The sequence below is a fragment of the Grus americana genome, chromosome 3, assembly GCF_028858705.1.
Source record: "Grus americana isolate bGruAme1 chromosome 3, bGruAme1.mat, whole genome shotgun sequence".
Lineage (NCBI taxonomy): Eukaryota > Metazoa > Chordata > Aves > Gruiformes > Gruidae > Grus > Grus americana.
In genome coordinates, this window is record NC_072854.1 from 89,640,360 (window position 1) to 89,754,969 (window position 114,610).

Below are 114,610 nucleotides of genomic sequence, written 5' to 3' on the forward strand. Positions count from 1 at the left end.
AAGTGAACTCTAATGTAACTATCCTGAGTATCTCAGGCCAGTTGATGCTGCTGTGGCACTTGCTGGTATGTGTGTCCCTTTGAAAGCGTTTAGAGAAGTAGATAGGGATTAAAAGGCTGTTGTACATTTTTAGCAGCCCAAACAGGGGCTACCTGCTGGCTTATATCCGCTCTAAATTGGCTTTGCCTGCCGACTCAGAGACCATTGGTTGGTTTGGAGTGTCCACGAAATGGGCTTTATTAACCGGTCGTGTCATAACCTGGCCATTTCATCACTCGCTTAATCAGGTATCCTGAGATATCAGTGGGTTTAGAGGGTTCCTTCCTTCATTAACCTTCTAGTAACAGCTGCATTAAACCCTCAAGTGCAGCCACAAGTATTAATCTCTTACATTCTTTTATACATAGCATAAAATTTCTACTTTTTTTTTATACCTAGCATAGTATTTTATATATATAGCTTTTGTTAGACTTGAAAGTGGGGCTTATGGATGGTCTTAAAATCCAAATTCTGCTTGTATTTTCATCAGTGAGGTCATTAGATTTCAGCAGGCAGGGCGATGTGCAGGGTTGACCCCAGTCTGCTTTCCCAGCCTACGGTCTGGGCATAGAGGGATCGGCTCTGCCTCACGCTGGTTGCGCAGTCCCTTCCTTGAAAGTCTGGGGAAAGCAGTTCTCAGGGGACTGGAATCATACAGTGGTTTGGGTTGGAAGGGACCTCAGAGATCATGTAGTTCCAAGCCCCCTGCCATGGGCAGGGACACCCTCCACTAGACCAGGTTGCCCAAAGCCCCATCCAACCTGGTCTTGAACAATTCCAGGGATGGGGCCTCCACAACTTCTCTGGGCAACCAGTTCCAGTGCCTCACCACCCTCACAGGGAAGAATTTTTTCCTTACATCTAATCTAAATCTACCCTCTTTCCATTTAAAGCCATTACCCCTTGTCATATCACGACATGCCCTTATAAACAGTCCCTCTCCAGCTTTCTTGTAGGACCCTTCAGGTACTGGAAGGCCTCAGTAAGGTCTCCCCAGAGCCTTCTCTCCTCCAGGCTGAACAAGCCCAACTCTCTCAGCCTGTCTTCATATGCCCAATTCAGATGGGCACTGCTGCACTTGGATAGGGCTTGCTCCTCCTGCTCCCAGACCTGCGTGATGGGTGCGTGCCTGCTCCCCAACTCGCTTGGCAGGGGGTGGGTAAGATCATTTGCTGAGAGAAAACTCTTACAGCCAGGTCTCCGGTACCACCGCAGCCTCTCTTCCCACAGCTGACAGGAGATGGGTCGCATGTCTCTGCTATACCTGGCAGGCAGGTCACGGCGGGGAGAAACGCACACGAGGGAGGTTTGGGTGAGTTGAGGGAGCATACAGCAGGAGCTGCTGAATGTCTCCCAAGGTGCATTTGCATTGCTTGTGTCCCTTCTGTGGAGCCCACCCGGAGCTCCTCCGTATTTAGGAAAGGGGCACTTTAAAGTAACTTTGAAGCTGCATCAGGGGAAGTTCACATTGGATGTTAGGAAAAGGTTCTTCACTGAGAGGGTGGTCGGTCACTGGAACAGGCTCCTCAGGGAAGTGGTCACGGCACCAAGCCTGTCAGAGTTCTTAGTCATGTGGTTTAGTTTTAGGTATTCCTGCGAGGAGCAGGGAGTTGGACTTGATGATCCTTATGGGTCCTTTCCAACTTGAGATATTCTATGATTCTAAGGCTTTAGGGTCCTTTTGTGTCCAAATCAGGTTTTTTCACATGTCTTCCCACAGTCATAGCTATATTGAACACAGTAATTTCTCTGTACCACCACAGCATTTCAGTTTTCTTCTCCTTTTTATAGAACTGCCCACAGCGTATACTGCTCTAATCTTTTCAAAGCATTTTGCAAAGATAGCAGAGGCACTCGGGGATAATCTCTGTGAGGCCAGTAAATTGGTCACCACTGAAGCACTTGGAGACATGAAATGAGGTGACTGTAATCTGCACAGAGGGAGCCTTCCTCTCGTTTGGAAGTACAGTCACCTGCGGACACATGAAACAGACCACAGGAGCTTGCAAAGTCTCTGTCCTTTATTGAAGGATGCCACCAGAGGGAATAAGGAGAAAACTGCAAACAGGCCAAGATATTAGTCACTCAGTGTAGTGTGTGAAGATCAAGGTGTGTGGGGGAAATCATCAGAAAGGATGCTTGACCACGGAGAACAGTTAACCACGATTATTTTTTTTTTTCCTTGATATTAAAAGGCTCTTTTTTTCATATTATTATTGCAAGGTGCAAGGCTTGGCAGAAGACGTTCCTCATTGAAATGGAAAGTTGAAGTGTCCTTGGAATGGAAAGTTGAATTGAAGTGTCCATGGAACTGCGAAACCAAAAGAAACTCGCAGCTGGGAAAAGTCAAGATTCGAGTTCAGGATATCAAGGTAAATAATATGATTTGCCTTTTATTGTAGCAAAAGCGAAAAAACAATCATTGTTACTTTATAACTTCTTAAAGTGCTTATGCCTAAAGAGGTAACATGTTATAGTTTCCTTGAATGGCTTACATGAAGAATACTCTCCGCCGGTTGTGCCTGTCCCTATTTAATCAAAGTCACGGGCACTGGCATTTGTGTGACAACACATGTCAAACTCAGACTTGGAAGTCCAGGCCTGTGCCAAATGCCGTGGAAAAACTGCTTGTGCATAAAGGGAAGCTGTTAGCAAGCGTGCTCTGCCACCTCAGCACTGCCTGTGGTGTTGGAGATCAGCACTCCCTATACTTGCATGAACGTGGCTTCCTGCAAGGTGGGGACCAACACCCGGTTCCAGAACACCAAGTCCTGGCTGCACAGCAGGAGTGACCTGCATGGGGTGAAACGTGCCTCATCACAGGAGGAAACTCATCGAGGAGCTGGTCTCTTTCATAAGGCTGAGGGATCTTGCGCCAAGGTCCTGGACTTGTTCCACAAGCAGGCTGTTGGATGGCTGGTTCATTTTAAATGAGAGAGTAGAGGGAACATGGACCAGTTAGATGGTTTTTGCCCAACGTAAAGTGTCATCCTTTTCCTCATCTTTCTCTTGACAGGTGATGAAATACACTCCAACAAAGACATGAGCATCCATGGACAGAGGTTTTGTGATGAGGTCTCGGATGAGGACATCTTCTTTGACCCAAGTTCCTTGTCCTCAAAAGCAGGTGATATTTCTGGGTTTGTTGTGAGCCAACTTGAGCATTTTTTTAATGTCCCTGAGCACTGCCTTGAAGCACATCTGTACCCTAACCCTCCATCTGAAGAGCCATCCACTTACAGACAGGCAGATAACTAGCTAGAAATGGCTGCTGTAGCTCAGCGTTGAAAAGCTGCAATTGTGCGTGTAGTCCCTGTAAAAGCTGAAGCACATCCAGGGCTTTTCTGAGGACCACAGAACACTCATGGCAACCTCAGAGAGCAGCACCATGGCAGCATGTGCCAGGCATGCTGGATAGCTTTGCAACGTGTATGCCGCATGGTCAAGTGATGCCCAGGACTGGGGTGGTGGTGGGAATATTGGGGGAAACCTGGAACTGTTGCAGGAGCACAGCAATGAAGGACTTTGGCCTTGAAAGTAGTGCTAGGGCCATTTTAATGGAACAGCGTAATCACCGAGCTGGTAAGTCCCATGTCACTCTGTCACAGTCCCGCTAAGCAGCGTGCTTTAGGAGGTTTGTCAGGCTTAAACTCCAGCTGTCTTTTGACAGACTTAGGAAGAGGTCTCTACAAAAAGTCAGCAGGAGGTGGGCTGTGGCTAGTGGTTGGGAAAATCAGGCTACTTGCCTGCTTAAATGGCATCTGCGGGAGCTACCAGACCCACACTGCAGACGTTAGGTTGGAGAAGGAGAGTGCAGCACTCCAGTGACCAGGACGAGAGTGAGATGGCTGGGGACAAGTCAAGCCGAGTGCCCTTCAATGGACTTCAGTGGAGCGAGCGTGTGGGTCACTGTGGTCACCACTGGCAGCCGGTGAGAGACTTTACATCTTTCACCACAACGCAGCTATTTCTCCCTTCTTCTCACTGTAAATTTTGCTCTCCTCTTTTATTCTGGTCACATTCCCTTTATTCTCCTCTCTCACAGTGGGACTGTCATAACAAACACAGGGAAAGCTTGATAGGAGGAATTAATCTGCCTGAGGAGGGACAAGACCAGCCCACGAACAGTAGAGGTTCCCAGTGAGGTGCTTTTTTAATTATGACTATAGCCTGATTGGTAAGAGAGGCTCTATCAGAAATACAATTATTAATACCTTAGTAAAAACTAAAAATACTCCAGACTGACTGACTTACATCACATGTAACATGTCTCCTCAACAAGACGAGATCTCATTTTTCAACAGTGTGGGAAAATCCAACTGTACTTGGAGTGTACTACGTTGGAGGGTGCTTAGCAGTCTAAAAATATGATTCAAAGAACTTAATTTTTTTTTCCCCAACCTGTACTTGAAATTATTTTTCCTTCTTTTTAAATTAGCAACTTTCCTGCTGGTAAAGTAACTTCATAGCCGATTTCTTCTGCTATTTTCAAGTCACATTCTCAGGTGGTGACACCTCCCTGTTGTTTTTTTACTATCTTTTTTTTTTTAGTCTTTGTGAGATTTTTCCTCAATTTCATTTGAACTAAAACTCTACTGGTCTTCAGTAAAGACAAAAAGAAAAAAGTACTGCTATTTTAGCAACATATCAATATGCACTATGTTTGTGGGTGTGCCTGTAGGTTATGTGGTATCACCCTATTTTAAAAGAAGTCATCTTTTTGTCAGATACTTACTCTTCATTAAAGATTTTTGCATGTAGCAGTAATAAGGATATGAGGAAATCTGCTGTCTTGGGCTGGCCGCAGATTCACGGCTGTATTAATAGATAGGATTAGTGAAGAAGAACAGGTCAGAAGGCTGCAAAGCTCCTGTCCCTTGAGATTTCCTTCTTTAGATCGTTAGTCTCATTGAAGAGCTCCCTCAAATACAGGGACCAGAAACTGAGGGAAAGGCTGGAACCATTTTATTTCGCTGAGACGTACTGGGGAAAGGGCAATTTCTGGGTCATAAGCTCCGCTGAAAATGTCTGCCCAGTTTTCTCCACAGGCACCCTGGAGGAACAACAACATCAGTTTTCTGAGCAGAGAGGCGGCTGTCACAGAGCAAGGGGAGACTATCATAGGTTTCTACCTACTGGCTTTAGGTACGTACTCGGCTGGGATGTGAAAGGAAGCTCCTAAGTAGGGGTTGGTATTAAGTCCAAAGCGATTCATTTGGGTTTCATCCCTAATGGAACAGGATGTTAGAAAATGCAACTTTTTTCTCCAGCTATTACAAGACCAAAGAGGTACAGCTGTCTTTTGTTAAAAAGAGATGAGTAATCAATGCAGAAATCTTGAGGGGAATAAAATAGGCAAGCCTGTAAACTTTCAAAGTTCATTCAATCTGTGGGAAGATTAAAAAAGTACCTTATTAGAAGTGCACGGTACTTCTGTGTCTTCTCATGTCTCGGTAGCACTGTATTAATGTTCTGTGATTTCCAGAGTTTTGACTGCTGCTGGACAGTTGGCATCCTACAGTTACGTCCTGCAGAGACAGAAAATACAGTTCCGTAGCTTTAAAATTTTTTTTAACTATTTGTGCTGCTCTTGATGTAAATGCTTGATGCACATAGAAATAAACTTCTTCAAACAGGATCTATGAAAGATCTAAGTACTAAAACACTGTCCTGTGTTAGCAGTCACAATACCGTGAGTTTGTTTAGGTTCTGCTGCCAGACAGCCATTTAAGTGTATAATAAGGATTTGAAAATAGCACCCAATATGAACTCAGTTTGATCTCAGAGCAATTTTCTTTTGTTTGTTTAAATATTGTTTATTTGGGGCAGACTCGTTGCAGCATACAAGGAAACTTTCAAAGAATGCAAGCTTGCTAGGTAATCAAAATTTCCAACCATAAAACCTCACAGGAAAATACAAGAAAACATAACTTTTATTAAATCTGTTCCTCTAAACAGCATATACAGTAATGTTTGTGTTTTTAAATGATTGATCTAAACAGATTTTTTTTTTTCTAAGCTTATCACATGTTGCAAGTAGCTTACTAGCCCTCAGCTTATGCTTGAGAAAGGTGTATGGAAGTTACAATGTAAAATGCTAAGTATATTCTAATAAGTTTACATGAGATTTTTTTTTTTTACCAATATGACCTATGATGGGAAAAGTCATGTTTAAAATAAAAACAGAGATTCTAGTAGAAAAAATGTATGGCTTCTATCTTAGGAGACTTAATTAGAAGAGTGGCTGCAAGATAAATCACAGTTGTTCCAATTTATCCCCAATCTGTTCACATCTGCGTATCCCTTCATGAATGGCTGGGAAATGGCTGCACCATCAGCTAATGAATTAATCAGTTGCACTTAAGACTAGAAAGAACATCTTAGGTCAGCAAGGCCAGTCCCCTGCTGTGACAATACATAATCTCATTTATGAAGCTATCATGCTCCCTCATGTAACTGGCCAGGGTTTCTTTCATGTTGCTACCACTTGTCCAATTGACAGCCTGCTCCTGACTTGGTTTCTCTGTTGAGTAGGAGCCTTTCCCCAAATTCTATCGCTAAAGCGATCATGCCAACTTTATACCCTTTTTATCACTCCTTTTAAATGAAATATTTTTTTTTTACCTGCAATTAACATTCTACGGCCGCTCTGTATTCCTGAAGGAACGATCATACCCTGTGTTCAACCTTTTCATTCCTATTTAGGCAAGTGAAGGGGGGGAGGAGGGGTGTGTTTGGTTTATTTGGGGCTTGGTTTTTTTTAATATTGGAATTTATTTATCTCCTGTCATAATATTCTTTCCCCTGTCATCTGAGCATATCATCCTATCAGCCTTTTGCACTCTTTTCCAACCGGAACCTTTTTGCTCTTTTTTTTTCCCCTTATAGCCAGGACTGAATACAGCATCCAAGCAAGGTCTTGCCATTGCCATTCACATTAATATTAACACTTCTCCAGCTCTACTGATCCCTCCTAGTGTTGCCTCTGCATCACACTGGTAGTTGAAACTTCTTCCATCAATTGACCAGCAGAGATGTTTTCCTCTGCTGCTTCCTAATGGTGACCCCACATTTTCTAGCAAATACTTTTTAACGTACCTAGGTGCCTGAGCTTTTAGGTTGTATGCCTATTGTTTTTTGAAAGCTCCAGATCCTTCTGCCAAGTTTGCAAATGCTTGGCATGTCATAACTGCTATTCTTGAAACTTAACCTCCAGATTCAAAACTCAAGTTGCATTTCTTGCAGAGTATATATAACCAGTAATAGCACTACTCCAAGTTAAGCGTAGTGTGAATCTGGTTAAAATGTGATGGAAGTAGGCATACCTTTTTGCAATAGGAACTTTGAAAAAAAAATCTGCTAATAATACATAAATGAGAAAAGGCCCTGTGTCTTTTTCTCCTCAAAGGTCTACTGCTGCACTTCTGCAAGCACCAACCATATTAATTTACAGCTATTAGTTTTACGCGCACCGATAACTCAGCCTGGGGAGCAGTGATGTGGCAGAGCAAAGTACTCTGTTATGCAGACTCCCTCTTGCCCTTCTGGCAGCAGAGGACAAAGGCCAGTCCGTGCGTTACCTTCCCGTGCCTGCGCTTCTTTAGGGGTCTGGAGAGACAATCTGCGTTTGCAGGGGTCTGTGGGTACTTCCTTACGCAAAGTCCCAAAGCTGTTCATATTTCACACTTCTGGGGTTTTGACGCCTGTGGAAAACAGCTTCAGTGATTACACTTCTGTAACCGCTACAAGTTTTCTTCTCTTTTAAATCTAATTACACCAGTGCAGCTTTTTGCAAATTCTGACATACATTTCCAACACCAAAGGTATGTATGTGATGGGTGTTAGCACTTACCCAGAAGATGGGGTTCCTCTATATCTCTTCACCTTTGCAGGGTACAGTCCAAAAAAACTGACTGTCTTTGGCCAAGCCTTCCCAGAGTCACACATCTTGACAGAGGACACGAATATCCAAGAATCGTAATCTAACACCTTTTGCTGAGAAGGGGCCTCTTTGTGTGTCCCCTTCTGGAAATTCTCACATGTCACAGGTAGCGTGGATGTCATATGCGACAGACAGGACACTGATGTATGTGTCATATATCATACACCAGCGAGGCTGTCAGACCCAGGCAGAGGGGTTCTCAGAATGCTGTACAGACACTTGAGCTCACAGCCCGTGCTGGAATAGGTATCGCACTCTAACATCAAACCAGCAGTGAAGCACATGAGTGCATTTTGCAAATGCTGATGGATTTTGAGATCGCTGCACTGCTTCTTGGCATCCGAGTCACCGTGCCATCATTCTCCTTGCAAACGCTTTGGCCAAGGGACCAGCAAAGTGGGGGGAAAAAGGCAATGCCAATCCCATAGCGGTGAGTCATCACAGCATGCTTGGAGGGACTAGCTGCAGGAGATATCGGGCACTGCGTTACCCTTTGTTACGCCAGCTGCATCAGCATCCCCTTTCTGAAGGCAGCGCTCTGTTTCCATTCTTCCCTTCCATGAGCTCAGAACTGTCTTTGACAGATGGGGGGAGCTTGTCCTGTTGCTAGCGTTACATCTGACCCCTTTTTGCCTTTGCCCTAAGTGGTATAGTTCTGTGGAAAATCCTTGTATAGATTAAATCATTAGGTGCAATTTAGAAGTGCCGTCCATTGTAGCTAGCTAAGTCAAACCTAGACCCAGGGGGAAAAACCAAAGCATTTTTTTCTCTATAACTATTAATTGGAATTCTTAAGTAAATTTTTCTTTTCTGCATTCATACACAATTTCCTCTGTGCTCATTTTCCCTAGTTTCAAATTTAACTGGGACTGTTGGAATGAATATTTGGCATGAAAGGAAATTTTAAGTCAGTATGAGAGAATATTTGCTAGAGAACAAATTCTGACTTTTCGCAAGTGCTCGTATCAGAAAGGCGTGCTGAGAGCATTATCAACCCCATCAGGAAATTGAAACAGACCACAAGACCCAAACATACCTTTAAACGGCCCACGTGTCCGAATAGTAACAGTACGCTGTTATTTGACAAGTGACAGAATGAGCGTTAGTTTTGGACGTTATTTGACAGATAAATCTAAGAAGGTGGGAAAGGAAACAAGCTATTCACAAAACATTCATCCACAAAATGATTGCATTTATTGAGCAAATAATCTCTCCACGCTTTGTCAAGTCTAAAACATGATGACTTCTATCCTTCCTGCCAAAATTGGCAATATGCCCTGGATAGGATATTGCGTACGTTTAATTAGCAGGGAAGACTAAACCCAGAGCAGGATCACTTCGCAGTTGCAGCAGTTAATGACAGCTTTGCAAAATCTTTAGATTTTATCATTGCTTTAAATAAAGTTTTCTGGTCTGAAAATCTTTTACAGCAAACCTCTTCAGACAGACATTTATGCTTGTGTATAGGTAGTTGAATCAGTAATTGACTTTATCGTGCCTGCTCTACACCTAGATGCTCAATCCACCTTCTGTCCCAGAGATAAGGTTATTTGCTGAGGGGGAAAGCGTAGCTTGTCTTGTGACACTGAGCCTTTACCTTTTGCTCTCATTTCTTGAATTTTTCCACTTAAGGCTCCCTGTATATTTTAAACTGCAGATGGGTGAGTTGAAACACCCATTTTTCTAATTCATTCTTGTCAGATTTTACAAGTAAAGGCCATGCAACAATATCTAATAAACAAGTCTAAGTACAAATATAATAACCTGTTTTAGCTGGGCAGGGATGCCGTCATCTGTTGGAAATGTGGATGACCAGCTCGGAGCTACCAGTTCCTTTGTATCAAATTTAACTCTGCAAACACATAAATTGAGTGTTAACAATGAAATTACATACAGCCTCAGGTGTTTATTGCTTGTTCAAAGCCCATGTCAGGTACATGAGAGAAAAAGAGGGTATGTCTGGATACTCAGGCTTGAATGATCTGGTAGAAATCTTTGTAAAATTGTTGTGTTCCCTCTTAGCTATTCCCGGAGCTAAACAATCTCACTGTTCTCAGTCGCTTTCAGCAGAGGGTTTTTCAATATCCCCAGTCTCTCTCACTGTCTGCTTTTCCGGTGCTTTCTTTGCAGGGGCTGGCAGACAGCACACCGATACAGGACTTTGTCGATAGGGGTTTGGTTCCTGACTACCACCAGCTTGCTTGGCAGCCTTCCTGTGCCTCCCCCAGAAATCATGGATAACAGCACCAGCCTCCTTTGGGGAGCACTTGTAATATCTGTGGATTTAAATGCTCTATTAGGGGGTATTATTCCAGGGGAAGATTTACTACTGAAATGTGTGAAGGCAATGTAATATTTTTAATACTGCTGTAGATTCTATTCCTCCTACCTCCCAACGTTTGCTAATGTGGTACCAAATACTTTTCTGGGGGTGTCTGAGGAGTAAAGGTGACTCCTTAGCTGTTCAGTATTTAGCTTTTATCAACACTCACTTAACCTGTTCTGCTCTGATACTGCCAGCCTCACAACAGCTGCTCTCAGTCCTGCCCCGTGGTGACGAACTTCAGCAGTTCTATGTTATCTGTGCATTTTGCCCCTTCAGAGGCCAGCACCTCTCACTGATGAGCAGCCCATATCAGACAAAATTATGGGGGCAATGCGAGTCCTCTCTGAACCTTATGGTGGGGGGAAGTGCTCAGTTTCTTCCTATCTGCTATTTTTTTTTCTCTCTCAGCCACGTTTTGATCTCAGTTGGAACCTGTCCTATCTCACCAGAATTGCCTTAGGATGCTGGGGTTGGATGTTTGGGTTTGCTTTTGGGTTTTTTTCCTCATATACTCTTATGAGTGATTATCACTGGCAGCCCGCAAAAAATGAAACTGGTTCCCTTGGTTGTTTCCTTTCTATCTTCTGTTTTATTGAGTTGCCACCTGGTGACACCAACACCTAATAGCACTTCAAAGTTCAGAGGTTTCTTTCTGGGCTCTAGATCTGCGTGGCATCTCCCCCGAGGCACATACCCCCTGCAAACCAGTCGAGGAGATCCCTGCCCTCGCTGAGGGTCAGAGCTGTGGCTGTGCTTCCTCCACAGCACATTTTCAACCTTTTTCCCTGTTGTGCTGTCAGGGTTTGGGTGGGAGGTTGGTTGTTTTCACGTGTTGGTTTTGTGTTTTGTGGTGGGTTTTTTAAAAGTCAATCAGTCAGTATAGTCAGCAACCCCAGCCCAGCACAGCTATCTGATCGTGCAGGGATCCAGTGTCCCACAGTCACCTCTCCGGCTGATTGCATTTTTATGCAACCACTGGTTTTCCCTCTGGTTACTTCAAAGTTTACTGAGTATTTAGTTCCTCCAGTTTGTTGATCAGAGTATTAATATGGTCGACTTCCCAGACACATCAGACGTTTTAGGGGCTGGATATGCCACTGTAGGTTCTCATTAAAAGGATTGTGCCGTTCCTGCAAAGGGCTGTGCGCACACTTGCTCGGTAATTTTCTGTCGGTGCTTTCCTCATCCCCGCCCTCAGTGTGTGAATATAGCTTCAAAGGTGATCACAAATACCGTGCCTCTGTCACCCCGATCTAAAATATGTGTATTGTTGTTTTACGTGACTTTTTGCTCAGTTACTTCCTTAAGGTACTTTAACTGAAAACTCCCTTACTCTGCAGGCAGGGGGAATTTGCTCTGTATGTTCCCAGGAAGTGCACGTGTATGACAGTTTAAGGGTAGCCCTCCTATCCATTGCACTGCATTGACAAATGCTTCTATTTAGAAAGTAGGTGCCATTTTATTCTGCCTGCCATTTTAGCACTATGTCTTTGTATTGACAGGGAAAATATTTCCATGCCCGCTGTCTTGAGAACTGTCTTGCCTTACGGAAGGTAGAGCTGACACACACAAACAACACAACTTCCATGTTTGCCTTGCAGACTATCCTGATGCGTTGCCAAAGCTGTCCTCCTCCAGTGCCCTGCTCTGCCTATTTATAATACCTAGACTCGGACGAAAGTCAGAAACAATTCCTGACTTAAAGTGCATGCAGCCGTTTGAAACGAAACTTGATTAAGAAACATTGTCACCTAGTGGCCAGAATAAGATGTACTTATTATTGTTGATCTTATCCTTATAATGAAATATATAAAAAATATATGTCTGTATCTTGGTGTATCATTGCACCAGTGACTATTTCTGGTTAATACCATATGCTGACACGTCAGCTCTTCCCAGTTCAAAAGCTCTTTAGTTAACCACGTGCATTTGCTAAGCAAGCCAGAGCAGCAGCGGCAGCTTGGCAGGTTTGCAAAGAGAAGTTATTAAAAGGAAATTGCTCTGCGGAAAAAGCAGTTCCTAGTGCTGTACAGAGACTGCCCCATCAACCACCTCCCCTCCCACTCCAGACTACCCAGAGCACCTCACCGGGCAGTAAGTACCCGACCTCTCTGTTTGGAGAGCAAGCGCCTTGCTCTTTGGCACTTCAGCTCATGATACTCTCCTCCTGGAGATTTGGAGGGAATTTTCTCCCCTCCCTTCCTAGCCGAGGCAGCCCAGCAGAGAAGCGTTGTGTTCCCAACATGTGGGACTGTTGATGCTTCCTGAAGGACGGCAGCTGCCCTCTTGCCACGTTAAACCTGTCAGCCATCTTTCATCTCACAAACTCCCTTGAATACCCAGAGATGCTGTGCGATGCCACCATGTCATGTCCCTCTTCAGTGCATATATTCACCTCTTGCTGTGTTAACCCACAGCACCTTACTCTGGGATAGCTACTGCTTGTGCCTGGCTGTGGAGCAGCACTTTTCCCCCCTCACCTGGCAGTTAATGTTGTATCCTGGCATCAACTGTGGGGAACAAAACCACCAGCTGCTGGGTTCCTAAACCTGTCCTAGGCTGCAGGCACGCAAAAGAGGTGGTGTTTTGCTCCACATTGCCAAGGTGAAGTAAGGCTACCTATGTCGGCAGTGGCAGAGCTGGTTTGGGGGTTGAAACGTGAGCGAACAGGGAGCCGGGTGCTGCCCGACCTGCTGCTCAGCCGCGCTCCAGCAGCCGCCCTGGAGCCATCCCCTTCACTGGCTAAGTCTCATTTTCAGCACCCAGCCTGATGCTTGTGAGTGAATATTTTGTTAAAAGACACTCATTTTTATGTGTCTACATCATTCCAAAAAGTGGTATCCGACCTACTAAGGTCTTGCACTAATAGGCGGAGCAGTAGCCACGCGCATTCGGAAGCTCTAGGTCTCTCCAACCGAATAACTTTTACCAGATCCACAGTCATCTCCCTTGCGTTTTCCTCATGTAACTAGACATGTACAAGTCGAGCATCTCTGTTCCAGGAGAGCAAGAGAGGACACAGCTTTCTTTAAAAATACATTAAAAAAGACTTTAAAGCTTCTGAAAGAGCTGTTCTAAAAGTTCTCTTCACATAGATTATCAGGTGTATTACTGAAAACTGTTCCCATCTGGGACAGGCTTTGCTGCGGAGGAGAGGCTGGACTGCTATAAGAGAAGAAACTGCGCTTCTCGAGAGAGGACTGGTGAAGCAGCTCTCTGGCTATCTGCATGAACTTTCGTTATCTGTTATCATATGCAACACACCTGAAGAGCTGCAGCTTTTGGCAGATTGTTTGTAGTCTCTGCTCCACTCTACCAATCTTTCTTCCTTCCTTTTTTTCCTCAGGTGTTACATTTCATGAGTTTCATCTGTTCTCTAAGGAAAAAAAAAAAACAACACAAAACTTCTTTAGGCCCTTAAATGGTGGATCTTTGACAGATGAAGCAGCAGCAGCTCTTCATATTTGTTTTGTTTTATTGCAGGAGTTTTTCACTTGTTCCTGCTTCTGAAATGTACCCAGCTACTTAAGAAGGCTTCAGGCATAGGTTTTCCAACAGATAATCTGGTTTAATTTGTTTCTAATGGAACAAAAGGGTAATTTTAGAAGAGACGATGCACATTTGCACACTGAACTGCTTCTCGCTTTATTTGCTTTTTGATTTCATGGATTTAATTATTTTTTTCCAGGTTGGCTGTCTTGGTTTGGAAACAGCATTGTGATTTTTGTCCTGTATAAACAGAGACATCTTCTGCAGCCCACCGACTACCTCACATTTAACTTGGCAGTATCCGATGCCAGTATCTCTGTGTTTGGTTATTCACGGGGGATCATTGAAATCTTCAATGTCTTCAGAGACGATGGATTCATTATCACATCGATATGGACTTGCCAGGTAAGATTGGATTACACTTAATTAGACAAAATAGGTGCAGCTATTTCCTTGTGTATACTATATATAAATAAGTAGGGAGGCCCAAAAGTGTGAAAAGAAGTACTAACTGACCTTCCAAAAGGACAGTGTTCTCTTTTGTTACATGCATAAATCTATGCATTTAATCAGTGTTTGACCAATTTTCAGTGATTTTTTTCTATCTATTCGCAATAGTTCCTACTAGTTTGGGGTATTTACTTCATGTCATAGCTCCCACTCATGTTGGAAAGCGAAGGTGTAGGCTATGCTTGTTCGGCTCCCCTGAAGTCAGTTTGGTTGTTGGCACTTTAATGTTTGACTTAAAGCAGCGTAAACTCCTACCTGACAAGGCGTGTAGAGCAAAGCCTCCACACTTGGGTATACCCATATATTTTAGCGTACAACTTCTTGTACCAAATCAGTCGTAACTCTTCAATCTTACTCTTAAATTCTTGGTTGATTCGTTGCCTGTGGTAGGATGAGTGACTTAACTTCATGGCACAGTCATCCCTGAACTTGGAAGCGACTTTTTGTTGGAGAACTTGGAAAATGTTGTTATTGTTAATTCTGACACACACCTGCATAGACAGAATACAAATAGATCCCATGCTTAGATAGGCACAAGCCTGGTTCCCTGGTGCTTTTGGCAACATCTGCGAGAAAGATTATATGTAGTGTGTCTGTTTCACGAAGGAATCAAAAATCTGAAAATGACAGGATAGCCTACGGCAAGGTGTAAGAAAGATCATGATGAAGGAAAAGGGAAAGAGAAATAATCCTCTTTTCTTGGCTTTTTTTGGTGTTTTTTTTCTTAATTTATTTTTTTTAAAGGAAGTTGAACTATTGTGCAACATAGATGAAAGAACTTTTACAGCTCATGTCCCCTCCCTTTCAATACAAAGGTTCAGTTTACCCAGAGAGGAGATCTTCCCACAGAAGATTCTGATTAACCTAGGAGCTGTAGCTTGATCTAAAAAAAATATTATTTTCTTGTTTAAAATGTATGTCTATAGCCATTTGGCAGAAAAGGATTTATCAAAATGAAGTTAATTATTTCCTCAGCAAAATCCCACTATTTCTCTGAAGACAACACCTACAATTGCAGTCTAAGGTCCGTTGAGGAGAAATTTCAAGGACCTCTCTTTAATTTTTTTTTTTTTTTTTTTTTAATTAGTGGAAACCTTTAAAGTCATCAGATAAACAGACATACCTGAAAACTGTAAAATTCACTCCCACACTCAGAATTAAACTTTTTTCCCTGTTTCAAGGAAGGTTGAAGCTATGATTAAGAAAGGAAAGGTGAAATCTGGATCTCTGGGTTCAGTTCCAGCTTTGCTGCAGACTTCCTATGTAAGACGAGGAAAGCCATTCAGTGTGAAATCCTGAACCAAGATCTGTAGCATAGCTTAACTTTTACAACCCAGCAGGTTGAAAGAGGTAACATTAAATGACCCTTCTGCCTCCCCAGTCTAAGCTCTCCCAGAGCCCCGTCTATGCTGTGGCTCCTTTTTTTGGGCTGTAAAAAAGAGCACACACAGGAATCAACACGTCCTGGCACGCTGTGTCCGTACCTCTTGATTTGCGTGGGAGTCTTCTGTCAGCAGCCTTACACCTTTCTTCCACAATGCTTCTGCCTGGGGGTCCCTCTTTGCCTGACTTCGAGTTATTTAGAGTCTCAGTATGATAATCTGGCGCCTTTTTTTTTTTCTTTAAGACGCAAAAAGACTGGGATGAAGGTGTGCTTAATCTTCCTGTACTTGAACTGCCCTTTACAAGGAGAGAAGCAGTCCATAACATTTTTGGGGTACCCAGATAGTTTGTTGGTCAGGGTGTGTTAAGTAATCTTATTTGGATCTCCTGGTTTTAAACAGCATTCATTTGTAAAATAAGGATATCAAGCAGAGTTTTAAGGTATTGGGATCCAAAGATTTTGTTCAAGATATTAATAATGCATTGGATTTTCTAAACACTCTGATTTGCCAAATATTAAAGTTTCTGCTTTGGTAAGCCTCTGTAGGCTCTACAAGTTAACATTTATCATTTCAAATAGGAACTGATATTATATTAATGTTAAACAAAAATTCTTGGTAACCTGGAAAAGTCAATTTGTACTCTGAACAAATAGTTTGAATTGTTTGTGACTTGTTGAGTGGTTGAACTAGTTGTGGTTTATTGAGCGAAAATCGTATAGGATTCCTTTTTCCATCAAGATTTTGTTCTGTGTTGGGGGGTCTCAAACACATGCTTAAACCCTGACATCCGTCTTCTTGATTATTAAGCCTGACAAAACAGAAGCCAGTGATGAAAAAGTAACTTATGGAAGTAGAGTGGCTGTTTTTCGGAAGAATATTGTGCAGAAATAGCGGGAAGCTTCTGTGCATAAAAAAGATGTGAACAGTTCCGTGTGTATGTGGACAGCCAGCACAAAAGTCATTCTAAAAATGTTCAACGTTGAGCAGCAGTAGGGTTTTGACTGCTTGGTTTTTGGTATTTATAAAAAGTGATACATTTGTAGTCAGACCAGAATGGGTCTCACAACTGGAGTGAGGAGCTTGGTGCCAGGAAGGTAAAGTCCATGCCTCCTGTCACGGCTCTCTGAAGTCTTTGTCTCTTGTTCCCTTGACTGCACTCAAGCTCCTCTGCAGGAGCGGAGGGATGACAATTTGGGCTGTTGCGCACACGAACGTGGCTCTGTCCTTAGCATGGCCCCTGTGTTTTCCCTGACTCGGTTTGTTTTGCTGAGGACGGCCCTGCTTGGCTTTCTGTCATTGTCCGTTTCAGTCCGCATTTGCTCCTATTTGATCAGTCAGCTTCTGCTGTCAGGTATGCTTAGGGAATCTTTATTTTCCCAAGCTAGCCTGTCATTTCTGTTTATGAAGAAATTTCATGAGCTCACGTCGCTTAATCCACGTAACTATTTTCCTTTCTTCTGACTCGGGCCTCCTTTTGTGCCCTTGGGTAACATTTTTCAAAATTAAGGTTCACCTTTCTTGGCTGCCCCAGTTAGAGGGAGGGGGGGAAAGACAAACACTACTTCTCTTTCAAACAGCCTCGTCTGTGAAAACTCTCTGTAAAAAGAGATGCATCTCCAGCTAAAAAGAACATCTTGTGGCATACCCGCTGAATGGGACAGATATGCGTGCTCCTGTTCTCCTCCTCTGTATGGAAGAAACACCACTATTCTTTCCCATGCCAAACATTGTTGTTTGGGTTTTTTTGAGGTCTGACAGAGCTCTTCTCTCAGGAATGAGGTTGCATGGTAGGTCCGTATCCAAATGCCACCCCTGCTGAATGCTGAGTACGGATATGTTTTTCCAAGGGTGACTTTTGGACTCTGCTTTCGCTTCTTGTTTATCCCTTCCCTGTTCTACCACTGTGTCTTAGTCCTGGTCTGGACAGAGGGAGGACAGTCAGTCTCTAGCACATTCATTTTTTAGCCTCTGGTAATATTATCACTAAGTAAAGTAGTTCATATAGTGAAGTTCAGGTCAGGGAATGTAAGCCAGTGACCAAGAGCCATCTGTTCCCCCATTGACCATATTTCTAGTGAAAAACTACCTCAGGATATATTTTTGTCCTTCCCATACATTTTTTATTCGTACGTTCTGCTGAATTAGAAGTCGCACTGAAACCTGTAAATAACATTGCGCACAAATGTTCTTGCACGTAGGAAGTAAAGAAATGTTAATTCTCTGCAGGTAAACACTACAGTTTCTTCTAAACCTTATTAATCAACTAACAAAGTTTTTCTTGTTTCTGTTAACCATGTGATGAATACAAAAGATGCAGGCTTCAGGAAGCCTCTCTGTATAAGGGAAGGATTATAACGTATCTGATCCCCATAGGCGCATTTTAGTCATGTCAGAAACCGAGGATGGGCTGTGGAGTGCCCTAGAACTTGAAATCCTTCATAATCCTGGTTCTTTACTTTAAACTTGTTTCCACTAATTGACTAATTATTCTTTAAAAAAACATTACTTACATCTTACACGTAAGAAACAGAAATATCTCATCTGAGCACAATAGAGCACAACATAGTTATCTCCAGGTAATGGTATCGTCACAGACATACCCACTGCCACTGACGTGCTGACTGACACTGTTGTCGCAGACGAACCCACCTCACCATCGGCCTAGGTATCCCCGGTCCATCTGGCCAGCCAGATGGTGCCAAAGCATCCCCAGCAGATCCAGCTCTGCACGGAAACAGCCTCAGGAACAGCAACAACAAAAAATAAATGTTCAGCTTTGAGGTATTAGTGAGCACCACAGTAGCCTGCCTGACAGGATTCAGCCCACACCACCTCTGGTCCCTGCAGCCTGCCCTCACTGTCCCACCAAGGGCCAGCAGGAACAACCTGCCTTCGCTCTCTTTTGCAGAAGCTTCTTTGTGTTGTGTGGAATAATAAAATCACAGAGGGGAGCCGGAGGGAGGGAGACGACTGTATCACCTGGGTTTGCTACATAACGGTGAGGAAACCTGGTTTTGAATCCTGCACTGCTTAATGCTTTGATGTTTTATACGGTATTTCTGTCTGGCATACCCTGGACGGAAACAACTGGCAATGTGGTGAGCAGCAGTGAGCCCCACGTTGCGTGCATGTATTGTTTTACTCTGTTATCCCTAATTCATTTGTGCACAGTTTTCCTGACAGCACCAGACCTGTGGCATATGTGCATCCTGAAAGGGCATGGTGTGGCCAGGAAGTCCAAAACGTTCTAGAAGTGCCAGATTTAGTGCGCGTGCATTGAAGAGGAGGTGACCCAGGGAAATATCTGGGATTTCTTGCACTTTAACAGACTTTTCCAAATTGTGGTGGTGTAGCTGATCGAGTTGCCAGCTTAAGTCCCAGACAAACCGGAATCTCTAAGAAAAGCTGGGTGTGCAATAGCCCTGCTTTAACAATGCTGCTGTTGGACAAGGAGGGTTCCCCTCCTTCCAGTGGGTGTCTGACCGCTCACGTAGGGAGTGTCTCTTTGTCTCTGGCCCTGGTATTTCTTTGCTCTAAGGACAGTGGAGTATCTCCATGCAATGAATAGTCTTGGGACTTATGTTCCTAGGCGGGGGATGTGGATCTGAGCACCTTTGGATGGAGAAAAATGAATCCAGCTCTCCCACAGCCTCCATGGGGAAAAAGGGAGAATGGATCAGCACTCCCTCTGCTTTTCACAGTGACACTGCTTAATTTTTGAAAGTTCTTGCACAGTTAAGGGAAGGATATGGCTGCGAATACCAAGCAATTCTAATCTTTTGTGGCCTGGAGTAAGGCATTAAAAATCAAAAGGGAGGTGAGATATGTCCCTCACCTTGTTCTTTTGGGCACTTTAGGAGCCTCCTTTGCCCACTAGTTTTTGCCACGTCCAGTCTGGGAATCGGGCTCAGAGCCACGACCACCATTGCACCAGGCAAGCAACCAGAGCTGCAGCCCTGCAAAGCTGAGCACAGTGGCCCTTACTCCCTCTTACAGATTCCGTTTCCAGTCACTGCCTTTTGCTGACACTTAAAAAAATCCAGCAATTTTGGTGTTATTAAATGTGTAGAGGTCTAGTATGACATTTCTGAGAAGTAATAATGTCCATCTTTTGCAAAAATAAGAGGTGGGCATCTGAAACACCAAAAGGAAAATTGCAACAGTAGGAAATTCTGAGATCAATAACGAAAATATATGGGCTCTTTCCAGAAGTTTTGAGGGGAGGACTTGTAATCTTGAATAAATTATTTTATATTCTATTGATGGTATTTTCTTTCTCAGAACACGCATTTATCGCTTTTCCTATACACAGATTGTAAAATATTGCTAAATCTTGACTGAGGAAGAAACAGAAGATTAATACCTTCTTCTTTTAACAAAATGTTCTGTAAATTGTCTGATAAATCAAAACCCCTAAAGGCATTTATGTTCTTTTATAGATAGACCTGAAGGACATTGATTTCTGTCCATTTAATATAACCAGTAAAACCAACAAGTTGTTGATGTAGCTAGACTATTGACTCAGTTTGTGATTTTAGGCATTTGTAAATGCCAAGACAGTATTTACGTATTATGGTAGGTGGTATGGTATTCCCTCACATTCTGATGTGAGGTCGGTGAGATGACCGACCACTGGTAGCTCAGCAGTCAGCAACACCAGTTAATAAAAGCAATGGTAGATGGAAAGGACTGAAATGAAAGCTCACAGGCTTCCTTTCTCCTTCTTTCCCAAAACTTGGAAGAGTACTGAGGTATCTGTATGCATTCTTCATCACACTTTTTCCAGTACAACCACCCATTCCTGTTGCTCCACCATCCATTTATTTTCTCCTTCAAAAAATCATCCCACTTTCAACTCCCCCCCTATGTAACAAGCCCCATTTGCATAGATGTCTCACCCCCACCTCTGCCTCTCATTCTCCCCAGCACCTGTCCGTGTGAGAACTCCACTCACCGCAGAGCTCTCACTCATAAAACCCAGACAAATCCACAAGCTGTTCATCTTTACCCCTAGCAACATCCGTCAAGGTGGATAAAGGCTTGCTCCCGCTCACCCTCCCTCCCAGCGGGCCCCGGGGAGATGTAGTGACAGTTGCTGTTATTGTCCTTGCCCACACGTGGGAGCACTCGAATGTTCTTTCATGTTTTTCCTCCTCTCTCTCCCTGTGGGGAACTGTCCGTGCAGACACACCTCGCGTTCACTGGTGCTGGTGCCCACTGGGGCCAGAACGCGTGCTGCAGGAGCACCTTCATCCTCAGTGCGCCTTTCTGCAGTGTCTGACTTTGGCAGAGGTTTCCCGTCCAAAGACTGAGTTAGCACAACCTTGCTTGGTGTAAAAAATCTTGCAGTATCACTGTATATCCCAGTGCCTAAACATGTAGCTCTAAGACTGAGGCTGAGACAGGAGAAAAGAGATTTTTTTTTTTTTCTCAAATCTTAATAGCACAGGAATGTAGTCTAATATCTGCTTAGTTGAAAAAATCTACCTATAAGATGTTAAAAGATATTAAACCAAATGCAAAAAGGGAATGAAAATAGTTATTGACTATCCTAGCACAGCACTGTGGTGTGATATTGCTGGGATTTTACTTATATATAGTTTATCATTCCTGACATTTCTGTAAGATGAAAAAAACCCATAGTCAAATCATGGAACTGGCACTAAGAGCATTAACAGATAAAACAGGTGCTAAAGGTGCTGAAGAAAAGCTGTGTAACATTAGCTCTGTATTCAGCTCACCTTAACACGCTGATTCACTGTGAAAGGTAGGATGTGAAGACTGATCTATAAAGCAAATTGGAAAAAAAAAGTGCCCTTTACTTCGCCTATGCCATGCTACATAAATCTTCCTCTCCCAGATATGTTTTTCTGAGCAATTTTAATATCTCAGATATGATGAGCCCTGGAATGTATCCTCATTCTTGTTTCCTTGAATAATTGAGATTTGGGTACTGAAAAAAAATGTTGTAGAGATCTTCCCCATTTCTTTATTTCTGGTCCTCCTTGATATAATCTGAAGAGTGTGCACATTGCAGTCAAAGAGGTAAAAGCAACTCGTGTACAAATCTGTAAGCCAAATTTAATGAGAAAAATACTTCATCTGCAGGGAAGGTGGGGAAAACTGTGCCTTTGCACAAACAGAATCATTAGAAACATAGAAGATCATTTCAGTGTAACTAATGAGACTGCAGGGAAGTTACGCCAGTTTTCATTAGCCATGAATTTTCCCTCATTTTCCTGCAAATGATTATTTCTGCAGCTAATTGCGACAAATTAGGGAAGTTATATATTTGGTACTTGAAAAATTGTGAATGCTCAAACTACCTGTTTCCTTGTTTAACGAGTTTGATGTAGCCCATCCCATGTCACCCAGGCACTGCGTCAAACCACACACTGCTGCCTGGAAAGGGAGTTCGTTGTCTGATAGTGCTCCTAAAGAACCAGGGACTTCCAAAGCCTAAATTTTTATTCCTGCACTAGCTTTTCCTCTCAGAGGGCTTTGAAACATCATTTTCTTGTTTCCTGATGTGGAAAATAGTAGCCTTCCTCATTCTTCTGTGCTGATGTTTGTTCCTAAGAGATTAAATGTCTTCTCTCCAAAAATGCGGTCCATCACTTAACCTTCATCGTTCAAGATCTTCTCACCACAGCCCTTAACAATTTGTGTTGTTCTGGCTCCTCCCTGGTGCCACATCCTCTCACTGACTTAAGCAAAATTTCATATGAAACTTAAAAATCACTGATAATATCTGAGGGTATCTTAAATATCTCACATTTACTCATCTTCTATTTTACAAATATATATTCCATTAAGTCAGTACACCACTAGTGTGTAGGAAGCAATTCCCGTTCGGCTCCTGACCCTGATCCTGTCCTGACTGAATCAATAACAAGATGACTGATGCTTGCAATGGGCTGTATATGACACGGCATCCAGTATTTCCACAGCACTGTCCCTGCAGAAGAGATGCCATTACACCTGGTGGCGTTCCAGATAATAACTCTTTAAGGCCAAGAATAACCTGTATCTTTTACACTTCCTTCCAGGCTCTCCCTGGGCTACTAGGACTCCTTGGCAACGTCTGTGACCCCCCTGTTAGGAGCTGTCAGGTCCAGCTTATCATACACAGTTGTGATGCAAAGACCATCATAGTCCATACCCACTTTAGGACTATAAGCATTTTCTTGGGATAAACCAGTTATCTTCTGTTTCTCTAGTTATTTTGGTACAGGATCCAGAGAAGGCAAAAGTACCAACCTAAGAGGAGATCTCCTAGCAGCCATGCAGCTTTTTCAGGCTTTCAGGGGTGTAGCATGTTCTTGTCTTGGCCACTTAATGGCTGAACTGGTACCATCACTAACCTGCCCTGCCTTGTGCCTAGGAGCTTTATGATCAGAAGAGTAACTCCACTGGTGGGCGCTCAGCCAGCAATCAGGGATGACTTTGTATTAACCTGATGGTGGCTACGTAAGCAGATTCCTTCTTACTGGGAAACAGCACAGATGATCGTACTTTGGAGAACGTAGAGGGTCACTTGTAATCTCTGGGCGGTCCTGGCAGAGCCTGTGAACAGTCTGTGGGACCTCTGCTTCCCTTGAGACATGTGTAAGCCTCCAGAAACATTTACCATAATATTCTGAAAAGGCAAAGATAGTACTTCTTTACTTTGAAAATAAAAGCATGACTTTAATCTGATGTTAATAGAGCTCAGTTATTGGGGTAGGATCACCACAGGCCACAAAGCCAAGCCTTGCTTTCTGTGGAAATGTAAAGATGACATGGGTGACACATGAGGCTGTTTTCTTCTTTTATCTGTCTGTGTATTTGTTTATATTAATAGTGCCGCTAGGAATAAATAAGTAGGCTCTGAATTAACATCTCCAAGGTAGAGAGGAGTTTTGGCTCAGGCTCACTGGTAAGAGTTTCGCAGGAGCTAGCATGGATGTTCCCAGAGGGTGATGCTAGAGTTTCCCATTTACTGCTTTTTAATTTCCCTGTCCAGTGATTCACAGGAAGACAATGGCAATACAGCATTTAACCTGAAGATGGGAATCTTTCCACTGTATCTGGATCATGAGATAGTATGAGCTGCGTGCTTGGTTGCTTCCTCCCCATTCATTCTTCATGGGTGGACTGGAGAGACATGAAATCTGCCATGGTCCCATGGCATCAGCCCAGAGCTAGAAAGCAGGTGCTCCCAAGCATGTGGAGATGGGGTACTTGAAGTAAGATTATAATCTGATGAGGCTGCGTAAGGAAATTCTGAAATAAATTTCTGTCTATTTGTTAAATGATGTGCCCTTGGTGGGGTTGTTACATTCATAACCATGCTCGTTGATAGGGGCATGTACTACTACGAGTATAAATTGTGACCTGAGAGGGCTACAGCTCTAACAGCTAAAAGTCAGCCCAAAGTAAGTATACTTTGAATCTCATTTGATTAACCCAGTGTATAAACCTAGAATAACCACAAGCAAACAAGTAGATTTATTCTGGATTCCCTAACATTACTAAAGCCAAAACCTGACCTGCATGTATTAATAGATGGCACTAAATGTACATTTAACTATATAGTATAGTTGGTATAATTACACATCTGTACGCATAATTGTATAGCCTAAATACTGCATTCACATTTGTCCTATCTTTAAAATAAATGCCAACAACAGAAAGGTTTAATCACTTGGTGAATGCAAAATACTGTCTGATGCTCTCACTTAATGGTTTAAACTATCTAATCCTGTAGCACATCAGTTCTTACTGTTTATTAGTAAATGAAGTGCCGTTTCTCTCAGAGACCTATAATGGCTTGGGTTAATGCAATCACCTCTAAGAAGAGCTACCTTTTAAGCCTGCGGAGACATTTTAAGAGGCAGAATGCAACCATAGCAGAGCAATGTTGCATGAGCAAACGCTGTTGTGGAAAGTGTGGTAAAAGATAAGTCTCTTTCACTTCCTGTATTGTAGTAAATTTTAAACAATTTGAGTGCTTTAGGAACACTGTGCGTTAGGAGGTTTAAGTAGTCTCCTGCGAAGGCTGATTTGGATTACGAACCTTGGTAGTTCTTCCACTTGACAGCAAAGTTACTACAGTCCAGTTGACACGTTATTGGTATATTGGAGGGATGGAGAATTATGTTGTCATCGCACTCGAGTGGAATATTTTCTCACTTACTGCAAACTTTAAGAACTTGTTAAACTTTAAAACATTCTCTATTCAAAGGTACCTACAGTTGTTTCTCCAAATGTATTTCTTAAAGATTGATTTAGCTGCTTGTTTGTCTCTTGAGGTTGAAGGAGGTTTATTGCCATTATCTATTTACATTATGATCTTGGGATAATCTGATCTGTATTCAAAACTATATTCTGAAAGAGCTTATTGTGATGACTTTAAATACATGCAGTGGACAAATAATCTCTATTTAAAGTTTATCTTTTTATTCACACTTTCATTATCTCAATTTAAATAGAAGAGAAAGGCGGGGCATTGTGGTTCTGAAGGGAAGCAAATGCACTTCAGGAGAGTGGAACAAGTTCACCAGTTGGCCAGCGGAGGGAGCGATGCAGCCTTTCTGGCTGCTGAGATCAATGCTTCAGCCTAAGCTGAAATGTAACAGCTATTTTGGCCATCTGCTTTTGTGCCATTAACTCTTGATTAATCCAATAATAGGAACAATAGGTTATATTTTACTCTGTCTGCTTTAAGTGAAGACAACCTTTATGAATTCAGTAGGGATGCGTAAGTATTAAAGGTAGTAAAAGTGAGGCACACCCAAGCTCATAGCTAAAAATTTGATAGTGCACTGGGGATTCCTGACTCTCCCTGTGTTGAAGCAAAGCTTAAGAAACGAATTTGCATGCAGTAGGAGCTTTATGTATTGTGGGTTGTAGATAGTACACCAAGAACATTAGTGAGATTTAAAATCAGGCACAAGTACAAAGCAAGAGAAAAGACAGCTTAGCTTCCAGGCAACATAAAGGTAATGAGCAAGTTCTGTGAGTATCTGTGTAGCCAAGGGAGTAATATTACTATAGCACTGAGAGAAAAGCTTTGAAAACTGCTAATCTCCTCCTGATTTTTAATGAGTAAAAAGGAAAGCTGGTGGATCAAAATTACCATGCAATCAACTTTGTGTTTATGTCAGAATTCATTATTGCCTATTAACACTGCTCCTATTTGATCATCATTAATAATAGGAAGGACAAAATTGCATTACACAAAAATGGAGGAAATAATCTGACTGTGGAAGGAAGGAGTGGCGGAGGGGTAGGATACAAGAAAAAGAAAAACAAAACCAGGGAAGGGGAAGAGCATTAATCTTCCAAAGTAATTAAATGTTATCTACTATCCTGGTATTTCCTTGACTGTCATTCCATTTATCTTTAAAGATGTAGGAGGCTGAGAATATCATATATTTTTGTTACCTACATATATTAATATCTCTGCCTATAGAAATTGGGACTACGCTAAAGCAGTTTTTCTGTTGCTAACTACTTTGGGTTCCAAGCAGTTGCTTTGGTTGCTGCCTACAGTCAGTGTTGTCTGTTCAGGAGCAGAAAAAGTAGCGGAGATCTTTCTTCCACGTCCAGTAGGTGTATGCTTGAAGTAGGTTGGCTACAGGCAGAGGAAGATCCCTCATTTTCTTCTGAAGACCTATGTCTAAGTGACACCAATATAAAAGTATTGCAGAAAGGACAGACTTGCTGGGAAAAGGCATATGGATAGCTAGGCTCAAGAGCTAAGTCATCACCGATAGAAGTGTGGCAGGGACAGTACTGGTTTGGGGATCCTACTCCCAAAGCAGCCCTAACCTTGTTGGGTGCTCTCTCATGTTTTCCTGTTCCAGATGCGATGGCCTCTGTACAGGCCGTTCTGCAGCTCAAGAGCCACCTCATTTACCTCCTTTATTTATTTCATCCCAGCACTCTTGCCATCCCCAGAGCTCCCTCTCCTCCTCGGCACCTCGCCCCGTCACCTGGTCCTAAACTGCCGAGCTGTGGCTGGCTGTTATGAAACGCTGCTATGACATTGTACGAAAACAAGACATGGTGCTGACAATGGATCAGTCCTATGAACTGTGTTGATTTAGGTAAAACTACGTATTTTTTTTTAGCAAGGCACCACTCCAAAGAAAACATCTTGGCTTGTTCTTTCTTATAGCGACAGAGTTTCATCTTAAATGGTAAAGGGCAAGAGTGTATTTTTAGACCCGCTTTCCTCCCTTGTAAGTGTGCTCGAGGGCTGTTTGAACTGATCACTTAATATAGTTGTCTCTCTTCGGTCTGATGTCAGGGAAGGTGGGTGGAAGAATAATAGTTACATCTGCAGGTGATAAAAAATACACCGAACTATTGCAGAAAAACTCAACCAGTTTCAGCATAGGAGGGCTATGATACAACTAAGAAGCTTGTCCTACTACTTTAGTATTCGATCTCATAGCTCTTTAGAATTAATTTCAAGGTGTTTATTTGCATCATTGCTGAAATACTGCTTCCTTTCTAATCTAATAACTGATGCAATTGCTTAAGCTTAGGCAGCCTGGTTTCTCAGTAGTCCTTGGCCACGCTGTTTTCCGCATCTATGAAGCATTGTTAGAGCAAATGGAGAAGTGGCAGCTGTTTGCATCAACAAGGCTAATGAAATGCAGAGCACGTTTGCATATCCAGGTACTTCACCAATCTCCACAGCACAGAGTGGGCCAAATTCAGCCAAGCGCAGCTTCTAGCAAGTAGCTGAGACATCCAAGGAAGTCTGTTTTCTGGTGTAAACGTGGTTGCATATATACACCAAGTATCAGCTGATCATAAGTGGAGCGCAGGTGGACGTAGATTGTTGTAGTAGCAAGTCTTGCACGTGTTTAAAATGTGGTGGGTCTGTAAAAGTTGGCATTAAGAAGTATATAGAGTCAATACAAGGGCGTTGGTAGCAACAAAAATCACCAGTGAAAGCAATGATGAAGCAGCCCTTTCCTAACCCTTCACCCAATTTAATTTATACAATCTGCTATGGTCTCAGCTTTAAGCCTGGATTAAAGCCCCAGATTCAGTGCTGGGATAAACTGAATTACACGGGACTTGTGCCCATTCACACAAAGACGGAGTTTGTTCCCGTAGAATAATGATGTGCCTTTCTCCTGATAATTTTACCACTTGAATGCCAAGTTACAGTCCAGAGACACTTGCTTAATATTCCTGCTTCAGTCGGCGTAAAACTGGCACCTCCAAGAGCTCCTCTGCTCTGGCCGGTTTGGTATATCATTGCAAGCTTTCAGAAAAAAGGACTGCCTTCAGCGTTTTCCCTGGATCTTTTCCCAGTCGTAGAGTGCTCCCTAGCAGATGGCTACATCCATCGCCACTACAGTCAGCAGCAACTTCCTTCCCATACCCAAAAGTGAAGCTAGCAGCGTTGTAACCGTCCTGCGCGTATATCGCCGAGACACTGACGTCAGTGGGAGCCTACACAGCCAAACAGCTCTGCCTGCGTCAGTCGGAGGTGGTGAGGATCAGGGCTTAATCAATAGCAGGCAATCAGTGGCACCAACATTGCAACTCAATCTATTGGAACGATTTAGCTTTGGATGGGTTTGTTTAATTTTTTTTAAAAGCTTTTCTCACTCAGTTCAGTTTGCATGTTTGTTCTGCCTAACCGGGACAGCTGCATCCAGTGCATTTTTGCCTATTCAGGGATTTTTCTTTTCAGTTCAACCTTTTTCTCCTTCATTTGGCAAGTCATTTCAGGGAAGCATAGATGTAAGGGTGTGTTTGCTTGTTTATTTTATGTACATGACAGAGCACTTATATAATTTTTGAACATTTACTTGCTCACTGATCCTATAGAAGATAACCGCACCTGACATTTTGTATTTCCCTGCTAGTTGGGTTTCTGGAAAAACTTTCAAGAACATTAACATGAAAATGACAGGAGTAATCCCTATAGTTCTTCACCCCTTCGGCTCGCTGCAGTAAAAGAGCATCCTGCATTGCTTTGTTTTTCAGATTGATGGCTTCCTGACACTTCTTTTTGGCCTGGCTAGCATTAATACCCTTACAGTAATCAGTGTGACTCGCTACATCAAGGGCTGCCATCCTGAGAGAGGTAAGGAATAAAGGCAAGGCCCATTCTGCCTTCATGGCACCTGGTGCAAATCTGTATTTCTTTCAGTCACAGGCTATATCGAATATAAATTAGATGATGCATTGGAAACCAGAACACAACACAGTCTTTTACATTACAAACATGTGTGCACAGAGTCCTTCAGGGTTAACCCCAGTAAGAGCCAAATTATTACTAGTACACTTTGGTCACCATGGGTTAAATTCACCCTTGTGCCAAAGATATCACAGGTCCTGCTCACCCGCTGTATTCTTCAAAATGCAACTTAAATTACTCCTAAGCGATGCATACATGGTTGTCTGGATCTCACTGTAAGCAATAAATTTCATCTTCTGTGAGATGATGTTTAGGAAGTTTCAGTCATTGATAAGACCCTTGGTTCGGAAGGCTGCCCTACATACAAACATTTTCACTCTTCAGGGTGTTTTGCCAGGGTTCATGCACAGCAGGCATCATGGACTGCTTTAGATGGCTCTGGGAACATTCAGTCTGCACATCTGGCCTCCAGCTTGTGTAGCACTGCGCAGCCTGCCATCCCCACGTGTCTCTCCGGCCTCCCCTCGGTGGACAGTTTCACACCACAGGAGATGAAAATTACTCCTGCCATCCCCAGAACTGACCATGACCTGACCCTGCCTGGATGGACCCTTGTCTCCTGCTCGTCTCCCACATCTGCAAAGCATCATCACCACAGCATCGCACCCACACTTCTTCCTTCTCTTCCTTTTGATCTGGAACCAGAATATCTCAAACAACCACTGTTCATTACTCTCTCCAGTGCTAGAAATCTTTTACTAACCACTCTCTGGTTTTTTGAATTTCATTATTTTATTAACCTTTGGTATAAATGCCTCTGTAAAGGCATACGAGTACAACTCTGATTTGAAATCCTTTACACATTTCCTGTCCTGTGAAGCCCTCATCAGCAAGTCTATACAAACATGCCATCACCTACTCCTTTCCCTTTATGCCTCTTTACATCACCACACTCACCCCAGGCACTCCTTATCACAGGATCAGTAGAAACCTTTCCTTAACATTCATCTTGGACCTCCTGCCTGCTGAAAATTTTGACTTCCACTGAGAGCCTTAGGTAATCTCTCCTCTTTCTACCTACAACTTCCATAAATTCTCCCTAGTCTTCTTTTCACCCATCCTTAGATAATGTATTATCAATTTTCATGCCTTTGTTATGATTGGCTTGCACCGTCTTTAAGGCATGAACATATTAATGCCCACAGGTAAAGCATGCATAAATACACTGGATGCATCATATGAGTTTTTCTCTCTAATAGCATGAGTAGTATTAGCTGTGAAAAGAACTTCTGCAGGGAGGTCTTTTTTTCCACACAGTTTGTTGTAAAGGTAGACTTGTTGAAGTCATTTTTCAGCAGAAACTGCTGTTGGAGCTGCTAGAATTTGGCTGTGATGTATTCTACATCTGGTATTCATTACATATTATGTGAAGTCGTATTTAAAACCCACGTTTTTCTTTTGCAAAGCTGTATCACATGTTCATCTGAGGGTGCGCATAATTTATGTTTGCCTCTTGAGGAAATCTGAGCAAGCACCCAGTATAACTTTACAGAAACGTTGAGGAACAGAGATTAGTGGATGCATAAATATTTCCCATGTAAATGAAGAAATAACCACAATGTATGGCAACAGCAGGACAGATTAAATAATTTTTATTGAATGGCTAATGTAGTTTGAGCATCTAATGTATTGTCTCCTTTTTAACAGGGAAAACCTTGAAGTGAATAAGAAAATCCTCTGAATTTAGACTTACCTTCTTCTATGTAAAACTTAACATACAACTGTTTCCTGCTTTTTACAAAATTGCAAAACATAAGTCTAATGTAGAATTTGCTAATTTTGCAGTGCTCAACAAACACATTGTCTCCTGCTTAAAAGCCATTCATTTCCACAGTTCACAAACGGTCTTGAACACAAACTTGACAGATGCTTTCAAATTTAAGCTTTTCTTATGAATATGCATTTTTTGCATCTTAATATTTTTTGAAATAGGTCTATTTTCTTTATTAGCTGTTGGCATAGGAATACATTTCGATTATAGAGATATGTTTGCCTTTCTAGCTATTATTTTCTGACTAAACCATGCCATTGCAGGTCACTGCATCAGCAACAGCAGTATGACGGTGGCTCTGGTTCTCATTTGGATAGCAGCTTTCTTCTGGTCAGCAGCTCCATTACTTGGCTGGGGCAGCTATACAGGTAACAGGTATCTTTCAGTTGTACTTATTTGGCACCTCTCCACTTAAATGAACAAAGATACTTACCTTTCTTGCTTGCTGTTTGTGATAAACCAGACTGATTATCAGTGGAACTGAGAAAATCATTCATCATGCATGACGTATGCACAGAGTGTTGCCTGCTTTGGTATCAGCTATAAAGAGATTTTTTTTTTTTTAAGATATCACAGGGAAGACTTGGACCAAGTGTATATTACCTATGAAAAAAGAGAGGCCAGAAATATTTGGCATGATTAAGCAATGCGATAAAGGAAACTATTAAAAGACATCCTTCAAAAACTGTCAAGATTGGGAAGCTAGAAAAGAATACAAGTTTCAGCAAGTTAAACTTGAAACTATAATAAGACAAGCCAGAAAGATTTGGTGAAACAGTTTGTTGAAAATATGAAAACTAACACAGCAGCAGAAGAAAAAGATGTCAGAAAGTTTGTCAGTCCAAGAAGTGATTAGGGTGCAAGATAAGGCCATAGCAAAAAAAAAGGGGGGGGGGGGGAGAGAAAAAATTTTGAATCGTGGTAATTCAATGACTAAGGGATATTCCCACACCAGAAAACTTCTTCATGGGGAGAAGTTGGAGAAATTGTCTCAAATTAGGTCTCTCAAAATTCAACAAAACAAATATCTAGGAATAAATGGTAATGATACAGGAGTCCTAACAACTGAAATCATGTGATTGAAATTGTTCAGCAGTTATCTGCCTGGATCCTGTAGGCATCTGCATCCTTTGAGAAGTCATGAAATGTATGAAGACTTATTAAAGCAGTCTTGTGATATGTGAATTTATCCTCTTACTTAGTAAATACATAAGCTTTGAGGTATCCCAGGACCCTTGAAGTATGGGTGTGAGAAAAGCATCCATTTCTATGATTGGTTAAATCGTCTGTCCTTCACAAACCCAAATGTTACCAGGACATTAGGCTCAATGGATCTTTTGTTTGAGAGAAACCCAAACTGTTTATTAGACTGTTCTAATTTTCTGTCATGTTTTTGCACTCTGGATATGTCACATACTTGGGGGGTTTGGACTGGTCATTTTCTGTGTATCTTCTGGCGATCTGTGTTTTCTTTTTACACTAATCTTATTACCTCTTCATTTGTAGAAGGATTTCTGATGTCCCTTTTTGGCCTTACAATGGAGCCAAGGACTTCTTGGGCATTACTGCCTTGTCATGGCATCCAAGTGTCCCCATGGATCCTGTTTGTACTTTGGATTCAATTCCTTGACATTGGTCTTCAAGACCACCTCCAGGAGCACTTTTCCCTACTGAGAATCGCGCACGTTTCCATTGAGGGCACCGGTGGAGATGTGGGAGCCCAGCAGTGGCAACTCTGGCAGCAGCAGGCAGCGAGTGCAGGCAGACCACAGCACATTACCCCCGGCTTCTACAGACCCTCTTACTTCTTCACAGCAGCTGCCAGGGTCCCCAGCACCCTGCTGATTTTTGGAAATGCCACTTGCCAGTGTCCCTGCAGAACAGGGAAACACAGCCCTGAATTCTGACTCACAGAAAATCTGCAGGATTTTCTTTTCATGTCATCTGGAGGCTGCTTTCTTTTTTCAGTCAAAAGTTTTCACAAACCAGAAACCTGGAATTAAGCCAGATTTTATAGTTATCTTTTTGAATCTTGGGGTCTACTGATGAAAAAGGCAAAAGAGACAAAAATCTTTTACTGAACACATCCAGACAGCAACACCTAGAGCTTTTGGTGTTAAAAATACTGAGCTCTTCTTGATGAGAATCATAAAAGAGATTTTAATCTTTTGCTTCTTTAATTCATCCTGTCTAAACCTCCTATCACCTATGAGGAATTAAGGGATTTTTTTTTTCTTCAGAATTATCACTGGATGTCAGGGAGAGATCTGTTAGCAAATCATGCAGGCTTCACCCATATTATATCTTCAGAACTTGTTAATACTTGACTTATATAATTTTGGTTCATGCTTCATTTATTTATAATTCCATTTGCTGCCATAGCTGTCAGAAAAAACCCAGCTTTTTCCACTTAAAAAGAAAAATCAACAAGTCACAATCTATAGAAAAGCTCTAATGCTATCAAACTCAAGTTTTATATCAGGACACATTTCCAAACAGATCAGAGAGTCTAAAGAAGTCAACTGTTATTCATAAAAGTATGGAAACAGAGACTGCACCTTATTCCCACTGCGTTTCCCTTAAGTACCTGATCAGCCAGAGTCCTTTTGGAAACCCCACTAGCTGCAGATCCTGCAATTTGCCTAACTTCATTTTTAAGAGCCTGCACCTCCTTCGCAGTTGCAGAGCTGTATGCTTTCCATTTAGCAAAAGGTCTCATATCTTTCTAAGTATTTATATATTTCATCTTCCCATAATCTTTATCATTAGCTGTATCAATTTGCTTTCATGGCTCTCGCTATAGTAAAAATTTCATTGCCTTTTCATTTCTATTAAAAAATCCTCAATATTTTTATTTCCTACTTTGCTTTGTTAGTGACTTTTCACATTTGGCATGTTGTCTCTTTACAATTGCTTGTTATGCTGTTACAGCACTCATCTTAGTTACTATGTAGAATATTATTACAAATAAGAGTAGATAACGCCCCATAATATCAAACCTACTGAATAAATGCCTTTTTTTTTTTTCTCCCCTTTAATAAAGTATCACAATTTCCTATTCTGAAACAACTTTTTATGCATTATGGATTTACACTGGAAATCTAAACTGGACAAACTAAACACATTAAAACTTGTTATGGTCTACCTGGTCTTCAAAAATCGTTTATGTAGGAAACTATGTAACAGGTCATTAAATCAGAAAGATCAATCCAGTCTTTAGTGCTTAAAAGAAGCATTTGAACTGATAAATTAATTGCTCAAAAGCAGATAAATGTTCTAAAACTACTAACCAACTTATTTTTGCTTTCCAGATCGCATGTATGGCACATGTGAGATAGACTGGGCAAAAGCCAACTTCTCTACAATCTACAAGTCCTACATTGTCTCCATTTTTATCTGCTGTTTTTTCCTACCAGTAACAGTCATGGTTTTCTCATATGTGTCAATTATCAACACTGTCAAGCTAAGCCATGCATTAACAGGACTGGGTGATCCCACAGACAGACAGAGGAGAATGGAGCGGGATGTCACCAGGGTGAGTTTGGGTTTCATGTTGGGTGGGATTTATCTCAATGAATCTGTCTTTCCAGAAATCGGCCCCAACTAGAACAGAAGAGAACAAAACAAATCAGTCGCATTTCATTTCTCTATAATCTCTAGTGACAGAGTCTGAAGTCAGTGAAGAATACGAGAATTGTTTAAAACTCCTACCCCATCAGTTGGCTAATATTGGTGCTACATCACATGTGAAAAATCATCTAAACATAATTGGAGTGAGTTATACCACACAAAAACAAAAGTTTGGTTTGGCATATGCTCTTTTCTTTCAGAAGTTACGTTACTTCTGAGGATACACAGAAATTACAGAGGAGCTTTCGATTTACTTACCGTTGACTTAAGTCTACCCGGAACCCTCTTAATTCATATAAACATACAGGGGACCGTAGCTATTTTCATTCCATTAGATGAGGCATTGCTCAAGCACACCACCATGCCAAAATTAGACATATAGCTTCTAGGTTTGCCTGGCTCCATCAAAGCTAACTTTTTGGTTGCCTGTACTCTCACGTAAGCCATATCCTCAGGACAATCTGAATGTTTCCCTTCCAGCAACGTGTCCAAGCTACTAATCCCAGTGTATTGCTTCCCTGATTCCTTCCAGAATAGATTTAAGACTATTCTTCTTCTGTCTTTTAGGTTTCTATTGTCATTTGCACAGCCTTCATTATTGCGTGGTCACCATATGCTGTCATCTCTATATGGTCTGCCTATGGTCACCCTGTGCCCAGTCTTACCAGCATCCTTGCCAGTTTGTTTGCTAAGTCTGCCAGCTTCTACAATCCCATTATCTACTTTGGAATGAGCTCCAAGTTTCGAAGGGACATTTTCATCTTGTTCCATTGTGCCAAGGAAGTCAAGGACCCTGTGAAGCTCAAACGTTTCAAAAACCTCAAGCAAAAACAACAAGAGCCTTCTCAGAAAGAAGAGAAGTACGCAGGAGAAATGCACCCTGCACCAAGCCCTGATTCTGGGGTGGGAAGTCCAACCAATACCCCACCTCCCGCAAACAGGGAAGCGTATTTTGGTATTCTCGATACCCCATCTAATAACCCTGATATTGAATGTGATAGACTGTAAGTTTTGTGGCCACTTAACACATGCACCCACTTTGTGCTCAGGAAGACCCTCTTCAGATCAGCGCTTGAGTGATTTCCTAATTCCCAGTCCATCTGTTTCTTGCTATAACACTGATGACTATACAACTCTAGCAAATCAGACGGTAAAGTGATATTTTCCTTTTATGTAGGTACAAAAAGCTACGAAACACATTGCAATGTGGGCAGCACACCCAGTGCCAGAAACATTTGATTTTCACATGCATGCAGGAAGACTGAGTTGTGAAGAGCAGGCATTAGCTAACAAAAATAACTAATATGTTCCTATCCAAATTTTATTAATTAGGAGATCACATTTCCAAATATTTTCTTTTTTTGCTTTTCAACAGTCCCAGCCATAAAGGATTGTTTTAGCTCCATGGTACTGTAGGAGAAGACGGGCCCTGCTGAGATTGCTGTGGAGCTGCTGGTAGGCAAAGCGGTGTACTCCCCGCGGGGTGCCGAGCCGTGCCCGCCGTGGGGCTCCTGGGCCCTCTGCGTGCATGGGTGCATGTCTGATCGTCTGTGCCTGACTCTGTGCATGTCTGTGCAGGTGCTGCGAGTTGTAGATTTTGGGATTTGCTAGTCACTGTTGTCTAACAGTAGCTTCATGCTTTTCCTCCTTGGTCTGCAGAATTATTTCCACCTTCTCTGACCTTCCAGTGAGCAGGGCCTGGCTGTAGCATTCAGATTCAGGAAAGCTGGCCTTTAATTTTACTGATCTGTCTCAAAACTGGTTGTTTTTCTACCTGACTATTAAGGTGGAGCAAGAGATGTTCTACAGGCAATGAAACCAACAACGCACTAAGGTTTTAAGAGTACTGATGAAGTGTGGCATCAGAGCTATTTACATAATATAACCCAACACTTCACTGCTGCTTCTAAAGAAAGTTTTTGTACCTGCCTATGGGTAAAAAATTACTTTTAAGTAAATGTAACTAAGTACCAATTAAGGATAGTGATTTAAATAGCTAAGCTGTAGGCTTAAGTCGATAGCAAGACAATCGGATGTTATAATTCCACCAAGTTTATTTTACAGATTGAAAGTGAGGAGGTATATCTTCATAATTCCCCATCTTGGAAATTAACTGCATACTCAGAGACTTCTGTAAAAATGTCTCTGTATTAGCCATGGAAATTGTGGGTTCATTTTGTGCCGTTTACAAGTTAAAAAATGAAAAAAAAAACCCAACAACATTGGTTGCTATGACTTTTTGGAATCTCACTGTCTGGCTGTGCTAAAATGTAGTTGTTTCGCAAAAGTGTGCTTTTCCAGATGTGTTTCTTGGGAAGGTTACAAAGAGAACCTGCCTTCATTTCGCCCGTTACTCTATTTGTTTTGAGAAAATCACCTGTGTTTTGAAGTTAAAAACAAATAAACATTATAAGCAACAGCGGGGAACTGTGTTTTCTTTCATGGCCACAGATCTGAACTACAAGAGTATTCATTTTTGTGGAAAATTTTGAGATATGGGTGCTATTTCATTACCATAAATAATTAAAAGCAAATAAATAAACAGTTTGCTTCCAGATAAAAGTGCATGCTGTAGCTGCAGAAATAGATGAAATCATTTAGGGCAAAATCCTCTCACAGCTGGATGAAGCCACGCTGGGCTAGCCAAAGCTAGCGTGCAGCTTTGAAAGCTTCTAGGTATAGCACAAAATCCACCTTGGTAACCCTGCTGGGGGCTGAGCCTTCGCACTGCTGAGAGTGCTCAGGTTTTCCTCCAAAGAAAGCGGAGTGCCACGTATCCCCGTTGGATGTGGTTCTCAGAGGTACCCGCAGCCACAAGTGCGCTGGGCACCTACCCGTAGAGCCTCCATGGCCGTAGATGCCAGGTTAGCTTTTAATCTGTATTTCCACTAACTCACAGATAACTAGGGAAAATTCTTGCCCTGCTGCATTGTAGCAATGTGGGCGATCTGCAGGATTCAGACTCTGACGTGGAAAGATGTGAAAAGGGGGAGGCGGAGGAACAAGGCCATTTCCAAGAGTACTCCCAAACTCCAGCTAAAATCTCTACTAGTTCATACGCCATTGAGCACGTACAGTGAGGTTAGATTGGGGAAAGAGGAGGGAGTAGTAAAAATGAGACAGAATAGGAGCAGAGCAGAGGAAAAATATAAGAGGGGGAGAACCAGATAAGAAGGAGAGCAAGGGACCAGGAGCCAAAGGACGCATACTTGCTAAAGGCAACGCAGAAAAAGCCTTGACTGGACCACGGGCTTATGGCTATGCTCCTTTGTGGATGTACAGTAATACCATGGGACTGCACAACTGGAGAGCAGAATATCTGGTTTTGCAGGCTACACGGAAAAAGAGGATGGATGCCTTCGCAGGCACCAACCTGTGCTCCAGGTTCAGTAGCAGCAAGAGCACATTTGTCACTGAAGTCACTCAGGTTAAAAAGCTCCCAAGCCTAAAGCACCAGTGCCCTGTAGCTGCAGCCACGACACCAGCAAGTGGCTGAAGGCAGAAAAAAGGTCCACACTCCAAGCACAGGTAAGGGAATGTGCTTCAGGATTTTAAGCATGCAAATAAACACAAATCAATGTGTGCAACACTTTGCCTGTGTCCTGCTTTTCCTTTCTGTGTTTCCTCCCCTTGTCTCTGGTCCCACACATGCCCAGATGAGGCTGGCCCCTGCTGCTGCCTGTGCAGATGGGCTCCTCTGCCTACTGAGTCCACACCGCCGGTCAGAGAACAAAGAGCTCAGGGGCTTGAGAGAGTCAGAAAGGGAAGACACGATCTAACTATGCTGAAGGGGGATGTGGGAGTCCTAGGCTCAGTTCCAGATGGGTCTTACACTTCCTAGATGGCAAGAATGAAGTACAGCACAAACAGCATAGAGTCCTGGAGTCAAATTAGTCCTCCCCATAACCTTGCTGCTCCCCACAGCCTTGGATTTTCTTACACAGTGGATGAGTTTTAGCAGCAGAGATGCAAGAAGGCTGTTGTCCTGACCGATATTCTGATGACAAGGATGCTATCCTGGGAAACAGGAACTTTGACTGCTCTCCATCTGAGGTGGTTTTACAAGGGAGGTCCCACTCACCTTGACAAACTTGCTCCCAATGCTTTCTCTTTTGAAACACTGTATTCTTACATTTTTCTAATGCAAAAAGACAATGGGTGTGCCAAAAGCAGGGCCAGATTTCGTATCTCCATGAGAGAGGACATCCCATCCTAGTGCTGCTGCTTCACCTTGTGTGAAGGCACACAGCAGGCAGGCAGCATGGGCTTGCTAATAGGACCTGGTTCTTCCACAACCTCTACCAGGGGCTTTTTTCAACATGTGTTGTATTGAAAGGATTAGTGCCAGCCTGCACAGCTGAGATCTCGTGACTACTGCTAGTATCAAAATGGTGTCTTGTCATGAGGTAGGAGGACATTATTCAGATCTTCCTCCCTTTGGCATAGAATTTCTGGCATGTCAGCTTCTTCTGTCTCTCTTGCTCAGCCCTGGATATTACTGTGAGATTTTGTAATTGTTGGGGTTGGTTTCATGTATGACAGACTAAAACTAAGTAGCATCATCTGGCAGAAGGCAGTAGGCCAAGCAATCCTACCATTTCCAAAGGATGCTCGCAGCATTTGCTGGCTTGTTCCAGCAGAATCTGAGACAGAGGTTAGCCCTCTTTTACCCTAGATGCAAGAAACCCAGCCAAAAAAAAGCTTGCTATCTGTTCAATTACCCATTTCTGTACTCACAGCCTTGTTGACATCATTAAAGCACTTCGGCAAAAATGATGTGCCTGAGCATAGTAAAGTCGCTCTGCAAAAAGCTTGAAGCCCTTAAGCCACCCTTTAAAAATGTGCCTTTAACTACTCTACATATTAATTTCCAAACAATTCCCAACTGTTTTGATTAGCTATTGATTAGTACACTCAGCAGGTGAGTTCTTAATGGCTACACAATTCATGAATTCATGTGTATCAAAATGTCATCAGCTCTTACTTGATTATTTCTTATTATCAATATTATTCACAATTATCAGCATAACAGTATTATATCATAATGAGTGCAGTTATTAATGATGAAGCGCAGATATTAATACTCACATGTACAACTTGGCCTTGCAGGTAGATTACCAACATCCCTGTCACTGACACAACCTTTTCACTTAGGTTACACAGTTAAAACTATCAAGTTAACTCAGGATTACTTCTGTTCAATTTCCACATTTAAAAATAGCCTTTTATGGTTTGGGGGAAAAAAAATATATAGTTATAATTTGTTTATTTATATCAAGAAAACCTTTTGGGCCCACATTTTCCCTGCTGGCATTTTTGCCAAACTGAAAATCCTTTAGGGTGTCAGCACATTGAAATACATAGCAACATTTCTTAATAGCTTTGACATTTCTAGTGGTAACATGAATAACTTGTGTGTAGTTGGAGGGAGTGGGATAGCATACTGCAGTCCAGTCCTTGTTCTCAGTAGTATTATGCTTTTTCATCTAATGAGTCATGTAAAAGTGTTTCTTGTAGCAGAGACCAGAAAACAGGAAATCCCCCTCTACCCCCCCCTTAAGACAGTGACTTTATTACAGTGTGAACTACTCAGGCTTGCACCCCCTTGCAGGCTCTCTCCACCCCTATAAATCCTTCATTCTTTGCTGCACAGACTGGTAAGATACAAGAGATACAGAGCATGCCCATCCAAGCATGGTCTATGGTTTAGCGCTTTCCTCAGGAGAGAGATGGAGACAAAATCCCTTCCCGAGGGTAGGGCTGGACAAGAACATCGGTCTCCTGCTGCCCTGGTGAATGCTCTCATCCCTGGGCAACGATGAAAAAGGTGGGTAATGCTTCCATGCCCATATTTTCACCTATCCTGGAGATAAACCAGCCTGGCAAACCAGGTTCTCTTACAATGCTCTGTATGTCTCTCTGTCTGCCTCTCAAATTCCTAAAGGTTTGGAGTCTGAACCTTCTCAGTACAGCAACAAATGCAGAGGATTTTTACAAGCACTTTGGGAACTCTTCAAACCAAAGTGGAGGTGTCTGCAGGGTCAAACAGGTCTGTGTCTAGTATGTGGCATGAAGTGCCTAATTCCTGCCTGCACCAAAGACCCCACAGTAGCTGGCCCCCAATCCCTTCCTGCACTGATAATCTAGGAATATGGAAAGCTATGATATTGTGCAAATGGGGGGAAAAAAAAAAAATACCTCCAGGGTCATCATGGTCAGCATATATTCCTGCTTTCTGGGAGAGGGCAATTAGGTGATTCCAGATGAAGCAGGCTAAAAGCTGAAAACAGGATCTTCTTCAGACAAACAGAGTAAAGGTACTACTGGATACACCAATACACAGATCCTGCAAGAAGCTTTGTGCCTGGAAGACTCTTATACAACTTCAAAAACCTCCATTCAGATTAAGAGAGGTAGCTAAGTGAAGTGCACTGACTGCAAGAGAGAACAGGAGCCTGTCATCTGGGCTCACCTACAGCTTTGAGAATACAAATATCTATTTTAATACATATTTCTGAAGGTTTGGTTTGGGGGTTGGATATTGGGGGGGGGGGGTGCGCGCAAATCTGTCTATATAACAATAGCTCATTATAAAAAGGAAGTAAGAATGTTTCCATCTTGATGTGCAAGAGGAGCACAAGAGTAAATTTAAGATTCAAGGGATGTCCAAATAGTAATACAATAAAAACAGAGAATAAGAAAATTACTAAATGGGAAGTAATAATCCCATTGCTAATGCAAAAATCAGGGCCACACTGAATGATAAAAAAAAAAATAGAACTGTCTACCAGCTGTCTGTGCCAATAATCATCATCTTTAATGCTCATCGAATGAGACAAAAGCCCTTTGGGGATAACAAATACGCAGCGTTTAATTACGTAATAGGAAGTAACTTAGTAAAACGAGAGTGGAAGAACTTACAGAAATCACTGCAATAAACACCCTCCCTCATTGATATTTGACAGCCTCCAGTAGCCTTTGACACTGCACGCCAGCCAGCCTGGCTGCTGGAAAGAGCCACGGCTCGAGCAAAGCTGGGATGGTCCTGGAGGGCGTGCACGTGGCTGGAGGCACATCAGACAGCTCCAGCACAAGGTCAGTGCAAGCTGCCCAAGCAGGAGGCACCTGTGTGTGTCACATCCACCACAGGATTTGCAAATGGAAGTATGAAGTCAAGAATAACGGTTGGCAGCACAAATGAGAGCACAAGCATGTCTTGGTGATGTGACCTGGCAAAGCTTTACCACGCACCAAAGATAAGTTTCAAATGGAGTCATACCATATAATGTTCATACAGAGAAGTGGGAGAAAGTTAGTGAAGCCAGGGCACGCTTTGCATCACGGGTCAACTGCTGTATGAAATGAACAAAACTAACTTTGAGAACAAGCTGGCCAATCCCTGGGATAACATGTGGCCTACATGTGGATTTAAAGGGAATGGAAAACGGGCTTTAGATCATCCTTGACTGATACCATGCTACCTGACAATCCAGCCATCAGCTTCCTTTGCTGAAAGGCAGTCAAGTACAGTGGCATTATCATGTGTCTTATAAGAAAAAAAAAAAAAAAATCAACCCAGGCAAATGACCAGTTCAAGAATTTGAGAGTTTAAGTCCTAGCTCCAGAGATGAGACCCGTATCTCCCCACAATTTGGGGGAGCTATTACCTGACCATTCAGCATCCTTGAAGTCATGGCAACGGAAAACATTCACTTTTGGAAAGCAGATACATCTTATTCTTTGAAAAACGCTATACATTCTTGAAAATACACATTCTTGGAAAGATAACATACCTTACTGTGATGATGTGGGCAGGGAGTCCAAAGGAGGGAAGGTACAGCATCATGAAAGTCACTGAACACTGCCTGACTATCAAAGCACAAGAACACATTGGCAAGTCAAGGAAGACTCGGGTCAGCCATGCAACATATAAAAGGACAAAGAAAATGGGCTATGAGGACAGTAAAATTGCTGTGCTGATCTCATATTTCACTTTTTCCTGGGATCACACAATCCGACTGAGGCATGCAAACATTTGCAAGGACCGGAGGTGTAGCGCAGTATATTTGCTCTGCAAATCACTTTCATGGGTTGGCAGGCTGGGAATGCAGGTTAGATCCGTGTTTAGGGAGCTGTTGCCTATTTGCTGACCTACAGTACTGCTTGGCTATCTTTTCCTTGAGAGACAATATCACTGCTAGACCTTGGCTAAATTCATAAGGTCCTAAACTTTTCAGCTTCTGAAAGAAGTCAGAGCTTTTACAAGAGGTGCAGCACACAGGCTCAGAAAGTGTGGGAAAAGGTGACTCTCTCTCAGAGAGCTGCGAGGACGACCAGGCTAACACTAAGATAACCAGTCAGGTATGCCTGCAGAAAAGGAGCCAAAAACCTTGACATCAGAACTTACAACTGAGAAGGACAAGCTATATCAATTTCTGGGCTGCAGCAGTATTTAGCAGACTTGAGTGTTCCTCAAGTTAGTTTAGACTCCTCTTTGCTTATGTCCCACTCACTGGCCCTGTGTAATGGCTGCTGGTGCCCACCCACATCTCTGTTGATTTGCTGTGACCCTGGGGAGAAACAGCATCCCAGTTTCACATTTCCAGTCTAATAGAAATCCCATGTTTCAAGCTTCTTGTTTACAGCTTGTTTTATTGCCACATCCCATATTATACCCAATACACACTATTGGTAGGTGCTTTAGCAACAGATAAGGAAGAGTGCAGCCAACAACTAGAAACTCAGCATTGGTGAATACAACACCAAAACACTTTCTAATAAGAATTCTCACTGCAAAACAGGCACGATTTTTCCCAATTACTTTTCCTCACCCAACCTACTATGTAAATGGAGCATCACCAGGGACTAGGGAAGCATGGGGAGTGCCCACAATGTTAGCTCTTACCAGTTCTGCCCATAAAGAGTCCTTTAAGCATTTACCATGCTAGCAGCAAAGAATAGACCTAGCATATGCATCAGAAAACCACTACCAAGAATAATCTCCCTGAAGTCCTCCTGCAAAGGCAGCATGTACTTGGGGGCATTCCCCCTGTACAACCATATGCTACAGAAATTAAGTTGACAGTGTTAGTTATATTGCTACAATCTATACCAGGGATGATACTTCTGTCCTCATAAAATTAAGTTCTCCAAATAAGACCCACTCAGTGAATCTGCTCAGTAACCTAAAGACTTTATCCTAATGCCTCCATCTGCAAAATCTGGAATTGTACTTCACCCAGCAAGTTCAGTCGCAGTTCAGTAAGCACAGTCGGGTCTAGGGATGCTCAACATATGGTCTCTCAGCTGTAGATCCCAAAGGTTTTTAATGAAGATGACAAGCCTCAGCTGCCTCTAATCCTGAAGAATCTGATTGCTTTCTGAATAGCAGAATACACCTAAAGCACTTCTGCCACAAAAAGTCAGGTTTAGCTTATTTTTTAATATGTGATCTTGCACAGTAAGGAAAGTAAGAACTAGCTGTACTCTGGCCAGTCACAACTGATGACAGCATTGAAATTATTTTCTCTACTTAATCACAACAGCAGGTTTACCTCATTACTGACCTACCTAATCTTCAAAGAGCAGAAGTGTCCTGCCATCCTAACCTACAGCTGACCATAGGAAGCCCCCATTTTGAACTGACCATTTGCATTCCTTAGGATAAGGAAAACACAGCAAAGCAAGCTACGTTCCAGACTCCCCACAACAAAACCAGCTCATCCCCATCGGTCTGTAAATCCCTGTATTAGCTACAAAGAGAGGATGAAAGACTGGACCATCAGGCAGCGAGGAGGCATGCTTCCAGCCTCTGGCTGCCATTCAAGCCCTTCCTTGACACCTGGATAAACCCAGCAAGGATTAAGTTCACTCAGCAGGGCTGGGAAACTACCCTGGTCTGCATGGCTGGTCTCCCCTTCAGCACTGCTTTGACTAAGTCACAATTATTTCAGGGTTTGTTAACCAGGCGTGGGTCGATTTGACTTGCTCAGCAACAAGCTTAAAAAACAAATAATCCAATTAATAAAAGAAGCAGAGTGTAAAAGTGTTTGGAAAGGGTTGGGAAAGCCAGGAGGAGCAGCCAGCACATCCCTGGTGGGACATCTCCCCCCAAACAAGGGCACACAGATGCCCCTTGTTAGGTCGGCGGGGACAGCAGCGTGGCTGCTCTTTCAACCCCACAGTCCTCGGGACCGTGACATTTCACTGGGACTCAGAAAACTGAGGCGAGGGGGACAAAGTCCCGTACGCCATGCAGACATTCAGGCTTGCAGTTAAATAAACTCCAGAAACAAATGCTAACATTTGCAACTGCTGCCCACTTCCGATCCTACAACAACGTCTCAGCAAGGGCTTATAAAAAACTTCCCTGTAGCCCATCAACCCAGCCTTCATTAGGCAACAACAAAAAAATGTCAGAAGTGATTTAAGAGCATATCTTTAGCTCTGAAATGAGTGTTTGTGCTTGGGCTGAGGGGGGAGAGGGGAGTGGGAAGAGAAAGATTGAGGAGCGTTCACAACTATTCACATTGCAGCCACAGAATATCTGTGTAGAGCTATTCATTCGAAATGTTGTTGTTGATAATGACATTCAGCTGCAGAAATCCCTAAATATCATTTAGAGAGAGAGACAACCCCTCTGCCTGCCTGGAGTGATGAAAATTCAGGGCTTTGGCTCACATTTCTTGTACCACCGCTCCAGTCCTGACCCTCATTATGTAAAACCTTGTGATTAAGAAGCCGTGTGACTCCAACAAACCCCACCATCAATGCTCTCCTTCAGAAGGGGTCATCACAAACATTATTCCTTGCAAATCCAGGGCAAAATCCCCCCAGCCCTGAGTAATGGCTCAACCTTGATGTTTATGGCCATAGCAGTTTCAAGACATGACCAGGTCTGTAATATTGGCTGTTGAGGCATTGAGGAAAACCCAAGGTCTTCCCCAACAGCTACGTTTGTTCCTGCCAGACCCAAGCAGCCAGGATCACACCTGCACCCTCCCTACAGCTTTGCCCCACAGTGCTGAGGCAAAGAGAAACAGAGGGCATCAGAGGGGAGAGATGCCCTCTCCTCTCTCCATCATGCCCTTGCTTATGGGTTTATGTCTATCCCTTGGAGCAGGGGGCAGAAACGGTAATCCCTTGTTATCCTAGAGATATGGGACAGAAATCCTATTCCCTTGCAAGCAACAGCAAACTGATTAATTGTAACTCACAAAGATTGCATCCACAGCATCTCAAGATGAGGCCAAGTCACAGAACAAGTGAAATGTTTAGAGACAGGAGGACACCAAGGCCAAGTGCTTGGGTGCCGCTGGGTAAGGTTAGTCCCTCTTATCTAAATTCTTGTGCATAAAACTGTTCTCAGACTTTTTGAAGTTTTGTAGATTAGGAACAATAGCCACACTGACAGCAGTAAATTACATACTCTCCAACAACAATTTATGGTGTAGAAACTCATGAAACATGCACACACCAACTCTGCCATCCCACTGACAGGGTCTCTGGGACCACTCTTGGTCCAACCTGTTGATTTCCACTCTATACGCTAGTTGATGGCAGAAGTCACGATGTTGCAAATCTCTTCTGAAATACCAGCCCAAGCACTAACATCTAGTTTCTAGGAACCATCTTTTTCACAGCAACTGACTCCATGGAGATTCGCTTGCACTGTCACAGTTTCCTACAGATGAAACATCAAAAGACATCACAGAACGTCTTCAAAAACTCTTTCCAAAAAAAAAAAAAAAAAAGAGATAGGTAAATGCAATCTAGCATTTGTATCAGTTTCCTCATTTACAGGTGCTGCTAAGTTCTTGATCATCCATTTTCTGAACACTGCTTGTTTGCATGTCACCATATGCACGCACCGCTCTTGTAGAACAGCAGACGTGATGATGGAAAAAGCTGGTGCGCAGAGGGCCGTACTCAGTTTTCTTTTGAAGTACATTTATCTGTTGTCTTTCATTTCTTGGATTTCTTAGCGGACATCAGCCTGATTTTATGCCCCTGACTCTGTGACCTTCAGAAAGTCCAGCCTTGGAAATGTGAAACAAACTAAACAGGGAGTTTACTCACAACTTCCCATAACTAGGCAGAGTTGTTCGGCAAACTGCATCCCTCACAGTAACACCAATTCCTTCCCCCTGGCACGTGAAAAGAAAGAGAGAGCAACAGACTAAAAGCAAACAATTACTTACCGCAAATTAACCCAATTTATTAGATGCAAATCAGTACTTGTTTCAATTTTCTTACTCATTCTTGTAGATTGATTTTAACTACATGATGAAAGGTATTAACTTATTGAAAGAAAAGAAGAAAAAAAAAAGCTGTAAAGCATTAATTTTGTGAAAACCAAAGAAATTCATTTTAGAGCAGCAGAAGCTTTAAAATGCAAATTCCAAAAAAAATCACTGTCTGCTTTGCTGGACAAGAACAGCTGGATGGAAACAACTGTAGTTAGCACTTGCAGATTTCTTCACAGGCTTTCCCATGCAATGCCACAAAGGAGACAAAGTGAGCTTCTGATGGCATCCCGTTGGGCATCTGAGCTCCTTCAGGTACTGATGCAGAGTATATACACAGCTACCCCAGTCCACGGCACAGACAGCTCGATGGCAGAAAGCCCACAAGGAGGGTACGGTGAGAGGGGAGCTCAGCAAACACAGCGCGGGGTGAATGCAGAACCACGGCACGATGCACCGGGGGCCTCGGCAGCCGCTATTTACAACTCGTTTGGGCTGGCAGCAGCAGCTCCGCCACACCAGAGCAAACAGCCACAGTAATCTGTCAGCTGTAACACAGGATAGCGTGTAATATTTAACACGGCAGCGGACACGGCTTGGTTACGTACTTTATTAGTATGTAATTATCACTCAGGAAGGGAACGCATCATTTTATGCAGCTCTGCATGCCAGATACCTTCTTCCCTTAGACTGGTGTGAATCAGGATCGTCTCCTCTGTTCTCCCTGCAAGTACATTATGCAAGCAGAACGTGTTGACGCGCTTCCCACTGATCATAAATGTCTTTCACTTTATGGTAAGGGACTCACAGAAACCATCACCAGCACTGAATAGCCTAAGACAAACTTGCCATGGAGAGTTTAAAGCAGCTTTGGGCTGCTCTGCCTTGGTGAGCTGTCAGTGGAGACGCAGGAACTGAACCAGGATCTGGACACACCAAGGTATGGCTATAGCTGTAACTCACCAAAATTAACGCAACAGATGCCTCATTCATCCTTCCTCTGAGCTGAGTTATTCTCTGGCCTTCTCCCTGGGACTCCCAACCTCCTACCAGGATGCAACAGAAACCATTAGGATTTTGCAAACCAAAGTTTGAGCACTGACCTCAGCACACGGCGCAGTGTTACGGGGCTGTGGGTGCAGCAGCAGGAAACATTTCCCTTTTGCCTGGTCCTGAGCAACTCCTTCTCCAGCACACGCATCTTTGCAGCATGTGTCTGCGGAGCTCTGGATGTCTCTGGCAGCTGTGAGGACCATGGGCACCCCTTGCATGGCTGCGAAACTCAGAACCTGTCTGCAACATCTTTTTTTTTTCATTGCTGGATCTAAAAAAAGTGATTGTCTCGTATATCCCTACCTGTTCTGACAGAAGCCACCGGTCCTCGAAGCTCCTTGTTAAGCCATTTGTGGAAGAGCTCCCCATCAATCCAAACGAAGCAGGCCAGGTTGGAGGACAAGGCTCTCCTACAGCAGCTTCCCTTGCTCAGGTTGGGGAAGGCAAGGGCTGGCCAGGCCAGCTGCGGGGTGGTAACTGGCAGCCAGAGATGGCAGCAAGCAGCTGCAGGGGGTAACCACCTCTTAGAGGCCTTTTATGGAGCAAGCTGTCCTGGTTTCGCCTGGGATAGAGTTAATTTTCTTCCTAGTAGCTGGAATAGTGCTGTATTTAGGACGAGAATAATGTTGATAACACACTGACGGTTTAGTTGTTGCTAAGCAGTGTTTACAGTTAAGTCAAGGACTTTTCAGCTCCCCAGACTCTGCCAGCAAGGAGGCATGAACCTTCTGCAGGAGGTGCACGAGAAGCTGGGAGGGGACACAGCTGGGACAGCTGACCCAAACTGGCCAAAGGGATATTCCATACCGTATGGTGTCATGCTCAGCATATAAAGCTGGGGGGACTTGGGAGCTAGCTGGGCATCGGTCAGCAGGTGGTGAGCAATTGTGTTGTGCATCACTTGTTTTGTATATTATCATTATCATCATCATCATCATCATCATCACCTTCTTTTTCTGTCTTATTAAACTGCGTTTATCTCAACCCACAAGTTTTACTTTTTTTTCTGTTCTCTCCCGCATCCCACTGAGGTGGGGAGTGAGTGAACGGCTGTGTGGCTGTTTTAGCTACCTGCTGGGTTAAACCACAACACAAGCCCTGGGAGACAGGGGCCTGGTCTTTCTGGAGATACGTATCCTCTTCTGTATCTTCAGTAACGCAAGCACCTGTTACTCCGTTCTGTGAGCACTGTGCTTCTCAGCTTTCTTGTCTGCAAAAGCTGCTTGCCTTTCTTTTCTTCTGATACCTTATAAGAACTTGCATGTAATTTCATTTTCTCTCTCCCAAAACTATTTTTCACTTTCTTTCATTGTTTGCCCTTCTTTGAAAAGAGCTTTGAGAACCTAAGGTGGAAAATGTCAATTATTAAAGTAGTTTGAAAGCATTTACAGTGTTTTCCATCATATAAAACACTCTGAGGAGTCAGCAAGCATAAAACGTAGAACCTTTTCTTTTTCAATTCTTATGGAGATTTAATGCTGGCAATTATAAGAATGTAAATGGTATTTCCAGCTTAACTGTGCTTGTGACTAAGCAATTTGTTAGAAGTAATTTACTTAATTTGGGGATCAAAATGCAGAGCTCACCTTATAATATATGGTTGTGGCACTGGAGGCAAGGAACAGAGGACAAAGCTTATTCAGAGAGACTTATTTTTCCAATAAGAATTTTTTCTTTTAAATGTAACAAAAAAGCAGCATTTCTTCTCAAGGCTTGATTTCAGAGAAGGATTTAAAATTGCATTGGATCTTTCTGTGGCCCTTAAAGGCATCATAGAAGAAAGATGGCTCTCCTTTGCTATTCTATTTCTACATTCCTGAATTTATAGCTAATTGAATTGCTACAGCACGGAGTGATGTTTATGCATCCTGTCTGTTTTCTGCTTTTTTAAGTTGAAACGAATCATGAGAAATTACTGGCTTACAAAAGGTATAGATACAGGCTACTGCACTGCAGAGACGTGTCTACACCTTTTATTCCTTAGAGTTCACTTCATTGCTCTGTATGGCTGGAAATGCCCCAAACAATTTGATGCTTGGATAAAATAGTGGCAATGGGCAGCGAAAAAAGGGTGCTAGCAGTTCTTCACAGCCTGCATTCCCCAGCCCTGACCCGTTCGCACACTTATAAAGGCTTAGTCGCAATGATCCTGAGCACGAGGAAGGGGTGCGAGTTTCCTGCTCGCAGCCCTGCCCCACAACCCCCCCAGAGCGGCAGAGCTGCTGCCAGCATTTCCAGTGCTGGGCTGGTTCACACACAGCAGAGGATATTTTTTTGAACGTGTTTTAGTGACTGACAGTAGTCTGGAGCTTCAGTATCTTCACAGGGCAATGAATACCTTGGCAGTGACCAGTCAAAGCAACACCAGAGACGCCGTCTCTCCCATCCCACTGGAAGTTAGAGGAGCAGCGGGACAGGGCAGGGATGGGGAAAAGGGCAAATGCTGGAGTTTCTGCCAGTCCGCTGGGGTCTGCGTGCCTGGGAGGCCCTTGCATTGCTCCATACCCTTCTTGTATCCACATCACAGGGTCCCCAGGTGCTCTACACCCCCCAGGCACCCTCCCCCTGCCCCATCCCTTCAGCAGGACCCTGATTTTCTTGTCCCATTCCCCCATTGCCTTCCCCTATTCTGCCAGCCCCCAGCGCCAGGACCCTACAACTTCTCTCCTTTCCTTCCCAACTAAGTTTAACCTTGCTGAAATATGGGCTAGTCTGTCTCCACAACACGTACTGTCCCCCAAGGAAGATGTTGCCAGCACCTGGATCTGTTCGAAGAGAGGTTTATATGGGTGCAGCACCACACAGGAGTTGGGGACACCCCATATATTCCCACCCCATGCTGAGAACCCCCCATTCCTACCCAGGCACATGGATATGCAACCTCGTTCTCCCCTCCACCAGCTGGATCCCTCCTGGAAATATCACCTCCCTGGAGGCAAATGGGCGTCTACCGGCACGGTGGGCTTTGGAGGCAAGGAGACCCTTCAGGGGGGCCAAGCCACTGCCACTTGACTGGGAGAGAGCGATGTACACCCTTACGTGGTGAGCCTTTGCACAGGGGTGCATGCAGAAGGGCTTTTCATGAACTCTGGCAAATACCTGTTTTGAAAGATACATACCAGTAAAGAAAATACATTAATCCACCCATTAAACACACTGGCAGTTCTGGCCCTGCTGCATGTTTGGACACTTCTGCTTGCCAGAGCAGCACTCTGATTTCTGCATGTTGCCTCCAGAAAAAACCTGCATTTTGAACAGTCAGTGCCAAGAGCTAAAGCTGGAGAAGGCAAGGATAAGGGCACCACAGAGGGGATGCATTCAGTTTCTGGGAGGCAGCCATGAGCTCTCTACTGTGAAGTGGCTTTTACTGGCATCACCTACTTGCTTTGACACCTGATGCCCTACAGAGCGTAAACAGAAAACACATCAGGAAAACAGTCAGGAAGAACAGACAGAAGACTGTTACTGGGTTTACTTTTTCCAGGCCTGATTTGCAGTGAATAGTCGAGCTTTACTGCCAAGGTAAGGGGCACTGGGATCCAGAGTGAGACCTGGTATTCTTGGCAAACTGAATTAACAGTGGCAGTGATAGCGCATGGCTCGCACTGGCACTACGCAGATAGGGAAAGCATGCTGAAAAAGCCATTTGTGTTTGCTGAGCGCTGTGGTCCTCATCTGCAAATTTCAGCTGAATCCAGCACTGCTGAAACTTTTGATTAACAGAGAACACTCTCCTAAACAGATGACTTTACTCCTCATACAAGGAGCTTTATGCTGACAAATCAGGTTTTATATGAGGTAGTATGAAACATATCCCACTTACCCTGGGAAGACTCAATCCCCACCTACACTGGATTCAAGATGAACAAAATCCATATGCTGCACTTCCTACAGACCCAGTTCTGTTCAGTCACCATACATTTTTGTTTGCAATAACTGCAAGTTCTGCCAAAAAAGTGGTTCTTAAAATGGATTTCCATTGTGGCGGTCGCTTGGTTTCTGATAGCAGATTGGTGAGATACAAACATGACAGTCCAATTCCATAACATCACAGTTTTTAAAGCTGGTTACACCCCTTCAGACCCAAAAGCCTGTGGCCATAATCAGGGCAAACTCCTCCCGAGCAACCGCCCTTGGCATTTCCTGATCCTAAATGTGATGGGGGCTGTTCCAGCCCTGGCATTGACTGTTCACTTTATTTATGTTTCAACACAGCATTTGTGGCAGCCTCTGTTCTAAATCTGACATTGGGAATATGGGGCATAGGAGGTATGGGTAGATTCAGCTGCATGGTAAAAATAATGAAGATTTCTTTATGCCCATGATAGCTCCCTGTTGTATTTTCAGTGCAAGTGCATCCTCCATCTGCTTTCTTTTTTCCTGCAGAGATATATTTGAAATAATTAAAGGAGAGCTATATCTGAACATTGTTTCTTTCTGCTACAGTCCAAGATTTATAAGCAAACCCAGCTGACTTGTTGGTCCTAACTAGTATTGTCTGCATGCCCACAGCTAACACACTACACATTAAATCTCTCTCAGAGTATTCAAACACTCTTTACAGATAGTAGCAACTTCTGAGTTTGCTCAAATGCCTTATTAGATCATCTTTCCAAGCCCAAGTTCTCTTCGTCTTTTGATTGTTATAGAGATGGATGAGGTCAAAAGTTTCCAAAAGTGACTGACCAGCACTTTAAAAAAGTAATTCAAATCCATGACACTTAAAATGGTCAGTGCTCAATAGGAAAGGCTCAAGTGTCAGTCACAGAAAAGGGTCCCTTTCCCATTTCCTGCTATGAACCCTCATTTTTTGGGCCTGCCCAGCTGGGACAGCAGGCTCCCAGCCAGAACCCATTCCCATGCCGTACACTGCAGGAGATACAGGGCAAGGGGCTTATCAGCTCTCACTTGAACATCACCTCCTGGCAAATCTGAAAAGGCTAATTTTGTCACCATTTGTCCCTCTCTTCCTTGTGGGGCAAACAAATCAACCTGGGGCTTGGGGCTTACTGACAGAGCCCGGCTTCTCTATAGCCTCAGGAAACATGGCTGTTGCCATCTTCACCGAGAAACACCCAGTGGGTCAAATTTACACACTGTAAGTTTGGTATCCATCCATTTAAGCCAAGCATGCCAACATTATGCATTCATTTGGCTCATGAGGTCTCCTCATTCATAAAAAAAAAAACCACCCAGATGCCTGGCTACCCAATTGCTCTAATTATTTAAAGAAGTTCCTGATGCTGGCAAATAGCTACAGCATACATAATTTAGCCTCCGTACCTTTCTCAAACACGAGACAAACACATCAGTGTATTTTATATAAGCCTTCCAGGACATTGGTTATTTTATTTACCTGAGGTCGATTTAGATGTAAGTGCTTTAAGCAGCTAAAGTCAAACAATGTTAACCCCCTAGCTGCCTTGCCATCCCAATTATACTTTTAACTTTCTTCTGTGTTCTCCCCATGCTTTGTTTTCTTCATGTTTAAATGGGTTTCAAGCACAGATTACCTTAAGCGTACTAATGCGTTAGTTAATATTTCACTTCACAGAGCTTGAGAAATGCAGAAAAACTGCAGAATTTGAACTCCACCGTCACTTGTTAGGAGGGAACACTAACAAGTGCAGCCACACTGTCTTTGAGCAGAGCCAGCACTGCCAGACTGCACATGGCATCTTGGGGTGTTAAAACTTGGAGAATATTCTGCTCTCTGACTCCTGTGGTAGTATGTGGTGGAAAAGACTTGAGGGTAATTGCTTGAGCGCAGAAAACGTCTTCCTTTCTGTTTAAGCACTTGGATAGGATTAGATGTGACATAGCTATGCATGATCTTACAGAAATCATTTAATTTGCCTGTGTTTTCTGTCTTTATATGCAGAGTCAGGACTTTATAGTACTGACTTACTAAGCCTGCAGTGGTCATCTGAGAAGATACATTCAACAGTTTCTGTGTAACGATCCCCGGCCAGTTAGCTCAGCCCTGAATCACACTGATTCCTTATGCAATTCCTACTTGCAACCTGGAGAGCAAATGATCTCATGGTTTTAAAAGTGTGGCCCACAGCCCCACACCAGAAGAGCAGCATGCACCTTGGGTCTCAACAAGTGGGACAAAGACCTAGTGTGTGGGACACTCAGTGCTTTGCCCCTAAAAAATTCCCAACCAAATTTCAGATTTCTCTAAAAATTTTGCAGGCATAGCTTGTTCTGTAACATAGATTAAGATGATTTGCTTTGGCACTGTTGGAGCCAGGAGTTCCTCCTGAATGTTGGGGACATGAGCACAATGGGTCGTGCCGCAGCACATGCCTGCCTCACAGGATGTGTATACCTGCCATCCCCTTGCACAGACTTCTCGGAAGCAATTATGGCCTTTGAAGCCACCGATCTCTGCTCTGGCTTAGATGTTAACCTCTGTAAACCTACCACATGGTAAAATCTTGCTCTCTTCCTCTTTCTGCAAGAGTTTGACCTATTCATGTAAATCACTACAGAAAGGCCAGCTATGAATCAAAAGACTATGCGCCAGGTCAGTAATGAATTTGGACTGAATTTGGACACCTGAGTCCAAAACTACACCTGTCTCTCATGGTGCCCTAACAGTTGTATACAGTCACGTCATTGCCTGCCCTCAGCTCAGGGGCCATACCAGTCGGTGAGTGTCAAACCCAGAACACGTGAATTTATTTGCCATTTCCAAATAGATACGGTTTCCCCTATTTCATTTACCTGTGCATCACTGCACACAGAGAGAGGGAGACATGAGGGATCTTACATTTTCGTGTTGGCTGAAACATGTTATATTAAGCCCACTGGTTATATTATAAACAAAAGCTTTGTTAAAAAATGTTGAAGTTAGATTTGCAGTGAGGATTACATTAGGTGTAGTGAGCTTCCGTTCAGCAAAGTCAGATTCTCAGCTGTTACCCAACACAGCCTTTACCCAGCTGTTACCCAAAGCAATGTTTTTTAAACAAAAACTGCATACCTTAAAAATTCTGCGTGACAGATGATCTCGAAATGAAGGTTTATTTAAGGGTCTGTGACAAAGATCCATCAGCAAGTGTCTGGTCTTCCAGATCTGCTGCTAACCCTGTTTGAAAACACCAAACCTCCTTACCGAGTCTCGGCCAGATTATCTCCTCTCTCGGTGCTGACATTACTTAGACACATCTTATCGTATCTCTCTCTGCTGTTTTATCTTCCAGAGCATAGGTAATCTCTGTGCAGATCACAATGCAATGCAGTCACCACATTGTCCTCAAAAATGAAGAATCTTCTCAAACTCTCTTTGAAACCAAAGTATTTCAACTTGCTAGTCTTGTTCGTTAGCTGCTTCATTAAGACTTTCAAGGAACAGGTTAGAGGTCTGCGTTCCTTTCCTTTCAGGCTTCATATTACAATGGAAACAAAGCTACTCCACATGTCAGTGCTACCCACTTGGAAATGAATACAGCAGTGATTTTGCTCAAATATTTTACTGATGGTAGTTACTGAGCTGCTGCTGCTGTGGTGGAGCGAGGCTGTGATATGCATTAGCCTTACTTACTAGGTCTCTATGTGTCTATATGTATCTATGTATATGTGCATATCTATGTCATGCAGTAGTAAAGACTCTGCCCCTTGAAATTTGTCACCTGCTCTAAGTGTGCATTCATACATTTAATAATATTTTCAATGGATGCTGCTAAATCCTGCTTTTACCAACAAACAAATGAAAATACAGCACAGTACAACCTAAAAACTACCACCCAAACAGTACTACCAGTCAGCAGAAAACTCAGGTGGAGGCCTCTGACTAGAAGTGACGGTGGGAGATGTAAATGCATACAGATACGGAGCATTTGTCCATCCTCTAGACGATCGTGTTCAATACCTATTGTCTTCAAACTAGTGGCTTCCTGACTGCACGGTCAGCTCTTTTGTGAACACATCTTTCCCTGTGGCAAATCCCAGCACCGAAGTGGAGCCACACAACGTGGTTCACCTCTTGCTCCCGCACTTTGTGTTGCCAGCTCTTGGGTGGCTGGAAATTGCTTCTGTCTGGAAAGAGCACAGGAGGCAACACTTGGAAATGTTGTGATAAAAAGAGACAGCCAGTGCCCTCCTCGGCGTTTTGTTTTGATACTCTTCAGCTCTCCATTGCACACGATAATGAGAGGCTGAATACCCTGGATAATGACAAACCTAGATAGTTTTTCTTTTTCTGCCCAGTCAGTGTTTCTGCTCCATGGTTCCCAGGATGGTCATTTCCAGGATGCCGGGTTAGCTCATAGGCAGTGACGCAGAAATGCACCAGCCCGCTGGCAGCATCCTTGACCCGAGCCCCGAGCAGAGCCAGTCGGGCTGGGAAAGCTCAGGTGGGTGCACCATGGACGGGGCTGCACCACTGCTGAGTTTCTGGAAGCAACCGAGCTGTGTTCACACACCACTGCATTTGAGCTAAGTCCTGCCTGGTCCATGCTGGCTCTTTGCCCTTGATACAATTTACCCTCAAATTAGATAATCCATCCATGGAAAATGAGAAATGGATCTATCAGCTGTTGTAAAACTACCACGCTGCAGCAGCAACGATGAAGCATGATCTCGCTGTAAGCCTTGTCACTGTTGCTTTGACACCTTGCCAACCACGTTCAGCATGCCAACAGCTACACCCCTCGATGAGCTGACGCAGGTACCAGAAACTGAACCTGAGGAGGACTTTTTGCCGGTGCCAGTTATCATGATCGGCTGCTGCTTCTCTGCTTCTGACATCTCAGCTCCATCACTCTGCACTAGTCCAGCTATTTCTATACAATCCTGTCGTGCGCTCTGCAGGCACAGCCTGAGCCTCTGCCATCCGACCATGTCTTGGTTTGCCAGGAGCTCACTCTTCAGTACTCTCACTTGCACTGGTTTGAGATCAAGAGGCTTCTTTGATAAGCCACTGACCTGAGACTTTAAAGCTATATAGGCATCTCAACATGTACATAGATGCCCATGGATTTCTGAAAATAATCTACTTGAGTGGAAAATAAGTGGCTAAATACCAATGAAGGTCTGTGTCCAAAAATTTTAGAGTATTTCTATAAGGATCTGCAGGTAAGGAGTTATTGCGGGTACTTCAGCCCTCTACTAGTGCTGGGCAATGACACATAGCCACCTAGCTGCAAAACCCCAATATTTATATGTCTGGCCTCAAAGCACCTGTAAACTTCCAGTCCTAAGGTCTCAGTCTTTTTGCCTATGGTTATCCGAATAAACAAACTTCACAAAGCCTTATGAAAAAAGTGATGATATTCTGAAAGTGTTAACTTGAAATAATAAGACTTTGGGGAGGAGCGAGGAGGGTTATTAGATCTTATGGGCAGATCTGCTAACAGATTTGCTGTCTGGAGAGGCTTTCTGCCAGTCCACTGCATTCTACCTCACAAGGGATTATCACGGCAAGCCTGAACTTCTGTATGAAGAGAATCAAATGAATTATGGATCATTATAGCTCAGTAATACAGTTGGAACTTCTTCATAAACCTTTGTTATTGTACTCTTTGTTGATATGCTGAGCTGTTAGACAGTTTCTGTAAGTACTGGAGTAGAGATTCACCAAAAAAAAGGTCATCACTTTCCCTTAAACCAAATGCATTTATGGAATTGTTAGATCAGAAGTAGCCAGGAACTGCATGTCTTTCCCATGTATCTTTTGAACTAGATCTCCTGTATTTATACTAGATTTTTTTTGGTCACCAATAATGATCTTAGATAAAACAGTGTGTGTTTGCTCATATATATTATCTATACGCTTCTGAATACCTAGGTGGAATTGCAGACTATAGTTTGCGTTCCAGCATCCTGGAATCTGATATCAGCCCTTTCTGTGATAATCTTGTAAATGCTGTAATCTTGACTGTGTCAATAATATTTTCTCTTAGGAGGTCTATATATAGATAACTTAAGCAAGTTAATAATTTTGTGTATATCTCATTTGGCGAGGTCACACTAAATGAGTGCCAGTTTAGAAGTCTTTGAGAGCATTTTATTAAATTCCCACACCCAACCTCATCAGAAAGAAGTCCCTGCTAAGCCTCATGTCATACTTCTACCTCTCTATGCCCAGACTCACAGACTCTCTGTCGCTAATCCTCCAACTTCGGGGAAACTGTCGAGGGAACACCATGCTACTCACACGAGTAAAGGCATCACAGTCCGTTTCTTCAAAAGCTGTTTTTCCTCTTTAAATCTGACTTGCACCTGACTAATCTGGTATTTATAATCTTTAGAGATGTGCAGTTTACGCCCAGCTACTAGTTGTAGTCCTTTTACTACAGTGCTGAACTGCCCAGGGAGACTGAAAAAAATGGAACCAAAACATCAGTGGAGTAAAGCTTTGCTTCCCAAAAGCAAAAAACTTGACAAATCTGACAGGCTAGTGCAAAAGGAGCATAGAAATCCCTACCAAAAATATGTGGGAGGGAACATATATTTAAAACAGGACCGCCTAATTCGGCTGCTAAATCAATGTAAGGAGCTCTGTATGTCTGTGTGTGCGGGAGGGAGAGGGAGAGACAGAGGGAGGGAGAGACAGAGAGGGAGAGAGGAGCAGAGGGAGGGAGGGAGGGAGGGAGGGAGAGCAATGTGCCTTTCACAGAGCTGGGAGCTTGATGGGAATGTTTGATTAGCTCCTCTCTGAAAGAGAAAAGGTGTCCAGGCCTCCCTCCGCTGCCTGCCTCTCCTTCTGTAAAATAATGTTGGCTGGAGTTTGGGATACAGAAAAGCTTGGAAAAAATAGCACTTTCATACTGTGTGGAGAAAAGGAATAAAAAGTTGCACACCTCAAGCAAGGTAATTCTGATGTCATTTCTCTGCTATATTTATTTATTAGGGGAGAGGGGGGAGTTGCTTTTTTGCCTGTTGGTAATAGTTGAATATTTTCACTGCTAAGAAACTGTAGGGACATAATTTTTTTTAGCATTCCAGCTGTGTACATAGGATCAAAGACCTAAGAGAATGAAGACATAGATGTAGAATGAAACTGTACTTTAAATTATATATACTACTTTAAGTATTTATAAAAGCATTAAACCCCTACTGTTAAAGTGAACACATATACTCACTTGCCTGAACAGCAAGGGCTTAACTATTTGATAAAGAAAGGTGTATATTAGCCACACACCAATAGACATATATATGCCCACTGTTCAAACAGTGTGTAATAAGTAATGCAACTTGTTCCCTAAGTTTAAAATAGTTTTGCTGTCAAGACTTTTTCTTTGTCTCTTTGATCAATAGAAAGGTGTGTATTATATCATTAATTAGCACTACCTGACACCAGGGAACACTAATCTCCAAGATATAGAATGGAAAGCGGTATTATTCCAGTGATATATATTTATGTGGTGTGAACTCCTCTACTAGATGAATAGATACAGATGTATGAACAGTACAGTAGCCTAGACGCTATATATCCTTTTGTGCTGAGTGCTTGTTTTGCTGGTGAGGCTCCAAAAATGAATAGCATTGTCAAGCCTGCCACAGCCGTTCAGCTCTCTGCGGAGAGATTAGAGTCTCGATAAGTCTCTCCAAAATGTGATTTCTCTGACTAGTATGAACATGAACCAAATGCCCCAAGCAAACTTTCAATCCTAGTTAATATTTTGTTCCTAGAGTTTATGGGAGCTACGCCACATCCAGAGCAAAAAAGGAATTACAGATTAGAGGCAGATCCTCCTTGGATCACACTTCTTTCTCCTCTAACCTCTTCAAAATTTAAACAAAACACCAAAAACAAGCAAGCCCATACAGATAAAAAGTAGTTTGGATGGCTTTTAAAATATATTTGACTGAGAACAGAAACAGAGTCATATATATTTATAGCTTGTATTTTACCATATACATCTTAAAGTTAAAACCACCTTGCATTTGACTATGCTTAAAGAATAAATATGTTGTTCTGTATCTGTAGTACCATGTTCTTCAGATTGTATTCAGTTCATCACTTGAATGACAGTCATTGCTGCAAGACTGGTCTCTTTCAAAGACGCAAAAAGAGCTCAAGCAAAAATAACTGCATTATACACTTATTTTTGGAGTATTAAATTAGTATCTTATTTTAAAGAGACTTATTTTGCTTGCATATTTTATCTAATCTTTCAAGTTGCTGGGGTTGTTCTCACTGGGATGACAGAAAAGATTTCCTGTCTTTCTGCTATTCAAGACATAAGAAATATTTTTTTAAAAAAAGAACCCTTGACTGTGCTGCCAATATAAGTGAGTATTTCTTTGTGTTTCCACCTGTAGTAGGATTTTTATGTTCCTAACTTGCTCACTACTTTATGCAAGACGCTACTTTCCCTGGTACTGTTCTTACACATGACTTACCACTGGCTGGTTGAACTAAGTAGTTTTAGTAACTAAACCAGGTTTTCTCACACTTGGGATGCAAGAAAAATACCCCATGTGGATTCTCTTGTGTCTAATAAGAATGAGATCTTACCACAGTCTTTCCTTTAGGGGAGACATTAACAAGGTGTCCCCCTTCACCCAGCTACTTACTTTCACAGAAGTAGTAGGAAATTAACTTTTACACTCCCTTTTGTCAAACTTGATTAATTGGAATATTTCTAAAACAGGACTTCCTAAGACACAGTGTGAACACAGAAGTTGGGAAAACAGGCTAATTACTTCATGTGAAATAACAGAATTATTTACTATTTCTGGCCATTGCTTTGTAGAATACATTGCTAAAAATAAACCTGAAGTTTACATAACAGTGGCATCAAAGACTTGACTGTACCTGGTCTGCCTGGAGAATTTTTAACTTTTTCCTTTTCATCCCTGAGCCACAAATAAAGCTGTAGACAGAAAATAATGCCCAGCAGCTGAGCCAACCCAAGGCTCAGGACATACATGTTCAAGTCTCCATTTTACTAAAAGTCTCCTAAATGATGATAGGTAAGTCATTTTAGGGCACCTGGCTGAAACGAGCAATAAAAGTGATAGCTCAGTTTACTATCTGCGGCTGTGACTGTATTCTTCCTCTGGTGTCTTGAGGGTAAATAACATAAGAAAAAATGTTGTGGCACTCATAGCCATGTACTCCCCATACGGAGGGACTGGAATGGGCAGGTGCTGGAGCAGTGAGGTGCGTGTTGGCCCGTTGCAATGGGGTGGGGAGGCACCGTCTTTTCTGGATGGGTGGTGAAAAGCAATAGTTGGGGATTTCCTGAGAGCCCTCGGGGATGTTCTGGCCCCCTAAAGCTCTGAGTCCACCAGGACTCCTCCAGCGTGCTGCAGGATCAGCTGAGGTTTAGACCTCCCATTCAGGGCTCAGAAAGTGGACACTGAATGGATATGTTCTGCCTTCTGAAAGCCCATCCATCACACAGGTCTCATTGGTCTGTGTCAGAAAACAGAAACACAGAGCAAAACAAAAATAAACACAAAACTAAAGTTTTGGGTTTTGTTTTTTTTAAGGACCTGAAAATAATAGTCATAGTATGTGTTGTACATACGGCCAGGGAGGATGCAGCTACAGCAGTCACAGTTCTGCCCTCCTCATCTTTCTGCTGTGGAGTAGTTTTTAAGGCCAGAGTCAGAGAGAGAGATAGGTGCTTAACACCTACTTAGAGCACTTCAATTCCTCTTTTGAACTTGCCGGGGCACAAGGAGCCCCCTTGTCCCAGCGCTGGCCTGGGGTGCCTGTGCTAGAGCTCAGCTGGGACCTGGGACAATGCGGCCCCTGTTCTGGGCCCGGCTGTCACACAGAGACTATAATTATCTCTCTTCTAATGACCAGCCAGGCAAGATAACAGTTTTTATGCTATGTTTAGAAAACAATGTCTTACTACAAATTGACGGTTCAGTCGCCTGTAAAAGAGCCTCTCTAACAGTCCTGGTGCAGCTGCCATTCTTTTGCATCCCGGTGCCTTTATCTGCTGCACATTTCACACTTGGAAAACTTGGGTGAATGCTGCGCAGGCAGCGCAGCCTCCCCCTGCCACAGCAGAGGCTCAGAGAGGTGCAAAAGTGCCCAGAAAATCTGTAACCATTTAAATTGTATCTCTATTAGTAAATTAAACTCTGACTGTCTGGCTCACAACAGCCCCGATCGCGCTTGTCAACTCCTTTAGCCCCCGACCCAAAGGGGCTGCGGGCAGTGCTGCGAGAGCTACGGAAGGGAGCAGTAAGACTGCCTTTTACTGACTCCTGATAATGCCCTGCGGAAAGCAAGCTGCCGCAAAAAGCGGGATGTGAAGGGACTTGCTGCAGATAAAACAGGAGCATGTATTACTGACGAGCTTTTCTTCCAGTGCTGTGGCCCACAGACAAGTCGAGGATCTACTGAAATTCTGTAGGCTCCTAAGGCATCTCTGGGGTAGCTGTACTGGCCAGCTGAGATTGCAGCCTCTGGGGAGGTATCTGACCCTTGCAAACACTGGGAGGTACCAGAAGTGGGCAGTCCTGACAGCGTGGTACTTATGGGTTAGCTACCCAAGTATTTGCTCTGGGCTCTGCAAACATTTTGCACCAAACTCTGTGCTGGGGCAGCTGTACGTTTAGTGGTGTCTGAGGGCTGCTCCCACATCCTCTGCCGGTGCCCTGTCAGCAGAGGAGCAGAGTGCACTCCCTCTTTCTGCAGCCAGCTCATCCTCACCTCTCTTGCCACCTTCTCTGATCTGGCATCTCCACTCGTCCCTGCAGCAGGACATGGCTAGGTCACCTTGGGCTGCCTTTCCTGATCAGGTTCATTTTTCAGCAAATGACCCCTGGAAAAAAAAAAACAGAAAATGTTGATCAGATATAAAATGTCCCAATGAATTGAAACCAGCAATATTTCTCATGAAAATGTATTTTAATTAAAAAAGATAGCACCATCTGCAGCTTTTGCTTTCCTTTTGAAGCAGATCACCGAAATCTATAGCTCATATCCCAAACTGGAAACACATTTGCATTCAGAAGAGTATTTATAACCACCTCCGCTTCATACAAATCATCTAGGTTTAAGCAGTTCTTAACCTGACGAGTCTTACCGTCATGACTGAATTGGCTTTCTAGCATCCATTAAGTCCATCCTACCTTTGCTTTATCTCCAGAGCTTCAGAGTGCATTAAGAGGTCAGTGGCACATTAAGAACATGATCTGTGTCAGTTATCCTTAATGCATCTCGTTCCACAGGACATCCCATAGTCACAGATACAAAAAATACTTTCAAGATCAATTTGCATTTGCAAACTGTTTTTTGGCCTGTCACCTTATTAAATAGCTTTGTAAATGTGACGCGTAACACAGGAGCCAACAGTCTCTCAGCTGGCAGCTGGTTTCATATGAAGAAAAGCACATAATTGCCAAGTGACAGTTTTACATCAGCCAAAATTTCTGGAGAAATTCTGATTGATTTTGTGTAGCTTCATGAAGCCTTTAATGTCCCCACTAGGATGAGCTGGGGATTTCCAGCACCTCCAGGCTTGTACATAAAACTGTGGAAATTTTTACCTCTCTAAAATCACTTGTTTACAGGGAAGTTTGGACGTGGCCGCCTCTGTGCCTCTAAATCTCCCTGCCAGGTTCCTTTAGGGATTCAGAAGGCTCCATTCTTTTTATTTTCCCCAAATACATAGTTTACCCTTGAGTCTGTAGAACAAGGGTGAGACACACAGGAAAGCTGGCAGCAGCGCTGTGTATCCTGGCCCTGGTCATCTTCAGTGAGTCAGAGTTACAAACGGGTAATGGCTCTGTGACTCTGGGGGCTATTTTCACAGCTTCCAGCCAGCCAGGGACAACGGGAGCCCATCCTGCTCACCTTGGTGGGAGCCCATCCTGCTCACCTCTCTTGCAATGCATCTGCAGCACTCCAGCATTTGGTTCTCCTGGCCTTGGTGGGAGAAGGGTTTGGAATATGAAACGTATGAAGAAAGAGCGGCTGTTTGGAGATGACGCTAAATGGGAAGGAGAGGAGTGTCCAGACGAGGGAGGGGAAAGGTTACAGAAGTTTAGAGTTGTTGCAATGGAACGATTTGGTACAAATGGGATTGCTTGCCAGGTCAAATACAGGCATCACACAAGTCAGATAAATCTCCTTTCACCCTGCTTTGGGGACAGTCTTTCTACCAAACTGCATCTCAAAATATGTGGTCATTTCGGATGTAAAGTCTCAGGCTTCCATGGTCTACATTTTCTATTCTCACTGGTGAAATTTGTGTGTAGGAAGAAATACGTAAGTTAGGCAATAATTAGATTTTAAGTAGAAGCTCATATGGTAATCTCCTAAAGCCAAAGTTCAGAAAAACTTCCTGAGCGTGGAAGTGGATTATGCAATATTGAGGTCTGCAGGCTTAGTTTTGTTTTAAAAACAAAAGACTATACATTACAAATTCCTGCTCCCCGTCCATGTGATAAGCACAGTTTTTCTTTTTGATCTCAGGCTCTCAGAAACAGAATCCTGTGAGTCATCTCTATGCCAAAACAGCAGGTTTTAAAGCTTCTAATATGCAAAATTAAATAAATCAGTGTCAGCCTGGTCCTGAGACACATTTCCCAACAATTCCTGGCTGCACCTACACTGTCACAGTATCCAGGACTGGGCTCTGGAGGCCACTTTCCCCACCACCATGTTGTCTAGCTCCTCAAGTCCCCTCTGGGCCACTTGGATATTGAGGCATGTAGTTTTGGAAGCATAACCATCTCTCATATTGTCTTCATGACCCATATGCTAGAGAGCCCACTCCTGCCAGTTGCCAAGGGCTGGCAACACACGTGCCATAAGGCTGCACAGCTTGGCCCACACCATGTCAGGTGTCTCAACAGCACCTCCACCAACAGCACATCTTCAGAAACCCAGAACTACTCATAATAGCCTCATTTATAATGCTGGCACCCATGCAAACCCATAGCTCACTTTCATCTTCAAAAGCGGCATGGAGTCCCTAGATGTCTGCTGCAGTCATTAAAAAATGGAAACAGTATTCACAGGTCCACAGTTTTCAAATGGCTCCTCACAACAGGAACATCTGCTTAACAGGAGATTTTAGCTTAAATGTGCTGGTTGGGTTACAGGTGGGCTGCAGACCAGCACCAGGTGGGGGGGCATACAACTGAAACAGCCTGCAGCAAAGCCAAAGCAGCAATGACCACTAGCTGAGAAGGTCAGCCTACCACAGTCCAAGGTGTAAGACTCCATCCTCACTATAGCCTTGCACCATCAGCCCTTGAGGAGCAGGACTCACCTCCAACCCAGGAGGAGGAGATGGGACAGACTTCCAAACTCGAAGATCTCTCTGGAGAAGATAGCAGAGAAGCATCCAGCTTATCCACAGAAGTGTTGGTAGACTCTGCCTAAAGACTAGACTAGACTAAAGACTAGCTTTTGATGTTGTCTGTGAGGAGTATGAGAAAGCACAGATCTAGTGAGTGGCCTTAGGAGCCCCTCATGGCTCAGACCATGGACATGAGTGCACCTCCAGCAGAAGATCCAGGTATGCCTTTTGTACCTGGCTACACCACAACAGCTCATGCATCTCCTCCAAGCATTCAGGTGGCACCTTTATATCGCCTACCTAGGGAAAGTAGGGAGCCTGGGGTCCACCTGCAGGACATGGCGTACATGCGGCATCCTGGCATGCGGGGTCAGGCATCCTGGCCCTCGACAGCCATCCCTGCAAGGAGGCAAAGGATGTGGAAGTCCCAGCAAAGCAGCACTAGAAGATGACTGAGAGTCATAATGCGTTTTGGGGTTGTTTTCTGATTTGCCTTTTGTAGCAGTCTCCTTTGTATCACATGTTGGTCTTTCCTAAACTAAAGGTACCAGAGGGATATCTGAGTGAGGTTGAAGGAAAGGGTCCCAAGCAGGAATAATGCAGTTAGTCAGAAAATAATATTTTTTGAAAAATACAAAATATATATGGGGAAAATGTTAAGTAGTGCAAGGAGCATGGGACTATCATACAGAGAACTATAATACAAAACTGTAACTACTTTCTCAACTTTGTTCCACTGGTTTCCACTACAGAAGCAGATTTCAGCTTAGCTTTTCAAAGTGCTTTCTACAGCTTCCCTGGTGCTTCCTGATTTGCTGAAGATATTTTGTGTAGGATGCTTCCTTGATCAAGTTGTCATTACTAGACATCAATAAATTTCACCCCTTACTGCCTTATTTCAAGCCAGTGCCACAGGCCAGGGTAATTCCAGATTATTTTTTTTAAATACGTATCTTTTCTGAATCCTTATCCAACCAGTCCCTGGCTTTGGCACGAGGCATCAGTAGTAATACTGACTGCAGGAGATACTGAATCCATAAAGGTTTTTCTGTGAGATGTTGCATAAATTTACTGCAATGCTTAAGGATCAGTTTTGCTTTTGACCTAGACATATAGCTCACTTTTGCAGTAAAGGGATACATGTAGAGTAATAAGCAGAGTGTAAACATCCTAAAATTTCTCTTAATTTCTGCTTCTAAGTTTCTACCAAAAAAAAGGTGTCAAGTTTTGTTTGAACATGCTTCAGAAATTCCAAAAACCATCCCCAGGGTGATGTGCAGTTTCTTCAGTGCCTTCAACACAAATTCTTCACTTTTAGACAAAATATGTACCTTCAGGGGAATTCTGACACACTACAATCATTCTTAGTTTGCAGGCAGCACAACAGCATGGTTAGTCAGCGCTCTTTTCATTGTGCGTCCAACCTGAGAAACCGTGTAGTGCACTTCAAAAAGTCACTTTGACTTGTTAAAATCATTTGTCGGAAATAGAAGATGGTGCATTTTCTAAAAAATGAAAGAAATGTGGCCATGAATCTCTTGCCACAAAACTAGCACAGCCCTTGGGCATTGCTGAATTGCAGTTTCTCTCAGTTCCTTGGGGAAATGCCAGTGCCAGGGATTGATGGTACCTGGCTGGCGTCTGACTGATGTTAAGCAGAAGTAGTTAGAAAAGGGAAAGAAGTCCTCTGCAACAGTGAGCAAGCTCTAGCGTGCAGAGGGAGCTTAGACTTGAGCCTGGGAGTGAGTAGACATGATACATGAGTAGACAAGAGCTGTGGTGGGGAGGGGGATGGAGGGTAGGAGTTGTGTGGACAGGGATTCACAGGTTTGAGCTAACAGCAATTCCCAATGAGCCATAAAAGCTGTGCATCAAAATGGGGGGGGAAAAAAAGCATAAAACATTAACAGAAACCAGGAAAGTACAGGGTAATGACCTTCATAGAAATCATCCTCTGGATAGTCCAAATTATTTTTTTTTCTCTGAGTGGGTGACATTCTAAATGTATCTCTTCCTTTGCTGGAAAGGGCAGGTCAGACCAGCATAATTGATGGTTATCTTGCTGAGACAGATGAAACAGTATAATCATTGCAGTTTTATTTAGGCTCTGAGAAAGGTCTGGCAAGTTAAATCACACTGTAGTTTTAAATAAATTACCTTCTTCTGAAAGAGCTCTGTGGAAAGTAGAGAAATCATTCGTCACTGTTACTTCAACCTTATGTTGTTTTAATTCCAGAGCATTGCATGAACACAAAATGAGTAGTGCAGGGCTGCTTGGGTGTTTTTATTTGGCTCTAAATTGCTGGGTATAACATCTCTTCATTATACCTACCTGAATGGAGCTATTTTGGACTAAATTCTTCTTGCAAATCTGCATATAAATGGTTCTCAAAGTAGCTCCGAAAAAAAGGACTCCTGTGCCCAAAGTGCAACTTAGGTAGAACTTAGACTTCTGAATCCACCCGCACCTCACTTCAATGACTTGAGAATGAGTTGACAGGTACACTGCAAGAGGTACTGGCCACCAGCAGCCCCCCTAGCCCTCTTCTGAGTCAGGGACCTCATGGAGCAGAGCAGGCACCATTTAAAACATGATGTGGCAGCCACAACAATCAAGCTTTTGTAGTAAGAGGCAAGTGGTGAGAACACTTAATCAGGGATAACTGTATCAGAGCTGTCCGTGGCCTCAGAGAGTTTGAACCCATGTTTCCTTCATCACCAAAGAGGTCCCTCATCATCAGACTCCAGGACACAAAAGATTGGGATACCCCCCATTCTCCATGATGAAGCAGGACCCCTGTGCAACCAGGAATGCCAAATGTGGGGTCAGAAAGAGAGCGAGTGAGAAGAGGCCTGACCTGCTGCTTGCTTGCTTGCCTGGCCGAGTCTCTGGCTTTGCTCCTGGAAGGAGCACGCGTTTCACGGTGGATCACTACTGCATAAAAAGTCAAGCGAGTCCAGGGAGAGGGAAGGTCCTAGGACCATACGTCCTCTTCTCCATCTGAATGTCCAAACCACAGGGCTGCAGAAGCACTCCTCGGGCACCTTCATGGCTCTTAGGATCCTAGACGCGCAGTGGTCTAGTTTCAGTAGAGAGGGGACAACATGCCCAGGCATCCTCGGTACCCTTGGGGACGGCACCCTCGCTCTCAAAAAAATCTCTTCCATCACTTTGTAGAGGGCCTGCAAGAGGTGAGGCCTCTGCTCTCTCCAGGGTCATTTTGAACCCTTAGGGCTTCTCCAAGCAGAGGCTGTAACCTCTGACCACCTCTGAGCTAACACTGCTGTGCATGGGGAGCCAGGGTCTTTCAGGCCACTCGGGGAACATTTCCATGTTTTGTTTGTCAGGGGCAATAGCCTACCCCGATTTTAGGCAGCTCACAGACCACCCAGTAGGCTCAACGGCCCGACCTGCCTGTAGTTACCACACGCTGACACGAGTAAGCCGAGCCAGTCAGTGGAACTTCTTTGAGAAACAGGGCCGACAGCTACCTCTGTATGGCAGTATGGTGTAAACCAGCACGTGTTCAAGACATGGAGCAGTGTCCAAGCCCTCAGCACCCACCTCTGAAGCAAAAAGGCCTAAAAGGCAAGGAAAAACCACAGCAGCCATTTACTTGCTGTTGAAGGGTCACTACCCTGGGGGTGGAGGACCACCGCTGACCAGCTGTGGGTTTTGTCTTGCAACAGAAAGCAGCTGTCAAGCAGTCTGCAGCTACTGCTTAGGTGGTAAAGGAAATTACTCAAAATTAATAACCCGGCCTCTAATCCTAATGCTAGCTGTGTACGTAACACAAAGACTCTTTAAGGCAAAAGCACAAGCTGTCCCCAGGCTCAGAAACTCGTTTAGCAGTGGTTTGGTTGGTCATTTTATTAAATACACAATTGCCTCGTGCAATTTCTGATACTTCTTACAACTCTTCCACCACAAGGAAAAGACCTGCAGCCATAAAAGCCTGTGTTTCCTTGTTGGCTCTTTCTGAGGCGCTGGATAATTAAGCAGAGTGAACCATGGTGCTCCGAAGCTCAGCACCGCCTCCAGGAAGCATTTGTGGGTTCTCAGTCTTAGTTCCACCTGCCTCCGGCCGTCTGGCCAAGATGTGGGGTTTGCAACCGCAGCAGAGGCTCCTCTGAAAGCTGAAGAAGGTTGAAGAGTGCGCATAGTACAAGAAACCTTGAGTTTGTTATTGACACTTCCCACAAACAGCGTGAGCGATTAATTTCTTTTCTTCTCTTTGATATGATAAAGTATGTCATGACCTTCACAGATGGTGCTGGTACAGATACTAGCTTTCTCTTGCCTCAATTATAGCAAGCCCCGTGCAATTTCCTTCATATATGAAAGAAAAAAGGTGAGCATTCAACCACCTTTCTAATAGAGAAGCTGATGAGGTCTGTGATATATTTTTTAATTCCTAGATGAATATATTCTATTTCAGACCACTCAAAGAGTAAAGTCCAGCATCCCATGCAAACAAGCTCAACCTTGCAAAATAGTACCCTGCATCTTACCTTTTGGTACCCAGTGACCTGGCTTGTGGTACCTACAGGGCAATCTAAGCCTCTGAAATTAATATAGTTACAAACTCTGCTTTTCTGGCTCAGCAGAGCTCATTACTTGCCTTTTTAAAATAAATGACTTGGGGTTTTTTTATGCATAGACTTTCAGAGCAACACAGTGCAGTGAGTGTACATCATTCCTTCCTTCAGACAAGAGAAGGCATGAAACTAAATCACGTGACAAGTGTTAACCATATTACCTAGCGTGCACCAAAATGAATAGCTATTATACTACTGAGCAAGGTACAATACCATGGGGACAGAATATGAGCATGAAACAAAGAAAAAGTTAAGCAATTTTTTAAAAAGAGACAAAACAAAAAACATCTAAAATGTTTTATTCTGGAAGACGATGATCAGCTCTTCTTTTTCCAAACCAGTTTACTCACACCTACACCAAGCCTGCTTCATTGTCCCATAAAGGGCACATACTTAACCCACAGAGCTTAGAGATCATGTTGTTAACTCCACACTACTTGCTCAGACAGCTTTCCAACAAAGTCCACTTCTGTTTTTTTATGGTGCCAGTGCTGCTGCAATATTACAACCCCTCGAGAAGGCAGAACAATAACACACACTACTGTGGTACAAAGAGAGTACACAAATTAATTTATGCAGTGCAGGAGATTACAGGAAATAAACTGCTTACTCCTGCAGAGACAAAGCACGTGGCACCAGCAAAGAATTTCACTTTGAATGTGGAACAGACAGCAGTGCCTGACACCAAATATCAAGGACTTAAAACCTACACTTCTATCAGAAAATGTTATAGTTTGCCATACAGTTACAATTTATACAGATTAAAACCATCTGTTTGTTTGTAGCCTTTAACAGCTCTCTCAGATCTTTATAAAGTCGAGCTGCTAATAAAAGGTCAGTATAAAAATCTTACTTTATATGTAGAAAGAATAGTTTGCTAGCTCTGTCTCTTCCCTAACATTCAAGCTGTTTCAAGTATTTGTGGTAGGGAAAAAGTAATCAACATTCTTTCAAATAGAAATTTGATTTTAAAAGGTAGAATAGCACCTGCACTGGAAAACACTGAAGGAGATGCTTCTTACTACATTCGTACTTGACTTAGCTGGGATTTAAGCAGATGTTAATGTAATGCACATACTTAACTGCTTTCCCAGTATAAGGGTAACTTCTGTTATGGCAGTCTGAAGGATACCAATGAGAAAACGTACTCTGATAAACAAAGGTCCAGCATGCAGTTTAGGAGATTTAATACTGAATGGTCACTAGTTACCAGTACTGACTGGGACTGCAAATACCACATTAATGGAAATCTGGTAAAGACAAATCTCAGCAAAGCTTATACTCCAGACTAACCCAAAACAGAAACTTTTGGGTTTGTTTTAATGGGATCTATTCATTTGGCAAAGGAACAATAGCTGTGTGTTTAATACCAAAGTATCGTTCTTGATCTACAGATGAAACATCCCAAAACCTCCCATTGGATCTAAATGGACTAAAAAGCCTGTCATATGCATGGGTCTGTTTGCAGGATCAGAGAGCCCTGCTTTCCCTTTCCTTCCCAGAGAAACAAAAAACCCCCCTATTTTATTCCGGGCTGTTACTCCCTTTACCATTTTGAAGTAGCAGGTGCCATGCTAGTACCCAGTATAGCAGATCTCATACGACTTAAATCAGGTGACTCCCTAGGCCCCAAATACAATGAATGCACACAGACTTCCCACAACGGAAAGCTTGGAGTCTCCAAGCCAGGCACTAAAGGTCAGCAGCATAAATCCTCCTGCGCTTTCCCCCACGTGACAGCCCGAGGTCTGAAGGCCAGGACCTCCCTTGAGAGTGTTGCCACCAGAGCTGTGTCACAGGATGTCTGTGCATTTCTCCTGGCATACCAGTGCCTAATGCACAAATTAATATAGTGGCAAAAATAAGTTTCTTTGCTATTATAATTTCTTTCCATCAGGATACTAGTATAAACTGCACCAGAAAAAAGTAGACAGTCCACAATAGGATGCTTTTGAGTGTAGCTATGACAACAAATCTGTTAAGTAAATCTAACAGCCTTGTGTAAATGCTTCTGTTAACTCTCCTGTTGATAAAATACCTGTTATTGCAGGCTAAGGGGTCTGCCGATAGGCTTTACATATGAACTCCTTTTAGATTTATTGGCCTCTTTCTGCAGGAAATTCATAGTATTTTATAAAAGAAAAAAACCCAAACAACCCAACAGACACTTTCTGTTGCATTGAAAAGCAATACCAGCAGACTAGGCAGAGATTGCAATTACAGCCAGGTCTGGGACAGTGCCACCCAAAAGGACTGGGTTGGCTCCTGGGGTGGCTGGCCTTGGCTTGGGGACAGCAGGGCCTTCAGAAAGCAATGAGAAGTCTTGTGCAGCATCGGTGGTAGAGGTGGTTTATACGTTGTGAGAGACAGGAAACGTTAGGTAGTATTGGACTCTCTCCACAAAGGACACAGCAACTTAACCATGAATCCAGCTTTTACATGGATCCTTTACCATCGCAAACCTTTTCTACTCTAGTTAAGCTGGAGATGAAAATACCTCAGCACCGAGCCAAGTACTGTCAGGACAAATTCTCACAGCTCTCTTTGACTTTAAACAAAGATGCCACTGCTGAATTTACTCACTGCAGATTTGGGGAATGCTCATAGTAAGATGCATTTTCCAAAGCCTAAGTCAGTGCCAGTAAAGTCTTTGATGATGCATGGTGGTCCTCCAAATGACCTGCAACTCTTTTTCTTTTTCTGGGACTGACCTGAAGTGAGAACTTTTTGTGAGGGGGGGCAATTTTTTGATACCTTTGAAGGGTAACATGATGTGGTGATGGGTTGAGACATAAAAGTGAAGATGAAAGCATCAGAGCTGATTAGTCTCCACTCTCTTCTGCAGCCTGTTACTGTTTCCTTTAGCAGCTTCACAGTGGAAATAAACTGCAGTAAATGCTTCAAATGGATTTTTCTTCCAGGAGGTGGTGGGCAAGGCTTTTTCACGGAAACTAACAGCGACAGCAGAACATTACCACTTAGCTGCTTTTGCTGCTGTAGCTTGTACAGTCTGGGGTCACCCCAGCTGCACTGCCCATCGGTTTGCAGAGAGACACAGGTGAGCCACTTTCCACACCCCCAGGATTCAGCGTGGTGTCTTCTCAGCAACCTCTGTTGCTTTCAGCTTTAGCAGCCTCGCAGGAGGGTTGTTTTAGGGAGATCATTAAGGAAAGACATGGTACTATTAGGAAGTGATACTGTTAGTATGTCCTGGCGTTTGAAGTTCTCTGATCGCAGCACAGGAGCAGAAATCAGAGGTGCAGCTGGTCCCTGTACAAAGGGTTGTAAATTATATAGACCGAGAACTGGCTGAACGCAGTTTAGTCTAGCATACTGTTTTAGTCATCCTCACTCAAGAAGCATATGGCTTGCTTGAAAAAGAAGAGCAATTAAAATTAAAAATGTGGAAATATTGTATATGAAGACGGATTACTGATTTTTTTCTCTCTCTCTCTCCTGTATCTACTTTGTCAGTCTAAACTTCCTTCTGGGCAGACAAAGCCCTGGTTCTGAGTACACAAATCCCTATGTGAAATCTGCCACTGCCGTGTTTCCCAGGAGGGAGATATCTTGCTTTTCCTGATCATTTGCAGCTTTAACATTCTGTGTAGTTTCTTCCTTGAAAGAAAGCTAATTTATATTTTAGTACAAATCTTTCCATTTGTAAGCATGTAATCAGTTTCTTTAAAGACCAAGTTTATTTTGATCCTTGAGCTTTTCCTGTACAACACACAAATATTTTCACCCTCTCAGACTTTCTACTCTGGTATTTTTCAAGCATCTTATAGCATTTTAGTGACTGAGATTAATTATGAGCACCTAACCCAGGATTCCCTAATCACCAAACAACTGCAAAAGCAGCATGGGAGGTGATGCCCAGGAGGCGCTGAGGGGCGCTGTCTCTGAGAAGTTGGTATTCTGGTAGCCTGGCCAAGAGCTTGTGGGATGGAAGGAGTCAGGAATCACATATGGAGACCCAGAAGACAACATTGTCCAGATGTTCTGACAGAGTCCTCTTAATCTCAGGTGTGAGTGCACGAGCACACACACATACCCCACCCCCCCACCCCCCCACTCCCCTCGGAAAAGGAAAGAAACCAGTCATTTGGCTCACAAATGATGGCACGATTGCAAGATACTTTATGCAACGTTCTTCAGGAGCAGACAGACTTATGTTCCCCGCATCTTTATGAGATTAAACAGTGCAGTCTGCTGTGCAGACAATGCAATTCTGTCAATATGCCTTAGAAGAGTAGTGAATGAACTTGAATAGCTGTCAGAGCTTGTCCGTACCCATCATGCCCTCTGCTGCCACTGGCTTCAGAAATAAGTATGTAGAATGAAATCTTGGTTTCCTGAGGCAAAAGGCAAATCTTGGACAGAAGTAGAAAATTAGCCCATGGGAGTGCCACAGCCCAAACACCATCTCCTCTGGGGACATCAGCTGCTCTACAAAGCATGAGAAGAGGACGCAGCATGTGAGGATTGTGAAAGGTTAAAGAAGAGTGCACAGTCCCTCTTCCCCCACTGTTGCAGTATCATCTGTGATACCTCCGAATGCAGCCTGATGTGCTCTTCTCTTCCTTTTCAGTGCTCCTTAGTGACACATCCAGATTTTGCTTTACTCACCATGAAGGCCACAGTCATTGCAACCTTCTTTGGTAAGTACAGTTGATGTGCTGCAATTGGTAGTTTGTGGGTTTGTACTCCTGTCCTGGCTGACCAGTGGCTGCTGGCTCCTTCTCTTCCCTTTGGACTCCGCAGCTGATGAAGCTCTCAGTGGTGGGTGGAGTAAGCCTTGGCTTACAGCTTTTCAGAAATGGGCTACCCAAACTTCTTGATTTTGGCCTAGAAAAAATATTAATTATTTGCAGAGATCTGTAAGTACATGACCAGCTGCATGCAGTCCATATCAGATGGCACAACTGGGCCTGAAAAATGTCTGTAATGTAAAGATTCCCACCAAAGAAGAATCAGCTGTTTCTTACGTGGGAGCATCCCTTCCCAATTTTTCTCTGCATTCTTCCTCTTTCCAAGAACAAGAAGGTGCCAAAGGAAAAAGGCTATAAATGTGTCTTATATTCTTTCCCCTGGCAGTCAGACAGGATCTTGCTTTTTGGGAACACGTAGAGACTCCAGAATTTGCAGTTCATCTTACACGAACAATCTGGTTGATCAAGCATATTTTCTTAGTGTATTTTACTTACCTGACTCCCTTTGCTGGAGATCCAGCCACCACGTAGCCTAACGGTGCTGTATGACTTTAATTGTGATATTCACAGGCAATATTCCCTCTAGCTGGGACCCTCAAGTCTGGCAGGATATCCATTCTTAGTTCAACTTTATAGCTAATTATGTAGTTCTTCTGTCTTTACTGAGACCAAATTACTTTCTCCACATTAAATTATGCCTAACATTACATATAGTTGGGACTTCGCACTTTATTTTCCACTGGTTCTCTCCTTTTCTTTCTAACTACAGTTCTGCCTTCGTTACACAACTGCACCGGTGACAAAAGGCCTCAGTACTGCATCTATACACTGCCACTTCAGACACTGTGAGACTGATTTTTCTTTTGAGCAAGTTCTAGGAGTTATTAAGTCTGTAAACTCTCTGCAACCTGTCTAGGGGGAGAAGAGCATAAAGGAAAGAAATAAAACTGTTGTTATATATTCTAGTAAGATTAACTTAACAAATGATGAGAGGATCAGCCAACACATCTTATAGAGTTTCAGTTCCCTCTGAAAGCTCAGAGAAGGGAAAGGTGCGTAGGAAGGTCAAGATATTTGTAATGAAGGTCTTAATTATCCATAACATAGCGCTTATAAAATAAGCATGAATGAAGAGGTTTTGTATGTCATGCACTTAGCTAGTAAACCTAACACAGTTATCTGGATGCATATATTGTGATGTATGTTTTAACATAACAGTGTATGTCTCTCTTACTATTACACTTTTTGAATCATAATTCTACTTACTGAAAAAAATCAGTGCCCTTGCTGGGACAGGATACTGGGACATGCCACACTAGAACCTCATACAGTCCATAATGCTGCCCAGTATCCCATAGCCGCTACCACCAGTGAATGAAATGCCACAATGGACAATTGCAGGATAACCTCCCTGCGGGGCTATTCAGAAGGATCTTTCTCTCCCTAACTTCCCACTTGCTTTATGCACAGAGCATATTATTTCCCTGACATCTCTATCTCACCGATTAAAAAGAGTTTCCACCACTTGTGGAAATACCGGGGCCTTTTGTGGTTTTCTGGATCACATGGACATCAATGGCATCTTTTGATAGTGAGTTCTACAAATAAATACGTGAGCTGAACTGATCTTTAAACCCCTTCAAAAAACTGCCCTACAGTAGATACCATCTTCACTGTGAAGTTAACCAACAAGTAGAAACTAGCTATGGCTGAGACTATTCCCAGTTCATTTTTTCAACCCGTTGATTCAAATTTGGGAAATCTCATGCACAGGAGCTTGTGATGACTGATGTTGATAGTCCCCCTTTTTCCTGATATTATGTTTTCTTTGGTTTAGGTGCGTTTCTTGTATGCGCATATGCAGCTAAGGAAGCCACAAAGAAGACGAAAAAAGCTAAGCTGTGTAAGTAGTCCCAGTAGCATTCTTGGCTGCTTTACAGCAGGCATGGCTGATGCATAAAAAAAGTGCAAAGTGAGGTTATATTCTGGTAACTCTTCACAAGTGTCTGCAGAGTCAATGGGACCGTGTGTTAACTAACAGATTCTTTTATTGAAATCAAATCACTAAGTGTGTGCTACTGAATGGGTGTAAAGGGGAAATTGTGTACTTCGCTACTAAAATGTGCGTTCATAGGTCATTAGGTACCACACAAGGATCTAAGCAAGCACTAAGGTTTTCACAGAGAGACATAAATATGTGACATGGACCTGCTGTAACACAAAGCATATGTGGCTGATTAGCATGAGACAAGTGGTGCACATCCTTTACACTAGGATGTATAACTTTCAGCTGTGTCACTGTAAGAGCATTTCTGTCCACAGATTATTTTGCTCATTTAGTTGACAAACAAGCCTGCTGCGAGGTTGTGAACTCACACTTCAACCCCTTGTTCGAAGTAAATTGTACCCAGCAAATAGTTTTAAAAATTAAGGGCAAGATAATAGGATGTGGCTGTAGCCTGGCGTTATAGATGGCACGGAGCTACAAGAGCACAGCAGGAGGCTTGGGAAGGATCCTGCCTTGTGTGTGCACAGTCCCTCCCAGTCCTGACTCACAGCCACCTCTTCCCCTACCCCCTCCTTCCCACACGTTAACGACAGCCTGGGCAACTACATTTCTTTCTCTCTCCAGCAAAGTGTCATAACGGATATTTCCTTCAGAGAAGCAAACACTAAAGGTCAGAAATATCTTCGGGCTTCTTTCTGCCATCCTTAGTTACAGCCACATCCTTCAGTATAGGGGTTATTATGTGTTATATTGTAGATGCAGAACACATAGGCATGTCTTGTATCCCAAACCCATTGATACGAAGGCATAAGAGGAAGGCATCCCTGTCACTCAGTTACTCGTTGTTTCATGACAAGATCACTCAGCTATGAAAACATTCAATCTGACTTTACCAAGATTTTGCACTCACAGATGTACCCCAGATCGATTGCGATGTCAAGGCGGGGAAGATAATCAATCCAGAATTCATTGCAAAATGCCCTCCTGGATGTCAAGATGTAAAACACCGTGTTTATGGCACAGACATTTATGCATCCTTTTCCAGTGTGTGCAATGCTGCAATTCATAGGTGAGTGAGTTTAAATGAGCAAGGCACTCAGACAAAACCATCATTTCAGTGTGGGAGCCCTTGGCTTTTCAAACCCTTTAAAGTTCCCACTGCCGTGTAGGTTTGATGGCAGGCTGCTGTTCGAGTAGAAAACCTGCAAGAAAGACCATGTGTGATGCAATGGATCCAATCTTATAAAGTGCTGTCAATCCTATTGAAATCAGTCATGTTTGAAGACGTTTCTCAACCTTTGGAGAAGTGTCTTGAGATCTGCAGCTCTCTCATTCATGCATAGCAAATTACTATTGTACTATTATTATTCAAGTGGAAGATAGGGATGGAGCTGCTGCTACTAATAAAGCTTCAGAAATAATAGGCATATCACCAGTGATTAATACATATAACTCTCATTCTTCTGGGATTGCTTTGGTTCTCCAGATTTGAATTTAACTGTCCTTGACATCAAAGCCTGAGTAATGTGCTTTCCTGCCACAGAAAAGGACACTGGATGAGGAAATGTATAATACAAATTTTATAGCACAGATTTTGCAGAGTTTTATTAGCCATGCAAAAATGTGCATAAAATTTTAATGGAGAATAACTTCACAACCAAAACACACCATAACTGTAGGCAGGATGCAAAGGCAGGACGCATTCAGCTGAAAATGCAGTAAGAAATTTTAAAGTCTGATTGACAACTTGACTTCATTTGGAGTTACTTGAGCTATTGCAGTGCTTCCAGTTCTGTGAAACAGCTGAGACCTTGAGTAAAGTTGAACAGTGAAAGCTTTGGGAACTTTCCTCCTTACCCCTGCAGCAGGCAGTGCACAGGCTGACGTGCCTGCGTGCATAGGGCTGCCACCTCCTGGCTGCAGCTCTGGCTGCTCAGCCCCTCGCTGGGGAGATGACTGCCAGGTGACCGGCTTTCAAACAGCAAATTCTTCCTTCAAATACTAGTGCACAATGGAAATCGTTTGTCTCTGCTTGCAGAGCTTGTCCTGAAGGGAAGTTACAAAATACCAACGGCAACTGCAATTTCCCCCGTAAGTCAAATTCTGGCTGCCTGTACTGTTGCAGTGAGGGTTTCAGCTTGCAAGCTGGGTTTGGCTTTGTTAGCTTACATGTTGCATTTCCTCAGACAGTGAATTTCCTTTCCTTACAGTTATTTTACCAGCAGCTTCTTGCAGTCATCAGAGAAAGCTACAGGTCTAACATATTCTTCACCATTGTTTGCTGCCCGTTACTTGTTTTCCTGCACAGTGTCATTACTGAGAGTCCTACCACCCCTCTAGAGTCGTGGTCGCTTCACATGGTTGGCCCAAAAACTCCCAAGTACCTCTCCCTGTATCTTCAGTTGTTCAATCAAGCTTGCAGGAATTTTAACGAAGGCAGAGACTTGTTCTTGTGTGCAAGTAGGTCAACCTTAAACACAGGACCAGTAGATCAGTGGGAAGAGCAAACAGATCCCGACAGCACTTTGTAACAAACTGCTCTTCTCTGTCTGGAAGAAGCACAAATATTTCTTAGCAGCAAACTTAGCAGTAGATTCACAGCTGCACTATAGCTCCTAATTTAAAGGTAAAAGTTGAACACGTCATAGTTCTTGCACTGTCGAATGGTTTCTAAGTTTTTTTGGTGGAATTTTTCACCTTCAGATATCATGTTTTCCCCTTGCAGTGGTATAATCGACAATGCTGGTGGGAAGATCCTCGTCCAGAAAGTCGCTGGCCACTCAGGTTACCGTGGGACCTTCTCCAACGGGGTCCGGTCACTGTCGCTACCACGCTGGAGGGAGTCCTTCCTCGTGTCAGGTACCATGGTGGAGCGCCAGAACCGCCTGCCCTCCACGGCTGCTACCTGCTGCCCAACCAGTCGGGCAGCAACAGACAGAGGGGGAAGCAGCCTTCTCATTTTAAAGACCTGTTTAGTCACTGCAGGCCCACCCGACCTACCTTTAGCATGAATAATGCACTTGAGGCGGTTTTTATTCTGGGCTTCCTATACAGCCCGCAAAGAGCCACACACCCCACCAGCAGTGTGCTCGGTTCAGCCCAGCGCAGGTCTGAGCCCACTGCAGGAGGTGACAGGCAGTCTGGGTCGACGCTCTGAGGGCACCTAAATCCCTGCTATTGATGTGTAAAATCCAGGCCTCGGTACTGACGGGTAGGTCTTCGTATTGCTTTTGCTTTCCACCCCAGTCAGCAGAGCTGCTAAGGGAATAATGGGCCTTTTGGCCATTTGAAGCATCCTCAGTCTGCACCTGAGTTCACATCTTCTGAAGCAACTTCTGATTTCTGTCAACCCATCTCAAGCCACATGGAGCCACACTGTATTTATGCAAACCCTATATTAAGCAAGTCTCTTGGTGGATCCCAAGTATGTTATAAATTCTCCCCACCTCTGTTAGCCAAACAGCACTGATATCTACTCAGTGCTGGGAAATCCACCTTAATTTAATGATCGTTCTTCTTTCTCCCCATAGTACATACAGCAACTCACTTGCATTCACTGACAAAATTCACAGATTTTTTTTTTTTTGTAAATTAGATCCCCTTTACACCAGCTTCAGATTATATTAAACCTACCTGCACTCATCCTACCCATGTGAAAGGAGAGTCTAATTTACATTGCTTTATGTACAATTTCTAAATCTGATTTCTTGCTGCATCCATACAGTGGGTCAGTTCTTGCTGGTCCACACTTTTGAAGGTTTGGGATAGGTACAACCAACTGATGTTAAACTAGATCGTTCCTGGAAAAATCAACAGTTCAAGCAACTGAACAGCCACTAAAAATAAAGAAATGTTCTTTTCATATGAAAGCTTGTGGACAGCAAAGGAGGTCTCAGAAACTGACCAAAACAAACTGTTGTCTGGAGTTTGCATTAATATATTTGGATGCGCTTTTTACAGCATTCTGCCATGGGTACACCACATTATGAGAAGGATTTATTTTGGATGAGTAGGAATTTCCTGGAATAGCTGTTGCTGTTTTTTCCCAACAGACAGCACATTGTAATTCTGGTACATAAATGGGAAATAAGATTTCTATTTTACCTCAGCAGCTGTTCAGTTGTTATCCCAACTGAACTGTTATTTGATTTATAGTAACAAATCTTTATTCTTAATTAATGAGACACTATAAAAGAAGGTACAAGAGAAAGTTACAAGCACATGTAAGAGGAGATGACAGGTATGTGTAGGCATGATGAGATTTGTCCCTCATGCATTTAATTTTACGCATGCTGAGTGCTCTCACTGATATCAGTGGAACTACTTAGTTTACAAACTAGCTTAAGCATAAATCTAACAAATCATGTAACGTATCATATCCTATTTCATATATAAATAGGAAGAAAAGTCTTGCTATTCCTACTGAAAATGTGGAAATTTTAGAATTTTAGAGAGAAATTTAGGAGACTAAAACCCCAGGAAGGCTGTGCTATTCATCTGAGCAGCCTGAGGCTGAATGCAGACAGATCTCACTCTCAGAAAAGAGATCAGTTGAGGGTTTTTTTATACAATTATGAGTCATAAAAAGACAGAGCTGCATAGAGCATTCTCCAGTAAAAATACAAAGTCACCTAAGGCATTAATTTCAGGACAGCTTTGGACTTTGAACTGAGTCCCTTATTCTCCAGCCGAATTCCCTTTCAGTAGACCAGACCCATACGCTGTATGCAATACTGTACCCTGGAAATGTGCCAACAGTTTATTCCTAGTTAGGATATTGTCACCAAGAGTTTGTGATGTTTAAATTGTGAATGAGCATCCACACAAAAGAGCATAGACAAGGAATCCTAGGGGGACCCAGGCAATGAAGTGGTGTGATTTGGGGGTGGTGGGGGACGAGGTCTGCCCTCTGGGATTAAAGCAGCCAGCACACCGGGAGGTATGCAAATGCGCTGGTATTCACTTTCAAACACTGAAATGCCTTGGCACTCAGTTGAATGACTCCATTCAGTTTAGTGGGAGTTTTGCAGCTAGTGGGTTAAGAAAATAGAGTCCTAAACCTCCGGGTTTGCTAGTCACAAATAAGCATGAGAGGGTGAGCAGCCACCACCCCATAGCTTGTACTTCAACGGCCAGAAGTTGAGGTTTACAGCCCACATGTAAACCCATTTTTAAGTATGTTAAGCAAACTCCGACCTAGATGCAATGTTTTCCAGACAATGGAAAGGCATATTACCGTTGCTCCAGAGAGCAGGGCCGCATTCAGGTCAGGCCTCAGACCTACCTCTTGATCACATATGGAATGAAAGTTGCTGTTGATCAAAAACCCAAGAGTCCGGGACCTGCCAGCCCCCATGCCAGCTAGTTTATTTGCACAGCAGTGGGCTTCAGTTTTGCATTAGAAATCAGATTAGCACAGAAATAATATAAATTAAAATTAGATTATTACATTATTGCTGTATCTCGCTCATACCTGACAACTCTGCCTCAGTTGGGGATAAAGAATTTAGAAATCATCTGCAACCATATAACTTTTCTATCTTTTTACCAAATTGGCAGAAGAGCTCCCTAGTTCTGCTCGGCTCCTGATCCTGGTTTTGGCTCGGAGGGAACTGGAAGCGAAGACCTGCTGCCCTTCACTTAGGCCAGTTTCTGTGAGAGACCTGAGGGCAAGGAGGAAGCTCTTTCCAGCTTGTCCTTGCATGCTAACTTGCCAGCTCTGATCTTTGGCAGATCTGTGTTGACTTCAGTGGAGCTTCTCTCAGTTCTTACCACTGTAAATGAGAAATGGAATAGCTCCTTACATCATTGTCTCATTAGTATCTCAAACTAACTTTTTCATCTAGGGTTTTTTTTAATGACATCTGAAATTTCAGAAAGGAGTAAAACAAAGGAGAAAGAAATATGAAAAGGGACAAAGGACAGTGCCTCTCCAGCTCCATGGTCACCCTTGCACACAGAGGACCAGTTGCTCTGGCATATACCCTTCTTTGTTTGCCATCACAGGGGAAATAGCCCTTAGGTCCCAGAAATGGCTCCGTTTGTAGCAACTAATTCTGTTCAGTGCTGTCAGTCTCTGGATTAATCACCCAGGATGACAACTGGCATGCTTGCAGTGCCATATAAACCTTTAAAAAAAATCCACCAAAGGAATAAAGGAAAGCAAACCTAGCATGACCGTCATGACTCAGGTTTTGCAGGAGGTGGAGGTAGGTCTCACCTGAGGTGGTCCAGACACATGACACAGCACAGCTGCTTGAAGAGACAGTCACCAGGGTCCAGAAAGTCCTACATCCACCAACTCCTAGAGGCCAGAGCAGTCTTCTGTACCCAAGGCTCCTCTGCAACACTTTTCATTCAGCGATACATGGGAATATAAAAATTGCCCCCAAAACTGCATGGCCACATGTGCCAATAGAGATGGCGTGTGATGCCGCACTAAAAAGATTTGTGGTTCAAAGCTTAAGTGAGAAACGTACCTCATTGTTTTAAGACAGGACCCTCATTTTAGGTCTAAATATAGGTACCATATGTTCCCACACACAAGCACAGCCTGCTCTCACTGTTATTACTGCAAAAGACTGTTGCCAGAAATGGCACGTTACAAAAGTGAGGTTCAGAGAAGAATGCCATGTGCATGATGAAATGAATTCCACATCAAACATGCTTTCTAACTCAACTGCATAGCCAGGCACTGGAAAAGGCTGCCGAAGGAGGCTGTGGGTTTAAGTATGAGTTATACAGATGTCCTTCAGGAACAGTCCCCTTATGCTCAACATCATTTGAGACCAAAGGAATGAACTAACTGACCTCTTCAAATCCTTTGCAGGACCATGTTTTCATGCTTTCTATTGGTATTTTTAGTGGCATGTTTTTCAGAGTTTGCCATCAGATGAAAGACATCTTTACGAAAATGAGTTGGGTAGTAAAGAAGTGGGATCTGATTCTGAACACATATGTTAGATGGGAGTTTTGTTGCAAGAAAACTTAGAAATTTTTTTGTGATGATCTTTAATGATTTTTTGGGGGGTTTGGGGGGTTTGTTTGTTTGTTTGTTTTTTGTAGAGGGAAAGCCAAGAAAAGGTGTGACATATCCATCAACTCTTGAATATTCTTCTTCAAAAAGCACAGCTGTTAAATCAGGCAAGTAATTATGACTGACTCTCCCTTACATCCATTCACAACTCTCTGTTGTAGCTTCTCAGTTGCGTAATAGAAATGTATAATTATTCAGAGTTAGAAGTTAATGCATCCCTCAGTATCTCATCCAAATCCCTCATGGTTATTTTTTATGTTAAGCATATGGAAATTATCCCAGACAATTTCTATTTTTTGGTCATACCATGTTTCACGGACTTCCCAGGGAGTTTCCCCTTTGCTTTAAATCTGTTAGTGAGTATGATGGTGTACTGATTATATGAAAGCATTTGAGGTTCTACATATTGACCTTCTCCTAATGTTATTCATGTTAACTTTTAGGATATTCAGTGTTGAGAGTATAATAATAAATAATAATATAATACTATTGACACAAATGGCAATGCACTGCAGCTTTAGCTAAGGATGATGAGATAAAGAACTACTCTATATAACCATTTTAGTCAGCCTCCTACTCTGTAAGACTCAACACAGTTTAAATAATTTCGTTGTTTTCAGAGGTCTTTGATCAAGTCTCACACCAGGTGGTAGTTGATATTCAAGTGTATGTGAAATGCTTCTGTCACGAAATGACACTTGTTTGTGCTCCCTATAACAACTGTGCGATGTTCGGGCTCTTCCTTGGGGGTGTGACTGAAACAAAATGAATGTTTCAGACTACTAGACACTTCCCTAATGTGGCTCTTTTGCTGTTTGCTGAGCCTGAGCCTTCCTGAGCTTATCCTCTGTGAGCTGTGGTGCAACAAAATGTGCTGTATGTTCTCCATGATCTCAAATGCCTGTCAGTGGGTCCATCTATCCAAGGTCACACAGAGTTTACATGGAGTGCTGCTTTTCTCCTGCCCGTTATTGTTTGGTCCACAGAAGCAACGTACAGAGCTCTTTCCTCATCTTTAGGCTTTTACTTGCAAAAAGGCACATTTTCATGTGAGCGCTGTAGTCGTTCAGAATATTCATCACTCAAAGCCATGCCTTTAGTTTGCAATATGTTTGCTTTTACAATCAAACAGGTACAGATTTGTATCTGTGTCTTGACCAGGTACGCAGAAATTACTGACCCAAATATGCACTGCTAGAAGGGAGGCAGTACCTTAGAAATTTTGGCTTTTTCTAAGAAACAATCACTAACACCACATCTCGTCATTCCTAAATGTACCCACATGAAGGCTCAGCCCAAACGTCTCACACGACACCAGGGACAATCGCGGCCAGAGCTCAGCAGGCTGCAAGCAGTGACTTCTTCCAGTGCTAAAATCCACATTATGTGAGAATCAGTATAGGAATGGGGAGCATCATCAAGTCATGTCTCAGATGCAAACAAACTACCAGGAGACCGTTCCTGCAGCAAACCAAGGACGCAAGCAGTTTCTTTCACTTTGTTCTTGAATCAGTATGAATAAAAATGTTAGGATCCTAGCAACAAAGACTCTGCATTCACGCAAAGAAAGCCCAGGATGATCGAAGGAGCAAATAATAACTGTTAGATCAAACCCAGGGCTTGAGGACGCCACTGCCTTGCTTTGCTCAGCCCTGTCCCACAGTAGCCAAGAGGTCTGATGGTCACAATCCAACTTGCCCGAGCCTCGCTTGGCCCCGTCAGCCTTCCTTAGCCCTGCCGCCTCGGCCCAGGCATCGCAGCTGTACTCTGCTAGAAACAGCTTGTTCTTAAGATAAAAAAAATCTCTGTAATATGGTACCAGGGCCATCTTGTGATACAGAATTTCCTACTTCTTTCTTAATTTTAAAAAAGCTACCTTTTTCTTCTACTTTAAATTACAGAGACCACATTGTGCACTTGGATACTTAAACCCATTATCTGTAGGAGGTAAAGGCAGTCCTTTGAGAATTACACTCATTTGCTGCCAGATTAGCAAAAAATCCTGCTTCACACCCGATCAGCTGTCAGAGATGCAATTTTGGTCCTCGTCCCAGGGACGCTGGAGATTCATAGTGCCTGACATTTCTTTAAATGCTGCTGGTGGTTACAGTGCTTCCCAAATGCTGGGCAAAGCAAGAAAAACCTTCCCAAAATTGTAACTATTCACAGCTGGTAAAAACAATCAGAAGCTGTTGTTTTAAACAATAATACAAATTTTTAGGAAACCATTAACCCTGAAGCAATTTCTCAAATAGGTCAATGCTGCCAAAATAGCTAGAGAAGAAAAAAATATGGAAGATCAAAATCCTCCAGTACTCAGTCAGACATAAAAGCAGAGCCAGGTTCTTTTGCAGGATAGCAGTAAATGAACTGTAATAAATGTTCCAAGTACTTTGATGACTTTGGATCTTAGAAGAAAAAAAGGACCAAAAAAATCTCCCTTTTACTTCTATGCCAGGCTTTCAGGATTTGGCCCCAAGATGATCTGACAATGTCAGGCAACAAAGAACTACATCTGAACGTGAATTAGTGACTGAAATATTGTATGTTAGCTGGTATTCCCCAAACACCCTACACACACTCTGACCCTGATTCTCAGGACATGCTGCTACTCAGAGGAAAAATCAACAATATGATGCATTAGTTTGATGAGTATTATGGTAAAAACCCATATTTATTGCTCACTTCAGAAATTCTATTGACATTGGCAGGAGCTTTTGGGCAGTAAAAATGTCTAAATTTGGCACCAAAAATATGGGGTGACTACTCCCTAGAGGCACCCAGCCATCACTTTTTCTTTCCTGGTGAGAAAGTTCTGATTAAGCTGAGTGACCTACCTAAAGACAGGTGATGGGATGCCTTCATTTGAGGACTGATAATCTCTAAATAGGAGACTTAAAATTCTTTTCTTCTAGAGCTGCATTTCCTAATGTGTTTAATTTTGCTTCAGAGCCTAAAAAGCCAGAGCAAGACCTAAAAGCTACGAAGAGAGCAGATCCCCCTAACGCATCAGAAAAAACATCGGAACAAGGTATGGGTTGGGGATCTTGCTGCTCTTTTACAGTGTTCCTCCCAGTCTAAACTGCCTGCAGATGCTTATAGGAAGCAGTTTGACACTGGTAACACGTACAGCTTTACCCCCCGCCCCCAACTAGCCTCCTCTCTACAGCCTCTTTCCTACCGAACCAACCCCATTACGTGAGGGCCTGTGATGGTGCGTGAAGGGCATGTGACAACTCAGAGAAGAGAGGGCACCCTCTCAGTTTAATTTCTGCCTGTGTTTTGGGTGAGTTCAGGCATGACGAACTTCAAAAGCCTGCGCTGAGGCTCTCGGAAATTTGCTATGCAGGGCATCTGCCCTGCAAACCCTTTGAAGATGCTGTGAGGGAGATGGGCACCCCTCCTCTTGTGTTAAAGGCTCCACCAGAAACCTAACCAATATGCACCAAGGCAACATCTTTTCTCTGCTCTTACTATGCTGCTTCCTTGGGTTTTCTGCTAATACTCTTAGCTCCCAGCTTCCTTGCTCCTTGCAGCCTGGGGTACAAAGCCAGCTGACATGCCTGCTCCCTGCAGCACCAGGTCGGAGAGGAAGAATCACCGTGCCCTCTGCCTTCTTTCTTTTGACGCAGCAGCACGGAGCAGGGCACCGTTCAGCCCAAAGAGAACCATTCATACTGATTTTTTCAGCTGAGTTGTTTTGTTTGTCTTCTGAGCTCTCTTTCAGCATTATCCCATTAAAACTGCCTGAGATCTGAGTTTTTCACTGGCTAGCATTAGGTGGTAATTAATCCACCAGACAGTTTCACGAGGATGGTTTCCAAAAGAAGAACATCCAGCAATAAAATACAAGCTTGTGCTGTGCAGCAATGAATAGACTGCACACCATTCCCCTTCAGTGTACACAGTCTGTCAGGCCATCCCCAGGGCTATGGGCAGGGAGAGAAACAGGACTGAGGTGAACATGAATATATTTTAGGGCAGGTTTTTATAGGTATATGGAGAAGATAACGGTGAAGGCTCTTTTTCAAGACAATGACTTGAAAGAGCTGTAAGTATGTTAACAATTTTGTATAAGGATATTTAGGATGCAAATTTTGCAACTAGAATTGTCACTGTTCTCACAACAGATGATACATTTTAAAAGTAGTAGCAACTGTGAGATGAGTCGAAGTTAGATGAAATTGGCACCTCCCAGGTGGTAGGCTCCCTGGCTCCCCTCACCTGAAGCCCTAACACTTCTTGCTCCAGCTCTGACACCATCTCCTGAAAGTTGTCTTTCTGCCAAAAGCATTTCAGTGCTGTGGTGGGCAATGCGTATTTTATTCTGGTCTGTGACTCAGAATGGCCATCTTTTATTTCCAGATGTCAGTTGATTTCCATTTATATGGACTTTCTAACGGCTTAATTACATTGAGAAAAGATGATGGCAAACTGGAAACTGCAACTGGCTGGTTGAACCATTTCACAGGTCTGAGACCTCTGTCAGGTTGATAGGTGTTCCTGCCCAAAGCAGAGAAAGTGTAGGGGAAACCCTAAGGCTATGACAGGCTGTCGTCAGCCCCCTCTGGAGAGCGGTGTGATACTGTGTCACACAGACACGTGTGCTACACATCCACACAGCAAAAGGCACTAACGGCTCCAAAGATGAGGATGATTGTAGACATCCTGAAGAGAACGCCAGTGTCTGGATCACCTTAAAGAGTGAGCACTATTCATGCTTCCCTGCATGTCACACATCCAGCCGCAGTGATCATGTCAATGTTCCTACAGGGGACATAGTCCACAAAGAGTATCAGACTTCCCCAGTGCCGACACCAGCTACACAAATGGCCACCACAACCCCAACACCAACAACCACGACGACAGATCCTTCCACCACGACACCAAAGCCAACCACAACACCTGCAACAACCAGAACCCCAACAGCTGCAGCCAAGACTCGACCGGACCTGCATAGGGTCAGAGATATAGGTCAGTAGCATGGATGTTTGAATTGCTTTCCTCCTGACCTACAGCTTTCCTAAAACAAGACATGCAGCTGAATACACCATGATTTAGTGGTTCATGAATTCAGTAATTCAATGTAGAAATATTAGGAATGGATAAAAAAATTAATTCCAGCAGATGGGCTGGAGTTAGAATTGTGCCTTTGAGATACATACAAAAGTAGTGTGTCTCACAGAAACACAAATGTGTGTAGATTCTCTGAGATGAGGGTTCATTTGCAGTAAATTTATGGCTAGTGTTTACCTTTACATATAATATACTGTCATATAAAGTGATTCATGTGGGAGCAAGCTCTCCATTCCCAAATGCTGTCATGATTTTCAGGTATAGGAGTCAACAAATAGTTCTTCAATTCACATGTCTGGACTGAGAATTCCATAAATAGATCAAGACTCATTTAAGTATTAATTTTGTGATAACTTTCAATAAGTTAAAGTTGTAATACATTTTTTGTAACAGCTTTTGGATTTTAAAACACTGTGAAGGAATTATCATATGATTTTTGCACAACTGGTTTTCCCTAATCTTTCCTTCTCCATCTATTCTTATTCATTAACATTGGGGTTTTTTTGGTTAAATAGCTGAAAATTAAAATATCTTATTTTTAGGTTCTAGCAGTGTCCACCCAGCATACTCATCTGTGGTAGCTGCAGCATCAAGTAAGTATGGTGAAGAAGTATGTGCCACAAGGCATGCAGTACAGTGTATTTTAAGGCAGCAATGATTCAATAACCTTTCAAGCCTCAGCAAACTCAATGACTGAATCCAAGTCTGAATTTAAACTGAAAAACAGATGCTTGGCCTGAATGTCAGAGATGCTGATCATCCACAGCTCTGGGGAAGCCTTTCTAGTGAATATCTGCACTGTTCAGCCTTGACAAATGCTGGGGTTTGCAACACTTGAAACAAAGCTTGTGCTGTTTTAATTGTATTTTCCTACTGCTTTGTTCTGTCTTACTTTCTCAAAGGGAGACGCGATTGAGTTGTAAGATGCAGAGGGCTGCATAGCCATCTAAACTTAGGGCTGAGAGCTCTGAAATGCTGACATACGTTAAACCAATGCTCTTTCAAAAACCTCAGGCTGTGGTTCGGAGCCTGGCATAAGTGTGATGTTATTCCTGGCGTGCCACTCGTGTTATTGACAGCAGAGTGGTGGCTGCTCAGAGCTCTGCATCTCAATCCAGAAGCCGGCTCCCATTCCAGCCCACAGCCCGCAATGCAAGTATATAGAGGTGTTTTCCCATACAATGTGTATTGCTCAGCTGTGCGGTCAAGTAAAGGAGAATATTTTCAACTGTTTGCAAGTTTCTGAGCATGGGGATATGATTGCTTTTGAATGAAGAGAGTCCTGGGCCATCATTAGGTTTTACGCTCTGTCGCTATTTCCGAGTGCCTTGAGCTCAGCTTTGCTCTCACATACATAACTGCAGCCGTCCCTGCTGCCAAGTAATTCAGAGCCAAGCATGTGGCAGGCCAGGTATCTTTCGGGCAATTCAGGTCTTGAGGGAAAGCATCATTAAGTCAAACTTAGCTGCCAGCCCAGAATAAGGGCAGGGGCTGGAGGGGTTAATCTTGCCGAGTCAAATGTGCAGGTATGCTTACAGAAGAATTTACAGGAGCGCCAACACAATTAAAAGGGGTTTAAATTCAGTGGGAATCTGCATTCAGTACCTAATGTGCCTGCTTGTTGCTCTCTTTTCTATGTCCTATTGCCGCAGGCTGAGCACTGAAGAGGCCATTATTGTCTTTACTAGCAATTAGGAAACCTGTCTGAGGTTCCCCAGGCAGTGAGAGATGCATGTTGAGGGTAAAGGTCTGGCAACGCTGAAGTCAGTGGGAAGGTTGTATTTGCCTTTAATAAGGCCAAACTTTTAGTCAAAAAATAAAAAAACCCCAAATAAACCCAAAAGTAAAAAAGCACTCACTTTTTCAAGTCTTTCAATGGTGACTTCATTGCAATTTGGATCCATATTTCTTGATAATTTTCTTTAGTGAAGGTCTAAACATAAATTAACTCCCAAAAGATTAAAGTGATCAGACTTCAAGACAGGTTATTGTGAATTGGAGGAGTGGTGGAGACTTACTTCTGATTTCACAGACTTCATTTCTAGAACCATATCCAGCATATCTCTACTCAGTATCTGGCTTCCTGAATTCTCCTGATCGCCTCTTGATTCTAAAAGAAAACTGGCTAAAAAAAAATTACGAAAAGTACAAATACAGTTTTGAAGCGATGACCATACATAAAGCAGTTTGTATCAGTTTTCTCTGTCTGAGGAGCCTTTAGGACTCACTCCTATTATTCAGGCCAGAGTTTCTGATGATGCCACTGGCCTCAACCAGTTTGGCTTGACTGGACAGAATCAAATGTTCTCCTGTCCATCTTGGCTTCCAGGGACTCACAGATCTACCTCTCAGAGGGCATTGGTAGTTTGCCTGCAAAAGACACCTCAGAAGTAAATAGCCTTGAAATAGAGCACAGTCGGAATGAGCACGGCTGTGGCTGCTGTTAGCTCCAGCATTTCCATTTCCAGCCACTGGTACTGGCAAAAGTTCACAGGGGCAAAAGAAAAGTAGGACTTGCAGAGGAGAGCATTAGAGCAGGGGCAAAACTCCTCTGCTCTAGCTCTTGCTGTTCTTTCCCCTTTGTCTTCTGTTTGTCAAAGATACAGAAACAGGAGAAATATCTGAGACTGCTCCATTGCAGGACCCCTACTTTAAAGACTTGATGTGGCAAAACTGCTAAATTAAAAACCACTGATGCATGACATTGATAGCTTATTCCTATCAGCCCTACTAGCAAGCGCAGCACTTCGCCAATGCAGTATGCGGTACAGGCCGATCGTGAGGGGAAGGCAGCAATGGCAGCGGGCTTTGAAAGCAGATACAAACTTTATCCTGCTCTGGGCACAACTTTCAGTTCAGCCACGCTCTGGTACAATGACGGCTTCTGCCTCTTTCCAACAGCAGTTAGCCAAGCACACTCCAAGGGCCGCGAACTCCCTTGCTCTCTCCCATCCTAGCTCTTCGAGCAATCCTTTCTTGCACAGCTGCTTGGACCCTAGATGAGGATTGGGAATAAATACAGTGCATCTATAAACACTGCAATCATAAGCCATGTCATGATCCTCGGTGCCACGCTGAGGCACTGAGCTGCAACGAAGCATCAGGCAGCGAGTGCCTGGGCATCCTCGGGCAAGGCGCTGCCCTGCACTTTGTGCCCAGCTTGGTTCAATGGTTGCATCTCATTAAAAAAGTGGCATAAAATACTTCTGATACTGAGCTAATCTCTCTCTCACCCTCTTGTATTCTGTTTCTACTGACCTTGTAAAGAGTGTTACATACACATTCGGGCTCGGTTGTGGCAAACCCAAAACAAGGTGAGCTGTCAGGCTCAGAGTTAATTTTCTTCCACCTCTTCGGCATGTACCGATCTCCCGCGTGGAAAGCACGCCCTGCACAACCCCAGGCAACACTGCTGCACAGACAGACTTTTCCCTCCACAGCCTGAAAACTCAGCCTGGGCTAGCTGTGGTCCATCTGGAGCCAGAGCTACAAGCTTACAGAGATTAAAAGCCTTGCCAGTTTTGGCAGATGAGCTTGTTATTTCCTTAAACAGGATCTCTTTGGCGTCTGGAGTTTACAAGGTCTCTCAGGACAGCTCCAAAAATCCCATCAAAGGGCTTCCAGTGGCCTGTAAAGGTTTGAGTTTGGGTCAAACACAAACTATTTGCTGTCGCCTAATTTTGCAATATCAAGTTCCCAAGGAGCAGCAATTCCTGTTTTCTGAGACAACCATTCAAAATGGTCTCATTTATGATAACTTATTGATAAAAATATCTCACAGGCCCCTGTCCAGTGTTCACAGGAGCCAGCTAGAACATTCCCACTGATTTCACCAGGCTTTGGAATTAATCTTTCTGGGAAAATGAATGAATAAAGGCTTGTTAAAGGATAAGTTTGTTAACAAGCTTCTTAAGAATAATTAACGAAATAAAGGCATGATTAAAGATGTGGTTTTCATCTGCAAATGCTTTGAGCCTTTAGTATTTTTGAACAATGGGAATTTAATAACCCAATCACCTTAAAAAAAGCCTTTTGTGTAGACAGTGGTGAAGACATTTCAGGCACATGAGTTCTTTCACATTATTTTTGCTATTGTCTCATTATTTACAGTCTGCCCACTTGCTTGTATCCACTCACTCTCTGCAAAAAGGGTAGTATCTGGTCTAGGGAGTTGGTTTGGGGCTTTTCTTAACCTTCCTCACACAACCAGCACAACTGGATAGTACTGAAATAGAAATAAATATAGATAAACAGTGTGAGTGAGAGAAGGAAAGTTATAAGGGAAAGCAAATCGCAGCATTAACTACAAATCTTTTAAATGCAGACCAGAGACTTGTACAAGTAATACTCATAACTGAAGGGGTACACGTAATATTCATAAGTGAATTGGAATGTTAACTAGGTGAATCTGCATGACAGAGCAAGGCAATCCTTTTTTAAGCAGGCTCAAAATATATAGATAACACCTGAGAAAGTATATTAATGAAAATTCTCTACATATGAACCATTAACTGACAGCTATAAAATGAGACTCAGTGAAAAAGACAGGTAGCAGTATTCCTGAACCAAACATGGTATAAATCACACTTTTCCATTTTGATGTCTACTTAGGACAGGTTCAGGCTGCACAAGGAAGAGGACAGAATACAGGTATGTCTTTCCTAGATTAATAATAATTAGTAGATTTGTATTGCTAAAATACTAGAAAACCTTGTGCTTAAGTTCTACGTACTAACCAATATAATATTTCCAAAGCATTCAGGGGCACTTTCACCTCTGCAAGTAACAGGAATATTTTACGACCCAATACAGGTAAAGGCATTACATTCCTTTCTCTAATTCCTCCCTGTAGCTAGTTCCACCACTCACATCTAAGTCACGCAGTAATGCACTGGTTTTCAGTCCTAACCATGTTCATACCAGGATGTGCTGAGCGCAGATATCACACTGGTTATTGCGTGACAATAGCATAACTTTTAGGAAGGAAATGAAACAGGAATAATTAAACTTAGAACTGTTCGCAAAACAGGATTCTAAAATCATTTATAAAGGTCTTTTATAACATTTGCTGTTGCAAAATGAGAGGGGAACTTTGTGTCTGTGTAAGTTTAGGGGACAAAGGCCTGACCCTGAAAGGAGACACATGTTTTCAGTTTCCAGGCCCTGAGCATGATCAGCACCTCAGGACCCACCACCAGTTGTTCCAGTGCACCAGCGAATAGCTGCACTGTGCAGCACCTACTAACATTTAAACTCTTCTGGTTTTGCCACCTCTTTCAGCTTTTAAATTCTTTTTCTTAAATCCATAGCTTCCATCTTCCTTTTCCATTTGGTTTGAAAATGTGCAGAAAGACAGTTCAGGGCCACCACACCCCTTGCTATTGTGCTTCCCTCTCCTCACCCGCTGGCATCTAACCTCTCGCCTCTTTGCTGAATCACGCAGGTATTCAGCGCCAAGAGCCTGTTGCCACCTTCCGGAGGACTGCCAGCTCTCCAGCCCACCTGGGTGAGCAAGATTGCTAGCAGCAAATTTTCTGCTCTCTTTCATAGTTTTAGCAACCCACAATCAGCCCTCAAGCAGTACTGCAGATCATTTCCGTGTGTCCTGGAGGAGGACCAGGGCAAGCCTCATGCACTGAATACCAACTAGCAGCTTCCTGAATGCGAAAGGCAAAGGACAGCTCGGTCACTGGTGAGCTGTTGTTTCAGACCGTGGGAATCAACATCTACTGCAGTGTTTGCAATTTTCCTTATTTGTTAGTCAAAACGAGAAACAAAAAACCAGGCTCTGTGCAGCCTATCAGGTCTGTGATGGAGCTAAATCTTCTGTTCCTGTTGTTCCCAGGAGCCTCCAGGCTGACTGCAACCATAAAGGTTGCCTTTAATACTGAGGGTACAAACATCACCTGTACTTTCCTTCTTCGCTGGCTGTGCAATTCATCATCCTTCACCAGCAAGCAGCCTCATCAGCAGGCGCTCTGCAAGGCCACCAACAACTTCCCAGGGCTCCAGAGTGCTCAGTGCGCATACAAACACTAACTCTCCCTTGATGGGACAGCAAAGTTTCTCAGAGACAGATTTGTCCAGGAGAAGCCAGAGCGGGGGGGTGGACGGGACCCAGGGTGGCAGCAAGGCAGGCAAGGCTGCCCCTCACCAACGAGGGCCGCAGACCCACAGAGCCCCAACAAGAAGAGCAGAGCGGGGCCGGTGGTGGTACCAAGGGCCAGCCAACAGCCCAGGCTGCTGGACAAGTCCCCAGCAATGAGGCAGGACACCAGACCAGCAAGGCAAGGTGAGGATCAGGATAGCAAGGTACAAGACTAGGCACAGGTACGAGGAACAAAGGCGAGGATGTGGGCTTACATATTGTCCCCAAGCAGCGTGGGTGGAGGCCCCCATGGATGCTTCCCACAGCCCTTGCTCACAGCTCCACCATTGCGCCCAAGTCTGGGCCAAGGCAACAGAGCTGTGCTGCAACAGAGCTGACCTCTAGCATGGCCAACCAGAGCCCCTGGGAGGGAGAGACGGCAGCACGTGAGGGTGCCCTTGGGGTACTGAGGGCTTTGGTGAGAGCTGGGAAGCACAGGAGGAGCATTGCAACAGGAGAGAGTAAAGTGGTTGTTGACATTGAAGTCAGAGGACGTTATTACACAGTAGGACTTTCTGGAAAACACTGGCCAAGTAAGTTTACCAGCAATCTCCTCATCAAAATGACAATTTGTAGTTGACCTAGTTGCAGCATATTTAAAATGGATACACGTCTCCTCCTCCTAAGATTTACTCTCTTCCCTCACTTTTCTACCTCTCCTCCTCGTTTCAGTCTCCTTCTCTTCTTTCTGGTTTCCATCTGCATTTGTCTTCTTCATATTTTTTGGCTATACCAATGTTGCAGCCATTTCTTTTTTTCTACTCTCACATTTTTTGTGCTCCCTCAATTCCCGTTCCCTTGCCAAAATGCAGTCCCCACTTTTAGAGGGGAGACAGGGGGGCAATATTTTCCTGGACTGAACATCAGAGCAAATATGTTGCCTATAAACATGCCGGTCATGGCAATGTACTAATTACGTGACACCACATATAGGGTGGGGATAACCTGGTGTGGCAGACCTGCCTTCCTGGCAGGGCTGAAATGGGAAGAGCCCTAACATCCGGACCACAGGATGTGCTGGTTAATCCTCAGGCTAGCTGAATCTTTACGAGAAGTAGGGGAACATAGTGCTGAGTCTTGTTTAAATCAAAGTCAGAGTTTGACCCCACCTAATTGCTTAAGGCACCCTGAGGTCCCTCCAAAGGTGATTACAAAACACAGATTTCCCATCATGAATGATTCTGTTTTCTTCATCACAGAACAAGAAGGAAAAAACTCACATACTTGCCATATTCCCAATGAGTTCTGATCTTTTTTTCAGCCCAGGTTTTGGCAGCTCAGCTGTGTTGCTTCCAAGCAGCCAATTTTTCTAACGATCAAAGGGAAATTCCTGAACAAGTCCTTGCTTTCTTGGAAAGGAGAGTTGTTTTTCTTGATCCTACCAAGCGCACGCATGCTGCTCTGCAAACAACAGCGATCAGTTCTGCGGGTTTGGCCAGGCTGTCGAGGAACTTCCTCTCATCGGCTCAGGTTAGCAAAAGGGTGTGCTGAGAAACACCCGCCCCAACACACCAGAACATCCCAACTCTTCCAAGTTCTAGACAATGCACATTAAGTCTCTTGAAGTCCCACACTCAGCCCAGAATTTTTTTCAGACAATTATGCTGAAGAGTTGTAGTGGTGGTATTTTTTAATTTTTTTTAAGGACTAGTCATGGAGTATTTTCAAAAGTCATCCTTGATTTTTATGAGCATCATCAAATGAGAAAAAAAAATGTTAACTACTTATAAGAATAATCATTTCCCTTTCAGATACACATTTCATTGAGAGCTTTCTTCCTTATGGGTCTGGGACTACATGCAAGAAATAGAGCTTCTGCCTGGATTTAGGGGTCACTCAGCTGAATATTCTGCATATTTGCAGTCAGCTACCCAAAGTCCTTGGCACTTATCTATACTGCTTTTCTTCATTAGGAGGGAAAACACAGGGGCTTTCTGACCGCAGAAAGTTTTAAAAGGGTGTGAGCCATAAGAAGACTGCTCAAAGAAGCAATAGACAGGTCTCACCCATAAGGATTTGGACAGATGAGAGCACCTGCAGTCATCTGAGTTGAAGTAGTTCTTGAGAACAGTGAATCTAGAAAAATTTCACATTGCTCCTGCTGACAAAAAAAAAGTCTTTTCCTTTTTCAGCATCTGTCTGTCTTTTTTGAGCTTAAACACTGAGAGAAGTTAGAGAAGCCTGTGCTCTGAGGATAGTCCCTGGCAACGAGCTGGCAGCAGAAGCAAACCTGTGATACACGGGCCAGGCATGTTCCATTGCTCTGCATCCTTCAGCTCACACCCCTACTTAGGAAGAAGAGAAAAGATGGGCAGATCTTCGCACAGCTCCTCGGCTGGTTCATGTGCCATGCAGTTCCTACCACTTTAAGCACATTTTCCACTGCAACTCGCTCAGCAGCGTATTTGTACAGAAGATTCATGAAGCGCGAGGTCTTCTTCATGATTTGCTCTTTGGTTGGGTTTTTTCAGCTGATCAGGCTGAAAAGTAGCTTCATACGAATCTTTTCACAGTCACTGGATGCTTCTCTGCCCTGGGAGGGTTAAGCACACCTTTTGAGATTATCTACTCACAAGCTGGTTTCACTGAAATCTGTTGTTCTTCTCAGTGACAGCATTCAGAAGACATGTCGGCCACTCTGATAACAAATGAGCACCAGCTCAGCTCTTCTCTATGGATAGGGTCCTCCTGCTCTGCAACCAGCACCCCTAGCTCCAGTCGCTGCTGTTTCCTCATGAGTCTGCTGAGGGATGTACAAAATTCTGGCAAATGACCCTTCCCAGGTGGATGATAAACTAGGAATATTCCTCCTGTCTTTCCTCCTGTTTCCTTCCCCGTAACCCAGGCCTGCCCTTCCTTCACCCTAATTGTCCTTCTAAGCAAAATCACAGCAAAACATCTGTGTGTACCATGACTGACTTCTTAGCCCTTCTCAGTTTTTAGATTCTTCATAGGGTCTCTAAGTAGCGCTCAGCATAAGGAGGGAAAGGGGTCTGGAAAAATCAGCTTAGCAATGAAACAAGACAGGGTTCCTCCTACCCTAAAGCAGACCACACATCTTGTTCAGCAATCTCTCATGCACAGGTCTCCCTCCCAAAAAGAAGCTAATAGCTCCTCACTGGGCCAGCAGCCTAAGGACAATGTCAGTGCTCTCACTAGGCTGGAGGACACTGTCAAGCCCATGACTTTTTCCAAACTTACACTGCGGTTCACCTACTGACTCTAGTCAAGAACACATCAGCTGCCAGGCTGAGAAGGGAAACTCAGGCATGGGAGGCAGTATGGATTCAATGGGCCTGAGATATATGTCTTTGTAAACCACCCTGAACTAACCTGGAGATGGACTTTGAGGGGTCAAAGATCTCACCAGTGCTCCTTGTTATTGTTCTTGTCCTAGTCAGCTGCAAGGACTTTCATCTGGCTGTAACCCAGAGCAAAACATCACTTTTTGGGAAAGCTCTTCAGCTTTCAGCAAAGACACTTTGGGGTTTATTTATGAAAGCAGCAATTTTGATGAAGTTTTCCATGCCTGATAGGCTGCAAGCAAAAATTAGACAACGTCTGTCTGTTTGTATGGGCTGACGGGACAGAGAAATCTGTAGATGAGTGCTACTTGCAGATTTTCAGTGGAAAACAATCTAACCCAAGCAAAAGTATACTGAAGTCATTATACTTGCTTCAGTATCAATGTAATTTAGAGGAACAAGATCTAAAGAGGCATATTTAAAATTCATAAAAAATAGTGCTCTGGAGGCAGTGATACGAGGCTCCTAAATATGGCTTGAAATATGTGCATAAAGGTCTCCCAGTTTACTGATTTCTTTAGCTCCTAGTTGTTCATGATAATTCACTGTATGAATTGACCTTTCTAAATTGAATTAGAACTTTGTAATCTCTAGTAATACCATTTTTTTCAGTAATATTTTTTTTCTCTTTCATGTGTGAAAGCAATGGAAACAGACTTGTGGAAACCTGCATTGAGCCTTTTTGACACAGGTAAATATTTATAGCATCCAATAACTAGTCTGGGAATAATTGGTTTCCATCACACATGGGAAAAGCTAAATCTATTCATCATGCCCATGACACTGCTGATAACAATCTCATTTTAAGGAGTAATTACAGTATTTAAAATGATAAACAAGGTATGTCATTTACATCTTAGTAGTTAAAATTATTCTGTGCTTGCATCAGTCTTGAGTTCCTGCCTAAAGCAGGAGCAGAACAGATGAGCGCTGGAACGAGTTGGCAGCTACACTGCAGGAAAGGGGTTCTAGCTACTGAAATCCATCTGTAAATAAGAAGGTATTTTGGGAATGCCACAGTTGGGATCACAGTCTAGAGCTGCAATCGGTGAAGACGACAGATTATTCTGACGTCAGTGTACTTCGGAAAGACATTCAGATAAGAGAAGGAGGATTTAAGCCAAGCATAAAGAATAATGAGCATGACTGAAATTTTCTAACATTTTAACCCCTTGAGTGAGGGAAAAAAAACCGACCCCTGTATTTGTAACAGGCTCAAGCAGCAGCTAGACAGAGACTTTCACAACCCTTCACCAGAAGCAGTTACCAACTACAGATTCTACATGTTCCATATTTAAGGGATCCCTTTCCTCAGACCATTTAAAGCAGACTACACAAACTACAGGCCAATTCATGACAGGGTAGCCTCTCTGTTATGAGGGGCTGGACCATCCTATATAAGATGTCTTTTCCATCACTGGTTTTGTTGCTGGAGAGGGCTGTGCTGGTGGCCCTCGTAAAGACCATTCCCTTGAACACTCTGCTTACTTCAAAGCTGGGGCATGACTAATCCTTGCACTGGCTGTGACGAGCAGCATAGCCCATATGCATTAGCTTGCAAATGCAGTGTCAGCGGTAGTGGCTGTTGAGTCAAAATTTGCATCATCTCAAACATGAACAGATCTCCCCTCTCCAGCAGCAGCAGTCGGAGCCAGAGAGAGGAAGTGTTACTACCCTCTGCAGTTTAAGCCATTGGTGTGCTTATTTAGAAAAAGCTACAGCACTAGGGCCAGGGGTGCAGGGGGGGGTATTTTGAGGCAGAAAATGACAGATTGCATTAAATGCAATGAAAGTTTGGGCATGGGGGAAGGGATGTTGTGTTAATAGTTTCTCAGCAACTGAAGTGCCTGTGTAGATAGTGTGATAAAGTCTGATGAATTCAGATTGTCACTTCAAAGGAATGGTTTCTGGCATGGATGTAGTCATTGCTGTCTTACTTAAATGAATGGGAAGGTTAATCAGCACAGACAGCTGTGACAATCAGTGAAGGGAACTTTAATTAGCATGGAGCAGGCTGCCCATGCAGCGAGTTGAAATTCCCATGGCAATAACAATATTAAATTGGACTGGCAGAACAGGGAGACTCATAGAGACTGACCACTCCCCAATTAGTTGGGGGAAGATTATTTGGTGGGTGACCTTATTGTTACACTAAGCACAAATCAGCCAGCTGACCTACAACCTTCAAGAACTGGTAATTAATAAAAATGAAAAGTGCTGCATCGACTATGCTTGGGTTTTCCATACCGACAAAGCTAATGTCAGCAGTGTGCCTGGGTAAAGAATATGGATTTTATTGGATGCAGATAAATGCATGAGGCAGACCACTGTGAATGAGCTCCCCTATACAATTTAGTTACTAAAATGAATGGCGCATGTTAATATCTAATTTCACTACAGTGTTAAATCCACCTACTTTCTGTTCTTCAAATAAGGCAAGTGGGGGAACTGCACATATGGGACACCAAGCTGGCACATGTGAGGTATGTGGTGCGCAGGCTGCAGGATGAAGCATGGCTTTGGTCTATTATTGAGGAACTGTTACGTGTCCATGTAATTAAAGCCTGTACTGGAACATACACAGTCAGGAGAGCAAGCGGCCAACTATTTCAGGTTTTAAAGAAAAAAACCACAATCCTTCTCATCTGTGTGGTTGACAAAGACAGGGTCCAAGTCATTGCTTCTTTTGCCTCTCTGTATCATGTCACCCATAACTTCTGCATCAGATAAACCCACCATAAGCCAGCGCTGCCAGCAAAAAGAGCCGTCTTGCCTCCCAGCCGCCTGCGTGGCCAGAGGGTAGGTTGTGTCAGGGAGCTGGTCCAGCTCATCATTAACCTTTTTCCTTCTTTAACTCTGTTCTTTCCCCCTTCTCCTTGCATCCCACTGACACCAGGCAGGCATGGGGGCCGGTGGCAGGGCAGAGGCAGGCGGGAGGGTGCCTGGCAAAAGATTGGCTTTGCCTTTGGGTGGTGGGGCTGGTTTGCACCACCAGAAAGTGTCTGTGGGACTGTGCCTGAAAGCATTTACACACAGGCAAAGCAAAGGCAAAGAGCGGACATGGCCAAATCACACTGGCAAGCTTTTTCTCTCCTGGGTTTGGGAGGCTGTGGCTGCTGGTGGAGCAGCAGGGTCACCAGATGCAAGTGCACAGCCCAGCCTGAGCCTGCAAGAAACACTTGGCTCCATGGCCACTTCCCTCAAAGTGCTCTCCTGCAGCTCCTGCTCCTTTGCTTTACTTTGCCCGGCTGTTGAACTGACCTTCACACTTACCCAAGGAGTGGCCACGGACGCACACCAGCCTAAGCCCAAGATTCACTCCCCTCCTCTAACCCCGTCCTGTTTCCCCTCCCTGCACTGCTGCTGCTTGTACCTCGTGCCACTGGTGCCTCCCCAGGTCACGCTCATGCTTCTCCATGCCTGCAGCTGCTGGGTTTGCTCCCATCAAGTATTTTCAGGTAAAATACTCCTCAGTCACCCACACCCCACAGTGCCTCACACAGCAGAGGGTTTATCTCTCAGGAGCAGCAGCTGCACCTGTACAGGATTTGCCTCGTGCCCTTCCTCAGGCCAAAGGCAGATTTGGTCCCTGGCAGCAAGACTTTCAGGTCTGAGACAGGTCAGAAATGTCTGCTGCAGCAGTTGTCACTGGACAGAGCTGGTTTGTTTCACCTCTGTTTCAAAAAATATCGCTTTTCCTTATTCAGGAGTCAGTGCCCAACCTCAGGCAGTCCTGCCCCAGCACCACCACCCTGCCTCCCGCTACTGATGTTTTCCTCATCCAAATGGGCCTCCTGTGGGCAAGCACACACTACCAGAAGCCCTTGAGGCACAAGCCAGCAACGTGCTGGACAACAGCTCCAGCCAGGAGGGACAAAGCCAGCTGGAGCCAAGCTCACCAGCCCACCTTCGAACGGGGCCAGCCTGCTCTGGCAGGAGAGGGCCAGCTCCACTAACTGGCACAGGAGCCAGTGTTGGGATGGGTGGAGAGCCCCTGTGCCCTGTCCAGAAAGCATCTGCTCCAAAGCTTGTGTAGGAGCACAGGGAGGCTTTACATTAGGCACTGCATACTCAGACTTCATACTAACTTGGCCCCTGACCCAAAACCCAAAAAGCTTTCAGCATGCAGGTGGACAGACTCAAAGTAGTTGTATTTGCCCCTTACGAGGGGTGGATCATTAGACGTAACTGGAATGAAATAGGAGTGGTGATAGACGGAGCTGGAGCTGGTATTTCCCCCCCATTTTCTTGGCTGCTTTCTGCATTATTATGGCTTGGTCATTAATATCTTCAGCAACCAGCTTAGGCAGTCCATGCACTCAGAGCTGCTACACCTCCCGTCATATTTAGGTGGTGACCTTCACTAATGTCCCTTTGCTGCCTGCTGTCTTTACATACACTCATGCTCTCATGCTTGGCTTGCTTGTGGCTGCCCGCTGTGGACAGAAACTCTGTGGCACCTAGTAATTTCTCATCTTTTTTCTATAGTGAGCTCACACTTTCTAAAGTTACGTTTTTACTTTCTCTCTGCAGTCTGTCTTTAATAAGTCTCAACTTCAGGAAATCTTCCCCCTCCTTTTTTAATAAAAATTACTAGGCAGTTTACAAAAATAATGAGCCATTTTGCTGTTACTTTGACCAACTGCTTCCTTGGTGAGCGTTCGGTTTGAGGCTTGTCTAATCATTGCTGTCTCTTCTGAGGATTATCCCAGCTAAATCCCCTTAATCTTGTCGTGCTGTAGTGAAAAGAAATAGCTCTTTGCCCTTGCTCAGGAGGGAGATGCTGTACTGTAGGAGACTCTCACGAGACATTCAAGTAACAAAGAAAGTTCAGCATTTTTAAACCTTCTGACGCCGGCCTGATGACGTCCTGTGAGTCAGTGCATCTCTCAAGGACATAAACTCATGTTCCCAAGGCTGCTACCATCCAAACATCTCAGTTGAGGCCTCAGCTAAAATCTAGTAGTGACTCGTGAGACTGTTTCCCATGACTTGACTGTAGCTCTCTGCCACCGTTTACCCTGTTTCTTTTGTGCTTTCCAAAATAACCCAGTCCTCCAGGAGCACCTGAGGAGCTGCAGCTTGCATTGCTTCCCAGCTGTAACACGGCAGGGTGAGTCACTGCCCGTGCCTTTCTCTCCAGACAGAATAGCAACGTGCTAAATCTGTCGCTCATCTGCTTTGGACATTGTGCAGCTCGTTGTAAAGCACGGGTGAAGCACAGTGAGCCAGCAGCGTGGCAGCACTGCTTCTCACAGGGGCAGAGTGCTGGGAGGTCACCACCCTGCACCATGGCCACCAGCCTCTGCACCTGAGGAACCCTCTACTTGTGCATGCTGCTCTCAAGCCCTTGCAGTGAAGGAACTGACTCGCAAAGAAGAGTCAAAGTTCGTGCTTGGAGAGATTTTGGTGGCACTTCTAGAAATGCACCCCGCTCTTGTTTTATCCTAGCAGCGATATAGGTGGGAAAAGGTAAGCTCCAGGGATGTGTTCCCCATCCTCTCACGTCAGTCCTCAAGCCAGGGGAGACTCTGCAGCCACCCCGTTGCCTGCTTCCTTCCAGAGTGAGGGCAGCCACCGAGCACACATCGATGGAGCCTTTCCTTCCTCTCTCTAGGCTTCAGTTCAAAGGAGGAATTGAATCCAAAGCCGCTGGAGTCCATCTCCCAAGGGAACCCAAGTATGTACCTCAGAATTAATTTCATAATTAAGTGACACCATTTTATTAATTACACATTGCTAGAATGCATTCAAACTAAATAGCAAAAGGTAAGTTTTCAAGAAAGCCTAAGAAACTCAAGGAATGCATTTTTTTCCCTTGCAGAGGCGCAGCAAGCGCTCTCCACTGACCCCTCTCGTACATGTAATTGGTTTTTGCTTCTACAGGGAAAGAAATAACAGTCAAGATTTAGCTTACCTGGGCAGGGAGATGGTGGCTGCTCACCGCTACCTTTTCCTGGGCAGTATCAGCTCCACGTTCCTGGGACGCAGTGCTTCACTCAGGGACTTTGATGGTGGAGGACAGCAACCCTTCCCACAGCAGTGGGTGGGAGGAAACCACCTGAAGAAGGGACCTGGCACCTGCTGCAGCAAGGAGAGAGGAGATGTAGAAGGAGCATCGAAGATCCCTCAGTCCAGGGATGGAGATGTAGGGTCCTCTGCTCTGAAAAGGAAATCTTCTACAGCCCTTTATAATTAATGGCAGGTTTTCCCATTAGCTTATCTTTAGATGGGGCCCAGGGTAGAAGGAGAAAGAGAAAGCAAGCTCCGAGTGGAGAGATGGGGTCGTCTGCTGCCTCCTCATGGGAAGCTGCCCTGGAGAGGGGGCTTCACCGTCCCACTGGCGCCTGGGTCCTTCTCTTGCCCATCCTCCAGCAGCCGAACGCTGTCTCTCGCAGAACTGGCATTTCAAGGACTTTTTACATTAACTACTAAACCAAACGTCTATATATTCCCAGATGCTCCTCCTAAGTATTTTTTCCCTATCAAAGATGTCAAACACACCTAAAACTGATACAGAAATAAGGGAAAGAAGAAAAGGGGAAGGATCTACCCTACAGACCCAACTGCACCGCAGGAAAGCAGAGCTCAGTGTAGCAGAGACGCAGGCAAGCACAGCTGTGTTTCCAGCAGTTGAACTGACATAAGGCACATCAGAATCAAAACTCTCATCCCTCTGATACCTCTAGGACCATAAAAGCTATAATTCTTGCCTCCCTGCAAATCAGAAAGCGCTCAGCTCCCTGCAGAGCACCTTTAGCCTGTGCTCTCGTGGAGTCCCACTGATGTCCCAGCGCCGAAATAGTCCTGCTGTCTGAATCCTCCCCAGAAATTAAGTCTGTATATGTGTGTGTAAATCTTTGCATGCCCAGACCCTGCTGGCTAACAAACTCCCCGCTTTCCACATATAGACCACATGTGTAGCTCCCTTTGAAGGACAGGAAATTCAGGAAAACTTGGCCGTTAATTGAGGTATTATTTGTTGTGGGTTCCCGGCCTTGCCTCACTATCTGCTGTGAATGAACACGGTTCTCAGTCACGCTTCTATAATTCAGCATTATTAAAATTAGAAAAACAGACAGCTACGGGACAAAAAATTGAAGGTAATGAGATGGGAGGCAGTTGCATAAGCCAGTAAGAACAATTGGCGCTTTGTAGCCTTCGGGCTACCTAATGATTAAAACACACTATTTTGGACAGTCTGATTGGTAGGAGGCATCATTGGAGAAAAATCAAGAGATGGGGATGACCCGGACACCAGAGAGCAAACATGTTAATTAGCGCTCTAGTTAAGCCAAATTTTGATCCCGCTCCTGGTCGCAGTCCAACCAATGAATGTTTTACCACTAACTTGCAGAGACGTAAAAGCAGGCTGACAGCGAGGAAGACAGCATTTGCAGAGGCACAAAGATGAGGTTCATTGGTATAGAGGGAAGAGTTTGTTTAGGTGCAGGTGTAGCTTTTCTAGAATATTGCTTTCAGCCCAGAGAGGCAACACACAACAGCACGCTGCTGCTGCTGCACACACAGGTACAAGCCTACAGCTGCGTGCAAAAAGAGCCCCTATTCAGTTCGAACACACCAAATGAAATCATCATCCCTGCTGTTAGCTCCAGCCCAGAATGAAGTAGCCAAACCATTCTCATTCAGAAGCACAGAGCTGCGAGGACTGCAGTCAGCAGCTCCTTGAAGACACCCCATGATGTCCTTTGCCCCAAGGCACATTCTGGGCATCACACATTTAGGGAACTGAGTGGGTCTTCCCTCCCTTCTGAGCAACATTAACACAGTAGGTGAAGAACTGTTCCTGTTACATCTATCATACCAGTTAAGCCCACAAAAGGGTAACCAAGGAAATCCCTATAGTCTGTGCTCTGCAGGTGACCAGACCACAAAATCCAAGGGTCACTTCTGGCTTTACAAACTCTCACCACCTCTGGGCTGTGAATAAAGCGGGCTGAACCCAAGCTGCGGCTCTCAGAGCACAGGACACAAGCCAGCTTGCTCCTGTGTTGATGACTTCTCCTCCCTAACCCCCAAATGTGGTGCTCCCAGACTGACCCCTGGGGACAGCCTCTTGCCCTTCTGTCACCCAGCCAGGCTTGGATGTCTTATGGGAGAAAATCATGCCAAGGACCATGTTTACCAATGAGCAGGACAGACTTGAGCCCCCATCTGTGACTTGTCCTTGTCAAAAGCTTTTTGGTAGAGCTTCTGCAGCAGGACAAGTCACTGGACGCAGACTTTTTAGGCCTTTGCTCCTCACAAGAAGCATAGGTATCAGAAAGGACTAAAAATATTTTCTGTGTTTCTATGTGTCTCAGATTGCAAGGTTGATTTGTCCTTCTTGATGGATGGGAGCTGGAGCATCGGTAAACGCCGCTTTCAGCTCCAGAAGCAGTTCCTCAGTAACGTGGCTCAAGCCCTTGGCATTGGCAGCGCTGGTCCTCTGATGGGCATTGTTCAGTACGGGTAAGAGCTTCTCCCATTGCCGCAGGGCACGACTGCACGCTCTGGCAGCTGTAGGTCTGTGGCTGACGCATGCTAAAGTTCTCACTCCAGCTCGCACTCAGGACCCAGGTAGCACAGCCGGGTCCTACAGCTGTCGGATTGTTGCACATAAAGCAAAACAACTGACAGTTGCTCTCATTGCTTCTTTTAGCGATGACCCTTCCACAGAATTTAACTTAAAAACTTATGCCAACTCCAAGGACCTAAGAAACGCCATTGAGAAAATCCCACAGAAGGGTGGACTTTCCAACGTTGGTAGGTGATGGGGCTGCTTGCATGTCCTTCAGCTCGGGGAGGGCTCCAGAGCCTGAGCGGTAGCGATCCCACACCTTCTCACCGGGTACGGAGGCTGTGACCAAGCGGTGCTCAGCGCTAGGGCAGGGCTGGCGAGGGGGTACTGCTCCTACCGTGACCTGCCTGAGTTGGTCCAGGGCGCTGGCAGTCCATCACAAGTGGACAGGATTTACCTTTCTCCTCATGGGCAGGTCCCACCAATGTGTCAGGGATCCTTTTTAACCCAGCTTGTCACCCCCAGTCCCCCTGGGGCACAGGGAGGGTGGCAGATGGGGTTCAGTGCAGGAAGACTCAGGAGGCACCGGCAGCAGCGACCTCCCCTCCCACTCGCACAGCCACAGAAACCGTTTTGCTCAGCTCTCAGCGGGGCTCCAACACTTGAATCAGCCCTCGGCCTACCATTTCATGAGAAATTATCAAATGGAGTGCTTCCAGACCTGTAACTCATCCTCATCTCCTCTTTTATTCCAGGGAAGGCACTTTCATTTGTTAACAAAAACTTCTTTTTGGATGCTAATGGAAACCGAGGTGGAGCACCCAACGTGGTTGTAGTGATGGTGGATGGGTGGCCAACCGACCGAGTGGAGGAGGCCTCCAGGCTGGCCAGAGAATCAGGGATCAACATTTTCTTTGTCACTATTGAAGCAGCTGCTGAAAGCGAGAAGCAGAATGTTATTGAACCAAACTTCGTGGACAAGGTACTCACTGGGCTGGGCTCTGGCCAAGAGCTTGGATCTCACTACATTTTCCAAGCTGTTTCATTCAGGGCATTTCCCTTTCCTTCTCACCACTTATGATTATTTCTTGTCCTCCTTATACTGTCTTGACGTCTCCTGTATGAAGATCCAGGCAGCCATGCTGAAGTCAGAAAGGGGATGAAGTCAGTAAGGTTCTAGTTTGAGGTGCGTCATGGAACAAATGGCTTTTTACTGACTAAACATTGGCACAAACCTGCAGCCGTACTGAGACGAGAGGTTTTCCAAATATACAGTGTAGCATGACAAAGCACAGTTGCAGCCTGAGCTTTCCACGAGCCTCCTGCTGCGTATCTCCCACCCGGCAAAGGCTAAGGAGCCCTGTCAACCTAATGTTAGCATTGCATTTACAAACAAGTCACATACATGCAAATGTTAGTATTTGTGCACTCCCAACACAGGCATATCCCAGTTGTTCAGATGTACTAGATATCTCAAGCATTTTGTTTCCACTGTTCATCTGATGTGGGTTATTTTTCTGTTATTTGCTTCTACTGCTATGGACTTCGTGGTAGCTCTTAGAAAAAGAGTAAATCCTTGCCATGTGCAGCACAAAAAAAAAAAGAGAATGCAAGCCTTGAATGATTTGTATTTGGCACTAACAGTAGCTGCCTGCTCAACAGTGCTTCAGGGCAAGCTGGCACCCAGTTACGGCAGGAGGTATCTACCAAATGCCAGACCAGGCTGGGCTCAGGAAGCAGGGTTGAGTTATCTGGTATTTTCAGAAAACAGGTTCCCTTCTAAGCCATGTCACTCTGCCATGAAATAATCTCCCATGAGTTTCAGAGCTCCTCCAGAGAGCTGCACTGTCTCCGGTCAGTGTTTAATTGGATTGTAGTCTCATTTGCATTTAATGTTTTTAAAAGGGCAAAGCTACAGTGAGTTTCTGCAAACCTGCCAGGGACATGGCAGAAGCTGGAGCAGAGCGGAATCAGAATAGGAAGGTAAAGAGGGAACAGTGACTTGATTCTGCTGCATCGTAACGCTAAAATAGCAGCAAGATAGTAAGAGCAAATGAGAGCAGGACCCGATGAGGAGCCCAGACTGGTGGGAACTGTAACTGTTAGGCTTTATGCAAGTCCAGACCAGGCACCAAGAAAACAGTGCCTCAGTCTTTTAAAACACTCAGACACACACACACACAAAGTTGATAGATAAATCCCGGCTTAACGAAATATTCTTACTCAGAGACCTGCAGCATTAGCATTTATAAGGCGCTAAAGCCAAGGACAGTTTGATCCAGCCTGTCACCACCACACTTGACTTCTCCCACTCCCTCTTTCTGTGCCACCCCTACTTCCTTCCCACACTCACCTGACTCCCACTAACCCTGTAAAAGCCTCCCGCAGCTCTGCTCCCTACAAGTATTCACTTATAAAAATTAATATTTTTTTTTCTACTATTTGGCAGAGCCAGCACAATGGGGAATCTTTATGGGCTCTTTGCATTTTCACCAAAATTGGCTGGGTTTTTTCTTACTTAGAAGGGTATGAGCCAAGGATAACCCAACTTCAGTCCCAGGTTTCAGTTCAGGGCAGTAGGGCTGGTCAGCAGGCAACACTTCCCCTGTTGTCCTGAGCAATGGGAGCCGAAGTTGCCACCTGGCAAACACACAGGCTCCCATAATGCCCACTGGGAGCCACACTAACAGCAGCTCCATGATTTGGATGCTTTTTCTGTGAACAACGTAACTCATCTAAAAAAGCTTGACAGGTGGCAAACTTGCTTCTTACGTTTCTTTCACTACCATAATATCAGCTCCACCCACAGCTTTTAAAAAAAAGTCAGGAAAAACTGTCTCGTTACACAAGTATCTGTGATGTTACATTGACATCATTTCCCAGGGAAGCAGATGGTGACTGGAGGAGAGGCCACTTCAGACTCCAGCATCCCTCTTTCCAGGAGCCTATATTTACAGTTTAGCTACATACCCCAGCTGAAACAGGCAGACTGAATTTCCATTGCATTCGTCCCTGTGTTGCCTTGCAGGCAGTGTGCAGGACAAATGGTTTCTATTCCATCAACGTCCCCAGCTGGTTCAGCTTACACAAGGTTGTCCAGCCCTTGGTGAAGCGGGTCTGTGACACCGATCGGCTGGTTTGCAGCAAGACGTGCCTCAATTCCGCTGACATCGGTTTCGTAATCGACGGCTCCAGCAGCGTCGGCACCAGCAACTTCCGCACAGTCCTCCAGTTTGTAGCCAACATCAGCAAGGAGTTTGAGATTTCGGACACCGACACCCGCATCGGAGCTGTTCAGTACACCTATGAGCAAAGGCTCGAGTTCAGCTTTGACAAGTACAGCACGAAGCAGGATGTGCTGAGTGCTATTAAAAGGATCAGTTACTGGAGCGGTGGGACCAGCACGGGAGCAGCCATCACCTACGCCTCAGAGCAGCTGTTCAGCAAATCCAAACCCAACAAAAGGAAGATCATGATTCTTATTACAGATGGCAGATCTTACGATGATGTCAGAGTGCCAGCCATGGCAGCTCACCAAAATGGTAAGCTCTTCTGTCACTACCTGCTCTCCCTACATGCCTCAGCATTTATGCAGGTCAGAGCAGTGCAGTTATGATTTGAAGGCACTGGATGAAACTTTATGAAGGAAGAGTAGCACTTCACCCCGGGGTCTCAATGAGCTCTAACAAGACCAGCATCTGTTTAATATCTGAATGAGGAACTTTAAAAAAATATAAATCACACGTATCTAGCAAAATGCAGCTATGTCTAGGAGATCCCAGGGGATTTCTACTGTCTACACATGGAGCCTCCTTTGGCTTTCCAGTCAGGATAGTCATACATCTGCCAACACAACTCTTAAGACATTTGCATTGGAACAAGAAACTGTTGCTCAGGAGTCTGTCGTGCAGACCCAGAGCAGAAGCTTTACTATTGTTTAAACCTTTTTGCTGTTGACAAAAGGTACTTCCAAAGCACAAACTAGGCCTTTCCTCCAGTTTGAAAATACCATTTTTATACAGAGAGAAAGCACTGCAACTCACTGCCCACATTTTTGTGGCCTGGCAACTACGTTTGCAGTATTGGTCTTAAATCAGATTTAATGCAATGACAACTTTTATGCCCATTCTAAACTCTGGGTTTCTTTCCAGGAGTTATAGCTTATTCCATTGGAGTTGCTTGGGCAGCCCAAGATGAACTGGAAGCCATTGCAACAGACCCCGACAAGGAGCATTCCTTCTTCGTGGATGAATTCGACAACCTCTACCGCTTTGTTAATCAGCTCATCCAAAACATTTGCACAGAATTTAATTCCCAGCCACGGAACTGATGGACGGGAGCAAGGCGGGACCCTCGGGCGCCGTACTGAAGGCATGCCAAGTGCCACAGGAGTAATGCTAGCCCTCAGTTCAAGAAATACTGGAGGTGTTTTTCTCCAGCACTTTCCAGTCAGCAAGGCTGATTGCAGCTCTGTCCCTATGCATGATAATGCTCTGTGTAGAATGTTGATTTTATTTTTTTTTTCATTGCAGGCTTCAGAAACTCTGATTTGAATGGATAGTGAAAGAGGCAGTAAACATGGAGGAAATAACTGGAGCTGTTTGAAAAACTGCTTCCAGTGATGAACCCTGACTTGTCTGATTCCCACCTCTGGGCACACACAAGCTCCTTAAAAAGTACTACCTGCTTCCCAAGGTGGCCAGGTCCCTTCAGGGAGCAGTCACGCTGCTCAGCTGCTGTGGCAGAAGCACCTCCCTGTGACACTGCCCACCAGACAACAGGTCAGGGCTGAAATACCAGACACTTTTTTGGGGGGGGACACATAACTCAAATTTGAGTACCTTCTTAAAAGCAGGCACTCTCTCCATACAGCTGTCTTGCCAGCAAGTTAAGCTTCAGCTAATGTAAACTCGAGCATTGGGATTTACCCAAACCCAGAGACTGGAAAGCAAGTGAGAGGAAAGAGTCAAGCTGTGGGACTCTACAACCATTTGTCAACCCCATCAAAGGCCCAATTCCACAAAGCAGCCAACACGCAGGAACTGGAATCTACTCTCAAATTCAAATATTAATGCAGAGCTGTAGGAGAAGTGTCTTGTCCCCTCAGCTCTCTTGCTTTACTCCTGTACGGCTCAAGGCCTGCAGGACCACAGGAGAGCTGCCAGGACAGGGGACACTTTTTCAGAAAAACTGTGGGTTTGAGTTGCTCACAATCAGAAATGCATTTGAGACCTACTGCTCTACGGTTAGACCACAGCTCAGAACAGCTTACAGCAGTCTCTAGTGTAAGGAGAGCTATTCAAGAGCCATTAACAGGATTTAAGAGGGAATTATCTAAAGTTCTGTATTACACACTGGGAAAAGCAGCATTTCAAGCATTTACAGACACCCTCACCCAGATTTGGGATTGACCTGTTTTAAGGACTGATTTAAAAATGAACCTACTACAGCCCTGGATTATTCAAAACACACGGTTATTTCTTAAGTGAAGAACCAGCCATATCACTAGTCACAGCAGGGGAGGAGTGACATGTTCAGAGGGCCAAAAGGATTGCACTTTAATTAGGAAGCAGCAGTTGCTGGTTATGTTTCGATCCAGTATAATTTCAGATAATATGTTCATTAAGCAAACTTATCGAAGGAAAGGGACAGAGTTTCAGAGCCAATAAAAATGTGCATGTTCACGCACCTTATGGCAATCAAAGCCACACCATGTCAGGCTTGTGGGACTAACAGGAAATGGGAAGAAATTGAAACTCAGATTTCACATCTTACTCACAAACCAGGCTTTTAACAGCATTTATAGTTTTAATAACCATGACCCAGGATGTTTATTATCCACATAAAAATGTTAATTGAAGTAAATTGTCATAAGGGAGACTCTGTCAACAAAAGTAGCACAATCTTTTAAATCGTTATGTTTGGAAATACAACTGAAGTAGCTCAAAAATTACCAATTAAGCAAGCATAATGCAAACTAATGAGAACTGCAGATTCTGCACCATCTCCCTGGTGTGGTAAATAAGCCAGTCTGGGGTCCTGTCAAGAGGTTATCAAAACCAATCTTGGATGAAACTGGTTTTACACAGGGAAGGTTCAGATCTTCCTCTTAGAAGAAACATTCAGTTCCAGCTTTAACTGAACAACATCAATACAATAATGCTACCCAGACAGAAGATGCAGGGCACTGCCAGCTTCCAAAAAAAAAACCCAAAAAAACCAAACCCCAAAAAAACAAAAAACAAACAACACAAAGACATAAAATATATTTGTATGCAGAGTTTTTAACACTAATCTGTGCTGCTGCACATCCACAGCAATAGCCTCTTGGCTTGAAAAAAGTAAAGATTAAGGACAGAGACTTAGGTAGAAGCAGAGCAACCCCTGATACCCCCCATCTCCTGACCCACCTCCCTCACTACCGTTCTGCCGAAAGCATCTTTCTCTGTCAACAAGGGACATTACATGGGCTGGACAAAACTCAAAACACAAACTGATTTTACTGGGGACTTCAGTTCAGACACCAGATTTATGGTGTGAAAACCTATTTGCTTGGGGTTTTATTTGGGGCTAGCTGAGAAAAAGGCCTAAGTCTTAACTTTTAGCTACTCTTAATATTGTGGTTTACTTTTTAATGCAACAGCTTACCATCACATATTGTTCTCCATACTGGCCGTACTCTTGCAGCACAGAAGACCGGTACTCTGCAGAGACCCCCCAACGTTTCGCTTGTGCTCTGCCGAAAGCACCGCATAGGCAGCCCGAGACACAAGGAACAGTTAGAGCCACACGTGTTCTTTAGGATACGCGTTGTCATTTCTTCTGAAAGCTTAAACTTCAAGCAATGACAGTGAGCTTTCAAATGCTCTTTCACAAGGAAGCTGCACAGCTATCTTCTGTGTCAAGCATTTATAAAGGGCATTTCAGGGTTTGTTGTTGTTTAATCAGTTTATCTTAAGTTTACAGAACAACTATGGCACTCGGTTGCCAATGTGCATTTGTATTAGCTTCTTGGGATGACCTTGAAATTGTTGGTTCTCAAAGTGTGAAAGTCCTTTAATGTTTAATCCAACTCTCATCTAAATTTAGATTCACAAACACTGTAAACTCAAGCGTAAGCCTCAAAACTTGTGAGAATACACCCTTCCATTAACAAAAGCGAGCGGATCAGCACAGAACACATTCTTCTTAACCTTTACCTTTCATAGCAATCAAAATACTTGCCATCTACTAAAGTCTCTAAATACTGTTTGATTAAAAAACAAAGTAACTTACATATAAATCTTCATACATGTTTGAGGGGGTATATTTGTTTGAAGAAAGCAGCAAAACTTCTGTAAGATATACAAGCTATTTTGAGCTTATCTATACAAGTTGCTATATCTTTTGCAATAAAATTGTCCCAAAGGCATATGCAGTACATGTTGCCTCATATATGGTTAAAAAATAAACACACCAAATATGGTCCATGCCATTGTAGTTTCTGAAAGGCAGCTGAGGTTCTTACTGGATTATGGAAGACCTAGCAAGGCTGGTAAAGCTGCAGATGTTTCTATGTTGTCCTTTTACATGCTCAGCTGAAAAAAAGCCTGAGAGTCAGCTAGCAGAGGAAGGACCACCAAATTACCTATCAGAGGAATCAATCATTGAAGCAGAGTCTAACGGCCCAAAGGCATCAAAATCATATGTACTTTCCCAAGTCTGCAAAATCATATCTTATTTGGAACCGGACTTCTTTTGGAAGCTGAAAAAAAAAATTAGCACAGTCTCTATACACTTTCTAGATGCAAGGCTGCATCAAAGAGGACCTAGATGTCCCAACACTTGATGCTTGGCCACTTAGTTTCAGATGCCTGACCAGTGTGGCGGAACTCGCCATCTGGCTGAGGCATCCCACTGAGAGGGCACCAAAGGGTTGGACTTGGAGGTGGGCAGCCAGCCAGGGCTGGGAGCGGCCTGAACTGGTCACTGGATACATCGCAAAACAGGGGTTGTCCGATTACCCTCTCCCTAGGAAATAAGCATCTTTGCACTCAGGAGTCGGGCGGGACGCTTAGCACTGCTCAGCATTCACAGTGCAGAACACCCACCTGGAAACAGGTACTGACATCCGTGCTCTGAAAGTCTTGGGGGAGCTCAATGACAGCACCTCTTGCCTACAACTCCAGCATTAGCTACTCACACTCTGGGCGAACAAAGTTCCACTCAAAAGTTCAACCATCACTTCAGAGAGAGGTAACTCAAAGCCCTGTGTCCCAGCAGTATCTTACCTTGCTGGTCCAGAGGTGGGACACTCAGCACCTCTGCTGTCACTGTGCCACCCTGCACAGAAGGCATCACCCGCTGCGGGCACCCTCTTGCTCCTCAGCGG

The 114,610-nt window shown here is 43.8% G+C and overlaps 2 protein-coding genes across 6 annotated transcripts; both read left to right on the plus strand.

Annotated features, from left to right (window-relative positions):
- The first annotated feature begins 5,063 nt into the window (after positions 1 to 5,063).
- Positions 5,064 to 36,647, plus strand: LOC129204853 (opsin-5-like). Its single transcript, XM_054821561.1, has 6 exons — positions 5,064 to 5,184; positions 13,996 to 14,201; positions 28,691 to 28,790; positions 30,939 to 31,043; positions 33,987 to 34,210; positions 34,873 to 36,647. Exons 1-6 carry the CDS (start codon positions 5,064 to 5,066, stop codon positions 35,311 to 35,313), a joined length of 1,197 nt encoding a protein of 398 aa, XP_054677536.1. The 3' UTR covers positions 35,314 to 36,647.
- Positions 36,648 to 58,280: 21,633 nt separating this feature from the next.
- Positions 58,281 to 113,685, plus strand: VIT (vitrin). 5 transcript variants are annotated; one of them, XM_054820863.1, is made up of 20 exons: positions 58,281 to 58,424; positions 59,737 to 59,849; positions 74,025 to 74,094; positions 75,983 to 76,048; positions 77,066 to 77,222; positions 78,879 to 79,012; positions 83,219 to 83,296; positions 86,140 to 86,220; positions 87,963 to 88,163; positions 88,808 to 88,858; positions 92,877 to 92,915; positions 93,021 to 93,077; positions 93,709 to 93,771; positions 98,362 to 98,409; positions 103,336 to 103,398; positions 106,043 to 106,190; positions 106,381 to 106,484; positions 106,995 to 107,221; positions 109,268 to 109,781; positions 110,391 to 113,685. In XM_054820863.1, the coding sequence occupies exons 3-20, from the start codon at positions 74,064 to 74,066 to the stop codon at positions 110,567 to 110,569; spliced, it is 2,241 nt and encodes a 746-aa protein (XP_054676838.1). In that variant the 5' UTR covers positions 58,281 to 58,424; positions 59,737 to 59,849; positions 74,025 to 74,063; the 3' UTR covers positions 110,570 to 113,685. The 5 variants fall into 5 exon arrangements, with proteins under 5 accessions (XP_054676838.1, XP_054676837.1, XP_054676840.1 ...); XM_054820862.1 differs by lacking the exon at positions 59,737 to 59,849; XM_054820864.1 differs by lacking the exons at positions 58,281 to 58,424; positions 59,737 to 59,849 and adding an exon at positions 72,458 to 72,491.
- The last annotated feature ends 925 nt before the right edge of the window (positions 113,686 to 114,610 follow it).

Excerpts from the sequence above, each read along its gene's own strand:
- LOC129204853 (XM_054821561.1), top strand. The coding sequence starts at position 5,064 with ATGTCTGCCCAGTTTTCTCCACAGGCACCCTGGAGGAACAACAACATC. Across the intron at positions 14,202-28,690 it reads CATCGATATGGACTTGCCAG|ATTGATGGCTTCCTGACACT; the intron begins GTAAGATTGGAT and ends TTTGTTTTTCAG. Across the intron at positions 34,211-34,872 it reads TGGAGCGGGATGTCACCAGG|GTTTCTATTGTCATTTGCAC; the intron begins GTGAGTTTGGGT and ends TCTGTCTTTTAG.
- VIT (XM_054820863.1), top strand. The coding sequence starts at position 74,064 with ATGAAGGCCACAGTCATTGCAACCTTCTTTG. Across the intron at positions 77,223-78,878 it reads TGCAATGCTGCAATTCATAG|TGGTATAATCGACAATGCTG; the intron begins GTGAGTGAGTTT and ends TTCCCCTTGCAG. Across the intron at positions 88,164-88,807 it reads GCATAGGGTCAGAGATATAG|GTTCTAGCAGTGTCCACCCA; the intron begins GTCAGTAGCATG and ends TCTTATTTTTAG.